The sequence below is a fragment of the Narcine bancroftii genome, chromosome 2 (genome assembly GCF_036971445.1).
Source record: "Narcine bancroftii isolate sNarBan1 chromosome 2, sNarBan1.hap1, whole genome shotgun sequence".
NCBI lineage: Eukaryota > Metazoa > Chordata > Chondrichthyes > Torpediniformes > Narcinidae > Narcine > Narcine bancroftii.
The window spans coordinates 109,085,446-109,229,624 of record NC_091470.1 but is presented as its reverse complement, the minus strand read 5'-3'; the positions used below and the strand labels follow the sequence as shown (position 1 = coordinate 109,229,624).

Genomic DNA, 144,179 nt, shown 5'->3' with positions numbered 1-144,179 from the left:
AAAAGGAGACAGGCAGGCAAAGCCAGATGGTAGAGGGTAACGGTGGAGAGAACTAGGAGGGTGATAATGTTGACACTTCCTTTCTTGACCCACTGATTTCTTCCAGCAGTTTATTTTTTTGCTCCAGTTTCCAACATTCGCCATCTCCAAGCAATATTTTGTGTACGTCATTGTTGTAAATCACCCCAAGGTGGTTCACAAAGCTACTGCCACAGAAAATTTCACCTGAGAATTAGACGGAGATAATAGGCAGGTGAGTAAAATCATGGAAGAGGGGAGAATCTGTGTGAACGGGCAGAGAAGTTCAAGGTGGATTTTCTCCTAGAGCTTTGAAGAAGGATGAGAGGTGACTTCATAGAGGTCTACAAGACTCTGTCAGAGCATCGGAAAATTTCAGCTGACGAATTTCCTTGAAGAAGGGCTCAGGCCCGAAACGTCGGGAATATATCCTTACCTCCTATGCTGAGCTCCTCCAGCATTTCTATGTGTGTTTTACTACAATCACAGCATCTGCAGACTTTCGTGCTTCACGCAGCCTACATCGAGGGCACAGTGGTTAACATTTGGGTTGTGCAGGAGGTTACACTTGCAGGGGCAGGAATGTCCTGTAGGGATGGAGGGCTGAAGAAGCGAGTGGCAAATCTTGGAGGGGTTTGAAAACGAGGATGAGATTTTACAATTGAATTGGTTGAGCACACACACACACTGGAGCTTACAGTATACACAAAAATTCTGGAGGAACTCAGAAGGTCCTGCAGTGCTCCATAGGAGGCGAAGATGTATAACCAATGTTTCGGGCCTGAGCTCTTCATCAAGGTATGAGCGAAAAGCAGGAAAACGCTGGAATAAAAAGGCTGGGGGAGGAAGGAAGAAAGGGCAGAGAGGCATTTTGAATGCTGAAAGGCTTGGACAGAGTAGATGTGGCAAGGATGTCCCCCATAGCAGGGGTGTCTAGGACAAGAGGGCACAACTTCAGAATAAAAGGGCGTCAATTTAAAACAGAGATATGGAAAATTTTCAGAGCGTCAAGAGTCTGTGGAACATGTTGCCATGGGCAGTTATGGAAGTGAGGTCGTTGGGTGTAGTTAAGGCAGAGATTGACAGGTATTTGATTAGTCAGGGCATCAAGGGTTTCGGTGAGAAAAAGCCGGGGTGTGGGGCTGGATCAGCTCCTGATTAGAATGGCAGAGCAGACTCGATGGGCCAACTTCTGCTCCTATATCTTGTGAGTCCAGGCCAACAGCCATAGGTGCGAACATAGATGGGATGGCAGGAGAGAAACGCATCACTTGGCTGTAAGGATCAAGGGTGGTCAGGTCGGACCGTGTGTCATCCATGTGCTTGTGGAAATTGGCATTGATTCCAAATGGTGTCCAGGAGTAACTGCAAACATAAGAAAGAGGGAGAGAAAGGAGAATAAAAGCAATGGAAGATGACAGAATTTACTTCTCGACTCTAGAACATTCTGTGATGAGATATTTAAGCACAAATTCGGTCCAAAATGTTAAGACACATGGCAGTAGCTAATAGCAATCCATTGTTATTTCATAACCAAGTGTTTGCTGGGGGAATGCATCCCCTTTCACAGTTGATCCATGGCATGGTTTCCTGCTCCAGTACCTTCATGTATAATGTCTCCGCCCGTTGAGTCACCGTTCACGAGAAAGGCTTTTGTTTACAAACAGCAGAGCACCATCGAAGGAGTTTCCGAGGCCAGGGACTGCTGAGGGCTTAAGCTGAGGCTCCGCTCTTTGCCTGATGGAAGTCCTTCAGCTCCTTCTCCAGAAGCAGGTTGCTTTTCTCAGCTCTCTCCAGGGCATGCATTGTGTCACTCAGCTTGGCTTCCATCGCTTCATGCCTCCTCTTTTCTTCCTCCATTTGCTGGTTGAGTCGCACCACTTTGGCCCAAACTTCATAATTCTCCCTCAGAACACTGCAAACAAGAGGGTATTGATTTTGTGAATGCTGTCAAAGTGCAAAACCTACCAGTTCTAACCAACTGTCAAATTTCAACAGAATGCACCATTGAAGCGGGTGGAGATACAGAACACCATCTGGCACCATTGATGGAACATCCAATCATTTGGATGGTAGACTTACCGTGCACCATGTAACAAGATCGTCATAGATCCAAATAGTGAACCATTGGTGGTGGATTTAAAGTCTATTGGCCAACAGGATTGGCAGTACATAAAGAGAACCATTGAACATAGTAGACTGTTGACACACAGGTATATATCTACTTTCTTATAGTAGATATAGAAAGGTTGTTTCCCTTGGTGGGAGAACTTGGGGCAAGAGGCACAACTTCAGGATTAAAGGTGTCCCCTTAGAACAGAGATACTTAGGAATTTCTGAAGACAGAGGGTGGGAAATCTGTGGAATTTGTTGATGCAGGAGGTTGTGGAGGCCAGGTCACTGGGTGTATTTAAAGCAGAGATTGATCGGTTCTTGATTAGCCAGGGCATTAAAGGTTATGGAGAGAAGGCCGGGCAGTAGGGCTGAGTGGGAAAATGGATCCGCTCATGATTAAATGATAGGGCAGACTTGATGGGCTGAACAGCCCATTTCTGCTCCTATGTCTTATGGTCTTTTATGCCATCCAACCAATGACAGACTCGCATGTCGCTTAGTGTCCACGATGATCTCACAACAAAAAAGTTAGCACAAATGCATTGCAGCATCTGAGAGGATTGTAAGTAGACGTACAGTGAACTATCACATGTGGTACATTCACATAGTACCCTCTGACAAGGGTGATGTTGTACACAGTGGGAGAATTTTTAAATATTGACTGGAGGAGGGAAGCTGGTTGCATTCCTTTCTTTCCTGTTATCAGCTACAATTGATAAGGGCCTCCTTATTTGGTATGGTTGTAAAAGCTTATTAACCATTGGGTAAGGGGCGCGACTCTGATTAACGAATTGAAAGAGAATTCTAAGGAATGTGTACTTATATGGAGCAGTCAGTTCAAATGTTCTGGAGACCAGAACATGTTCGTGACAGTGCTTCTTGCTGTAAAGGAGTTCCTGCACTTGGCAAAGTAATTAAAAATATGAACAGGTTTGCTTTCAAACATCCAAAGGTCCACTTTAGTACTGTGAACCATGTGTTCATGTGTACCATTTCACTTTTCAAGCAAACAGCTCTGGTAGTAGACTCACTGCGTGGTCTTTAACAGCACCACTCACAATAGGTTGGGTTGTAGATAAGTAGTATGCCAACCAACAGGACCCACAGTGCATATTTATCAGATCAGATAGCAGAGGCAAAGAGCACCAGATAAAGGCCGAGTAACCTTATCCGAAATGCATGGGACCAGAAGTGTTTCAGATTTTGGATTTTTTCGGATTTTGGAACACCATTTAAAAAATGCACTCATTCACTCGGATTTAAAGATACGTGCATTCACATTACAATACAAATGAACTGAAGTAGACATAGAATGAAAAATCTACACTCATTAATGCATCCACTATGTCCCGTTTTCCAATCGGGATTTCTGAACTCTATTACAAATTACCTTATGGGACTACAGACGAGAAAAATTTCGGATTTTGGGGTATTCAGATAAGGGGTACTGTACCTGTACTAAGATTGAGATACAGTAATCGGACTGGGGGCAGCTACACCCTGCACCGTCGAACAGATAGGATAGCAAACACTGGTACACTTTCATCAGACTGACGGAAAATCCAGAGTACATTATCTAACGAGGTTGACAGGGGGACATAGAGTGTTCGATGGCAGGCTCAGCACTCAATTTAACAGGACTGATGTAAACATATTAAACCATCAGTAAGACTGATGGGAGCAGCACAATGAACAGAAGAAACATAGTGCACTATCTGACATGACTCATCATCAACAGAGCACCATCTACACGATCGATGGCAGGGAGTGCCGTACTCCATTTCACAGCGCATCATCTACACGATCGATGGCAGGGAGTGCCGTAATCCATTACATAGAGCACCATCTACACGATCGATGGCAGGGAGTGCCGTACTCCATTACACAGTGCACCATCTACACGATCGATGGCAGGGAGTGCCGTACTCCATTACACAGAGCACCATCTACACGATCGATGGCAGGGAGTGCCGTACTCCATTACACAGAGCACCATCTACACGATCGATGGCAGGGAGTGCCGTACTCCATTACACAGAGCACCATCTACACGATCGATGGCAGGGAGTGCCGTACTCCATTACACAGAGCACCATCTACACGATCGATGGCAGGGAGTGCCGTACTCCATTTCACAGCGCATCATCTACACGATCGATGGCAGGGAGTGCCGTACTCCATTACACAGTGCACCATCTACACGATCGATGGCAGGGAGTGCCGTACTCCATTACACAGAGCACCATCTACACGATCGATGGCAGGGAGTGCCGTACTCCATTACACAGAGCACCATCTACACGATCGATGGCAGGGAGTGCCGTACTCCATTACACAGAGCACCATCTACACGATCGATGGCAGGGAGTGCCGTACTCCATTACACAGAGCACCATCTACACGATCGATGGCAGGGAGTGCCGTACTCCATTTCACAGCGCATCATCTACACGATCGATGGCAGGGAGTGCCGTACTCCATTACACAGTGCACCATCTACACGATCGATGGCAGGGAGTGCCGTACTCCATTACACAGAGCACCATCTACACGATCGATGGCAGGGAGTGCCGTACTCCATTACACAGAGCACCATCTACACGATCGATGGCAGGGAGTGCCGTACTCCATTACACAGAGCACCATCTACACGATCGATGGCAGGGAGTGCCGTACTCCATTACACAGAGCACCATCTACACGGTTGATGGCAGGGAGTGCTGTACTCCATTACAGAGTGCACCATCTACATAATTGATGGCAGGGAGTGCCGCACTCCATTACACAGTGCACCATCTACGCAATTGTGATATGACCATCAGCCTAATGCAGGGGGCGATCTCTGTACCTGCAGGAAGATTACTTCAGGGGCTGAGTCCAACTGTCCAACCTGAATAGACCCCCTAGGGGGCTGACTCCACCTGGCCGGCTGCCGAATATAGACCTGAGCCGGCCCCTTCTGAGCCAGTCACACAGGGAGCCACCAAGGCATGAACTGGTGTTCAGATTTTGAGTGGAATAAAGCCTGTTGTTTTGTCTTTCAAGTTTTTTGCTTGCTTGCTGCTGTCTCAGTGCACCACAGCAATCAATAGCAAGGAGGGCTGTACTCCATTACACAGGATTGAGGTGAGAAAACCAGCGCATTAACATCCTGCATGGCTCGTGGGCACAGTACGTAAACATCTGATAAAAGTCTAAGTACATTGATGATGTACCAACACTGCACTCTGTACGGGGACTAATTGAATTCATGATTGATGGGTGATCCTCAGTGGATTAACTGACAAAACTAATGATAGGCACCAAGCGCATTGACTAACAACATTAATAGCCCACAAGCACTGTGCACTCTCACAAGATCAATGGAAGACATTCAGTTATTCACTTAACAGTATTAATAATATATACAGGTAGCTACATCGAAAGGATCACAAGCAGTGCATCATCTATATCAGTGGTTTTCTAACTGCCCCCCAAATTCAAATTCCACTTGAAGAATTCCCTATGCCTTAGGTGCTCTGTGATTAGTAAGGGATTGCTTAAGGTGGGATGTGGGTGGAAAGAAAAAGGATTGAAAACCACTGTTTTAATCGTACCTACTTAACTCGTTATGTGCACGGTTTCATCACTCCAAAGGAAATGGGCCAATGACATTTTTTCTCCAGCAAAATATTTCAGTAACAATGGGGTCTAGAGCAGTAGTTCTCAACCTTCCCTTCCCACTCATATCCCACCTTAAGCAATCCCTTACTAACCACAGAGCACCTATGGCATCCTTTAGGTTGTATGTGAGTGGACAAAAAAAAGGTTGGGAACCACTGATCAAAGCCGCTGTTCAGAGTAACAATGCAGTCCAGTGAGCCATCCAGCCCAGTGATTCTCAAGCACTTTTTTTCCCACTCACATACCACATTAAGTAATCCCTTACTAACCACAGAGTGCCTATGGCATGCTCTGTGGTTAGAAAGGGATTACTTAAGATGGAATGTGAGTGGGAAGAAAAAGGTTGAGAACCACTGCCCTAATTAGTCTGATGACGGACTTGTTGGACCATTTAACAAGAGAGAAGATGGAGACAAAATGCCTAATCAAAGCAAAATGAGATGGGGAAGTAAATTGCAAGGGGAGCATAAAGGGGATACGGGTAAGAAATAGGCAAGAAAGTGGCAGACGTGTGAAAAGATAGAAGGAGAGAAAATTGAAATTTGTTTAAATGGTGAGATTCAATCAGTGCTGACCACATTTGCAAAGGAAGTGCACAGCTTAGTGTCTAGAGGGGGCCATGAACCTTGAATCTCCTGTTTCAGACAGAAGGACGCTGTCTACTCAGCCCATTCAAACAGCTTACGTTTTGCTGGTTTACCTTTCAATTCTCTCCTCGTAGCTCTGCTTCTGATTGTTTAGTTCCTGCCTTAACTCGATGAGCTGACTCTGTATCTGTTCCATGCTTATCTCTCCCAAATCAAGCTCCACTTGTTCATCTGTGCTTTCCACTTTTGTTCGATCCTTTTGGGTCTTCGTTGAGAGGCTTTGACTGATCTTGAGGCAGGAGTTCCCAGAGTCTCCCAGTTCCACAACTGGTAATTCGCTGGAGTCCTTTTTCTGAGAATTGCCAGACTGCTTTATAATATTCTCATGAGTGGGGTCCTGATGAAAGACAGTTGGTGTCTTCATAATGTCCTGAGAGTAACTCCTTTTATGTCTCTCGCCGATGTTTTCTTGGAAGGACTTGTGTTTGCTGGAGAAATCAGCACTGAAACTAACTGTATTAACGCTGTGGGACATTTCACCACCTGAGTTCAAGGTGCAGCTGCTGGCTGGAAGTGTTTGTGTTCGTTTCCTGGGGCATTCATTCCAGCAGCTGACTTCACTCTCTTGTGGGCTTTCGTCAACCCCATCAAACTGGCTGAGCTGGAGTCAGAAAGAAATTACTGTTAAAAACTTCTATAATTACAAATATTTTTTTTTATTTAATTTTTTTTTTAAATTTAGGCATACAGCACAGTAACCGGCCCTTTTGGCCCATGAACCTGTGCCACCCAATCAACGTTCAAAACGTACCAGGAGTGAAGGGTAATTGTGTGTAAATTGGGCAGTACGGAATTGTGGGCTGAAATGGCCCGTTACCGTGCTGTACGACTAACCCCTGTGCGTTTTTGAAAGGTGGGAGGAAATCAGACCACTCAGAGGAAACCCACGCAGACACAGGGCATTTAAGAGACTCTTAGACTGGCACATGGACCAAGAAAAGTAGAGAGTTACGAGTTAGGGAGAGTTAACAAAGTATTGACTACAATTTAATTTTTTTACACCAATTATACGCCACATAAATTACACGGACTTGATTCAAATTGCTCTGATCAATGTTTTCGATGTAATAAAGAGGTAGGAACCTTTTTGGGAAGATGTGAGTAGTTTACTGGGACAAATTATGAAGATACAAGTTCCGAAAAACCCAAAAGTATTTTTGCTAGGGGACATTCATGGTTTGAAGTTAGATATTTATCAGAGGAAGTTTCTAAGTGTAGCAGTAGCAGTAGCAAAGAAATGTATGGCAGTAAAGTGGAAACTAGACAATAACATGGGGTTGATTAGATGGCAAATAGAATTACAAAACTGTATACCATTGGAGAAAATAATGTATAATTTAAGGAATCAACCAGAAAATATTTATAAGATTTGGAAACCGTATATGGATTTTATTGGTAAGACTTCATCTATGGCACCTGCTGCTTCCACTCCAACTCACCCTAGTTAATTTTAAGATTTATATATGTAAATTTGAAATTTAATTAATCAATGAATGATGTATGATAAATTCGGGTTGGCTTTTTTCCTATTTTAGGGAGGGTGGGGGGGGAGAAAATATAAAATTATGTATTATTTTTGCATCATTTTATTTCTCTGTATGATTATGGATAAACATTGTATTTGTCATTGTTGAAAATGAAAAATAAAATTTTCCGAAAAAAAAGAGATCTTAAAAAAAATAACTAAGTGCCAGTTGTTGACCAAAAACAAGGCATGAAGAGGCTTTGTCCTTCTGATGGTAGTTCGGAATGATTGCCGTGAGCGAGCCAGTTATTAACTCAGGTCTTTCTGCGATCATTGTACCTCATAAGCACCAGCTGTTGATCCCATGTCAGTGGCCGACGCGCCCCACCCAACCATGCTTCGCTGTATGGAAGCTTTCTTGCTGTCGGACTTCAAGGGGGAAGGTGGTTTATCCTTGTGTTTCGGGAACAATTCATCATGGTTGCTGATCATCACAGTCATCAGTTTCTGAATTTGTGGGGTTCCTGCCACAAAAGAAGTAGATTGAATAATTTATCTGCTGAATTTTATATTTTTAAAATGCATATTTTCCATTCGCCAAGGAACAACATATGCAGTGCACAAAACCGCCGCTGAAGTTCAGCAGGTAAAAAGCAGTCGAGGTTTCTGGACCTGAGCCCTGAAGGTCAGAAAATCAGATCCTTTCCCCGCCCCCACACCTTCTTATTCAAGTGCCTGCCTCATTTTCGGCTCTCCTGATGAAGGGCTCAGGCCCAAAACTGCCTTTTACTTCCTACAGATGCTGCATAACCTGCTGAGTTTCTCCAGCACCAAGATCTGCAGAATTTTACATTAAGTTTCTAAATTTTTAAAATTTAGACATACAGCACGGTAACAGGCTGTACCCCAATTGACCTACAACCCCCTGTACGATTTGGAGGATTGAAGGAAACCGGAGCACCTGGAGGAAACCCACACGGACACGGGGAGAATGTACAACCTCCTTACAGACGGCGCCAGATTCAAACTTGGGTCGCTGCCGTTGTAACAGCGTCACACTGACTGGTACACCAACCAGGCGTATCAGATGCCTATCAGAAGCCAAATACGAAATGTAGATTAAGTGAAATACAAGAATGAGTCAGTGATGCAAGAAGACAGAACTTGGCACATTTTGAATGATCACTTTAATTGCTTACAGTATGAACCCTTCCTAATAAAACTCTCATCTCCACATGAACTGCAGCCAATTTCTCCTCTGCAGTCCTCTGGGTGCTGAACTGTTAGAAGAGAATGGATGCACCCCAGGACATCACAGGAAAAACCCTCCCCACCTTCAAGAACATCTACAGGGAACACTGCCATCAGAGAGCAGCAGCAATCATCGAGGATCCACACCACCCACTGCACACTTTGTTCTTGCTGTTGCCATCAGAAAAGAGGTATAGGGTCCACATGATTTGTTCCACCAGGTTCAGGTATAGTTGCCAACAGACATTAAAACAACAAACTTAACCAGAGTCTCGTTTTAGGACTCTTACTTACCACATTATTTATTATGAATATTTATTTTTCTGTATTGCAGTTAGTTTGTTTAACAGTTGTCAGCAGACTCACAAATGGCAATGAGGAAGTGTCAGGAGGGAGATAGATCAGCTCATTGAATGATGTAACCACAACAATCTCGCACTCAATGTCAGCAAAACCAAGGAGATGATTGTAGACTTCAGGAGGCAGTCAGGGGAACATGACCCAGTCTTCATCGAGGGCTCAGTCATGGAAAGGGTCAAGAACTTAAAATTCCAGGGTGTCTACATCTCCGAGGATCTGTCCTGGAACCTCCACGTTGATGCAATCACAAAGGCAGCTCGCCAGCAGTTACACTTTGCAAGGTGTCTGAGGAGATTTGGTATGTCACCGAAGACTCTCGTAAACTTCTCCAGGTGTACCGAGGAGAGCATTCTGGCTGGCTGCATCACTGCCTGGTACGGAGCCACCAACTCTCAGGACAAGAATAAATTCCAGAGGGTTGCAGCAGGCACCAGACTTCACACCATCGAGGACGTCTGAACAAGGCAGTGTCTTAAGAAAGCAGCCTCTATCCTCAAGGACCCCCCCCCCCCACCACCACCACCCAGGCCAGGTCCTCTTCACTCAGGAAGGAGGAACAGGAGCCTGAAGATTAGCACCCAATGGCAAAAGGATAGCTTTATCCCTTCTACCATCTGATATCTACATGGATGATGAACCACTTCACTTTCTCCTATTCTTGCTCTAATTTATTTTTAAATGTAATTTTACAGCAATATTTGCACCGCGACGCTGCCTCAAAACAGCAAATTTCTTGACAATAAATTCTAATTCCCAATCAATAACATTAATCTGCCCTCTCTCCATTGTAAAATGCTCGGTCCCCTTTAATAATTTACATTAAGCTCTTGGTCTGATGAGGCTTTGAGGAGGTAGGTGGCATCTCCTGTGCACCTGTGGTGCCATGACTTCCAACGTGGCTCAAACAAGAGGCAGCATGGTCAACGTCGCAGTTACTGCGCCGGCCACTGGGACCAGTGTTGTCTAAAAGGAGTTTGCACCCGTTTGTCCGAGTGCTCCGGTTTCTGCCCACCACTCAACAACATACAGGGGGTGGTGGGTGCAATTAGGTAAAAGATTCAACTTCAATTTTGAGTTATTATTATGAACTATCCCAAATGATAGAATTCAGAAGGAGGGTAGAGCTTCATGGAAGGTCCCAACATGCCTCTCATGATGGTCACAGGATCTTCAATCTTGGGCCTGAGGAGATTCACTCCAATAACGGTGGCCAAATTGTCCACACTCATTTTGTTAACGGCAGAATGTAGCTGGACTTCATGGAGAAACCTGATCAAGAAAGAAAGGAGAAATATTCGTTTATTGCACTTGGGACAAAATACCAAAGTCGTTTCAGAAAACAAATTAGCCGGGTACATAAATAAGATCTGTTTAGAGGGATAAGGGCCAACTACAGGTGAGTAGGCCATTTTGTTGTTGGGCGGAAGAGCCTGTTTCCACACTGTATGACTCTATTTTGCAGAGGACAAAAATTTTAACATGAAATGTTAAGTGGATCAGGAGCTATTCAGCCAATCAATCCTGAATCATTTTTTCCATGATCAATCTTATTTCACCTGCTCCCAGAATCTTTCCACTTTCTTACCATTTCCAGTATTTTGGTTTTTTTTTTTAATTTCTCATTTCCAGTTCTTCATCCCATACCAGACTTCAGGAACTGAGTTACAGTGAAGGGTTAAACAGGTTAGGACTTTATTCCCTGGAGGCTAGAAGAATGAGGGAAGATTTGATAGAGGTATTGAAAATTATGAGGGGTATAGACAGAGTAAATGTAGGTAGGCATTTTCCACTGAGGGAGGATGAGATACAAACCAGAGGACATGGGTTAAAGGTGAAAGGGGAAAAGTTTAGGGGAACTTCTTCACACTGAGAGTGGTGGGAGGGTGGAATGAGTTTCCAGCTGAATTGGTGAATGTGGGCTCAATTTTAATATTTAAGAGGAATTTGGACAGGTACATGGATGGGAGAGATATGGAGGGCTATGATCTAGGTGCAGTTCAGTGGGACTAGGCAAAACAATGGTTCAGCACAGACTAGAGGGGCTGAGGTGGCCTGTTTCTGTGGTTCTACTCCTCCATTTGCAAATGTATACCTCTCGATGCCAAAGCCCACTTCCCTCTATTCTCAACACTATGCACTTCTTTCCTAACATTAACCCTAGCTCCCTCTGTAACTACATATAGTTTATCCATCCAATCCCATGGCTCCATTACTAGAATGGACCTGGAACCTACATTCCCTTCTCCACTGCAGGAAAGGCTCTAGGTCAATTGAAGGTACAACATATGGAACAACCAGATGGCATCAATATCGACTTCTTCAATTTCTGCTAATCCATTCTTTTTTCTCTCCCTTACTTTCCATCATTCCTCTGTCTTCCTTTCCTTTCCCATGGCCATCTCCTTCCTCTAGCTCCCCACTCCCTTTCTCCTATCAAAGGCCTCCGCCCCTTTCCCTGAACACCTTTAAGCTCCTTCGCCCTCCACCCCATCTGTATCTACCTATCACCGTCGAGCCTGTGCCCCTTATTCCCCCACCTTCTTAGTCGGGAGACTGCACGCTCCTGACGAAGATCTCAGGCCCGAATCATCGACGCCCCAACTGCCCGACCCACCGAGTTCCTCCAGCACTTTTGTAGGGATCCGTCATCAAAGAGGTGGGTGCAACTGGGTGGCACGGGCTCTTGGGCTGGGAGGAAAGCGGTAGCTTCCTCCGGTGGGCCTGCCTACCTGCAGATGTAACTGAGCAGGTTGTAGTTTGCCAGAGGCAGCAATGATATCTGTTTAATCAGTTTCTGTTGTCCCTGTCAAGAAAAGATAACAAGTCTCAGCATCAACAATAATCCGACTCAGTCGTCAAAATATATCTTGCCGCTTTTACGCAAACTGTTGGTAGCCAAAGGCACATTGAAAATGTGTAAACTTTTCAAAAATATGGTTTAATAGGATTCCACAGGAATTCTACCACCGAGGCACAAGTGTCTCCATGGAGATTAAAATGAAGTGAGAAAAATAAAACTAAATCGCACAAGTGCTTGATGCTATATCAGTCTGCCTATGAACCTTATACACTTCTGAGAAAGTAATCACCTTGTATAACTTTGAAATGACCAGGAATTACAATGGAAAGCAGAAAATTCGGAGTCACAGCACAGTAAATAGGAGCCCACACCACCGTGTGGGTGCGTGCGTGTGTGTGTGTGTGTGTGCGCATGCATGTGCCTCAAACAGCACGCCAAATTCCCAAATGTGGCAAAATAACATTTATCTGATTGAACACAGCATGCTGAAGGCTGGTGGTGTTGCCAATAGACTGGAGGGCTCTCCCCTTAACCTGCGTGGGGATTCCCCGAGTGTGTGGGGTTTCCTCCAAAATGTACAGGATTGGATGTGATGGGCTGGCATGGAATTCAATGGCCAGAATCGGCTTCTACCGTGTTGCAAATAAAAAAAAATGCTAGTACAAAACCAAGGTGGAGGGTAAAGTACAAACAACACACCAACTTGTCATCATTGTCCATCACTTGACTGCATGTAAGGAAGTCTTCATATTGGGACCATGGAATGACTGGTTCTGGGAGTTCTCTGAAGTAGAGCTTGAACAAAGAGGCAACAGTGTGCACATCTGTGTCCCTGAAATACAAAGTTCAATTCATTAAGGTTTATTGAAGATTCAGGAGGCGTTTTAAAGAAGATTCACAGATAACATTGATAGATCAGGAAACTTTTGTCGAACCTCTCACATTTTCAGTGCTGGGAAATAATATAATCGCCATTAAGGTTGAAGCAGTGGTTCTCAACCTTTTTCCCCCCACTCACGTACCACCTTAAGCAATCCCTTACTAACCACAGATATAGGATGTCATAGTAAAAGGATGACATCAAGAGGCACATGAGTGGTAAAAAAAAGGTTGAGAATCACTTAGTTAAATTTAATCACCAGCTGAAATTACAAATTAGGTGGATATCATGTGAAGGTTTCCTCGTGGAAAATTCATTCAGGCAAGGATGAGTAAATAACCTTGATGTTTGGTACCGTATATATATTTTGCATGGAATCTGTTTGGATGCGTTGATGGGATTGGAAATATAATTACATAGAATTTTCAGCCCAGCAGGAGGCTCTTTGCCAATTGAATCTGTCCTTGCTCCAGTCAACTTTCCTACCATTCTCTCTCACTGATTCTATCATAATGGTATCTCATTACTTATCAATCTCCCTTAAATCCCCGTTCTCTAGAATTCAAGCAACTGGCAAAAATATCGCTGATAATAAATAGGCTAAGTAAAAGCGAAAGTTTAAAATTGCCCCCCGCCCCCCCAGCACCGCACCGTCAGTTCGCCAATCCACACAATGGGCAATCTCAAGCAGCCAGAAAATTCAGTTATCCGGCATCTACCAATCCCCACAGGATTTGAACCTCGATCCTGGTCGCTGGCACAGTAACAGCATTACGCTAACCACTACGCCAACCGTGCCCCTGTTAATGCAAAGAATTTGCCCACAATGAGGGTTTCTGCTTCATACCGGTTAAACGAGGGCCTCTCTCCAGCATCAAATGCATTCCTCAATTCTTTCACCAAGTTGTCTTGCCCTGGTAAGCGAAAGATTCCTTCCTCCTTTAGTCCATGCTCCCTCATGAAGTCTGCACATTTTTCCACGATAATGGGCACCAGGTGTTGGCCAAACCTTTGCTCATACGCCACAGTGTCTGTCAGACGCTGGCCAAAGACAGCTGAAGGAAGAGAAAGAGAGAAAGGCGTATTCCACAGCACCCTTGGAGTTTAGAGATCACAAGATTAGATTCCTCCGCCTTTGAAGGGAGAATGGTTGGATCCCAATGAGGAACCCCATCCATTCAAAAATGCACAGGGTTTGTAGGTTAATTGGGAATTGGGAAGTATGGGCTCATGGACCAAAAAGGCCTGTTACTGTGCTGTATTTCTAAATTCAATTTTAAAAACACAGACCAGAGGGCCACCTTCTTCATACATTGCAGAACCTATCAAGAGCCTATCGATCCTTGCTTATGGCACGGTTAGTGTAGTGGTTAGCATGACGCTGTTACAGCGCCAGTGACCGGGGTAAGGAGTTTGTCTGTTCTCCCTGTGTCTGAGTAGGTTTCCTCCGGATGCTCTGGTTTCCTCCCACATTCCAAAGATGTACGGGATTAGTAGGTTAATTGGTCACATGAGTGCATTTGGGCGGCGTGGTCTCGTTTCTGTGCTGTAGGTCGAAATTTAAAAGTTTCTTCTCATCTCCTTCAGGTATAATCAGATTAATGACCACTACTACTTCTAACAGCTGATAAGAGGAATCCCCAAGGAAATTCCTGGAGTTCTTGAGAAGATGGTGGTTGGACTGCCAGCAGCCTTCATCATGAATTGAAAAGCTGCCAACATATCAGTCACAATGGATCATAACCTCACCATTATGTTGCCGTTGCTCTGCACCGCCCGATCTCACTCTGCAACCCTGCACTTCTGTTCCATCTCTGACTGACTTGCAGCCCCATGTACAAGAAGTCTGGCTGGATTGCTCTTGAAACAAACATCATCACTGCTCTATAACAATCGCCCATTATAGTAAAATAAAACAAGTCTTAGAACAAGGAAGGGTCTCATGACCATCGCTGGCAGGTTTTGGGTTATTGAGGTGGTTACAGAAGCATCAGACCATGATATATGGTTGACTCTGCAATTTTTCAAGACAGAAACTGGTTCATGCTTGGCCTCTCTCTGCCCTCCTCTTTTCCATTCAAGTGAGAAGCTTATTTTTGCATTTTATATCCATGGCCCTTTCAATAGCGTACAGCCCTCTCCTTCTTCACATAATAGACTATTGGCAACGTTTGCTAGCAAAACACATTAACCAAGAACAAAAGGAAGATATAAATAATTGCCAAAGCATGGAAGGCTATGGACAAAATGATGGTAAATACAATGTGTAGATATAGATTTAATATTGGTAAATGTGAGGTCATCCACTTTGGAAGGAAAAAATGGAAGATCAGATTATTATTGAAATGGCAAGTGTTTGCAGCATTCTGCCATGCAGAAGGACTTGGGAGGGCTTGTGTGTGAATCACAATAGGTTGGTTTGCAGGTGCAGCAGGCTATCAAGGAGGTAAGAAGGCCTTCATTGCCAGAGGAATCAAGTTCAGGAGCAATTGTACACGGTCCTGGTGAGGCCGCATCTGGAGAACTGCATGCAGTTCTGCTCTCCTTACTTCAGGAAGGATGGACTGGCTTTGGAGGCAATCCTGAGGAGGTTCACCAGGTTGATTCCAAAGATGACGGGGTTGGCCAATGAGGAGAGATTGAGTCATCTGGGACAGTACTCACTGGAATTTAGAGAAATGAGAGGGGATCTAATAGAAACATATAAAATTAGGAAAGACATCAATAAGAGTGAGGTAGGTAAGATGTTTCCATTGGTGGAAGGATTCAGGGTAGTAGATTTAGGATGGAGATTAGGAGGAACTGCCTTTCCCAGAGGGTGGTTAAACTGTGGAATTCACTGCTCATTGAAGCAGTGGAGGCGACCTCAGTAAATATATTTAAGACAAGGTTGAATAGATTTTTACATAGTCTGCCCTGCCATTTAATCATGAGTTGATCCATTTCCCCGCTCAGCCCCACCGCCCAACCTTCTCCCCATAATCTTTGATGCCTGGCTAATCAAGAACCTATCAATCTCTGCCTTAAATACACTCAATGACCTGGCCTCCACAACCACCGGTGGCAACAAATTTCACAGATTCACCACCCTCTGGCTGAAGAAATTCCTCTGCATCTCTGTTCCAATCAGAAGCCCTTCAATCCTGAACTTGTGCCCTTTTGTCCTAGACTCTCCCACCATGGGAAACCACCTTTCTACATCTACTCTGCCCACACCTTTCATCATTTGAAATGTTTTAATGAGATTCTACCCCCCCCCCCCCATTCTCTTAAATTCCAATGCATACAGGCCAAGAGCTGAAAAACTCTCTTCCCCTCTGCCATCAGATTTCTGAATGGACAATGAACCACAGACACCGCCCCACTTTATCCCATTTTCTTGCACTATTTGTTTATTTTTTAAATGTAATTTTTGGCAATATTTGCACAGTAATCCTGTGAAAGAATAGGTTTAACGAATATGCTTAATGAATGGGTTAATGAATTACGTAGCTGCCTGTAAGATGGTGGGTATATAATTACCTTCTAAACATGACCATTTCTGTGATGTAGTGAGATAGTAACTAACTCCACAAGAATGTTAATACACCTTGAGTAAAGGACACCCTGGCATTTCCCAGCAGTTTGCAGACACTACAGGGGAATGTGTCATTGTAAACAAAAAATTGCCAGATGTGTAAAATTTGTGAGGAACTTGTCAGATCGCCCGCAGACCCCTGTCTAAAGGTGTATAAAAGTATGATGAACACTCCGATAGAGGGCAAGTTACTAAACTCTTTCTTTTATCACCCCTCACTCCCACTAGTGTTACCAAGGCAAAATAAAGAAACTGTTGTACGCTTAATTGGTTCTGCTGTTTGTTTTATCACAGCGCAGGCTGACTTTAAAACAATGTATTTCGTGTCATGTTCATGGCGATAAATTCTGAAGTCAGACACCCCTCCCACTGGTCAGGCTCATCAGCCTGAATGATTGGAGCACATACAGGATGGGATTTTCTTGAACCATTTGTGGGATATTTTTGTCATGACCTGAGTCTGTTATAGATAGCGATGAACATAATGTGGTACCTCCAGAGGAAAGACTTCCCATTGTTCGTCGGATTGCTTTCACCCACTCATCCATTTCAATCTGGGAATTGGCCATCAAAATGTGAGAGTCCTGGACATTCCCTGTGCGATCTCGGTCACCGCAACCTGTTGGGGAAGCAACAGAAAGTAAATCATTCAGGAAACTTCAAATCATATTTTTAATATTCATGTTTATTGTCATACACATTGTGCAATGTACAGATGCACCAAAATTCTTATTTGTTGCAAGCCAACAGGTTCTTGCAAAGAAAAACTTTTCTGGTATCGAAATGAATTAAATTTAAAGAGACAATAAATACAAAAGATTGATAATAAACATTGACAGTAATTCTTTTGAAATTTATTTATAGTATCTCCATACATTCATTTCAAATTGACTTAGTATAATATTACATCTTAGATACTAAATAATTTTCAAATTTTCACCCCCCCCCCCACCTCCCCTAACCCCTTAGGAAACCACCTTGTGGTGGTTAATTCCCAAAAACACAAATGGGTGTGGTATAAACCACAAGTGGCATATGACTTTCGGGAACAGAAGTACCACCCCCTCCCCCTCGCCCCCCCCCCCCGGCAGACAAAATACACGTATAAACTGAAAAATCATCATTTCTTATATCCATAAAACTCCCGTCCATCAATTTAACCACTCTTATTCATAAACTCTTTTTTTTGAAAATCCAAACTTGATATTAAATTTTGCACCCTTTCCACCCTCCCAACACTGAGTTAAACATTGTTTACAATCAATAAAAGCTTTTTTTTAAATTTTTTTTTCAAGTCTTCCTGAATTTCATCCACTGAATTAAAACACCTCTGAACATCCCAGTTCAACACCGAATCTTCCATTCTTCTCAGTCTCAAGTTGAATTTGTAGCTTACTTTCAAAAAAAGTTTTTTCAAATCTTTTAAAATTTTCTTGAACATAATTCCTTCGGTCTTGATCTTCTAAAGCATCAATGTTATTCATAAGTTCTTTCTTCTGTGTTTCCCAATTTAATACCAAATTTTCCACTTTGTCAATCTTCTCAATGTTAAGTTGAAATTATTGTTTATTTTCAAGAAAAACTTATTCAAAATTTTTAATTCTTCTTGGACTTTAATTTTATAAATCATCAATCTTGTTCATAGTTTCTTTCTACTGAGTTTCCAAATTTAATAAAGTTTCCGTTTTTTCCAATTTTCTCAATATTAAACTGATCTTGTTGTTTAAAAAAAAAACCTTTTCAAAACTATTAAAATCTGTTTGCAATGTATGCATACTCACAGATAATAAATTCACTCTTCCAATATTCCATCCAAAAAAAAATCACTGATAAACCTTATTGCAGGTCAAGGAGTTCTATATATATGTTTATCTTCAGAAAATATTTCAAATATTTCAAATCAACATTCGTCGCCATCTTTCAAAAAGGAGTCCAAAATCAACTTTAATAAGTTCTGTTCTTGAGAAAATTCCAGCACCAACTCTGGCTCTGTCTGGGCAAATAGGTCAAATTTCTTCCAAAGTCAAAGAATGTAATTTTGTTTTGTATTTATAGATAATAAGTTCATCCTTCCGATATTCCATCCAAAAAAAATCACTAATAAACTTTAATGTTATCTGGATTTTTAAAACTCACGGACAACCAATGCCAATTACTGCAATTTATCTTCATAAAACATTTCAAATCAATATTCATCACCATCTTTTAGAGGCGTGTCCAAGGCCAGCTTATCCGACAGTCCCATTAATGAGCTCCGTTCTTAAGAAGATTCCAGCCTTGACTCCGTGGTTCTGTCTGGGCAAGTAGGCCGAGTTTCTTCCAAAGTCGGAGAGTGTAGTTTTGTTCTGCATTTGAACTCTATTTTCCTTAATCTTTGTTGCCATTTTAAACATCTTTCAGAGGGGTGTCCAAGGCCAGCTTATCCGACAGTCCAATTAATGAGCTCCGTTCTTAAGAAAATTCCAGCCTTGACTCCGTGGTTCTGTCTGGGCAAATAGGCCGAGTTTCTTCCAAAGTCGGAGAGTGTAGTTTTGTTCTGTATTTGAACTCTATTTTCCTTAATCTTTGTTGCCATTTTAAACTAAAAACAATTGATAAACAAAACAAAGACTTTTAACAGAAAATAAATATTCTTAAAATGGGCATTTATATAACTGCCTGGGGGAGACCGGGAAGGCACGTCCGCTCCCTACGCCATCCATTGACAGTAATTCTCATGCAAAAAGGTGACTCGCAGTCTTGCTGACCATCCTCTTATGGTGTCAGAGTAGTCTAATGTACCAAGGGGAGGTCCAGTAGCTTTATAGCCTTGCAAAGAAACTGTTCTTCGACCTGTAAGTTAAAACACAAAAGTGCTGGAGTAATTCAACAGGTCTCCAGAGCGTCCATAGGCGTTTTGGGTCTAAGCCCTTTCCCAAGGTAAATCTTTGCCCCCTAAGGACGCTGCTGAGTTTCTCCAGGACTTTTGTGTATTAAGAACATAAGAAATTGGAGCAGGAGTCGGCCATCCTGCCCGTCAAGCGTGCTCCGCATGGTTGATCCGTTGATTGGCTCATCTCCACCTTCCTTTTCCCCCATATCCCTTAATTTTCCTTCTATGTAAAAATCTATCCAACCTTGTCGAAAATACATTTACTGAGGTCACGCCCACTACTTCCATGGTCAGCGAATTCCATAGATTACGACCTGGGAAAAGCAGTTCATCCTCATCTCTGTCCTAAATCTACTACCTCCTGGATCAAGAGGCTATGTCTCCTTGTTCTAGTCTCCCCCATCTCACCTACCTTATCTTATCTATGCCAGAATTACTTTGCTACCATCACAGCATATGCAGATTTTCTTGTTTCACTGAACCAAGAGATGCTGGTTTTCAGATACCTTCAAATACACACGCTTAAACTTTCAAACACACGATATGCATGCATAATCTCGTCTTTAACTTTTGACGAATTTCCAGTGACAACAGCAATAGTAATCTCTCCCTCTCTATCACAAAACCAAAATCTGAAGGCGGCAGCGGTTAGCGCAACGCCTTTACAACCTCAGCGATCGGGTCCAGATCAAGGTTCGAGTCCTGTGCTGTCTGTAAGGAGTTTGTATGTTCTTGCCATGTCTACATGGGTTTTCTCCAGGGGATCTGGTTTCCTCACCCTTCAGATAAATTTGGTGGCACGGACTCAAGGGCTGAATTGGCCTGTTACCGTGCTATATGTATGTATAAATTCACATCTAAAACCAGAACTCATCGCCGGCACAACATTCCTCGCAGAGCAAGGAAAATAATTCTAGTCAATTTGTTGATTTGAACATCATGTTCAACACAGACATGTGGGCTGAAGGGTATGTTTCTTTACTGTGTTCCATGTTCTAACAAAATAATCATAAAATGATACGATAGAAACAGGGAGGCTGTTTCCACTGGCAGGTTGTGGGGGGGGGGGGAGGAGGGAGGGGCATAGGCTCAAGATCTAGGAGAGTGGATATAAAACCAAGATGAAGAGGGACTGACTCTCTCAGAGAATCTGTGGAATTTTATCCTCAAGGAATCCATAGAGTTTGCCCTTATTGAATGCATTTAACACAGAGAGAGATAGAGGTTTGATGAAGAGGGGAATTAAGAGCTACAGAGAATGGTGGCAAGTGGAGCTGACTCCATGGCCAGGTGAGCTATGATATTATTGAATGATGGCGCAGGGTCAACAACCTCCTCCTGATCCTATTTCTTATTTTCTTCCGGAATAAGCCGATCACAAGACTGGAAAAGTATCAAAAGTGATGTTCATCAAAATATTTAAAGGGAAGACTGCAGTTTAGTTCAGAGGTACTTGGATTCATTCTTCAACCAATTTTGGGCATCAATGACTGGGATTTTATCACATTGGGTTTGTTGGAAAGGTGCGTTGAGATAAAAGCCTTGGGCAAGGCACAGATGTCAGGATCTTTGTAGATGTTGTCAGACTTGGAGTGGAGCCCACAATCACCTTGGTTGGGGCAAAATTTTCTTACACATGCATGAAATGTTTAGAAATTAAATTTACATTTAAATTTAGATGTACAGCACGGTAACCAGACCTACCAGCCCATGAGGCCATGCTGCCTAATTAACCTTCAACCCCTGTACATTTTGAACTGTGGGAGGAAGCTGGAGCACCCGGAGGAAACGCATGCAGACAGAGAGAATGTACAACTCCTTACAGACTGTGCCAGATTTGACACCAGGTCGCTATCACTGCGCTAACTGCGCCACCCCACGAATGTCATTGAATGACATTAAAGGACAAAGATGGAGAGAAAGTGGGAAAGAATGGACTAACAATCAACGTTCAAAATGAAAAGTGGTCTCTTTTTAAATGACCAGAGCTCTGTGACAACTATCCAGAAATATTGAAGCTGGTCTTTGCCACTCTTCCACTTTTAGTTCAGTGCGTAGTTCTCCATCACAAGGCCATGCCTTTGCAATATCATGGGTAATTTTGTGCGGTGCCTTTGTCATTGGACCTGAAGATCAGACTCTGTGGGGACCAGTTTGCAGTGCTGGCTGTTCCACATGAGGTGATTGGACTCCAGATGATGCAGAGTCTCCGAAGTCCAACAAGAGAGAGCCTGAGTTTCAATCTGACTTTCATTCTCTTGCAATGACCGATCACCTTTGGGTGCATGTTCATACTTCTGTGTCCCCTCTGCTGTGATGCACAGACAACAACGTCAGCACATTCATGTCAAACAAGCCTCATTCAACAGCCAGACATTTCCTAATCCTATTTCGTAGAAGCCAACAGCTCAGAAACAAGCCCATCAAATGGATTAATTTGGTGGCTTGTTTGGAAGTATCTGTTTTTAGCATGACTCACTTTGGAAGCTTCATTATAATCAAACAACGGGGAGGGAAGGATCCTTTTTATTGGTTTGCATGGCCTTGGAGAGGCAGCTGTGCTTAATTTTTGTTTGTCAGCTCGACAACGGAAAGAGGATACAAATACCTCTCACAAAAATGACTGGTGATTTGAAGCCTCTGATTCCCACTGTCACAGGAAGAAAAATATGTCTTACTGTATTTCACTTTCCTTCATGCAAGTATTTTATGAATCTTTGCTGTAACTTTGACAACATCTCATGTCCTTCTGGCCAGAAGGGATACACCAGGGTGCCAAACATCGAAAATGCTCCAAGACTTCTGGATGTGTCTTATTCCAATGGTGGGTTCAAAAATGCAGTCAGTATTTTTGAAATGGTTCCAATGTATCTGTTACCACACAGTCTGGAGAATAGTTTGATAAATAAACCTATTTAATATGTGTTACAAATCTGTCCTAAATCCCCACAATAGTCAACGTAAACACCTCTGGTTCATAAGCAGGTGCTTGTAGCCTAGAATCTGCTTAACATACAGATGCTAAAGTTAAGTTTCTACATGGTCATCTCAGCCCAGCAACAGTTCCTTCTCTTCCTGTCTCCCTAACATACGTGGCAATTGACATGTGACTACAGTAAAACACCTGGTATCCAGCACCTAGGTAGATGCGGGATAAGGGGATTTTCTGGTTGCTTGAGGTTGCATGTTGCGCGATGGGCAAATTGACGGTGAGGAGCGCCAATTTTAAACTTCTGCATTTTTTAAACATTTTTTTTGCAGTTGCTTGACTTCCAGATACTGTATATTCCTACTTGAGACAGTTGTCATTGACAGGATGGAGGAGGGGGAAGAAGATGGGATAATTTGGCTGATAACCTGGCCCTTGCTGCTGCTCCGTGATTGCTGCACAACGTTGAGATTGTCCATGATTTCAGGTCAGAAAGCAAATCAGTTGCCTTGTGAATTCATAAACAACCAAAGCTTATTCAGCATGCATCTTCATCCTTGAAGGTTCCCTCTGAAAACAATCCTTACCCAAGCCAACTTTCTTCCCTTCTACAACCCAGTAATGTAATGCACAATGTAGCATTCACATCACATCAGAGAACCATAGAACATTACAGCACAGAAACAGGCCCCTTCGGCCCTTCTAGTCTGTGCTAAATCATTTTTTTTCCTGTAGTCCCACTGACCTGCACCTGATCCATAGTCCTCCATACCTCTCCCATCCATGTACCAGCCCAAATTCTTCTTAAATGTTAAAGTCGATCTCGCATTCACCACCTCAGCTGGAAGCTTGTTCCAAGCTCTCTGTGTGGAGAGGTTTTCCCCTAAACTTGACCCCTTTTGCCCTTAACCCTTGATGAAACCTCGAGGCATGGTCCATCAATTGATTTTGGAGTCGTCCAGAGTTTCTCAGCCCACAGCAAGTTGAATTAAATTCCTTTGAATACACAGTTTTACGACCCTGGAGAATGGTGAGACATACCTGGGACAATTTCAAAGAGGAACTTTCCCGGATCTTCCAGGTTTGCAGGATGTTCATTGACCTTGCAATCCTGGAGAACAATGCAACCCTGCAGTCAGATGGTACAGATGTAAGTGGTCTGGTTATAATGAGGCCCCTTGGTTAAAAGTAACAACAGTTTGCATTTATATTGTGCATTCAGTATAGAAGAGTGCCAAATTGTGGATAGTCTCATAAATATTACTTCAGCAATAAAGACTTCCATTAACTATGTTAATCTGGGCCAACATTGTCACACAGAATTGTTCTAAAGTTTATTTTTTCCAATTGTATTGAAACATAACAATGTTAAAATTGTCTAATGAAACACAGCACCAACAATGAACATCCACAATGGAAAAGAGCTTCCTGTTCAATGCCCAGATTTCAATGAGAATTTTTATTTTTTATTTTATTTTAATTTAGGACAGCATACTAACAGGCTCTTCCAGCCCATAAGCCCATGCCCCCCCCCACCCCCTAAAATAACCTACAACCTCCTTATGGTTTTGAAGGGTGGGATGAAACCGGAGTACTTGTAAAAAACCCACGTAGACACAGGGAGAATGTGAAAACTCCTTACAGACAGTGCGAATTCGAACCCAGACTGCTGGCGCTGTAACAGCGTTGCACTTACCGTGGCGCTAAACGTGCCTCCCAAACTTTCCAGAATTGTTGAAGCTGATCTTTGCCACTCTTCTCAGTTTAATTAATTGCGTAGTTCTCCATCACATGGCTATGCTTTGTAATTGCTTGGGTAATTATGTGCAGTGCTTTTGCCATTGGATATAGAGATCAGGCTCTGTCAAACAGGGACTGGTTTGCAGTGCTGGCTGTTCCACATCAGGGAATTGGATCCCAGTTTATGCAAGAGCCTCCGAGCTCCAATAAGAGTTCCAATCTAACTTTCATTCTCATTAAAGTTGCCCTTCGGGAGAACTTGCAATGATCGATTACCTACTGGTGCGTGTTCATTCTTCTGTGTCCCCTCTGCTGTGAACTACCTTGATCCACAGACACCAAAGTCTGTTGAGAGGCCAATTCCTGTCAACCAAGCCTCATTCAACATCCAGACGTATCCTAACCACAGAATGCAGATGCTCAGAAACTGGCCCTTTGGTCCATCTAGTAAATGCCGAACTATTATTCTGCCTTGTTCCATTGATCTGCACCTGGACCACATCGCTCCCATCCATGAACCTATCCAAATGTTTCTTAAATAACGAAATTAAGCCCACATTTTGTACTTCAGCTGGTGGATCACTCCACACTCAAAGTGAAACGTTCCCCTTAAACATTTCACCTTTCACCCTGTCCTTGGGTACTTGACTCACCTAACCTCAGTGGAAAAAGCCTGCTTGCATTTAATTTTATCCCTCCTTATTTTATATTCTTTGACCAAATCTCCCCTCATTTTCCAATGGACCAGGGAATAAAGTCCTAACCTTCTTAACTTTTCACTGTATCTCAGCTCAAGTCCCATTACCATCCTTGTAAATCTTTTCTGCACTTTTTCATTCTGACATGCAAGAGGTCCCATATCAAAACAGTCTGAGCTAAGTTACTCGCCCAGGAAGTCATAGAAGTTGATGGTATCCAAGTTGCATCCCTGATCTTAATCAAACATATGAACACTGTACTGTAATTGAATTGGGAATCTTTTGGAAGTGAATTATTGAGAGTTTGTTAATCTGGTAAAATTGGCAGCCACTCAGTTCACTGGGGGGGCTGACATGTCAAACTTGTATTTGGCCAAACACTGCGTCTGAGTGAGGCGCCAATTCACTTCCCTCTTTAAGTCAAACTCAAGTACATCTTGAAGGATGGAAGAGAACATCTGACTAAACATACAATGTTACCTAACTCACTCCACTTGTGAACAGTTGGTGAAACAAGCTCAATGGAGCAGATGCCTCTCCCCTGCTCTGACATTTTGCGGTGATTGGAAAGACACACCTATCTTCCATTGCTTAGCACCTTTGATATTGACAGTCAATGAAAGACTACCTGTGGTTTCCCATCCTCCTCCTCCTTGTAGTAAGAGAGGTAGAATCCCCGAAGAACAAACCATCGGGATTGCCATTGCTTCACCAATGACCTTTTCTTCTTCAGCCAGCCTTGCTTTACAGGACGCTCCAGAATACTGGGAGATGGTTGATTTGAGCTATGTTCTCCTGGCATCACACTCTTAGAACGGCCTGCAAGCAAGAACAAAGTTAGGTTTCACCTTTTGATCTGAATGAAATACTTTAGGACACAAAAGCTAACTCTTTCATTCCTGGGTTCATTCTTGTAAATCTTCACCGAATCTTCTCCAACATCAACAAATATTTTCTCAAATAAGGCAGCCAAAACTGTACACAGTTCTCCAAGTGAGGTCTCATCAGTGCTTTATAGTCTCAACATTATATCCCTGCTCTTATGTGCTATTCCTCTAGAAATGAATGCTAACCCTAACTCTTCTTCACCACCAACTCAACCTGCACTCCCATCTTGCAATTTTGAATTTTATCCCCATCTAAATAATAGTCTGCCCGTCTATTTCTTGTGCCGATGTGTTTGACCGTACAATTTTGAACATAGTATTTCATCTGCCACCTCTTCGTCTATTCTCCTAATCTTTCCAAGTCTCCCTGCATTTCGGTATTGTCAGCACCACCTGGCCTACCACCTACTTTGTTATCATCTGCAAATGTTACCACAAAGCCATCTATTCCATAATCCAAATAATTTATACACAACATAAAAAGAAGTGACCCTGTGGTAACCAGTAGCCAACCAGATTAGGATCCCTTTATTCCCACTCTCTGTTTCCTGCCGATCCGCTAATGCCCTCCCCATGCCTGTATCTTTCCTGTAATTCCATGGGCTCTCATCTTGTTAAGCAGCCTCATGTGTGGCACCTTATCAAAAGTCTTTTGAAAGTTCAAATACACTCCATCCACTGCATCTCCCCTGTCTGTCTTACTTGTGAACTCTTCAAAAAATTGCAGTAGGTTTGTCAGGCATGATTTTCCTTGAGGAAACCATGTTGACTTAGGCCTATCCTGTCATGCGCCAAGGTTCTCCATAACCTCATTCTTGACAATCAACTCCAGCAGCTTCCCAACTACAGGTGTCAGGCTAATAGGTCTATGATTTCCTTTCTGCTGCCTCACTCTCTTCTTAAACATTAGAGTGACATTTGTGATCCTCCAGTCCTATGGAACTCTGCCAGAATCCACTGATTAAAACTAGTGGACATCAAGTGGAAAAAATGCCAGTGATTGGAGTCCTATGTTGCAAAAGAAAGATTTGGTTTTTGCTATTCAGTCATCTCAGTCCCAGGAAATCACTGCAGTAGTTCCCCCATTCAGTGTGCCAGGCCCCGTCAGTAGATCCTCCGTTCAGTGTGCCAGATCCCGTCAGTAGTTCTTCCATTCAATGTGCCAGGCCCCGTCAGTAGTCACTCCGTTCAGAGTGCCAGGCCCTATCGCTCTCAGCTGATTTACCAATAGCCGGAAGTGGGAGCGCTCCTTGATGTTTGATTCCATTTCCAACTCATTAACAAATGAATCCGTCCAAGCCTGCAAGAGCTGGAGAAAAATTCAGGGTATGGGGTGATACATTATAAGTAACATTTGCACCCTAATGGTCCCAGATGATTGCCATTTGCAACGAGAGAGTCTGACCACCTACCCTTGACGTTAAAGTCGCATCATCTCTGTTGTAACATCACCATTTACAAATTAGGATCAGAATTTATCGTCATGAACATGTCATGAAATTCATTGCTTTATGGCAGCTTCACAGTGCAAAACTGCTGTAAATTACATTTCAAAAATAAATAAATAGTGCAAGAAAATAGAAGAGAGTGAGGTCGTGTCCGTGGTTCATTGTCCATTCAGGAATCTGATGGTAGAGGAGAAGCTGTCCTTGTGCCGCTGGGTGCTTGTCTTCAGGTTCCTGCACCTCCTTCCTGATAGTAGCAATGTGAAGAGGGAACGGCCTGGGTGCTGGGGGTCCCTGAAGATGGAGGCTACTTTCTTAAGACACCACCTCTTGCAGACATCGTCGATGGAGTGGAAACCGGCGCCCGTGACATCGCTGGCTGAGTTCTCAACTCTGGAGTTTTTTTTCCTGCCCGGTTCATTGACATTTCCACACTAGACAGACATTAAGGGGTCACCGGGGAGCAGGAACTCAGCAGGGCAGAGAGAGATACAGACCAAGTGGTAGCGAATAGTGGCCAACAGAAGTCAGAATGCACTTTGTGGGCTGTTTTCATGCTGCTCATTTCTCTGATCTAATCAAGAGGCCAAAACAAATTTTAAATTCAGCACTGAAGCAATTCAACAACCTCGCCATCATTAACATACAACTGAACATGAGTATTAAAGGCAACAAATCAACTGGGTCGTCCTAAAACGCCTTTTGGTTCACTAACATTCCTCCTGCAACCACCGTGTCTTGGACTCAGTCTCAACAATTATATTCAAGATTCAATTCATTGTCATGTAACAAAGACAGTGCAATATTACACTGAATTTGTCTGCTGTAAGGCAGGCAGATTTGCCATCGGCAGAAATCATCTCTTACGGTCAGAGACAGAGAAGCAAAAAGGAGTCCCCTCAGATTCGCCTCCAGTGCTCCTGCAGACACTCAGAGTCCAATCCAAACCATCAGCAGCCCGAGCTCCAGATCCGAACCTCTGACACGACCAGAAACCCTTTGGCGTCCTTGACACCATCTCGCATCCCAGTTCCGATACCTAGTGCCCCTTCAGCTAGTTCCTGAGCCCATCTTCAGCAGTCCGCAGCCTGGTGTTACTCCCTTGGCCGCAGTCACCAGCAGCCCACAGACTATGCATTTCTTCCACTGCAGAACCCCTCAATGGTCCAGCTGCCGTGGTCACCATCGGGTGGTCATCTCCTCTGCTGCTTCTTCTCAACGGGGGTGGGGGTGGGGGATCTCCCCATTTTCTGGTACCCTGCGCCAGTCCTCTGCTTCCGTGGAGTCTACAACCCCTTGAGGCTGCAACTGATCATAAGTGTCGCCATCTTGGGCCCAGAACCCCAAGGTTGCATAAAATTTAAATAAAACCACCGTTGGCTCCTTTTACAGGCCATTTAAAGCCTGTATGGAGCTGACAGCAGTGTGCTCTGGACTCTGAACTGGCCCTTAAACTCATTTTGAGGGGAGGTAGGGATGATTGAAAAATGCTGGCCTTTCAAATAATCCTGAAAAGAACCTCCTCCTTGGCCAAGTATTGCCTGTGCTTTCTTTGGTGGGTCAGTGCAACAAAAAAAAACAAGTTTCTTGGGTGGCACGGTTAGCACAGCTCTATTACAGTGCCAGTGACCCAGGTTCAAATCCAGCGCTGTCTATAAGGAGATTTTCAGACACCGTGATTGAAGTAGAAGGGCCAGTTACTGTGCTGTACCTCTAATTAGGTTCAGCGTTGGAACAAGTCTAAGCAGGGGGCATTAGGGTAACCACGGGGGGTCCACAATCTGATGATCGAAACCTCGCCTCACGGGGGAAGGTGTGGTGGTGGTGGTGCCTACCTCCTTCGTGCATCGCTCGCCGTCACACTTCCCCCTCCCACCAATGTAGCAGATAAATGTGGTGCTTACATCTCATGGATAAGGGTGACACATGCTGCGGGTGGGGGGAAGGGGGCAATGCCAGCAAATGAATGCCTCTCCCTTGGCGCCGGACCTGGTGGTCCAGACAGCATCTCTGGACGCAAGAGGATGGTGAATGTTTCAAGTCGAGACCCTGCATCTGTGAAACATAGTCTGATAGTTTTTTTCTGTGAAGCACAGGAGTGTTATATAAATTCAAGTTGCAAACACCCTCCATTGTAGAGAGGGTTGTGACCTATTGAAGTGGGGAAAATCCAAAATGTTAACCTTTGGCACGGTCATGAATTCTAATTCCAAAACTGCACCATCGGGGGCCTCAACTCCTTCCCGTTCAATAAATAAAATTCAGGGATTTGGAAGAAAATTACTTTTTAAAATCATTGTGGAAAAATGACACTTTTGTGGATGAGCAGGAACAGGGAATAATCAGTGGTAGTTTTTGTAGTTGGGATTCAAGCATTTTGGGCCTGAAGAAGCTGTTTATTCATGCTTGAAGGATCCTTCGAAAGAATACACGAGCTTGGTTTTAATTTTAACAAACTTGCTTTTAATTTTAACCACAGAGGACATTAGGGCCGCACACTCGATGGAGTCAATTTTCTGCGTCCAGTGCTTTAATTTTTTTTTTGCATCAGACCTGTTTACAGAGTGACATTTAAACAGTTGTACTTGTAATTGGTCTGTGAGAGTCAGCACTGACCCAAACCCAGGAAGTGGTTGTTTAAAATAGAAACAAACTTTCCAGATGCCCACACTGTCATTGCACTGACAGGAAGTTGATTTTTCAACACTGGGGGTGGAAGAGAAAAAAAAAAGGAAACATTCCCTGAGTCACCCCATTAATTCCAAACAATCCTTGTTCAAAATCTGGAATTCTTGAGGGATGAAAAACTGGTGAATTGTGGAATGCTTGCTCATCTCTGATTTTCAACAGACTCCTCACTGGAAACTCAGATTATCCCTCCATCTCCATACTGGAAGATGAGATTATCCCTCCAACTCCTCACTGGAAGATGAGATTATCCCTGCAACTCCTCACTGAAAGATGAGATTATCCCCCAAATTCCTCACTGGAAGATGCGATTATCCCTCCTCAGTTAAGATGGTTCTCACATCCTCCCACTTTCATTTTAATCAGATCAGTGTCAAAACTCCTGTGAAGTGCTTTGATGGATTGAATTTAGGAGCAGGGAGGTCTTGCTGCAACTGTACAAGGTACTGGTGAGGCCACATCTAGAGAACTGTGTGCATTTCTGGTCTCCTTTCTTGAGGAAGGAGGCACTGGCTTTGGAGGCGATTCGCCAGTTTGATTCCAGAGATGGCGGGGGGGGGGGGGGAATTAGCAGAAAAACTTAACTTAACTACAGCCCGTGTGGTCGTTCACAGTGGGTGCTTTTTTAGGCTGAAAGTCCCTGAGTACAACAGTCCCAGGGGTTGGACGTGCAGCAGAGCGGATGACCAACAATGAATTTTTCTAGTACGATTTACACTGCAGGCTTCCTCTAAAAGGTTGTAGGGGTCCTGCAGGATAAATTGCGGGGCAGGAATTAACTCAAAATTTCTGCACGCTCCTTTTTAGACTGCCCATGTAGTGGCAAAACTCCTGATTGTGCCATTACGTGCCTGCAGTCAAAACCATAATTGAGTCGTCTGGGTCTGTACTCACTGGAATTTAGAAGAATGAGAGAGGATCTGAAAGAAACGTATAAAATTATGATAGAGGTATAAAACTATGATAGAAGTAGGTAAGCTGCTTCCATTGGTGGGGGAGACCAGAACTAGGGAACAGAACCTCAAGATTCAGAGGAGTCGATTTAGGACGGAGAGGAGGAGGAACTGCTTTTCCCAGCGGGTGGTGAATCCGTGGAATTTGCTGCCCATTGAAGCAGTGGAGGTGACCTCAGTAAATACATTTAAGACAAGGTTGGACAGATTTTTACATAGTAGGGGAATTAAGGAATGTGGACAGGTAGGTGGAGATGAGCCTGTCATCAGATCAGCCATGAATGGTGGACCAGGCTCGACAGGCCTGACAGCCGACTCCTGCTCATATTTCTTATGTTCTAATGTTTATGAATGCATGTTACTGTAATTAATGTTATCTCTGGCATAAATAACGATGTCACAAAGCTGGTGACCATTTCACATCCTTTCAGAATCCCAAGTCTCCTGTTCCATTCCTGTTGTTTCCTTATTTGCCCAATACCCTGGTCTCAACTCAGCTCCTCGGCACCAAAGCCTAATTTTTGATGCCTGCCCTAAACCTACAGGACCAAACGGCAAGCTTAGTTTATTAAAGTAGAAACAGCAGAGGAGGCCATTGGGCCCTGCATGACAAAGCTGTCTCTCTCTTTCCTGGATTGGAGAACGTGTCACCTGAAGCAAGGTTAATAGAGTTGGGGCTTCTTTCTTTCGAGCAACGAAAGGTGAGGAGTGACTTAATAGAGATGCAAGATTACGAGAGCCTTAGGCTAGGCAGCCAGCGTTTTTTCCTGGGGCAACAAGAGCAAATAAAGTAAAGCCCCTGGTAGACGGCAGCTATTGGGATTGGTAGTTGCCTGATAAGTGAACTTTCTCATTGCTTGAGACTCTGTGTACATGAATGCCAAAGCTCACCAATTTTAAACTTTCATATTTTTTACCTATTTATTTTCTGCAATTTTTTTGTTGGTTGTTTGATGCTAACTTTTCTCTAATTTCAGATAACAGGGGCTGTACTGTACCAGAAGATTTCTGTTCAAAGGGAGCGAAGGAAAGTTTACAGGATATGTTTTTTTATTCAGAGGGCAGTGGTTCTCAACCTTTTTCTTTCCACTTACATCCCACCTTAAGTAATCCCTATGCCATTGGGGCTCTGTGATTAGTAAAGGATTGCTTAAGGTGGGACGTGAGTGGGAAGGGAAGGTTGAGAACCACTGCTCTAGACCCAATTGTTACGCAAATATTTTGCTTGAGAAAAATTGTCATTGACCCATTTCGCTAAGCATACATAGGTGCTCTGTGATTAGTAAGGGATTGCTTATGGGTGGAAAGAAAAAGTTTGAAAACCATTGTTTTAATCATACCTAATTGACTTATGGGCACAGTTTCATAACCCCCTCAAACAAAGAGAGTTATATGAAACTTGGAACTCTAGGGCTCAGACAGAATCCATGCAGGCAGAGGGAAAGTTGATGGCTCGGGTCAAGACCCTGCAGCACAACTGGTTCCCAACATCAGAAACTCTCTCCCTCAGGAGAGGAACAAAGGGACCTTGGGGTCCAAATCCATACATCTCTCCAGGTTGCCCCGCAGGATGATAGGATAGTGAAGAAGGCCTATGGGATGTCAGGCTTCATTAGTCGAGGGATTGAGATCAAGAGTCGAAAGGTCATGTTGCAGCTCTCCAAATCTCTGGTGACCTCGTTATAGGAAGGATGTAGAAGCTAATGGAGAGGATGCAGAGGAGATTTACCAGGAAGTTATCTGATTTGGAAAATAAGTCTTATGAGACAAAGATGGATGAAACAAAACTTAATAGAGCTCTAGAAGATTTTGAGAGGGATAAAGGGTGGACAGCCAGCGCCTTTTTGACAGAGCAGGAATAGCAAACACCAGAGGACATGTGTACAAAGTGAAGGGAGGAAAGTTTAGAGGGGACATCAGGGTTGGTGGTGGGAGCTGGATCATTAGGGGCATTTAGGGGATTCATAGACAAGCACATGGATTAAAGAAAAATAGAGGGTTACGAGGTAGGGAGAGTTTAGTATTATTTTTGGCAGGAATATATAGGGCACAACATCAAGGACTGAAAGACCTGTACTGTGCTGTAGTGTTCTATGGTCTATGTTCAAAGTTCAGTAAAACCATTTATTCAGCAATGTTTTGTGACTTTGACAGCAGCAGATGGGTAGATTTTCTGTTCCATTGGATATTATTCCACTACATATCCCAACACAACTTTTAATTCCTCCTTTTTGGATAAAAGTTATTGTCAGAGTACATACATGACATCATATACAACCCTGAGATCCTTTTTTTTCTGCGGGTGAGGTAGAATCATTATTTATTGGTAGTGCAAAAGAAAAACCGTACTCAGGAAGACACGTACATGTGTAAGCAAATAAACAAATGTAAACAAACTGACTGTGCAATACAAGAGGAAAAAGTCAAACGAGACGCTTATTTGTGCTTGTTGTTGAGGAGTATGATGGTGTTGTACAGCCCAATATTAATTTTCCAACAAGCCCAGTAAGTTTTCTAGGAGGGCAGGATACAGATCCCAAGTGCGTTTGATGAAGTCAAAGTTGACAGAACCTGACAAAAGAGCATGGGGAGAGGGGTCCTGGTGTACTAAAGGGAGCAAGGGATAGAATTTTGTCCCCAGCAACAGACCAGCCATCCAATTAAATCCTGAAGCCGGCCAGGGCTGGCTGGATTCTTCCGTTCCTGACTACTATGGCACTTGAAGAAAATGACCTCGGATTAAAGAAAAATAATTCAAAGGCGGTGCCTGCAAGAGACTCCTCTGTGGTCATTCAGTCTGGTTTATGATTGTGGAAGATAGCAGCAGCTACAAAAATTAAGTTGGAATTTATGAGAATGGGGGTGGGGGGGGGGGAAATCTTGTTGAAACATTTAGAATGTTAAAAGGAATGGATATATTAGTTGTGGATGTGGTGACGGCCACCATGGAAAAGTGGGATCATGGCAAATGGAGTCCATCAATGCTGGCCGACTATTGTTGGACATTGACATGAGAGGCATCAGATGCTGAGTATAAACGAAAATCAGTGGCAAAACGTTTTGGGGTCAGTTGAACTAACGCAATGTGTCAGCATCATCAGGCAATTAAACATGCTAAATTCATTAAAAGTTAATGAAAAGTTTCTTCAACTTTCTACGTGATACAGCAAATCTGAAATTATCTTTGTGTTCAGCTTGAAGTTGTCAATCATAATCCCCATTTTTTTCAGGAAACAAACCTTAAAAAAATTGTTGTCCAGTCATATTATTACACTCTTTCCTTGTGTTGCATTTGTTTTCTGTCTTGCTTTTCTCTGTTACATTGCTTGGACAAGATTCAGATATGATCTTTTAAGACTGTTGAGTCACACTGGTAACCCAAAATCAGGGAGTTTTGACTCCACGCCACCAGCAGAATTTCCTGAACCAACCTATTCATGATGTAGGCCCACAAAGATCCCAGAATTCTCTCAAAGCTTTGGAATGAAGACACCTGGATCATCTTAAGACCATAAGGCATAAGAGCAGAAATCAACCATTCAGCCCATCGAGTCTGCCCTGCAATTCAATCATGAGATTATCCATTTTCTCACACTGTCCAGACTTCTCCCCATAACTCCCTGATCCCACTTTTCCATGGTCGCTGCCACCACCTCCCCCCCCCACTGACATACAAAGAACATACACCTCTTTCTTCTCCGCTCCATTCACCCTCCCTCGTTCTCCTGTTCACTTCAAATTTATGAAAAGGTCAAAGCCAAACACCACATGGCAGCCACCCTGGTCAGCTCCCGCGAGAGGTTGGCCACCACTGCCACAGGTGCTACTCTCCATAGATATGCCCCTGCTTTCGGCTGCAAAAGTTCCATCACACCCCCCCCCCCCCCCCCCCACCATGCATTTATAGAGCCCTTGGATAGTCCCATTGACCACCAGGGGTCAATATCAACTACTTTAGATAGTAGGTTTGAGCCCCATTTCAATGTTTTGTCAGATATCCAGGATTAATCCTGGAGGTTCTTCAGCTGTGCTGGAGATGTCCTGTTTTGAATTAAATGTTTGCCTTCTCAGGCAGAGGGAACATTTCCACAGGACTTTATTTATGGAAGATCAGGAGATTTTTGCCCTATTTTCCTCACTGAATTCAGCACCTGAAGCAGATAATCCATGGAGCCTCACTTTGGGGAATTTAGTTTCCATGTCTCCACTATATAAAGATGACAGTGCATTTGTTACTGGGTTCAAAGCACATTGGGAGTTCCTGAGGTTATGAAATATATGACACATTTAAATTTCTTCTTGAATTTTCCACCCCTCCTCTCACACCCTCTTCTAAACACACCTTTTCTGCACCTGCACAACAGATCTGTGAAGGTTTTGGTCAAATAAAAAACAGAATCAAATGCTTTAAAATTCATTTTAAATTTAGACATACAGCACGGTAACAGGCCCTTTTGGCCAATGAGCCCGTGCCACCCAATTACACCCAATTGACCTATAAACCCTGGTACATTTTGAAAGGTGGGAGGGAACCGGAATCCCTGGGGAAAACCCACGGGGAGAACGCACAAACTCCTAACAGACAGTGCGGGATTCGAACCAAGGTGGCTGGTGCCGTAACTGCGTTGCACTAACCATCCCACCCTAGATATTGGACTCCATGGATCTTGGATTCCAATACCAGGGAGCTGATGAGGAGAATGCACACCATTTCCATCCTGCTCCCACCAGAATATTTCTCTCCAAGAGGGACCCCCAGACATTGCATCAATAACCCTCCCCAACATAAATCTCATCTGAGTCTGCGATCACTCAGTCACAGAAGGAAGTTGTGATCAGGAAGTTGCTGTCAACACTCTACACTCAAGCAGCCCTGTTCTCTCCGCATTGTTGCATCTCAATATTAATTTTTTTTCCTTCTTTTCATTATTCACAGCTCTGCTGCTTTTTCAGTGCTGGGAAGGTAATTATTTCTCCGAAAGTGTTCAATTACTTTTCTGACATGTTGGTGACCGACTGCAGTTAAAATAGGCATTATACACATTCTGTCCCGAAATAACTGTTGAATGCCGCAATGTAATCTTTTTCAAAAGATTACTTCCTTCACAACTCAAAATACACCAAGCATTTTGTTTCTCGAAGGTAAAACTTCTTCTTTTGGGAAATATTTGTTTCTCGTCCCCCTTCTTAGTTCCCTTTCTCCCGAGCACGCTGGGAAATTAGATCAGTTATCAACATGATAACTTCTATCAGAATTGCTCCAACCAGAATATGCATCAGAAAGGATTAGATCGCAGGGAAATGGCTCAAGGATAACTGAAGAAAGAACATGCTGGAGTGGGGGGGGGGGGTCACTGTTAGCGTGGTGGTTAGTGCAACTCTGTCTGGTGTTCCAATCCGGTGCTGTCTGTGAGGAGTTTGTATGTTCTCCCAGGGACAGAGCCAGGTTCTAACGTTGGAGGGGGGAGCAAGCACATAAAAAAAGGAGACATGACCCATGCCAGTTGGTGAGTCAGTGGTTGGATTGTGGCCCGCATGGATTTTTTGGCAGTGTCAGAGTGGGGGGTGGAGGGTGGTAGCGGCAGCATTAGGCCAGGGTGGGGAAAAGGAGCCACTTTTGAAAAATGTGCTGGGGGGGGAGGGGCAAGAGCAGTCGCCCCATGTCTGCGTGGGTTTCCTCTGACTGCTCTGGTTTTTCTCCCACCTTTCAAAAAAAAATACCAGGAAGGTAGGTCAATTGGGTAGCACAGGCTCATGGGCCGAAAGGGCCTGTTACCGTGCTGTATGTCTAAAAAAAAAGAACATTACAGCATAGTATAGGCCCTTCACCCCATGATTTTGTGCTGACCTTTATAAACCTACTTGACAAACTAAACCTTCCCATAACCCTCTATTTTTCTTGCATCCATAAGCCCTTTCAAACTGCTGTGTAAAATGGGGTTAACCGGGCAATTTTCACAGTTAGTGTCCCACTTACGCAGTAGTTTGAAAGGGTCTAAACCCAGTCAATCTCTTCGGAACCCAACCAGGTCCCTGACCTACCTCAGAGATAGTCAGGGAAACCTGTTAAACTATTTGAACAGGAAAATGGCCAACCCACTTATCCAGTGACGTCAGCGCTTGTATGTGTGCATCACCGGGCAGCCAGCATCGGAACATCTGGCAGTACTTCAGGTGAGTGTGTGACACGTCACTGCGGGGGCGGGATCACCCTCAGATCGCCAGGTCAATCCTCCTGTGATTTGAAAGGAGCTTCCAGCACCTTTGCCCCAGTAATCGCAGCTGGGTGCCAGCAGGGCTACCCAGGTGCTGCTGTTTGGAAGGGGCTCATGTTTCTGTCAAGAGTCTTTTCAACTTAGACATTTAAATTTAGACATACAGCACAGTAACAGGCCATTTTGGACCATGAGCCCGTGACAGCATCGAGTCCACGCTGCTGAAGATCCAGCTGCGCTGGATGGGTCACGTCTCCAGAATGGAGGACCATCGCCTTCCCAAGATCGTATTATATGGCGAGCTCTCCACTGGCCACCGTGACAGAGGTGCACCAAAGAAAAGGTACAAGGACTGCCTAAAGAAATCTCTTGGTGCCTGCCACATTGACCACCGCCAGTGGGCTGATAACGCCTCAAACCGTGCATCTTGGCGCCTCACAGTTTGGCGGGCAGCAGCCTCCTTTGAAGAAGACCGCAGAGCCCACCTCACTGACAAAAGGCAAAGGAGGAAAAACCCAACACCCAACCCCAACCAACCAATTTTCCCTTGCAACCGCTGCAATCGTGTCTGCCTGTCCCGCATCGGACTGGTCAGCCACAAACGAGCCTGCAGCTGACGTGGACTTTTTACCCCCTCCATAAATCTTCGTCCGCGAAGCCAAGCCAAAGAAAGAAAAACCTACACCCCTGTACATTTTGAACAGTAGGTGGAAACTGGAGCCCCTGGGAGAACATACAAACTCCTTACAGACAGTGCAAGATTCAAACCCCAGTCCTGATCAATGGTGTTGTGCTAACCGCTACGTCAACTGTGTCACCTGATAAATATCCCTATTGTTTTATATTTATAATGTAACTGTTATTTTATATTTATTATTTCTTTTTAATTTAATTAAGTATGCTCTATTCATTGTTAGTATGTGGGAAGAGCAAGACATCAGAACTTATCTTGTTTGTTGCATCCACATCTGAAACACTGAGTTCATTATTGATGTTCACATTTAAGGAAGGATGTAAACAAGTTGGGAATCTGTTCTGCTGTAGAGTAACTGGGAGCGTGTTGGGAGGAGTATGGACAGCATCGGGTGACACCATCAGAGGGGATGACACCAAAATGATTGTCTATAAAAAATTTTTGTCAGTGATTTATCAGAATATTTTAAATTTTTTTATAAAAATATCCCTGTAGTTAGTTATAACAACAAAAACATTTTTCGTAAGCCCATCTTACGTGTATCAATAGACCTACAAGGTTAAAACTTGATGCCCATTCACTTTTTGAACCTTCTAATGCGCTCCAGTCAGAGCTGTCAATATTACCCAATGAAAATGATGGCCCAAATCACATGGTTTCATTCGCATGCACTATAAGCAAGCGCTGTTGTTTTTGTTGCTGCTGGTGTTTTTAATAGTCGCTGCTTTTGTCAGATTTTCTGGCCATTAGTATTTATGAACCAATATCAATAACTTTTTGGAGAATTAAGTGGTAATTAAAGGAAAAGAAAGAGCAAAATCAAAAAAAGGCTTCCGCTCAGTTACCCAGTCATGGGGGTGGGGGGGGGGCGTGGGGAGTGACACCACGAGTTTCTGCACCAGTTGACACCAACTCTAGTGACGCCACTGGGTGTTCAGGAAGGCTTTACAAGCTTTGTATCCAGAGCGGGTCATCTTCTGAGAAAACATTAGATGGGTTGCACTTAGAATCTATTGGCATCTGACAGATTGAGAAGCAATCCCCCTGGAAGTGGGGCCTGGACAGTGTGGATGTGGGGAGGATATTTCCTGCTGCTGAGGGAATCAAGACAGAGAATGACTCTTTCCTCATGAGTCTTTGGAACTTCCTCAATATTTCAATATTCTTAAGAGTTAAACATCTGCTTGATAAGCAAAGTGATGAGGATTTACTGGAGGCAATGGGGAACTCAAACATTGTCATCAGATCGTGTGTGACCTCTTCTTGATGGGTAGAACATGCTGAGATTCAGAATTTATTGCCATGGACATGTTGCTTCGAGGTGGAAAATTGCCGTAAATTACATGTAAAAAATAAATGAATTGATGCAAAAGAAGAGAATCTAAAGTGGCCTAATCTGGCTCCTCATTTGTATGGACCCAAATGTACGATGCACGTCAAGAGAAGAAACTCTTGCTGCGATTGCTGCTCTTCATGTTCAAACAACAGTGTCAAATTAAAAACAGAAAATGTTGGAAACACTCAGCCAGTCAGGCAGCCTCTGCGGAGACAGAAACAGAGTCTTGCTGTTTTCCTTTCAGATTTCCAGTATCTGAGATTTTGATTTTCATTTATCTTGGAGGGTCAATGACAGTGAAAGGAGTTGTTTGAAAGATGTTGAGGCATCACCGAAGGCCACTGAATTGAATTAGCTGGATGGTTAACATGGGAAAATGAACAGTGAAGTTGTAGTTACTTTAACACACCAGTGTTATCATGAACCCACATCCTGTCACAGAACTCAGCCAATCAAATGTTAAACTGAGATCTGCAAACGACATGACTCAAATCAACTGTTCCTCAGCGACATTACAAAATCACTTTGATAAAACCATCTGAATTTTAGTGATATGAATCAGACATGCTCCCTGACAACTGAATGTAGATGGTGCAAAGCATTCATCCAAGAACTTCTCTCGTCTAGGCAAAACATTACGTTGTTGATAGTAAAATATTGGGATTTTTAAAAAAAATATTCATATATTCTTTACTCTGGAACAGCCCTATTTAGAGATGAATGTCATACTTTGGAGCATTGGGACGGTCTGTATCTCAGTCCTATTTAAATTGTACCAACAAATATTTCGTGCATCAGAGAGAGGCAGTAAATTTTAAATATAGACATACATGGGATGAGGCGTAGCGGTTAACTCAACGTCTTTATAGTGCCAGTGATCGGAACTGGGGTTCAAATCCCACGCTGTTCGTAAGGAGTTTGTATGTTCTCCCCGTGTCTGCGTGGGTTTGCCCTGGGGGCTCTGGTTTCCTCCCACCGTTCGAAACATACCAGGGGTGTAGGTTGATTGGGTGGCACAGATTCATGGGCCGAAATGGCCTGCTATCCTGGTGGAAGTCTAAAATGCACAGCATGGTGACAGGCCCTTCTGGCCCACAAGCCTGTGCTACCCAAATAACCCAATTGATCTACAATCCCCATAGGTTTTGAAGGGCAGGAGGAAAATTGGAGCCCCCGGGGGAAACCCACATAGACATGGGGAGAACGTACAAACTCCTCAAAGACAGCGCCGGATATGAACCCAGGTCGCTGGCGCTGTCATAACATTGCGCTAACGGTGCCATACTGACTATATAGATCAGTGGTTTTCAAACTGTCCCCCTTAACTTGGATTCCACCTGAAGTATTCCCTGTGCCATAGGTGCTCTGTGATTAGTAAGGGATTGCTTAAGGTGGGATGTGAGTGGAAAGAAAAAGGTTGAGAACCACTGTTTTAATCGTCCTTAATTGACTCGTTCGGTGCAGGGTTTCATCACTCCAAAGGAAATGGGCCAATGGCAATTTTTCTCAAACAAAATATTTCAGTAACAATTGGGTCGAGAGCCACGGTTCTCGACATTCCTTCCCACCCACATCCCTCCTTAAGCAATCCCTTACTAATCACAGAGCACTTATGGCATAGGGATTGCTTAAAGTGGGATGTGAGTTTAGGGAGGCAGTTTGAAAACCACTGATATAGATGGCAGACTGTATTGATATGAACATTAAATAAACCTTAATTAGTACAAGTTTGCTTGGGTTGACCCCATGTATTTCCTTTGTGATGAAGCTACCTTTGTCCATCGTCTTGCTGTAACAGTGATATGCCAATGCATTGTAAAGAGTAGTCATGAGATGAGAAAGACAATTTAACCAATACTGTTTCATCCATTTGGAAATTACACATCATGACCTACTCTATTCTAAATGTAGACATACTGTACGGTTACAGGCCCTTCTGGATCATGAGCCTGGGCACCCCAAATACCCCACAACCCCAGTATGTTTTTTAAGGGTGGGAGGAAAATAGAGCACCCAGAGGACAAAGGTTAACGTGAAAGTCATACCTTGGTGAAGGCCTCAAGTCCAAAATCTCTCAGTGCCTGTGAAATGGCATCCACCTCACAAAGCATGAAACTGGGGACTGCTACTTGGTCTGGCATGATCTGGAAACACTCACAGATTTAATAAATCCATTCTCTGTATGCCCACAAAACTAAGCCAGGCCTTAAATGAACCAAACACAAGACTCTGGAAGAACCTGATGGGTCGAGTAGCATCAGTGGGAGAATTTTGATCATGAATTTTGAGGAATGTTATACAATATTATCCAAAATTATAGATATGTATGAAAGTACTAATGGAGAACACAGGTTTGGCACTTCCCTGTTGCAGAAATGCTCATACCCAGAGAGCATGGGTTTTAAAGATGTACCAAGAGGTGACAGAAGGAAGAAGTTTTTCTATTCAGGCAGTGGTCAGAGCTTGGAATTCACTCCCCAATGAAGGCACAGATTGAAAACGTGCAAAAAATTTAAGATTATTTTATTGTCGTGTAATAAAACAGAAAATGTGACATTACACAAAATTTCCTTTAGTATGCCATAAAGCAGACAAAGGTTTGCCATCAGCAAAAATTTCCCTTTTGGAGAAAAAGATGCAAAAGAGAATCCCCACCCCTAGGGTCTCTAAGTCTCCGTGGATTCGCCTCTGCAGCCTTCAGTCCAAACCATCGGCACCCTGAGCTCCAGATGCACACCTCTGACACAATTACGAAGCCTCCAGCTCTCTCTCACATCCTGGGTTCCGATACCTGGTACCCCTTCAGCCAGATTAAAGCTGGTCTCCCACGGTGTGTAGCCTGGTGGGAGTCCCTTGTCCGCAGTCGCCAACAGCCCACATGGGTTCCTCACCCCCTAGTCGTCAACAGCTTGTGTGCTTTCAGCCTCAGAGCCCCTCGCTGGTCTGTCGCCATCGTCCCATGGGTCGTCTCCTCTGCTTCCCCTTCTCAGTTGGGAGGAGGTCTCCCTGCTTTCAAGTGCCCTGCGCCAGTCCTCTGCTTCCCTGAAGTATGTTCAAGGTCACTGCCAATCACAGGCCCCACCATCTTGGGCCCAGGCCCCATGGACGTGGGATTTTAAAATAAACTTGTGTCAGCTCCTTTAAAAGACCGTTTAAAGCCTGTACGGAGCTGACAGCAGTCAGACTGGGTGGATGGATCCTGTGGGGGAGCGCAGTGTCTCCGGTCCCTGGTGTCCACAGGTCCACACCAGCGGCAGGGCTGATGCTACAACAGCTCCACCATTTTTATTCTCATCTAGACAAGCACATAAATTGCCACGGTATAAAAGGCTATGGTCCAAGTTCCAGTAACCAAATTAATATTGATGGTTCCTTGATGATTGTCATGGACAGAGTGGGCCAAAGAACCTGTGCTGTGAGACTCCATTGGCCTGAGCTACCCACAGTGGCACTATTGACTGACATCGCACAGAATGGGACCACTAATGCAAGTGACAATGGGGCAGCATGGTTAGCGCAATGCCTTTACAGCGCCAGCGATCGGGACCAAGGTTCATATCCCACACTGTCTGAAAGGAGTTTGTATGTTCTCTCTGTGTCTGCATTTTCCCCAGGGGCTCCAGTTTCCTCCCACCATTTGAAAAGTACAGGCGGTGTAGATTAATTGGGTGTAAATTGGGCGGCACAAACTATTGGGCCGAAATGACCTGTTACCATGTTGTATGTATGACAATGTCTTGGCTCTTAATTCATGCAGCATTCATCTGGATATGCCAAGACATCAGCATTAAGAAAGAGGCCAGGGAACAAGGAAAGGAGGGTTTGTTCAGGGTTTGAACCACAGAGAAAGGTTAAACAGACTAGGAACATAGAAAATTGAGGGATTATTTGATAGAGGTATTTAAAATTATGAGGCGGAACGATAGAGTAAATGTGGACAGGCTTTTTTAAATGAGTGTGGGGGAGATTCAAACAAGAGGACATTGATTGAATTGGAGGATGAAAAGTTTAGGGGAAACATGAAGGGGAATTTCTTCTCTCAGAGGAGTGTGGAATGAGCTTCCGACCAAAGTGGTAGATGTGGACTGGATTTTAATAGTTAAGGAAAAGTTGGATAGGTATATGGACGAGAATGGAATGGAAGGTTATTGGGGGGGGGGGTCATTGGGACTAGGTGGGAGAATGTGTTCGGCATGGACTAGTAGGGCCGAACTGGCCTGTTTCTGTGCTGTAATTGTAATAATATATAATATGGGAGACTGGGACCAAAGTTATTGAGAGGATTGGAGAAGTTCAGTGTCAAGTCAAGTTTATTGACATCTGATTGCACAATTTCAACGCGACGAAATAGCGTTCTCCAGTCCTCGGTGCAAAGCCCGCAGACACATGACCTGACATAAAACACATACAGACAAACACTACATATGCAGGACAAGTATTCATCTATACAAATAAATAAATAAGTATTGTTTTGCACATATGAGAGTCTTGGATGAGCAATTCCTTTAGTCATTCTGAGAAGACTAAATGGAAAATAAATTTGTGAAGGGAAGTCCTCTGTGGCTGAAGGAACATAGACGTTGGAGAGTAAAAGCTGCAAGAGACGGCCATTCAGCCTTTCAAGCCTGCACTACCATTCATGGTTGATCATGTGTCCCCAATACCCTGTTTTTGTTTTCTCTCCATACCCTCTCGATCCCTTTATCTATAAGAGCAACATCCAACTCCCTCTTTCAGAAATATTTAATGAAATTGCCTCAGCAACTTTCTCTGGTAGGGAGGACCACTCTCTGGGTGATTTTCTGCACCTCAGCCCCAGATGGCTTGCTCCTTAGATTGTGACCCCTTGTTCTGAGGGGATGGGCGGGGTCATATCTAAATGGTAAGATGAATGGACAGTGGATGTTGTTTCATGAGGCCTTCGACAAGGTGCCACACATGAGGGTGCTGTATAAGATGAGAGCCCTCAGAATTACAGGAAGGATACTTGCCTGGCTGATCAGCAGGAAGCAGAGAGCTGTAATCAAGGGGCTCCTATTCTGGTTGGCTACCAATGGGGGACAGCAGGGTGTCGGTGTTGGGGCCTCTTCTTTGGATGCTGCATGTTAATTATTTAGAGTGCGGAATAAATGCCTTTGCATCTTTACAACTTTCAAAGATATTTAGACTCTTCCACTTCCGAGAGCATACTGAAATATTTAACTGTCTGTTTAAAATTGACAGCTCAGTCTGTCCAACCGCAACACTACGCTCAGTGAACTATTGCAAACATCACGAGTGCCAAAAGCTCATCGACAGAAACATCCGACTGAAAAAGTGCTGCACCAAAGCTGATCTACATTTTAAAGCATATTAAATGACCCACTGATCCAATCTTTGCCTCACCAAATGTGGTTGAAAGCTCCTCTCACACCATGTACAGACGAGATCTCCGTGATGCAGAATGAAATAGATGTCTGCTTGTTAAACTCAATTGTCATTTGTATCGCCATCGAACGCCAGCTAATAAGCCGTCTCCCAGTGAGAGGTAATACTCGCTGCGTCACTTTGAAACACAGAGGAAGTTGCAAACTCTTCAGCTAACCTCAGTCAGATTCCCGGCGTTATCGAAATAGTTGCCCTTTGTCACTAAATCCCTCCACTTTCCCTGTGCAATCATCATTTCCAGGCTGCAACCTTTCTTGGTCAGTCACCTCTCCACCTCTGCCCACAGTCTCATCCATTTCATGCAAGCAACAAGGTGCAATGTACAGGGTGCGGGGAATCCCATTTTAGGCTCCAAAGCAGTCTCAGACAATGGCATGAAGCAAGCAGATGGGAGGAAACATGAGTGGGTGAGTGGATCAGGCTTTGGTCTCACCTATTCGACCAGGATCCGCTTTCAGGTTGAAGTCCCAGACGTTCCGTGGCAGCTTGAGTGACATGGTCTCCCTCTTCCGAGAGGGCGGTGGAGATAGCTCGTCTTTGAAACACACGCTCTTCTCTTCTGTGAGGGCAGGTCCTTGCCTCAATCGATGCAGATGTCTGCTTACCCACATCCTTGTTCCTGTAAGGCTCGTCTGCAACCAGACATGAGCCTGACTGGCGTTGTACACGAGGAAGGATGCGTTTCAGCTCATGTGTTTTAAGGAAACGATACAGGATGAGGGTACTTGCTACTGCAGCACCCCTTGGTTTCATGAGGACAGGTGTACTTCTTGCAATGGTTGGTAATGCTGCAAAGAAAGTAATGTTTCTTTGCCCATATAAGGACATTGGTGTTTGTTCCACATTCTGAACTATCCAAGTATCGAAGCATAAGCAGTTCCAAGCAGTAACTTGACTCATTAGGTCAGTGGTTCACACCACCGCACCCCCCCCCCCGCCCCACTCACATACCACCTTAAGTAATCCCATACTGACCACAGAGCATTTGAGGCAAAGATTAGGTCCAGTTTCCCCTCTCTTTCAGCTTATTTGTTTCGTCGCTGAAAGGGGGTCACGAATGAATTAGCCAAAGCAAATTAATGTGATTGAGGGGAGAAAGCAAATAAACATGAATCACGAGCTGGGCTCCTGCTGTGGTGATGTGATCAATTCCAGACACCACACTTCAGAGAGGATAAGGCAGCGTTGGAGAAAGGATCCGGAGATGAGGGATTACAGCTGAAAGATATGGCACATATTTGCATCAATGAGTTTATTGTCATGCACATTGTACGCACACCAAAATTCAGACTTGCTGCAGCTGAACAGGTACTTCTTTCAAAAAAAAAATTACAAGAGTACACCAGTCCATGTTCTTTGCTGCTTGCTTTATCTTTTACAACTTTCAGGATATTTATGCTTTTCCAATTCCATTGCTCTTTCCCCACTATTGACACCGTGACTTGCTCCCAACACTTCTCTTCCTTGCTCTTGCTCTCCTCTCTCCAAAATCCTGTCCCACCCTCTCCCTCTCCATTACCCCCTCCTCTCTCACTCTTGCTCTCCCCTTTCCCATCTCTCTCTCTCTCCCATTCCCACCCTCCCTCTCTCTCCATTACCCCTCCCCCTGACTTCCTCTCTCTCTCTCTCCCACTCTTTTTCCTCCCCAATTCCCACCTTCTTACATTTGTCCCCCCCTTTCTGATCTCTCCCACCCCCCCCCTTCCCACCTATCATTCTCTCTTCCCCCTTTCCTCACCAATAATCATTCTTCTTGTTCAGTGACAGACTTTCCTCTGGAAAATCAGGGCGTTTCTGCAGTGTTCAGTCCAGTGGACACAGGTGTGGAGGGAGAAGGTGATGGATAGCAGTAGACCCCTGAGGCAGTGTCCCAACAACCATCACCGCCCTGTGCCAGCACACTTTCCAAGACACCGAGTCGCAAACCTATCTATCCCTGTGAATCTGGCAAACAGAGAGACAAAGTGCAGGCTCCCAATCTAGTGGGGACAATCTGCACCCAGTCAGTTTGACTCATCCATTCTGCTTGACTCATCCACATGAACTAGTGTTGCAGTCTATGTGATGAGTACCCAAAACCAGGCAGGGAGCAGGCACCTTGTACTTCATCCTGAAGCATCATGCAAGGATCTAGCTTTCCAAATAGCTGAATCTCTCGATTAGTTCCCAATCAGTAATCTACTCCTCATAATAAATCATTGTTCAATGTTTCTTTTACTGTCACATAATAATACAAAAATGTAATATACATGATGTACAGTAAAAACCCTGGTATCCAGCACCTATGGGATTGGTAGATGCTCTCACCACAAGAATAAACTCCAGAGGGTTGTTAACTCAGCCTCCAACAACACAGGCACCAGACTTCACTCCATCGGGGACATCTACATGAGGCAGTGTCTTAAAAAAGCGGCCTCTATCCTCAAGGACCCCCATCACTCTGGCCCTGCCCTCTTCATTCTGCTACCATTGGGGAAAAGGAACAGGAGCCTAACGACGAGCACTCAGCAGCACAAGGACGGCTTCTTCCCCGACGCCATCAGATTCCTGAATGAACAATGAACCAAAGACACTGCCTGACTGTGGTGATATGTTTCCTCCATTGTATATAGTTATTGTTGGCTACTGTATTTATGGAGCTGGCCCGCCCACTGATGACTCATACCCTATGACTCCTCCCCCGTAGTCTTGGGCCATAAAAGTCGAGCCACCTCTCCCTTCCCTCCATTCCTATACCCGGATCTGGGCCAGCGAGGTTCTTCCGTATATTAATGCCTATCGTTCCCTCAGTTTAGTATTGGTGGTTACTGATAGTGCTCTACACTTACTTTTCATGCACTATTATTTATAGTAATGTCGTGAGATGGTTATAATATTAACGTTTGGACTGTGATGCTGCCACAAAAATCACCGAATTTCATGTCTTGTTCATGATAATAAATCCTGATTCTGACTTCTCAGCTTCTTTCTCTTCCTGTTTTCCTGTGCTTCTCCCCTTCCACCACCCCCATCTTTACATTCCAGCATCAGCCCTCCCGACGTAGGGCTCAGGCCCGAAACTTTGACTGCTTTTTGCTTTGTGCGGATGCTGCAGGACCTGCTGAGTTTCTCCATTACCTCTGTGTGCTGGCGCCATCTAGTGGTGTTTTCAGGTTCTGCACCTCCAGACATTTTACACCCCACCCCCCGAGAAATTCCCTGTGGACATGTCTTCTTTTAATATGGGGTGACCATTCCACACCAGCTCCATGGACCTGATGGAGCAATGTCCTACTCCAATAGCAAAGAGATCCAAGAGAATTGGAGTTCAGGCTCAGACGCCTTGATGTATATGCTTTGACCAACCTACTAGCTCCTAGATTTTTTTTCATCTGGACACAAACTCGCACTGGCACTTTAACCCCGTAAATAGCCACAAGTCTACTAGTTAACATGCCAGTGTGAACTCTTGCGAACCAGCACACAGGAGTCAAATCACCCCAGGGATGAACTGCCTAGGGAGGTAGTATCATCACTGATTCATCTTGAATTGGCATACTGGTTTGCCTAGTGTGGACGGGACAGGGGGGAAAACAGGATATCACTGCTAGAGGATAGGCACCCCTTGGCTCTGCAATGCCGGGTGGTGAACACGAAAGGGCACTGAGAACCAGTTAATGTTGGTCCAGTGTGAACGGCTCTACTGGTATTTTAAAACTGTTCGTTAAACCAACAATTTAGCAGTTCACCAATGTGAAAGGGGCTAGACATGGGCTCCTGTCCACACCTTAGCGTCCTTCTCTCCGCCACTCCACTTGGTCTCCTCCTTTTATTCTCTTCTCCCTCTCTCAGTGTCTCCATCTCCATTCATACCAACTCGCCCCTTTCCTTCTCAGCTCCCTCCCCATTTACACTTGCCTTCTGCCTCCGCACCTCCATTCTTCCCCTGTGGCAGTAGACTCTGCCTGCCGGCCACACTCCATGTCCTGAAGGTGAAGCGATCCTGCTCTTGTCCTCTTCCTGGATGTTCCCTAGTTCCCCAGCCTTCAATCTAGCGCAGACTCCCCAGAAAATCTCAGAGAGACGTCAGCCCCCAGCTCTGTTGACCATTCAGTGAGCACAATGGGGATTTATTGGCTGATCTTTCAATGCCTCATTTGTACCAGTCATCACTCATTCTTGGTTATTGGAGCGGTTGTTATTTGGATCCCAGATTTGGTGGCTTGGCATTGAAGCCTTGTCAAGGCCATGGTAATTAAAATCAAGAAAGCCTGAGAGCAGGATTTGAACCCTTCACTGTCCAGTGAGGTATGAAACTCAATTCTTAAACTGATTAACACTACATCTCTCTGTGCACGGCATTATCTGCTGCAATTTAAAGTGGTTCACAGAGCCCATATATTTAAAGCTAAATTATCTCGTTTCTATTTGAACATAAATCCCTGATGTGATAAATGTAAAACAGGTGAAGCTTCTTTAATTCATATGATCTGGACATTTCCAAACTTAGAAATATTTTGGAGAGAAGTTTTTCGAACATTATCGGCGATTCTCAATTTAAAATTGGAACCTAGCACTTCAATTGCCCTTTTTGGAACATTCCAAGAAAATGATGTAACGAACTTCAATTCAATGCTGCATTTTATCTTTTATTTCATTGACGGATTTTTGATTAAGTGGAAAGATAATGGCTAAGGGATATTACGTCTTGTTTAAATTGAGAAAACAATTAATTAACTCAAATATTAAACTTCAAATAATTTTGGGTTCGTTCTTGGACGACTACCATAACCTTAAGATTTAGTGTTAAACTGGAATCTTGGCATTGTGTTGTTCCTGGATTTATGAATGCTAATCTTCAACCTTGCTTAGGGGAAGGGGTTTTGAAATTTGTTTCTTTTTCGTATTGTACCATTTTATTATCTTGTGTGTGCTTTGGGGCTTGTCCTTATGATCATTATTGTAATTTTTTTCTGATCTTTTAGCACACCACAATTGATTGTTCCATTTTTATTGTAAAATATCAATAAAAATATTTTTTAAAAGCCTTGTCAGGGAAAAAAAAAAACATGTTCTAGCTTTTGAGCACTCCTGCAAGTTTCTCTTCAAGATTACCATGTAATAAAATTTGCCTTCATCTGCCATATGGCAGACAGATCCCCAACAGCAGAAATTGCCAGGCACCTCTTACAGTCAGAGAAAGTAAAGCAAATGAGAGTCATCCCCCCACCCCAGTGTCTGTACATTTGCCTCCAGTGCCACACAGAGTTCAGTGCAAACCATCAGCAACCCAATCTCCATATCCATACCTCTGACGTGATTGGGAAGGCTTCGGCACCCTTGGCACCCTCTCGCATCCTGGTTCTGAAATCCTGTACCCCTTCAGCCAGTCTCTAGCAGACCGCAGCCTGGTGTGAGTCCTTTGACCCGAAGATGCCAGCGGCCCACTGCCTGCGTGGGTTTCTCACCTCGAGTTGTCAGCGGCCCGCCACCTGTGTGCTCTTCAGCCTCAGTGCCCCTCATTGGTCTTCGATAAGCCACAAACCATTCTCTTCCACTTTTCATAACCTGCACACAAAAACCCTCTGGATAAGAGCACAGCTCTTCAACTATTCTCACCTCTTGGACCCTGCACAAGCAGCTGAAGAGTGATTTATAATGGGCAAGTCGGTCATTGCAACCATAAATTGGAGGAACAACACAATATTCCATCTGGGCACTCTCCAAACAAACAGCATCAACATCGACTTCTCCAGTTTCCATTAAACCCCTCGCTGACTCTCTTTCCCTCTGTCTCCTTTGTTCCAGCTCCCCACCCCCTACCCTCTTCATTCAGAGAGCCACCTCCTCCTCCTCCCCTTCACCTCAGCCTTTTCATCTTCAGCCCTCCCACCTGTATCCACCCATAATTGTTAGCTTATGCTCCTCTCCCTGCCTCTTCCTCCCCCAACCCACCTTTTTATTCAGGCCCCTGCCAGTATTTTGCCTCGTACTTTGATGAAGAGTTCAGGCCTGAAACATTGATTACCCTTTCACTTCCTGTGGACGCTGCGTGACCGGCTGAGTTTCTCCAGCACATTTGTGTTTCACACTCAACCCCCGGCATCTAGTCTTTCCTGATCAGTTATATTATTTAATCCCATTCATATGTGGAACTCGAGGGCATGAGTTAGATTAGCAGGGTTATTTCCCGTTATACAACTACGACACATGGTTGTGATCAAGTAAACTACTCCGATGCATTCCATCCCTAATTTCCTGAACACAATCTTTAAAAAAAAACAATATAATTGCTTTTTTTAGAAAAATAATCCATATTTTGATAGTTATAGCTCAATTATTAAAAGTCTGATGTCCAATTGGAGAGCAGAAATTAATTTGATTCCTACTTCAGAGAATTGGATGGCAGACTATGATCATGTTAGTCGACCCATAACAGTTTGCCAAATGAGACCTCTAGGGAACATATTCAACCATGGTGGGATCTCTGTGGATGTTGGAAACTGTCTCATGGTGGTGAGGGAAGAACGTAAGAAATAGGAGCTGGAGTAGCCCATCCAGCCTGTCATTCATGGATGATCTGATGATAGGTGATTAGTCTATGAACTTAACCTTCCACTCTTTCCAATTCCATTCAAAAATTAAGGAGAATAAAGAAATAGGTTATTTTTTTCATTCGGCCTGTGCTAAGTTAAGATTTTCTGGAGACAAATTAAAGTATTTTTGGAGAAAATATTAAAGGTAAAACTCCCGCTGGACCTGATGGGGAATATTTTGTTGGGGAATATTAAAATGTTTAGTTTAAAATTAACCATGCGCCAGATTGAATTTTTACAACTAGCTTTAGCTGTTTCTAGGAAATATTTAGCTAGTACCCAGAAATTGGATACGGATTTGGGGATGCAAAGATGGCATACCGAAATGAGATTTTGTATTCCTCTTGACAAAAAATAACAGTTTACGTGATAAGTCTCATTTTTTCTAAAAATATGGAGCCTATGGTTTGAAAATTTAAGCTCTCAGTGACTTATCCTGGTGGTGGCTCTCAGTTTCGCAGCAGTGAATTTGAATTTGTATTCCTATTTTGATAATCTTTCTTTCTTTTTGGGGGTAGATGGGAGGGAGGAGGGTGGTGCAGAGGGAAGGATTAGGTTTATATACCACATGTTTTTCTTTTTACACACACACACATATATATGTAATCCATTATTAATTGAAATGTAAATGTAATTGCCATTTTTAAAAATTCTTAAATAAAATATTCCAAAAGAAAATTAAGGAAAAGTGCTTATCCTCATGTACCCCTTTATGCCTAAAAGGGGAGAAATCTTGATTCAGTAAATAACTACATGGATACAGGAGGAGCTGAAACACACCAGAAATTGGTTAAATCGTAGTTCAGTTTCTTCAACAAGCTAAATATGAAACTATAACATTGCTATACTGGAATCATTTTTTAGACTTTAAAAAAAAATTCTCTTAAAATCCATTCAAAGCTATCTATATACCTTTGCACAATGTCATCTGTACTTCGTTACATCATTAAGTTGGAATGGGTTCATCAAGAGGAAAACGAGATGCTGAGTCGAGTGCAGAACGCAAAAGTGCTGGGGAAACGCAGCAGGTCATGCAGCATCGACCGGGATGTTACTGGCATTTAAGGGCAGGAGTGGTAAGTTGGGTCTTTCTGCCTTGGAGTGTAGCACAAGGACGACCTTAAAGAGGTACATATAATCACGAGGGGCACGTATAAAGTAAATGCTATTTTTCTCAGAGCAGATGATCCCAGAGGATTAAGGTGAGAAATTTAAGAGGGTCCCAAGGAGCAACTTCTTTGCTTAAACAATAATCAATATCTGGTATGAACCCAGAATCGGAATTTATTGTCTTGAACAAGTCACAAAATTCGTTGTTTGGCAGCTGCATCACACCGCAAACATTCATCTAAAACACCTTTCAAAAATAAATTAAAATAGTGCACGAAAAGTCAAAGAAAGAGAATGTCTTTATTCATTGATCATTCAGGAATCCGATGGCAGAGGGAAAGAAGCTGTCCTTGTGCTCGTCTGCAGGCTCCTGTACTTTCTTCCTGATGGTAGCAGAGTGAAGAGGGTGTGGCCTGGGTGGTGGGGGTCCTTGAGGACAGAGGCTGCTTTCTTAAGGCACCACCTCTTGTAGACGTCGATGGAGTGAAGTCTGGTGCCTGTGATGTTGCAGCTGAGTTAACAACCCTCCAGAGTCTTTCTTGTCCTGACCATTAGCACCTCTACTCCAGACAGTGATGCAACCAGCCAGAATGCTCTCCATGGTACACCTGTATATGTTTTCAGTGACATACCGAATCTCCTCAAACACCTCACAAAGTATCGCCACAGGCAAGACTTCTTCATGATTGCTTCAAAATGGAGGCTCCAGGACAGATCCTCAGAGACGTTGACACCAAATTTGAAGTTCTTGACCCTCTCCACTACTGAGCCCTCAACGAGGACTGGATCTGTTCTCCTGATGTCCTTCTGAAGTCCACAATCATCATCTTAGTTCTGTTAATGTTGAGTGCAAGGTTGTTGGCGTGACTCCATTCAACAAGCTGATCTATCTCCTTCCTGTATGCTTCCTCATTACCATTTGTCATTCTACCAACAACCGTAGATATTGTAGATAGAATCGTAGAATTTTTAGATGACATTGAAATCGTGCCTGGATGCAGTCATGGGTGTATAGTGAGTAGAGCAATGGGCTAAGCACACATCCTTGAGGTGCATGTGTTGATAATCAGTGAGGAGGAGACATTATTTCCAATTTGTACTGACTGTGGTCATCTGATGAGGAAGTCATCTGTTGCAGAATGAGGGTACAGAGGCCCAGGGTTTGGAGCTTCTTGACCAGCACTGAGGGAATATTGGTGTTGAAGGCTGAGCTGAACTGCCGGAAGAAACTATAAAAGTATGTACATTTACAACATTCAGAGGACAATTGGTCAGCTTCATAGAAAGGAAGGGTTTAAAAGGATGTGGATCCAATGCAGGCAAATGGGATTAGACCAAAATTCCAACTGGACTGACATGGATGAGTTGGAGCGATGGGACTGTTCTGCTCTTCATGGCATTGAGTACTCGTGCCTAATGGCAGTAAAAAGGTATTAGGGGTAATCTGAGATGCTCATGGAGTTCTCTGTAGGTTACGTGGACAGAGGAACACAGTGTTATGGTAACAGAGTCCCGGAGACTGGATCAGGTCAGATTTCCTTCTTTAAAAGTTCCTAAACTGATTGCCTTTTTGAGATAAATGTAGGATTAAAAAGAATGCATAACTGCTTTGGCATGTAATAAGATTATTTTTATTTCAAACATATATAAATAACGTGTAAATAATGTGAACTCTTTATCACCATCAAATATACACATATATGTGTGTGTAGCACATCTCTGTGTCTACTACAGTATATGCGTGCGCACACACTCGTGACCGCACAAGTTGAAATGATCAATACAAATGGACATGTACAGCCACACATGAACTAAATGTTTTGTACTTCACATCGAGAGGCAGGTAGCATTTAAAAAATAAGTAAGCAACTTACCCAACCGCATTGACCTAATGTGTGCACTTGTCCATGCTGTAATCTGGTCAAAAGGAAATCCTGTGTCTAGCATTCATGAGGACCTCAACATTATTGCAGCTTCCTTCATTTTAGTTCTTTAGACGTTAGCATTTTAAAATAAATTTATTTTGGCCAATTGTGTATTGTTTCAAATGGATTAATTGCCTTGATAGACGAAAATAGATGTAATTTTAAGCAGAGATTAGCAGATTCTATGAAATTTGTTCACCTGCTCTGAAAGCTGCAGCTCCTGCTCTCCCCACCCCCCCCCCCCCCGCCCACCCTATTATTCATATTCCACGCATCTCTGTCTACAAAACTCCTCTCTCATGCTTCTATTTAGATGGAAACTCTTCCAACACACAAGACCCTGCATGCGTCTTGTACTTAGGCCACATATTTTAATGTGTGAAAAGCAGAGGGCAAATTGTTCAAAGTAGATGGTCTTTCTTTTTGAATCAGCATCAATCAAGGCATTAAATTTATTACAATAGGATATTTGATTAATACAAGTTTTTAAAGCTTGAGAATTTGATCAATACTTTTTAAATTGAATAATTAAAGTGTCCTAAGTTGACAAACTTTGTTGAATTGTGTTTTTGGAAGTGACCATGCCATATGGCACCTGGTCCAGTAATGTGTAATGCCATACCTATTTGGTTCAATTCTCAAGATGCAGTTCACCCAACAGGAGGCAGCGCTGAGCACACTATGGTTTTCACTTGGTTGCGGCCAGCTGGATAGCTCCATTTGAATTCAGAAGCATCACCTCAGCATGTAAAGCCACTGTGTTAATTAAATAGGATCTATTCCCACCCCCACATTAAGAAAATTTACAGGAAAAAAAATATCAGCAGGGACATCTTATTTTGGGTCAAAGCATTCCATCTTATTTTGGAATAGGCTTTAATTCTAAGTCACGTATGCTTGGGGGGGGGGGGGGTCGGGGCTGGGAAACTATTCAATTTGTGCATTCAAATGACTGGCTCAAAGGTAAAGCAACATTTCCCTCAATGCATCAGAAGGCACTTTGTATTAACCACAGTTACGTCACTATTCCCCCATGCTTGCTGCTCCTTCCAATTGCTAGACATGAGGCCACTCTTCATGCATTGGCTTTCTGCGTGATCTCTACCCGCTGCAAATAAGGACAGGTCTTGAGCAAAGGAAAATGTACACTGTCCTGGCTAACATATTTAATGGCAGCAATATAATTATATGATTTTAAAATATTGCAAACTGTAATCATTGATTCCTGCATTTGTTTTAATGCATTTATCAATCAACTGACCCAGATTTTGGATATGTAAAAAAAAATAAATACACACACGTCTCCAGAGCGTAAAAATACACTGAGTTGTGGCTGGCTGTGCTTTGTGCTACTAAACATCAGCAAGGAGCAGAAAGTTGAATCTGTCTAAGGTCAGAGACAGTATTTACCTATATCTAATGATCTGGTACCACAGTGCATGGACATGGTTTATTTAAAGAATATAAACATATATAAAAACTTCCATAATAAGAGACATTGCTTGACAAAATTTTCAATAATAGAGAACTTGGTAGCACCCACACATCCAACACAGTTACAGATTTAGTTTTATTTTTGAAGTATTCCATCTATTTTTTTAAATAATCATGACTGTTTTCTGATACTCATTTACATCTTCAAATCCTTGGTGTGAGACAGGGATGGGGAGGATTACATTCCTGCAAGTCTCAGGGCCTCTTCTGAAGGTACCACAGGTTGCAGGCATTGCAATGATGTGCACATCAACTGCATTATTTACCACAGGCCAGTATCCAACTTGTGCAGATCCCCTGCACAACTCACTTGAACAATCACAGCACAAGCATTTAACATTTCCTTCTCCTTGGATAACCCCTGCAAAGGTAACCCCGTCATGAAGCTTTCAACCAAGTATCTCCTGTCTGCCGTTTTCAGCATTTCTCATGCAATGTTTTGAACTGAGGCTTTTTCAATGTTCAAAGGTTCCAAAAACCCTTCCCAAGCTGTCCTACCATAGCATTTATCACTGGTTTTATGCCATTGACAGCAAGTATTTGTGCACCATTATTAAATTCAAGATTAAAGGATACTTTGGCACAAAATATACTTCATTAGAACAAATTCAAATCTCTCAAGAATATTGGGACATCTTTCAGGAGTGAATTTTCAATATTTCTAAACGATTGTCATCTCAGAAGCTTCAAATGTCATTCAATGACACCTTGTTCAAGAGGCACCTTCTGCTCTTGTTCATTTTCATCAGGTTACTGATGCTAGTCCATGTCCACATGGGCAGCTCCCTTCCGAAATCTTCATTTACGAAGCCAAGCCATGAATGAATGAACTGGTGCTAGTCACACTGGGGTAGCAGAATGGCTTTCAGAACATTGTTGGGTCTGAGTTGGAATCACGTCCCACCTATTCTTTTTTCCAAATTTCAACATGCTAACTGCTCAGTGGAAGAAGACTGTATATATACTTTGTGGAGTCATGGGATTTAAATCAATGAAGATTTTGGTTCATTTGTAATGGGAATATGTTTTGAAAATATCCACATCTTTGTAGCAGAACATATAAAAGTTGTTATAAATGTCTTTCATCAAACTGATAGAAAAATGAATTGATTTTTCACCTGACTTTTTTTGTTGAAATAGATTCCCTTGCAAAGTTTACATTTTGTTTTAAATACCAGATGTCACCACTTCTCCTGATTCTACTCTTCAAACTAATTGCAAATCTTTGCAAAAGTAAACAGTAGGAACATTAATTCACAGTATATCAAAGTAACCCAAGCTATCAACATTTTACGATCTTCTGCTGTTATAGTCATAAGAGATAATGAGAGATCATAGAATTCTAAGGAAGGCTATATATGTGGGACTGTAAAGGATTCAGCGTGGTACAGATTAAATTATTCAAGTGTGTAATGCTTTAAGAAGAAAACATGGTAGAGATGCTGAATTCTATATAATGCTCATCAGATCAGCACAGGTGATGCTGTGACAGTACCATGTCGGTTCCTCTTCCCCAACCTCTCCCCTGTAGGGATAGGAGGGGCTTCAGCATGCAGGTCCAGCAGATGGTATGGAACAGAGAATTCTCTCAGTTGATGATCTTTAGAATTTTATCTGATAATATTCTACTGTCTGGCAATATTTAGAAAGAGGGGTAAGGGATGGGGGTTATCATGGTCAACTGGCTGCCTGTTGTACTCACCTGCACATGTTGAGGTCAGCAGACTGAAAAAAAATGGGAGAATAACAGGCCAACTGCACTGTACACTTTTCTCCCACCTGAATATCTCTAAACATCACCAATCTCAATGAGCCATGCCCTATCAGAAATGTCACAAGATACTGAATTGAATGCAATTAATGGAGTCAAACATGTCCCAAATTGACCAAGATAAGTCAGCCAGAATATATTGCAAAGAGAGTTTCAAAACTAGGAAAGGTAGTTGGTCCCTCTGAAGATTTTGTTCCTTCTTCCTTTCTTAGCTCCTTGTTTAAGTATCTAATACAAGATAATGAAACGGCAGTGACCACAGTAGGTCTATCAGTGTGGTTTAAAGATATACTGAGGTGTATTGGGAATGAACTGTGCACCTGATTACTGCTCTCTGCCACCTTGGTCAGGCTTGGCCAGTAACCAGCCACCTCTTCTCACTGTTACACTCTGAATGCCATCATTGTTCTCATTGTCCAACATCATGTATTCCGATCCATGTGCACCAATTGCAAAGTCAGATTTCTCTCAATGAATGAAATGAATAGCTAGCCATCTTTTCTAATGAATTTTCCCTAATAATTTCAAGTAAACGAGAAGAGCTACTCCCCTTTAATAACTACACTAGCCGGAGGCAATTCTCATTTTTGACCTATCATTATAATTGTCCCTGCCAAATCCACTCTTGGCGGAACTTGGCATTTTCTCCTAGCGAGAGGAAACAGATCATGCTCCTGGTGCAAGTTTGCAGAGTTTTTGGCAGTTGTACTCAGTAATTCACAGTATTCTTCTGCATACCTCTATCCAGCAAACAGTGCAACTGAACTAATAACATGACGGGAATCAAGGCTAAAAAGGGTGGAAATATGATAATCAGAAGCTGAAATTTAGTGGCAGAGTATATGACAACTTAAACTGGTCTGCTCCCCTACCAACTAATCACAGTACAGCTCATAAACTGCATCATGAAGAAGATTTCACAGTTGGCAAACGTTCACTCCTGAGGTGTCGACACAATCACAGAGATGAATCCTCTTCACACTTTACACAAGGATTGTCAACACAACAACAGTCTTCAAAAATTTTACAGTCAACTACTAATCATTCTAGTGGTGCTTTGGGTGATATTGAATATTGGCTTTCGACAAACCTTAAGGGGAATTAAATCTTGAGCAGGGAATTAAACATGGAGTCTAACAGGACAGATAACCAAAAAATAATACTAGGGTTAGGACAATCTTCAATTGAGATTAAGGAACATTCAGCTATCCCTCAGGTTTTACACCAAAGTCAAGCCACTGTACAATTTGTTAACTGGAATTTTCCACATTAAAACCAAATGGAAGTACAGTCTTTTGGCACTACAGGTGGTCCCCAACTTACTATGGTTCGACTTAATGATTTTTCAAAGTTACAATGGTAGAATTCGTACTGTACTTTGGATTTTGGCAAGGCTATAATGTTCAGCATCTCCCCACAGCGCTGTATCAGTCCCCACATTGATCCCACTGTTCCACTCTCTCCTCACAGCACCGTCAGTCCCCACAATGTTCCCACTGCCTCAGCCTTTCCTGACATCCCTGTATTAGTCCCCACTGCCCTGCACTCTCCTCAACACACTGTATCAGTCCCCACACTGATCCTATTGCCCCGCTCTCTCCCAACAGCCTGCTATCGGTCCCCACACTGATCCCACAGCTCCGCGTCGATCCCCACACTGATCCCACTGCCCTTTGTCGACACGATTTTTTTCCAACTTACAATGGGTTGGCCAGAACATAACCCCATCATAAGTTGAGGACTACCTGTATGTAATCTTTTAGATGCCTCTGAGAAATGATTGTCACTCTCTCCCTGTCTCAGTGTGGTGAGATGAGCATTGCCAATCAGAAGCTGGCTTAGTTCACACTCACGTTCCCCACCCACACTTATTTCAATCACTGCTCCATCCCTAGCTGTCAGGACAGAAGGGATGTGGTTGCTCCCATACAGGTAATATCCTGCTTTAGCTTGGTTTGGGGAATGGTCAGTCCATGGGCTTATCTGTTTTTACCCACTGGGTGAGAATGGACACTGGGGGAGATGGGATGGGGGGGGAAGAGATGGTAAAACGAAGGAGGGGAGGGAGGGACAAAAATAAAGCATGATTTCCCCATGTGGCTGAATAGGTTGCAGATGCTGTACATGTTAAGAGCCACCACCTGCATTTCTTGACATCGCACTCCCAAAATAAATCATTGGTGTGGAGTGGCTTGAGAGCACGATGCAGTGATTTTGTTCAAAGACCCCATTAAAAGCAGCTATAATTACAGGTTAATATCTAAATAATATTTGAGTGCATATCTTGCTTTTAGACTAAATATATTTGTAAAAGTTAACATTTTCCTTTGTGATGGGGATACTAGGTTCTGTTAAACGGAGATGCTCGTCTCAAAAGAATCATGCCTTTCCCATGAAAGGCAGTATTTCACAATTGCAGTGTCAAGTTGCAATAAATTTAAATTTGGACATACAGCTCAGTAACAGGCCCCATCAGCCTAATTACACCCAATTGACCTATAACCCCCGGTACGTTTTGGAAGGGTGGGAGGAAACTGGGACACCCAGAGGAAACCCACACACACACACACACACACGGGGAGAACATACAAACTCATACAAACAGTGCCAGGATTCGAACCCCAGTCGCTGGTGCTATAACAGCGTTGTGTTAACCACTACGCTAAATGTGCTGCTAGATAAATGACATGTATCTCGGGACTATTGTTCCTCCACTAAATCTGATCTCGACACCCCACTTCAAAGTCTTCAGTGTGCAAATGCTACTTATTACTTCATCTACTAGAATCCTCTATTCCTAAAATACAGCCAGTGTAAAGTTCATATGCTAAGCTCCTTCATGTAGTTCAAGAAGCCCTTATAAACACAAATGTAAAACAGCAGATTCTTCACAAATCACATGGTCAAAGGTAGACCAAACACGACATCTACTCAACCCTAAAGCGTACATTTGAGCAGCGGAACATACAAATCATGGAAACTTGGTTCGATTTTTAAGAGCCTCGGGTTGGGATTCAACTGGACCAAGATCCATGACCTGTACAGAATTCAGAGTTAGCTTCTCAATCTCTCATTGTGAATACCAAGTCAATAAAAACAAAATAAAAACCCTCTATGTAGCTTTGATGGTTAATCATGGGCTAGACCATCAGGTGACACTATAGCATAACACCTACTAATGAGTTACATCCCATGATTAAACACTAGACTACAGGTACTTATGAATCCCATCAACCAGTGTTCAAATAAAGAATGCATCTGATGGAGTTTTGACCTCTTAGTTAGATATGGAAATTCTTTGAAGAGTAGCCTGAACGCACTGAGTTTGAGAGAAAGGTCACTGGCTGGACTCTTTCCCAGAAATGTCTCACTTCAACGCTTCATTGAATCCCTCCACCCTATGACCCAGCAGGCAGCACACCCTTCTGAATCAGACTGGCTTTCAGGCTCTTGAATATCTGCAACTGCTGGTCCAGGCGGAGAGCCAGCAACTGTTGCAGAAGCTTGCTGGGATTCGGGCCCCTAGAAAGAACCAAAGGAACATTTTAATACATTTTAAGCTTCCCTTTCAAACAAAATCAATTTTCAGCTGCAAGTCATGACTGGTTTAGCTGCTGGAAGTAAAAGGCTTGTCATTTTTACAGCATCTTTGCCTTTTGCACTTCAGGAGACACCAATGAAGACATTTTATAGCGCTGCCATGAATGTGAGAGAGGAAATGCAGCAGACAAGTTGCACACAATAAACACTCACAAACTCCATGCAAGAGCCTACTTTTTAAGGCACCAAGCAGAATTGTTTTTATTCTTAGCACCCATTGTTAGAGTACATCCAAGAGGATTCATGGAGCATTGTGTATCATCTAAAAACACACAGAAATGCTGGAGGAACTCAGCTGGTCTCGCAGATATATTACCGACGTTTCGGGCCTGAGCCCTTCAAGGAATAAGCAAAGAACAGGAAGGCCAAAGAATAAAGATACTGAAGGCTGGCTGGTGAAGGAGTCCAGACCAACAAAAGGTGTTAATTGTAATGTTAAGAGGAAAGGTGAGAATTGATTTTAGCTCTGTGAAAAAAAGAGAGGGGGAAAAAGGGAGACAGGGCTGAGAGAAAGGGAACAGGAGGAAGAAGAATAGAAACCCAGCTCTGCCTCCCTTTTCCCTCTGTCTCCTTCCACAGAGCTAAAATCAATTCTCACCTCTCCTCTTATCAGATCCACTTTTGTTTGTTGGTCTGGACTTATCCCCTGGCCAGTTTCAGTCTCTTTGTTCTGACGCCTTCCTTTTCTTCGCTTATACCGTGAAGGAGGGCTCAGGCCTGAAACGTTGGTAATTTATCTTTACCGCATATGGACGCTGCGAGACAGGCTAAGTTCCTCCACCATCTCTGTGGAAGAAGGATTCAGGCCCGGAACATCAGTGATATATCTTCACCTCCTGTGGACGCTGCGAGACTGGCTGAGTACCTCCAGCATCTTTGTGTGTTTTTAACCACATCACAGGGTCTGCTGACTTTCATGTTTCACACAGTATAATGTCCAAAACAGCCATGCTCAACCCCCACTGAGGACCACAGCACATTTGGGGCTGGGGGGGGGGGGGGGGGGGGGGGTGGTGGAAGGAGGCCATGTCTGAAATCATATTTTTTTTTATGCAGTTTGTAGAAGTACGGAAGAAACGAACTGGACTTGACTGCTTCAGAAAGAAGGGGGCCAATAAACTTTGAGCAGAGTCCAAAGTGGGGCATAGCCAGAAAAAGGTTGGTCTAATACATCCTCTGACAACGTGGCTCCCTCAATCCTGCACTGGAACAGCAACCTGAGTTTTCAGCTTGAGTTCTCAGAGCAATTCATGAACCCGCAATGTTCTATCAACATGGAAAAGAGCTCCCGCTGACACTGGTGTATCTGCTCTGGGGAGCAGAAGTACATTACAGTAAAACCTCTGGTATCCAGCACCTATGAGGATCAGTAGATGGCAGATAAGTGTATTTTCTGGTTGCTTGAGACTCAATCTTTCAATGCCTAACTACACCTGCATTAAGAATAAACAATTTACAAGATAAAAATACTATACTGTATTTACACTGAACAAACTTCACTTGCATGAATATAATAACCTTAAAGCATTTTAGTTTATTTTCAGTCACATTCTTTGAAAATGTTTAACCATTGCTGCATCTGCAGGTTCCTCCCCCTCCACAGAGTCGCCTAAAAAGTGAACAATAACATTATAGATAATTAACACCCCCCTCCCCCCCAAGTTTATAGATAAGCAGGAATAAGGAGAAACTTAAGAGAGTCACCCCAACAGTGAGCGGCATCAACCAGCTTTTCATCCTGGGCGATATCTTTGCTGTTTCACACAACTTTACTCAAACAGCTGCTATGAGCAAAGCCCAACCAAGGCACTTCGCTGGCTGAATATTTGCTCCCATCTTCACCAAAGGTTTATGTGTCACTTCAGAGAACATTTACTTTTACAATGATAAACTTGCGCCTTTTTACCTATTATTTTATTCTTACTTATTTTAATTTTTTAAATTTATTTTTCTCTTTTTTTTTGCTGGTTATTTGACGCTGCCAATTGCTTGAATTCTGGATACCAGAAGTTTTACTATATCTCCAAATCACTGGTGTGAAAGGGCCACATTGAAACAATGGTAACCATTGCTTCTGGTGAGCACGCTTCACACCAAGGATGGAGAATTGGAACATTTCAATCAAACATCCATCAAACTTGCAACACTCGAAAAAGAGAACATCCATTGACAATGGAAATGGTTCACAAGGTAAAGCTGACATTGGGTCAATAATTGGGAGAAGAACCAGGATTAAGGAACCTGGGCCCATGAAAGGTGAGGACATGCTCCTTTATCAGTAGGTTGAAGAGTACAAGACCACAGTTGGAGGAATCCCGAGTTCCTGAAGATGCACAAAGTTGGAGGAGGATCTGAAGCAGATAGGGGTGAGGTATGAAATATTACATTTCACAGTGCCAGAAGAAAGTGATCCTTTCTCTTACATCCACTGGTCAAACCATGTAACAATCCTATAAATTTGAACATTAATTTTTTTGCTGTTTTAAAAATATCCGACATATCCACGTAACTGCATTCATATTGCACCTTATCTGGAAAAAGACCTCCCAGTTAATGAATTTTACTTTTGGAGGTCTCTGCATCAGAAAGCTGAGTGCTCCATGTTGTAATGAAGAGATTAAGTTTAGGTTGAGGTGAGTGGCACTTACCTTATAAAGCTGGCAATGTAGACATTGACGAAGGTAGCCATGAGATACTGACAATCAAAGCGGTCCATAATCCCACCATGACCAGGTATGGTGTCAGCAAAATCCTGGGGAGAAAAAAAGTTTGAACATTAGGCAACACAGTTAACGTCATGCTGTTACAGCGCCAACGACCCGTGTTCACATCTGGTGTTGTCTCTAAGGAGCTTGTTCGTTCTCCCGTATCTGCATGGGTTTTCTCCTGGTGCTCCGGTTTCCTCCCACCCTTCAAAATGTACCAGGGTTATAGGTTAATTAGATTTAACTGGGCAACCTGGGTTGTGGGCCAGAAGGGCCTGTTATGGTGCTGCAGGTCTAAAAAAAAATGGGTTGACACATTTTTCTCAATGTTACTTTAAGGGAACATTGTATCAATGTAAAAAGAATAAAAAACTGTTTTTACAAATGTAAAAATATCCACATTAAATCATAAACATGTCCACACTACCCAGGACATGCTCTGTTCTCACTGCTACCATCAGGAAAGAGGCATAGCTGCCGCAAGACCACCAGGTTCAAGAACAGCTGCTCCCCCTCCATCATCAGACTGCTCAACGACAAACTCAATCAAGGACTCCCTTAACAACTCTTAGTTTGCACATTATTTGTTTGTTTACATTTCTCTTTTAGATATGTATCTTAAATTTCAGTTAAATTTGAACATTGAACTTAAAAGTAAGATCTGTGTAAAGCTGCTACAGCAGCTTCATGGTCACAAACAAATGATTTCACTAGCAAGGCCCCTTCTTACAGAAATGTCTGATCAACACCAGCTCCATGAGTGGGTATGGAATGGACTCAAAGAGAGCACAGGTGACTCTAGAGCAGGCATTAGAATACAGAATGTTACAGCCCAGTTCAGGCCCTTCAGCTCACAATGTTGTATCCTACAAAAAAAAACTCTCCCTGCCTCACAACCTATTCTTCTTTCATCCATGTGCCTATCTAAGAGTCTCTTAAATGCCCCTAATGTTTCAGCCTCCAACGCCACCCCTGGAAGGTGTTCCAGGTACCCTCAACTCTCTGTGCAATAAAACTTACCCCTAATGCCTCCCCTAAACTTTCCTCCCTTCACTTTGTACAGGTGTTCTCTGGTGTTTGCTACTCCCACCCAGGGAACAGGTGCTGGCTGTCCACTTTATCTATGCCTCTCGGTCTTGAAGATCTCTATTAAGACACCTCTCATTCTTCTTCCTTCCAAGGAGAAATGTCCCAGCTCTGCTAACCTTGCCTCATAAGGCAATTTCCAACCTTGCCAACATCCTGGTAAATCTCCTCTGCATCCTCTCCATCTTTCCTGTGATGAGGTGACCAGAATTAAATATTCTAATTATGGTCTCACCAGAGATTTATAGAGGTGCCACATTATCTCACAACTCCTGAGCCATTCTGCCTGTGATAAAAGGAATTAACTGAGGAGAATATGCACTCAGTGCTCATTCTGCTTATTCTTAGAAGGGCTCAGGCATTAAACGTCACCAATATATCTTTGTCTCCTATGGACACTGAAAGACCAGGTGGATTCCTTCAGTATTTTTGGTGTGTTTTTGCATCACTGGTGTGGAGATTCCAATATGTAGGTCAAGAAAATTATTACAGGGAGTTGTGAACTCGGCCAGTGCCATCACAGGCGTCAGTCTCCATTCTAAATAGGCGGTATCTTAAGAAAGCAGCATCTATGCTCAAGATTCCCCACCACCCAGACCATGCCCTCTTCACCCTGCTACCATCAGGAAGAAGGAGCAGGAGCCCAAAGATGAACGCCCAGTAGTACAAAAATAGTTTAAATTTAAACTTAGACATACAGCACAGTAAACAGGCCATTTCGGCCCACGAGTCCATGGTGCCCAATTTACACCCAATTAACCTACATCCCGGAACATTTTGAATGGTGGGAGGAAACCGGAGCCCCCTGGAGAAACCCCACGGAGACACAGGGAGAACGTACAAACTCCTTATAGACAGCACAGGATTCAAACCCCGATCCGGTCCCTATCGGTGGCTCTATAAAGGCATTGCGCTAACCGCTATGCCAACCGTGCCGCCATCTACCATCAGATTACTGAATGGATAATGAACCACAGACTACCTCACATTCTCTCATTTTTTCACTAATTTATTTAATTTTAAATGTAATTTTATAGCAATATTTGCGCTGTAATCCTGCAGCAAAACAACAAATTTAGTGACATGTTCATGACAACAAATTCTGATAATGATCTCAACCAGAGGTTCTCCCATCTTTTTCTTTCCACTCACACACCACTTTAAGTATTCCCTATGCCATCGGTGCTCTGTGATTAGTAAGGGATTGCTTAAGGTGGGATGTGAGTGGGAAGGGAAGGTTATGAATCACTGCTCTTGACCCAATTGTACTGAAAGATTTTGCTTGAGAAAAAAATTGTCATTGGCCCATTTCCTTTGGAGTTATGAAACTGTGTACAGAATGAGACAATTAGGGACGATTAAAACTTTTTCCTTCCACCCATATCCCACCTTAAGCAATCTCTTACTAATCTGAGAGCATCTATGGCACTTAAAGTGGTACGTGAGTGGAAAGAAAAAAGGTTGTGAACCACTGCTGTAGATGTTCTCAGTGATGGGGAAGGTTTTGCCTGTGAAGTCTGGGCTACATCCACTACCTTTCCCCATACCTGACCATGATGTAGCCTGTTCTGCTTAGCAAGCTGAAAGGGTATAATGACCCAGCAGCAATTCTGGGCCATTTTCCCTGCTTTGCTCCATCCAGCTTCTTGAGCCAGAGAGGCTTGAAAAAGAAAAATATATATATTTTGGAGAGATTGGGAGGAGTAGAGCTCAGTGTATTTAGGGGCAGCCGGAACAGAAAGGAATGACTAAATTCCCTTCAGCCGCTGCACCTGCCCCTCAGCTTCTTGCTACGTAGCCATGGCGTGTGTGTAAATTACCTCTAAAATCAGATCAACAGCCAGAGAATTATCACTATCATGAGCAAGGGTTGTGAATTCTTGCTGTTAATGCAAATTGAGCCAGTTCCATTCAGATAAGAGAGGTTTGAATTAGACTGCAGGTACATTAACATAGCAATCTGCTCTCCATATCTATAACTGACTTGTTTGCACTTGTTAACACTTCCAGCAACATGATTCAGGACTGGAGTATGCATCCAAGAGGGGCCATTTTGGTCCCCAAAATATTCTCCTCTGATCACAATTTCACAACAGTGTTTCTGATGAGAACTTTATATATGGTCTTATGTTCCCCTGCACTTTACAGCCATTGATACGAAAGACAGAAATGAGATGCCCAATTTGTGCACAGCCACAAAAATCAAATACAATTATCACTGAGGGATAAATATTGACTGAATCACTGGGATAATGACTACTGTATATGCTGGTGTATAGAACATTCCTTGAAACTGAAACATGCCACCTCAAAATCAGCACCGCTGCCAGCTCCCTGCTGGCTCCAACGCAATCTTGCGCATGCCTTGCGAAGTCTTAGCACTCCCCCGCCCAGTCAGACTGCTTTAAACGGCCTGTTGCAGGAGCCAAGGGTGGTTTATTTTAAAATATGATGAAAAAATTAAAACTTTTACAGGGTAATTTGGTATTAAAATAGTGTAATTTGCTTTTAAACAGCAGCCACTGGTCAGCAATAAGTACCTGATTTTTTTTGTGGAGGGGGGGGGAAATCATTAATATACAAAGGGTAGTGCTCAGAATCAACATTTTAAGAGGAAAATCTGGGGTCATCCTCTCCACAAGTTATACAATTCACCAGCACATACAGTACTTTTTTTTCTGAAATCATGAGACCCTTCCTTTCCCAACCTCTTGCCACCTGGGAAGGGATGTAAAATACCTTGATCTTAAATGCTCTCTTGAACCCACTGGCAAAGAATCCTCCAAAGGGGCTGATTAGTGATGCAAAAGTAGATAGGGCAATGCTGTGAATCTGGAATGGATACAGTCGGATAGTCCGCTGCAGAAATGAGACAAGAAGAAATGCAATTAACTCATGGATAACACTCTTTCCCATTGCACTGGAAGCAGGCAATTTTCTGAGCTTTTTTCAAGCAGTCACACGCCCACTGAGGGAGTGTCAGGAATGGTCATTTTAGTCCAGCATGCACAGACTCAGAAGGTTCACTCATTAAAGGATAATAAATATATAATGCCTTCATACCCAGCCTATAATGGACTGAAGAACAGTGGGGATTGTGTAATCTTGCAGCAGGAACAGCTCCGATGGTTCACATTCCACGGTGAAACTGTTTGCCTCGTTGTTGAACTCAACAGGACAGACAAAGTATTTGAATCCTGACATCACGTAGGACAGCTGCATGAACAAGAAAGTATTGACAGAACATAGCATCCCAGTTTAAGAGACAGTACATTGATCAGATCCATCCCTCCCATGTTTTCCTGGGTGCTACTATCACTAAGTTTTGCGTCTTCATTTGGCATTGGCCTACATTTTGACAATGGACGGATATGGCCCAAATTCAGGCAAATGGAACTGTTCAGATGGGTAACCTGGTCAACACGGACATTGAACCGAAGGGCCTATTTCCCTTTATTTGACTGAAAACCTACACCTGATCTTATTTAACACTGAATGAGGTCTACCAACATCTGCAAACTTCACCTCATGCCTCACCCACAGTAATCTCCCTGGAGTAGTAAGAGAGCAGAAGAACATAAGAACTAGGAGCAGGAGTCGGCCATCAGGCCCATTGAGCCTGCTCTGCCATTCAATGAGATCGTGGCTCATCTCCAACTACCTGCCTTTTCCCCCATATCCCTTAATTGCCTTATGATGTAAAAATCTATCCAATCTTGCCTTAAATACATTTACTGAGGTCATCTCCACTGCTTCAATGGGCAGCGAATTCCACAGATTCAACACCCTCTGGGGAAAGCAGTTCTTCCTCATCTCCACTCTAAATCTACTACCTTCTGGATCATGTTCCCTTGTTCTGGTCTCCCCATCAATGGAAACAACAACTTACCTACCTCTATCTTATCTATGACTTTCATAATTTTATACATTTCTATGGCATCCCCTCTCGTTCTTCTAAATTCAAGCGAGTACATCCCCAGACGACTCCATCTCTCATCATAGGCTAACCCCCTCATCTCTAGAATCAACTTGGTGAACCTCCTCCTCATCAATTCCAAACCCAGTACATCCTTCCTCAAGTCAGAACATTTACTGCACTGTATCCAAATCAGTCCTTTCAAAGCTCTGTCCAATTCTACTCCCCTCCAAAAATAATCCCCTTCAAGCATTATCCAAACATCCTTCAAATCCACTTCCACCGTTTTTTTCAGATAGCAGATTTCAGAACGTTAATTCATCTAACAATGTAGAGTAGAGCAGCCATTCTCAACAGGGTCCCTACACCATGGGGGGTGGGGTACAGCAGGTGTATTGTTTTCTTGTTTTTATTAATTTGATAGAGAAACATTTCATGTCTATATTGTTTAGATATTAATTATATAACTTTTATATAATGCAATATAGAATGAGTCACATATCAATTATACATTATCTTATATAATTCTCAAAAAAGTGAAGAATTCTAACACTGTTAGATAATCACCCATTGTGATTATCTAAATAGATCAATCTCTTCTAGTTGCACAAAAAAAACAAAAATAAGAACAAAAGAAAAAGAAAGAAATCTAACCCCTCCCACTAAACACTGCCACCAGCAAATAAATTGTAAAGAATTGAGTCTCAGCTCTCAGACATCAGATAGAAAACCCCTCGAAGCACTCCTGCCAAAGTCATCAAATTATAATAATAGTCTATGAATGGGCCACAGATCTTGTCAAATTCAACCATGATCTCTTTAACATTAGATCTAATTTTCTCGAGGGAGGAGTCACGTGATGGAGTAGTGACCGGACGGTGAACTCCAGCCCTCTCCAGAAAAGTCGGAAAAAATAAAGGAAAACACAAGGGCACAAAAATAAAAATTAAAGTAAAGTGAGTATAAAGGTGGAAAGAAGATGGCGACGAAAAAAGAAAAATTGAAACCAACGGTAAGAAGAGAGGAAGAGAAGACAACGGAAGAAGAAGGAGAAGGCCTTACCTGTTCGAAGAGGCCCGCGGTGGAGAGAGAAACCCGCTCCCTCAGGTCGGTAGAAAGTGGACTACAAAAATGGCTCGCTGAGCCGAGTAAAAGTGCGCAACCGTGCATGCAAAAAAACACACCGACGGGAGGGGTGACCAGCTGGGGAGTCGATCTCCACAGCTGGCAACGACAGCTGCAGAACAGCAGCAGCAAGAGGAGAACATAGAAGACAACGAAAACAAGAAAGAAGAGAAGGACAACAAAGAAACAACAGATGGCCAACCCAGAGGAGGAAGAGGAAGAGTACAGTGAAATAGAAGGGAAAGGCAAGACAAAGGATATACTTTCTCTTATTAAAGAATACATGGAGTCATTTAAAGATTGGCAAGCGCAAGAATTTAATGATTTAAGAAAAAGAATAAACAACACAGAAAAGAAAATGAATAAAATAGATATGACCTTATCAGAAATGGGAAAAAGAATGGACAAGGTGGAAGAACGAGAAGCAGCAGTAGAAATGGAGGTAGAGGACTTAAAAAAGAAATTAAAGGAATCTAATAAAAAAGTTAAAGAGACACAAGAGCTGTTAGCTCAGAAAATAGATATAATGGAAAATTATAACAGAAGAAATAACATAAAGATAGTGGGCCTTAAGGAAGATGAAGAAGGCAAGAATATGAGAGAGTTTATAAAAGATTGGATCCCCAGGATCCTAGGATGTCCAGAACCACAGCAAGAAATGGAAATAGAAAGGGCACATAGAGCATTGGCCTTTAAACCACAACCACAACAAAAGCCAAGATCTATTTTAGTAAAATTCCTAAGATATACTACAAGAGAAAAGGTACTGGAGAAAACAATGGAAAAAGTAAGAGAGGACAACAAGCCACTGGAGTACAAAGGGCAAAAAATCTTCATTTATCCAGATATAAGTTTTGAACTCCTGAAGAAGAGAAAGGAGTTCAATACAGCAAAGGCGATTTTATGGAAGAAAGGGTATAAATTTATACTAAAGCATCCAGCGGTATTGAAAATATTTATTCCAGGACAGCAAAACAGACTATTCTCGGATCCAGAGGAAGCACGAAAATTTGCAGAACAATTACAAAATAGACTGAGAGATGAAGACGTGTAACGAGAGTACAAAAGACTGCGAACTAAAAAGACACATAAGTTTTGAGCTACTGAAGAAGAGGAAGGAGTTCAATACAGCGAAAACGATCTTATGGAAAAAAACTATTCTTGGATCCAGAGGAAGCAAGGAAATTTGCAGAACAACTACAAAACAAGCAGAGAGATGAAGACATGTAATAAGAGTAAAAATGACCACGATTTATATGTATGTGGGTAAAGAGGTATATGTGTGTATATGTATAGTGTGCATACATGAATGTATCCATATTTAGACGAAAATATAGAGAGTATAGACAAGAATTAATAAGGGAAGGAAATGGAATAGAGGGAATAAGGAGGGAATTAAAAGAGTGACCTTTGTTACATATGAAAAGTGAAATCTTTTCTGGGGGGGGCTGGGTGGGGAGGAGTTACGGTCACTGCAAAATCAGTTGACGCTTGCGAGTGAATTCGCAAATCCAAATGGAGAGGGGAGATGTGGTTGTCCGACAAGGGATAAAGGACAACTCAGGAGGGGAAGGGGAGATTGGGGCTAAAGAAGTTTTAAATAGGAGAATAAGGAAAATGTTTGATGTTTTAGGAATGTTGTCTTATAAAGGGTTCAAAACAAGAAAACAGAAATGGATAAGAAGGAAAGGTAATGATGGAGAAACGGAAAGGGAAGATAAACAAAGTATAAAATGGCGACGTTGAACTATATGACTTTAAATATTAATGGAATACATAACCAAATTAAAAGGAAGAAACTGCTAAATTTACTGAAAAAAGAAAAAATTGATATAGCATTTGTGCAAGAAACACATTTATCTGAATTGGAGCACAAGAAATTAAAGAGAGATTGGGTAGGACACGTAACAGCAGCATCGTATAATTCAAAAGCAAGAGGAGTAGCTATATTAATTAGTAAAAATGTGCCATTTAAAATAGAAGAGGAAATAATAGATCCAGCAGGGAGATATGTAATGATAAAATGTCAGATATATTCGGAGTTTTGGAATCTACTCAATGTATATTCACCTAACGAAGAAGATCAAAAGTTTATGCAAGATATCTTTTTGAAGATAGCAGATACGCAAGGGAACATATTAATAGGAGGGGATTTCAACCTGAATTTGGATTCAAATATGGACAAAACTGGGAAAAAAATTAACAGAAAGAACAAAGTAACCAAATTTATAATTAAATCGATGGAAGAAATACAACTTTTGGATATATGGAGGAAACAACACCCAAAGGAAAAGGAATATTCATATTATTCGGGTAGACATAAAACATACTCAGGAATAGACCTATTTTTGTTATCAGCTCGTATGCAAGATAGAGTAAGATCTAATTTTCTCCAAACTCAAGCAAGACCTAACATCCTGTACCCATTGTATACGAGTTGGTGCTATGCTGTCTTTCCATTTTATCAAAATTGCTCGTCTGGCCGTCAATAAAGTAAAAGCTACTATTATTCTTTTTGAGTTGAATTTAAGGAAATCCTCTCTTGTAGAGAATAACCAAACAAAGCAATAAATGGACACAGTTCTAATTTAATCCTAAGAATCTGTGATAGAGTTTTAAAGAATTATTCCCAATATTCTTGCAGTTCTGGGCACTCCCAGAACATATGAATCAGAGAGGCCTCAAAAATTTTACATTTGTTAGATAATGGATCAACATCAGGATAAAAATGAGATCATCTAACTTTGGACATATGTATTCTATGTACAACTTTAAATTGTATTTAACAATGTCATGCACAGAATAAAGTATAATTAATCAGATTAAGCATGTTAACCCAATTTTCATCTGAAATCGATGAATTCAAATCTCATTCCCATTCATTCTTGATTCCCGTCCCTGAACATATTTTTAGGTCCATCAATTTGCTATAAATAAATGTTATTATTGGGATGGTCACCCTTAATTTAATGTAATTAAAATGAATATTTTACCAAAATTTTTGTATGTTTCGATTTTCACCAAATTTCATTCCTGAAACTTATTTTAATTCATTGGATTTGATTATTTCTTCGTATATATGCGAGGTAAACAACCTCATATAAATAAGGCCTATTTCAAAAGAAATGGGGGCTTATCTCTCCCAAATTTTAGATTTTATGATTGGGTAGTAAATATACAAAATGTATTATTGCTATTACATTTTGATATTTCAGATGATCTACACCCTTGGGTAAAAATGGAACCAAGTTTTTCGAAACATTGAGCTACGTTGGCAGTTTTGGGCTTTTCCTTTTCAAAATTTATGGACAATCCGATAATGAAACATAGACTGAGAATATGGGCACAATTTAGGGTATTTTTTTTGGCTATCTTAACATTTCTCTTGCGAGCCCTATTTATGAAGAATTATCTTTTTCAACCATTTATCTTGTATGCAGGTTTTAGGGAGTGGATCGGATTGGGAATAAAAAGTTTTAAGGATCTATATATTCAAGGCAATTTCAATTTAAACAATTAACAGTTACATTCAACCTTCCCAATAGGCATTTTTTTTAGACCTACAAATGAGGCATTTGTTCAGTCTAAATTCTCTAATTTTCCTCGAATTCCTGAAGGACATGGGACAGAGCCGGGCCCACAGGTTTGAGGAAAAATGTTACATTCCATAGCAGTCCAAATTCATTAACCTCCCTTACCCTGATCTTTCCCTATCCCTCTATCTCCTCCAGCTCCCCATCCTGATCAGAGAGCTACTTTTAGCCCTCTCCCTCAATCACTTGTCAGCTTTTTTCTCTTCTGCTCTTCCTGTACTTCTCCCCACCCCGTTATTCAGGTCACATACTTGTTTTGCCAGATACCTGGCGAAAGGCTCAGGTCCAAAATGTTGATCACCTTTTTTCATAAAAATGCTGTACGAGTTTCTCCAGCATTTCGGTGTATTAAATTTTATGTCCATTTCTTTCAATAGTCCAGCATTTGATTGGATAGTAATGTAGTAACACTGACCTGCCCCTGCCTTTGTTTCCTACAATTACCATTAGATTAAAAGGGTTCCCTACCAGTTGTTTATGACTTTACAACTCATCACGATTTTTGCAGATTCCCTTGCTCTAATAACCTCAGTTTTAATTTTGCTTGCTCCCTGTATTTGAAATGCTGCATTCCTGACAAGGTTCAAGCAAATCTTTCTTGGAGTTTTTCCCCACATTCTCTGGTTCCTTTATTTTTAAAAAAAGACATTTTCTTCAGCATTTCCCCACAAGTGTCTCTGAAGCCACCCAACTGGTGCAAGGTGGGGCTTGCAGCAACCTTTTCTTTTCAAATTCTGAACTGATCTTCCTGACTCCAGCATTTTTTGTTTGTTTACCCTGCTGTTTTTTCTTGTCTGATGCATTGGAGGTGGGCCATTTTTTTTTAAAGATAAAGACCATTATCAGGAGGAGGGCTCAATTCGGTCAACAAATCAAATTGGTTTCCTGACTATTTGCAATTGAGCATTTGGTTAAAACCAAGAGTCTCACCAAAAGACCAAACAAGACAGTTGAAAAGAATCCTCCAATAAATCCTTCCCAGGTCTTCTTGGGGGACAGCTGTAAGAACACAAATAGAATTAAAGATAAATTTATTAAATTAAATTTTAAATGGAGACAGATAGCAGGCCCGTAGTGCCTAAATACACCAATTCTCCTACAAGCTCCGTACATTTTGAAGGGTGGGAGACAACCGGAGCACCAGGAAGAATCTCATCCAGACTCGAGGAGAATGTGAAAACGCCTCACAGACAGTGCTGGATTTGAACCCAGGTTTGTTGGTGATGAAACAGAATTATGCGAACCATTTGAACCATGGCGCGCGTGTGTCCCAGTGTAGCGCCATGTTGAAAAGAAGGAGGATTGAGAGGGGCCGCAATCCGCTGCAATCTGCCCGCTCTGCCAGTGAGTACCTCACCCTGACCCCACGAATCGACTGCAGAAACCCCCCAGTCACCCGGGCAGCCCGATATTTCGGAGTGGCGTGGTGGGGAAGGGGGAGAATTTGAGGGTCTTCTTTTCCTCCAGCGTCCCTTTCTGCCCAGTATTTTGGGCTCAGGGGCCATTGTTGTAGTGTGTTGTGTGTGTGTATTATATGTGTGTGTGCGTGTCTTGGGGAGAGGGAAAGGGGCAGTAGCATTGGAAGATCGTGGAGGGTGTTTTTGTGTAGGGCCCGTTTATCTCTGCACAAAGCCAGATGGGTAAAATTTGTGAAAATTTCCTCCTTTCAATTATTTCAGGAAACGAGGCTTTTACAATGGGGAAGGAAGGCAGATTTCAGGGCATGAAATATATTGGAATTGTGTTCATAATTATAATATGAATTGGAGCTTTTCTTTATTAAAAAGCTTGAAATGTAGATATGAATAAAAAAGGTGAATGTGTGCTGTGTGTGTTTAAAAAAAAAAGAAAAACTGTGCCACCCAAATTTCACTCCAGTAAGATGTTATAACAGGGGCAGCCAAACTTGCTTAACGCAAGAGCCATATAAGATAAACTTGAGATGTTTGAGAGCTGCAATCACATCATAACATGCCACACCCACTAAAACCACCACTGTGAGCACCAGCTCGTACAATTCTTGTTTCAAGCAACAAATTACCGTGAGCCGCACAATATGTATCAAAGTCCCCCATGTGGCTCATAAGCCGTGGCTTGGCCACCTGTGACATGAGGTTATGTAACAAATTATATTATTCAGTGTGAAAGAATGTAATTTACTTAGAATTCCTTTCCAATTTGAGGTTCCAACAGAGTTGATCTGATTGTTCAGCATTCATACGTGTAATTAAACTGCCTCATAGAATGGTCACATGCAGTAACCTCTCTCTCTCTCTCTCTCTCTCTCTCTTCCCTCCAACAATCTCTACCCCCAACCATGTCACGATTAAGTCCCAACCTGGAATCCAAATTAATTCATAGAAAATGCACAGAAATCTTTCTCTCTCTCCCCTTCATCCCTTTCACAGAAATCTGTAATTCCAGCTGCAACAAGCCACACCTCTTGAACTGTTCCACAGTAACTATTACTGACACACCTGAACATGTGTGCCTGTTCATTTCTCCCTCATGCTTTTATCCAACTTTCTCAGCTGCATCTGAACTACCCTTATCAATCAAAAAGTAGCCATTCCTTTTGAGAGGCCCTTCCAGTCTGCACTGCCCAATTACACCAATTATCCCCCAAACCCATAGGACTTTGGAGTATAGGAGGGAAACCCATGCAGTCACAGGTAGATGTTCAAACTCCCAACAGAGTGTTATACTAAGGACTACGCTAACCGTGCTACCCGTGTTGTCCTTCTCCTCAGTTTTCAGGGTGAGGACTTTCCTGGTAATTGGAAGGTAAATAAAAGCAAAAGAAAATGGGAGTAGAGTAGGCCATTCAGCACCTCAAACCCACCCTGCTGTTCCATAGATTCTGACTGATTTATCTTAAACTTCCTCTCCTCTTCTGTGTCAGTTCTCCATAGCCGTCAATTCCCTGCAACACAGGCAGTCTGGAACATCAATCCTGGTAACCTGGCAGGATTGCTGACCATCATACCACAGCATCCTGATCTCCTTTCTTGCAAAATACTAAGTTTTGTCTTTGTCAGTAAGCGACAAGTTTGATTAACTTGTACTTTTCAGTGGCTCATGAATATCCATACAAGGTTTCACGTCCAGGTTACATTTTAGAGTAATTATTAACCGCTCAAAAATGCACTGGGAAGGCAAACTATTGATGGTGCTACATTGTAGTGGAAGATGAAATAGAGAACTATTACACCTTGGAACTCCCACCAATCTACCATTCAAGGTATTTCTCGGGAACAGTCTGACCAACTAATAGTAATTTCTCTCGATGCAGAGAAGGCCTTTGATAGAGTTAAATGGAGTTCATTTTATCATAACCCTTAAAGCAAGGCTGCTAGAAGTTAGAACAAAAAAAAAAATGGTGTCTTGCTTTGAAATACGATAAGACCATAAGACATAGGTGACTTCTTACTGACCTTGATGAGTGGAGTTCGGCCAAAGAAGAATCCAAACATATATGCCATGATGTCATTGCAAATCACACAAGAAATGGGGACGATGAACCTGAGCAACAAGAAAGAATGAACAAAGATAAAATAACATTCGGAGAGACAGACTTAACAGAGATCCTACTCTTCATTCTGCATCAGCCACTAAAGCCAGCCATTGTAAGTTCTACTTGAAGTGAAATAGACTTTGTGAAGTTGTGTCTGAAGGATTTAAATTCACCTAACTCACACATACTTGATATGGTATGGAGACACCAATACCCCTGAGAGTAAAGCCCTGCAAAAGGTAGTGGACACTGCCCAGGACATCACGGCCATCAAGAACATCTACAGGGAACGGTGCCATTGGAGAGCAGCAGGAATCATCAAGGATCCACACCACCCAGCACACGCTCTGTTCTTGTTATTACCATCGTACAGGTGCCACAAGATTTGGACCACCAGGTTCAGGAACACTATCAGACTCCTTAACCACAAACTCAATCAGAATCTGTCCTGGAGCCTGCATGCCAATGCAATCACAAAGGCTCGCCAGCTGCCTTTCTTTGTGAGGAGTTTGAGGAGATTTGGTATGTCACCGAAGACTCGAGAATATCTCCAGATGTATTGTGAAGTGAATTCTGTCTGGTACAGAGGTGCCAACACTCAGGACAGGAAAAAAATGCCAGAGGGTTGTTGACTTGGCCTGCGACATCACCGTCACCAGTCTTCACTCCATTAATGATATCGACAAGAGGAGTTGACTTACGAAGGTAGCCTCTATCCACCAGGACCCTCACCACCCAGGTCATGCCCTCTTCACTCTGCTACCATCGTATAAAAGGTACAGGAGCATGAGGATGAGCATTAAGCGGCACAAGGAGAGCTTTCTTTCCCTCTCCCATCAGGTTCCTGAATGAACGCTGCCACAAAACAACAAATTTTGTATCATGATCTTGACAATAATTCTGATTCTAAAAGATCCAATGAAACTACTTTAATAAGCTCAGGGTTTATATCATCAACACCAAAATCAAAAATTATCCCTCCGTACCAAAACATTTGTACGAGCTGGTAATGGGTAAATTATTTGCCACATATCGAGCATCATTACTCTGGGATGTTTTGAAAGGGATTTTAGACTGTGTGAATACAAGATGTTCGAAGGGGAATTTGAGTGTGGAATTAAAATGGCTTGATAACTAACAATCAACAAAATCCTGTGACAGAAAAAAGTATCAACTTGACAGAAGATTTACCAACAAAGGTGTATGACCACAAGAACTAGGAACAGGACTAAGCCTTTTAGCCACTCATCTGCTCCACCATTCAATAGGATTGAGGCCAATCTGACATTTCCACTTTGCTGTCCTTTCCCTTACTAATTAAAAATCGATCTCAGCTCAATATACACAAGGGCACAGTCCCTAACAGCTCTGTGTGGCAAAGACTTCCAAAGTCTCAGAAACGAGAGAAATTCTTCTCCCCCCCCCAAAATAACATTGGCAACATCATCCACTCCACTCTGACCATCAACACCGGGATATCCAAAGGCTGCGTGCTTAGTCTCGAGCTCTATTCCTTGCACACCCAAGTTCAAATTCACTGACGACACCACTGTTGTCAGCCGAATAACTGGGAATGAAGGGTCAAAGTCCAGGATGAAGATCGAGAACATGGTTGGGTGGTGCTCTCGTCAAGACCAAAGAACTTATTGTTGATTTGAGGAAAGAGAGATGAAGGGACCACACATCCATATCCATGAATGTGAGGAGGTATTTAGAATCTTCAAATGTCTAGGAGTCCATATCATAGAAGCATATCGAGACAACCATGAAGAATGCTCTATTTTCTAAGGATTCTGAGGAGATTTGACACGTCATCGACAAATCACTATTATACTTCTACATATGAACTGTGAAAAGTAGACTGACTGGGTGCATCACAGACTAGTTTGGTAATACAAGTGCCCAAGGACGCTGAAGGCAACAAAAGGCTGCAAACATAGCCAGATCAATCACAGGCTCTGACCTCCATTGCAGACATCTACATGAGGCAGCCAACATTGTAAATGGCTCCCATCACTTTGGTCACTTCTTCTCTCCGCTACCATTGGGCAGGAGGTACAGGAGCATGAAAATCAGCAACTCTAAGTTCAACAACAGTTTTTTTTCCCAATAGCAATCAGATGCTCAAACCTCCGCTTGGTACACTAATCAAGAACTATTGCAAGTCACTTTTTTTGCCCTAGGATAACTGTGAACAGTTGTTATCTATCATATATTTACTGTCTCTTTTAATTTAATTCAATTATAGTACAGTATTTCTTCACAAGTACCTGTTCAGCCGCAGCATATGAGATTTTTCACTCTATGTACACTGGGTAATATGCTTGATAACAAATTCATTCTCATTACCCCTTTTTCCTGAGCCCATGCTCTTTGGTTCTGGAGTTAAACTCCAAGGAATGGAAATCCAACCTTTGTAAACTTTCCCCAAGGGACAACTATTCTGTACCTGGTTAAGTCCCAGTGAATCCTTGAAATTGTCTCCAATCAAATAATAGCAAAATTGTCCACTGTGCTATAAACTTGACCTGACAATTGCGGTAAGATTTCCTCCACTTTTACCTTCCAATCCCCGTGAAATATGCGCCCAACATTCCATTAGCCTTTCCGATTACGTGCTGCAGGTTTCTGCAGTTTCTCTCCAATCCGTAGCTATGAGAATTGCATTTTAAGCGATAACGGAAGGAATAGCTGGGTTGTCACATACCAAATCATTCCATCAAAGAGGTTGTGGATGATGAGATGGGACTGAGTCACTACTATCAGCAAAGTCACATGAGTCCATCCAAACTGTAAATTAAAAACGAACATCAGATGCAGCAAGTTTTAAAATTAGAGCATGTCACAAACATATTAAGTCACCAGAATTTAAATAACCGTGAACTGAATTCGACACAAATTGGGGTTTTCTGCATTAGTGGAATGGCACTGAACCGCGACACAACTCATCAGCCTCCATACAGGTTTATGCCCAAACCAAACCATTTATTCAGCTATCTGACACCCCTAACACCCCCTTCACCATTTAATAAAATCACCGCTGATCTTACTGTGTCTCAACTCCACCCACAGCAACCTATTACCTCTTTTATCAAGAATACATTTGCCTATGGTTTAGAATCATAGATTAATCCTATGGAATTAATCAGGAAAGGCAAAAGACATTATGAGAGAAAGTTGGCGGTGAACATAAAAAATGACTGCAAAAGTCTTTATAGATATGTAATGAGAAAGAGACTAGTAAAGACAAATGTGGGTCCCTTGCAGTCAGAAACAGGTGAATTGGTCATGGGGAACAAGGACATGGCAGACCAATTAAATAACTACTTTAGTTCGGTCTTCACTAGGGAAAATATGAATAATCTTCAGGAAATAATAGGGGACCATGTGACGGAAGGTCTGGGAAAATAAGTGTAAGTTATGAGGTTGTGTTGGATAAATTGAAGGGATTAAAGGCAGACAAGTCTCCAGGGCCAGATGGTCTGCATCCCAGAGTGCTAAAGGAAGTAGCCCATGAAATAGTGGATGCATTGTTGATAATTTTTCAAAACTCTTTAGATTCTGGAGTAGTTCCTGAGGACTGGAGGGTGGCTAATGTAACTCCACTTTTTAAAAAGGGAGGGAAAGAGAAATCAGGGAATTAGCTTGACATCAGTAGTGGGGAAAATGTTAGAGTCAGTTATTAAAGATGTGATTGCGGCACATCTGGAAAGTGGTGAATTCATTGGTCAGAGCCAGCCAGCATGGTTTAATGAAGGGAAAATCATGTCTGACTAATCTTATTGAATTTTTTGAGGATGTAACTAGTAGAGTGGATAGGGGAGAACCAGTAGATGTGGTTTACCTGGATTTTCAGAAGGCTTTTGAAAAGGTCCCAAACAGGAGATTACTATACAAAATTAAGGCACATGGTATAGGGGATATGGTATTGAGGTGGATAGAGAATTGATTGACAGATAGGAAGCAAAGAGTAGGAATAAACGGGTACTTTTCGAATGGCAGTCAGTTACTAGTGGGGTACCATAAGGCCCAGTTATTTACGATATATATTAATGATTTAGATAAGGAAATAGAAAACACCATTTCCAATTTTGCAGATGACATGAGGCTGGGTGGCATTGTAAGCTGTGTAGAGGCTGTTAAGAGTGTGCAGGGTGACTTGGACAGGTTGGGTGAGTGGGCAAATGCATGGCAGATGCAATATAATGTGGATAAGTGTGTGGTTATCCACTTTGGAGGAAAGAATGGGAGGGCTGAGTACTATCTTAATGGTATCCAATTAGGAAAAGGGGAGATGCAAAGAGACCTGGGTGTCGCTATGCATCAGTCATTAAAAGTGGGCATCCAGGTGCAGCAAGCAGTAAAAAAGGCGAATGGTATGTTGGCGTTCATATCAAGAGGATTCGAGTACAGAAGCAGAGAAGTATTGATGCAGTTGTATAGGGCCTTGGTGAGACCTCACCTGGAGTATTGTGTTCAGTTTTGGCCATGGAGAGAGTGCAGAAAAGGTTTACCAGATTGATATCAGGGATGGTGGGACTTGCATATGAAGAAAGGCTAGAACAACTGGGCTTGTACTCGCTGGAGTTTAGACGATTAAGAGGAGATTTAATAGAAACGTTCAAAATTCTTAAGGGATTTGACAGGCTAGATGCAGGAAAATTGTTCCCAATGTTGAGCAAGTTTAGACCAGGGGTCACAGTTTAAGGATAAAGGGGAAGTCCTTTAGGACTGAGATGAGGAAGAATTTTTTTCACTCACAGGGTGGTGAATTTATGGAATTCTCTGCCGCAGGAAGTGATTGAGGCCAGTTCCATAGCTATATTTAAGAGAGAGTTAGATTTAGTACTTGTGACTAGGGGGATCAGGGGGTATGGAGAGAGAGCTGGAAAAGGGTGTACTGAGTGGATGATCAGCCATGATCAAAATGAATGGCGGTGTAGGCTTGAAGGGCCAAATGGCCTACTCCTATACATGTTTTCTATGTACTCAGGTAGGTGAATCAGAAACCAGGCTCGCGACTCTGAACAAAGGTGATGATAAAAGATATGATATCTGGATTAGCTATGATAGATTGAGAAACTTTACCGAATAGGTTTATTGTGGATATGTTTGGGATTATTTAATGAATGTATGCCCTATTTATGACAATTAAAAAGCATCTCCTCCACAATCTCCATCAGTACCAAAGCACCACAGGGCTGTATACATAACCCCCTGCTCTACTCGCTCTACAAATATGACTGTGTGGCTCGGTATGACAAAAACACCATCTTCAAATTTACCAATGATACCACAGTAGTGGGTTATACAAAAAGGACTGATGAGTCAGTTTGTAGGTTGGAGAATGAAAATTTGGCTGAATGATCCACTAAAAACAACCTCGCACTCAACGTCTCCAAAACCAAGGAGTTGAATGTGGATTTCAGAAAGGGAAAATTAAAGGTATACAATCCAGTGATCATATGGGGGGGGGGAATCAGAGGTGGAGAGGGTGAGCAGATTTAAATTCCTGGGTGTCACTATCTTGGAGGACCTTTCCTGGACACAAAGCACAAATGTCATCATGAAGAAAGCATGTCAATGGCTCTACCTCCTCAGGAGTTTGAGGAGGTTTGGTATGACACTGAAAACCTTGGCAATCCTTGACAGATGTGTTGAGGAAAGTGGGCTGACCAGCTCCATCATGGCCTGGTATGGGGGCACCAATACCTGTGCGTAGAAAGTCCTGCAAAAGATAGTACATCACAGGCAAAACCCTCCCCACCATGAAGAACATCTATGGGGAGCTCTGCTGCTGGAGAGCAGCAGCAATCAGCAAAGTTCCACGCTATCCAGCACCTGCTCTGTTCTTGTCAGGAAAGAGGTATAGGTGTCACAAGACTCACACCCACCAGGTTCAGAAACAGGGTTTCCCCTCTACCATCAGACTCCTCAACAACAAACTCAATCAGATACTCATTTAAAGACTCTTATTTTGCATATAATTTATTATTGAATATTTCTTTCTGAATTTTAGTCAGTTTTTATGCATTTTATTTCTTGCTCACATTTCTCTTTTGTATACATATCTTTTCTTGAGTACAGATTTTGAATTACCAATAAGTGGTAAATCTGCCTGGCCCACAGGAAAAGGAATCTCAGGGTTGATTGTGATGTCGTGCATGTACTCTGACAATAAATCATGTCTGGCATAAGCATGGAAAGATGGCAAAACTAGCTTACAAATAAAACTAAGGAGAAGGAATTATCAGAATGGACAACAGGCCTGAGGATTAGGAACAGTTTCGAATTCAGCAGATGAGGACAGGTGGAGGGGAAAGATTAAAGTAAACGCAGGGAATATAAAAACTGACTGCAAAAGCTTTGACCAATATGAACAGTAAATAAATAAAAGGTCTATGAAGACCAACAAAGGTCTTCAGTGAGAAATGGAGTAATTATAATTGGACACAAAGAAATTTTCAGACAAGGACTAACGATATGATGGAATCATGGTCTGTTGAGGAGGAACGGAGGGTAACGGGGCTCATGACTGATCATCCACATCTCTGACTATCAAAGAGTGTGGTCCTGAAAATAATGGTTGCATTGGGGCTCGTCTCCTACAGAATGGAGGGCAAGTGCAACTCCACTTTTAAAAAAAAGAGAAAAAAACCCACAGGGAATGACAGAGGTTAGCCAAGTGCCAACAGTGTGAAAATGCTAGAGTCCATTGTAAAAGACTTTATATTAAATAGAAGAACTGGCCCGAACAAAGTCAGTCATGGTTTATGAAAGGGAACAAATCCACTGGAGTTTTTTTTAAACTCGAAGATGTTCAGAGGCAGAACCAGCGAGCATGTTATCTGTGATAAAGACCAGCTGTGCTCAATAGTCAATTTCTCTCTTGCTCTCTCTCTCTCTCTCTCTGTTCATCCCATGACCTCAGAAGAACAAATATACCAAGGCCAGGCAGTCCAGGTTGGATCCTGCAATGCCACAGTCCAAGGTGATAGTGAGCTATTCAGGGTCAAGCAAGATGTTGATCTAACTTGCCTGAGATTGACACGGTGTGCAATGCTAATTTCGGACCCAGATTACAATGAAAAGCAGAGGTAAACAAGAGAGACCGCAGATGGTGCAAAACTAGAGAAACCCACAAAATGCTGGAGGAACTCAGCAGGTCAGGCAGTGTCCTTGGAAGGCCACAGATAGCAAAATTTCGGGCCGGGTTTTTGGCCTTAAACGTCAACTATCTTTTGCCTTCCATGGCTACCATATGACCTGCTGAGTTCCTCCGGCACGTTATGACTCCGGATGAAAAGCAAACGCGCAATGTCACGTTCTGACCAGTAGTGAGTGACATACCATGTAGAACTGCAGTCGGTAATGTTTCTTCACAAGGCTCAGGACAAACATGCAGAATCCTACAAACAAAAAGCTCAATGTCAACATCTTAGATCTTTGACAGGATTGGCTGGAATTAATTTAGACCTCTAAAAATGAACAGGGAAGGCTATTCTTTGGCAACTGTGATTTCTTTGATGTGTTCTTCGAATGTGTGGGTGGAACTGTCTCACACACAAGCCAGGAAGATCAATTCCCTAATTCAGTAAGAATTAGCTAACCTCCCTTGTGACAGCATCTGGGATGTGGTAATTACACTGAGCATCATTGCACAGGAAAAGTTCAGTGAAACAAAAGACCGTCACACAAAACAGGCCATTTGGCTCAAGTGCTGGCACTGTGTTCTAGACAGTGCTTTTTCAATCCCATCTTTCTTAACATAACTGGAATATTCTCCGACTTTGCATATTCAAATTATTTTCTCTTTAATACATTCTGGCGATTTGATTCAACTATCAATGGAACCAAATTTTAGAAGCAGAAAGCAACAAACAGATACTGTGTCGAACACAAGCGACTGAGGGCAAATTTCTGTCCCAAAGCCATGCCAATTTGGAGCTATCTAGGTTTAATGCAATAATCAGGTTCAGCTCAGCATTCCCCTCTGTTATTAACTGAAAATGCAGGGGCACTGTGTTCGTCAGTCTGCTCCAATGTACAGTGCAGCTTAGCAATCATTTCTAGAGATAAGAAAACCTCAAACCACAGCAATTAAGCCAGGCAGCTTATGAACAATCTCTCTGACTGAAAATGAACATCAGAAATGTTCTATGACTGCAAAATTTTACCTTCTGGTAACAGTTCAGGTTGCTGTACAAAAGTTGTGTACCTATTAACTGACAATTTCAGCAAGAACATTTGAATACCATCTGATTCTAAGTTCAAGGTACCATGGCGGTCCTTGAACTTTAAAAATGTCACCCCAAAACTAGGGGTCGACTTATACGCCAAGTATAAAAATTCAAAATCTAACAGCACTCCCCCACAGGGTCCGTCCATCCAGTCTGACTGCCTTAGCTCTGTATAGGCTTGAAACGGCCTGTTAAAGGAGCCTATAGTGGTTTATTTTAAAATATGCTTATAGAATTTAAACTTTCAATGGGTAATTTGCTTTTGAAATGTTGTGAATTAGAATATTAATGTGCATAGCAACATCATTCCACTGGTCAGACTTGGGGTAGTTTTATATATCGAGTATAGTTCATAACCTACATTTCAGGTGGAAATTTTGGGGGTCATCTTAGACAGAGTCTTCTTGTATACCAACATTTTTTTTCTTTTTAAATTTAGACATACAGCACGGTAACAGGTCATTTCGGCCCACAAGTCCTTGCCGCCCAATTTCACCCAATTAACCTCCAGGCCCAGTACATTTTGAACAATGGGAGGAAATTGGAGTCTCCGGGGAAAACCCATGTCTTCTTTCTTTGGCTTGGCTTCGCGGACGAAGATTTATGGAGGGGGTAAAAAAGTCCACGTCAGCTGCAGGCTCGTTTGTGGCTGACCAGTCCGATGCGGGACAGGCAGACACGATTGCAGCGGTTGCAAGGGAAAATTGGTTGGTTGGGGTTGGGTGTTGGGTTTTTCCTCCTTTGCCTTTTGTCATTGAGGTGGGCTCTGCGGTCTTCTTCAAAGGAGGCTGCTGCCCGCCAAACTGTGAGGCGCCAAGATGCACGGTTTAAGGCGTTATCAGCCCAGTGGCGGTGGTCAATGTGGCAGGCACCAAGAGATTTCTTTAGGCAGTCCTTGTACCTTTTCTTTGGTGCACCTCTGTCACGGTGGCCAGTGGAGAGCTCGCCATATAATACGATCTTGGGAAGGCGATGGTCCTCCATTCTGGAGACGTGACCCATCCAGCGCAGCTGGATCTTCAGCAGCGTGGACTCGATGCTGTCGACCTCTGCCATCTCGAGTACCTCGACGTTAGGGGTGTGAGCGCTCCAATGGATGTTGAGGATGGAGCGGAGACAACGCTGGTGGAAGCGTTCTAGGAGCCGTAGGTGGTGCCGGTAGAGGACCCATGATTCGGAGCCGAACAGGAGTGTGGGTATGACAACGGCTCTGTATACGCTTATCTTTGTGAGGTTTTTCAGTTGGTTGTTTTTCCAGACTCTTTTGTGTAGTCTTCCAAAGGCGCTATTTGCCTTGGCGAGTCTGTTGTCTATCTCATTGTCGATCCTTGCATCTGATGAAATGGTGCAGCCGAGATAGGTAAACTGGTTGACCGTTTTGAGTTTTGTGTGCCCGATGGAGATGTGGGGGGGCTGGTAGTCATGGTGGGGAGCTGGCTGATGGAGGACCTCAGTTTTCTTCAGGCTGACTTCCAGGCCAAACATTTTGGCAGTTTCCGCAAAGCAGGACGTCAAGCGCTGAAGAGCTGGCTCTGAATGGGCAACTAAAGCGGCATCATCTGCAAAGAGTAGTTCACGGACAAGTTTCTCTTGTGTCTTGGTGTGAGCTTGCAGGCGCCTCAGATTGAAGAGACTGCCATCCGTGCGGTACCGGATGTAAACAGCGTCTTCATTGTTGGGGTCTTTCATGGCTTGGTTCAGCATCATGCTGAAGAAGATTGAAAAGAGGGTTGGTGCGAGAACACAGCCTTGCTTCACGCCATTGTTAATGGAGAAGGGTTCAGAGAGCTCATTGCTGTATCTGACCCGACCTTGTTGGTTTTCGTGCAGTTGGATAATCATGTTGAGGAACTTTGGGGGACATCCGATGCGCTCTAGTATTTGCCAAAGCCCTTTCCTGCTCACGGTGTCGAATGGGAGGAAATTGGAGTCTCCGGGGAAAACCCATGTAGACATGGGGAAAAGGTACAGACAGCACAGGATTCGAACCCCAGTCCTGATCGCTGGCACAGTAAAAGGCCTCGCGTTAACTGTGCCACTCCTTGCTGTTACGGCACCAGCAACCCAGGTTCTGTCTGTAAGAAATTTGTACATTCTCCCCTTGTCTGCGTGGGTTTCCCCCGGGAGCTCCAGTTTCCTCCCACCGTTCAAAATGTACGGGGATTGTAGGTCAATTGTAAGTGGGCGGCATGGGCTCATGTGCTGGAGGGTCTGTTACTGTGCTGTATGCCTAAATTTATTTTTTAAAATTAATTTAAAAGCACTGAGAATGGAGAGGAAAGATAGGCAGTATAAAAGAATTACTTTCTTTCTCTCCACAGATGCTGCTTGACCTATTGTTCCTCCAACAGTCTGTTTTAAATTACAAGTGACAATTCAAAAACAAAACATGTGCATTCATGTTGGAGAAGTTTCTTTCAAACCATGACAGACCAGCCCTGTTTGAGTGCTCCTCCCAATTCTAACCAAGGATCTCCCTTCGACGTTCAAGTATAACACATGGAGTCTTGACCCTGCCATACAATTATAACCTAAGCTAGCATTTTAAGCCTATTGTTCAAACCTTTGATTCTAACAGGATCTAAAAAGGAAATTTCATGCTGACTGCAGAGCACAAATGTTTGTTGCTTGGGAGTTTTAAATTCCAGATCCATGGCAGGCATTCTCTGCAGATACATTAATCTTTAACTGACTAAAGGTGACATCAACTGCTTTTGAAAACTAACCACATTTGACATTCAGAGTAACCTCTGTAAATGAAGTGTTAACTTCCTGTCTTACTTCAACATGTTTAACAAGTATTTGATTGTTTCATTGTACTTGAATAAGAAAAAAATAAACTGTCTGATGCATAACTAGTACATAACAATTTCTGGCATGATTTGGTGTCCAAATCCATTTCTTCTGGAGGTCCTACCCCCTGGAAAATTAGACCAGGTATGTCCTGCCACAATTCAGCCTAGATCAATGTCACTTCCCCCCCTATCTCTTGCACAAGATAGTATCGTCACTGTCCCATTAACTACAATATCAAAATACCGTGACAAATGGCTTTCATAATTAAGTTGCAATGAAACAAAGACTGCATCAGACTGAAAGTCATGAATCATGTATAATGAGCATGGCTTTAATATTTTATAAATTCCCCCTCTCAATAATTCTACTAATTTTAAAAAAATGCTGGTTGTCCGAAGCATAGATTAAAATACCACGGATAAGTAGATCAATGGCTTTTAATTTAGACATACAGCATGGTATCAGGCCCGTCGGGCCCCGAGTCCTTGCAGCCCAAATACCCCTATTAACTTTCAAACCCCACCCCAGTACATTCTGAAGGGAGGGAGGAAACCAGGGCACCCAGAGGAAACCCACACAGACCCAGGTAGAACCCACAAACACCTTATAAAAGAGTGCCAGATTTGAACCCCATTCGCCAGCGCTCTTATAGCGTGGCGATATGCTCACCGTGCCACCTTGATGCTGCCGCTGTGGGTGATAGCTTAGAATGTAATCGTGAGCAGTGTGATGGAACTCATTTGTAATACCTAGCTGGAATTTACTGTTCAGGGAACCCACCATGACCAAGGTTCCCCTCTTATCCCTGATTTCTCCTGACCCTCCTGATCTCACCACATCAGCTTCCTGTGAACTTTGGCTTCTTTTAACAGGCATTGGCCTGAATCCTGAATACGAAAGCAGCTTTGTACACCCACTGTCTGTGGACTGTCAAATCAGATTCTGAAGCATAGCAAACAAGAGGGATTTATTTTTGACTTTCCATGATTTAGCACGAGGCCAAAATGTGGCTCACATTTCACGCACCAAAAATGGGAGCAATCTAATTTCTAGGCGAGGGAGCTTTCCGCAATATTTCTACATTCAACGGCAAAATGACATTTGCTGGTGAAATTGTTCTCAGCTTTAAGTGGCTTGTTCAATGTTACTTTTAGACAAAATAAAAACAGCTGTACCTGCCAAGTAAAGAGCAAAGGAAATGAAGCGATGGTATTTGCTCAGAATCCGGAGAGGCTCCTCCCTCTGAACCAATGAAAAGAATGTGTCTGTTACCGTCTCTCCATAGAAGAAGTAATTAGCGCATAATAAGAAATACCTATAAGAGAAAAATAGGAAAAACCTCAAAAACTTTGTGGTGGTAAACTACTCCTTTGGATACCATATTGCAGTTGCTATCAACAGGTAGTTCCTACAGGTTAACTTGGTTTGCTTCAGCTAGTCAGCTCCTGAAGCAGTAATCCAAGTCTTTGTTACCTCAAAACTTGAAAACTCCAGTACTTTAGCCATAACTTTAAAGTCTAGTTTCCACAGATATGCTCAACCAAAGGCCTCCTGCCAGTACCGCAGCCAGCACCAAGAGTTTCTCAACCATGGTTGCTGACCTACATTCAGCCTTGATCCATCTCGTTAAAATCCTAGTGCTGCATTCCAAATTCCTCCACATCTTTGCTAGTTCCTTCCAATCATTGCAAATTTCTCAAACCCACGAGATATTTGAGCTTCACCAATTCTGGCCTTGTTGCTTGGCAGGTGAACGTTCGCTATCCATGTCTCTCATCTCCTTTGGGATGTTTCTTAAAATCTATCACTTTATCAAAACTGTCTAACTATCAAATGTCAAACTTTATTTGAAAGCATGCGTGGACGGCTGTTGCAAATTCCCCCCTCATGTAGGTACGTGGTAGTCTGGAAAGTTGAGGGGAATGTAAGTATGAGCATTGAATTAATGTAAAAGATTGCCACATGGTAAACGTGGTGGACTAAAGGGGCTGTTTCTGTGCTATAACTCTCTAGGACTCTATTACACTCCAGTGAATAATCCAGCATGCTTTATCATATCAAAAAATGTTGCAAAAAACCTGCTATTGATGATTATTTGGAGAAACGGTATTCAGGGCCAACGATAAGAAAATCAACATGGTGAATAATTACACAAGGATCAATTTAATAATTCAATCCTGTTGCAGTCTCTACCCGAAATGTTGACCATGCTTTTTTCTCCACAACTGCTGAGTTCTTCCAGCAGTTTGCTAGCCTCCACATTCCAGCATCTGCAGACTCTTGTGCCTCCAACTCATTAATGTACGTCAAGACTATTGCTCTCAATACAATGCCTAAATAGGAGGAAGCTTTCATGTCCCAGCGAAGACTAATGCTTGTCAATAATTTACTGGAAGCGCCGACACCACATCCAGCCTCTCTCTTTCTTTCTTTTCTTTCCCCTTTTCTTAGTCTTTCCTTTTTTGGGGGGTGGGGGGTGGGAATGAGAGGGGTATGTAGATTGCTGGAAGATATTGATATATTCAGTGACGTTCTTTTACTTTCATTGGTGCAACTCTGGTCCTCATGTAGAAAAATGGCAACTACAGACTCCAAAGATGATCAAAAGCTTCAAAGCAAGTCTGGATCTCTCATACCCGCACCAATGAAGCAATTAAACATACCCGAGTAATCACAAACACCTGTAAAGCCAAATGTCCCAAACATTATAGTGCCCTGAAATGAGGGGACAATGTGCAAAAAGTGTTGTAATTTCTGCATGGTCAAACCAAAATGTATTCAAATAACCCTGAATAAAATCTGGAATATGCATTTTAAATATATGTGAATTGTTTGACTATAAATGTAAAACTGTAGAGCACAGGGTTAAATAAAGGGGAAAATAGTGCCTTGTCCTAAACATTATGGAGGGCACTGTAGATGCCACATCCAGCAGGTTCAGGAACAGCTGCTACCCCTCCACTATAAGACAAATTTTACATTTACATTTCTTTATTTGTGTACAGTTTTTTTGCACTACCAATAAGTGGTAACTCTGCCTCGCCTGAGGAAAAAGAATCTCAGGGTTGTATGTGATGTCATGCATGTACTCTGACAATAAATCTGAAATCTGAATCTGAAAATCTACCCAGCTAAATGCCTGTTGAACAGATACATATTTTAGCAACTTTTCACACATATACCAGTCAAATTGACCAAGGTTCCTCAGAAGTAAATGGAAACTAAATTGGCTGGAGAAACAGGTAAAGGTTCTATTATAGTCACATAATGCATTTAAAATGGAACATATTCTTGATAAATCTTGAAATTCTTTAACTTTGTCTATTGTAAGGAAGACAGAGAGTCACCACTTTGTCCAACGTTCCTTTCTGAAATGAGGCCTAGTGAGGAACGAACTCACGACCCCAGGTTTCCAAGATCAGTGCTCTAAACACTGAGCTATTGTAATAGGATCTTATTAAAATAAAATAAAGCCTTTGGCTGCTCATATGGAAGAACTCATGCAGCTACATTTTCATTTCTCATGACATCAATAGCTTCATTTTACAGCAACATTCTACAATCTGCTCACCAGCTCAGTGTCCGGAACCATGGCAGATGGTAGGAGTGATAAACGTTGTAACCAATCAGAATTATCTCATGAAAGCATTTGATCTGTACACATAGAACCTAAAGAATTGATAGAAAAACAAAAAAAACTCATGATTCTTTACATTCAGAGTTACACTTAAGCCTGATCAAAGTTGACATTTCTAGCAATCAACAAAGCATTGCATAACTTACCACATTTCAACACACTTTTATAAAGGTGCAGTACTTCATTTGGATACATCTGCAAAGTTGCATTATACAGAAGGAAATGTTTTTGCTCCAGATTTACTAGGAACACCCCATACAACAGTTCCATTACTAGCATAAAGCCTGCACTACATCAGTACCTTTGACATACATACAGCACATAGCCGTAATCATAGAAAAACCCAGACAAAAGCACAATTTAAAGCCAAGTCCAGCTATAATATACCATGGAACATTAGCTGGGAAAGGTTGTCATGCCAATTGATAGTGCCAGAGATTAATGCATAGAAATCATATTTTCTGTCTAAAAATACATAGGTTAATAAATGGCTCCAAATTTTACTCAAAACACTATTTTGTGAACATTTTTAATCCTTTGATGTCAATCACATAACACAGAACCCAGATAATTGAATTTTATTTCTCATGTGATATAATCGACAAACGAACCAAGAGATATTTAATATCCCAGGGGCAATTCATACATGTTGAATTTTAGAACACAAGAGCATAAGAAATAGGAGCAGGAGTCGGCCATCCAGCCCGTCGAGCCTGCTCTGCTATTCAATGAGATCAGGGCTGATCTGATGATAGGCTCGTCTCCACCTTTTCCTCATAACCTTTAATTCCCCTGCTATGTAAAAATCTATCCAACCTTGTCTTAAATACATTTACTGAGGCAGCCTCCACTGGGCAGCGATTCCACAAATTCACCATCCTCTAGGAAAAGCAGTTCCTCCTTATATCCATCCTAAATCTACTACCCTGGATCTCAAGGCTATGTCCCCCAGTTCTTGTCTCCCCCATCAATGGAAACAATGTACCTACCTCTATCTTATCTATGCTTTTCTGAATTTCAGCGAATACAGCCCCTGACAGCTCATTCTCTCCTCATAGGCCAACCCCCTCATTTCACCATCCTGGTGAAACTTCTCTGCATCATCTCCAAAGCCAGTACATCATTGTGCATTGTTTCTTTTAAATCATTTCTTTTAAATTGGGTGATTTTTTTTAACTTGTAAAATTTGGCCAGATCAGGCTATTTCTGTGTGCATATTCAGATCTTTCCTAATATATTATGCTGGTTGTACCAAATCATCAAATTCAACTTTAGAATTCTACATAATCACACCCCCTGTGATCCTGCAGTAAAATCCTTTTTGCTTATCTGGCAGTGAGGAGGACCGAAAGCAGTCTGCATTCCTGCACCTGTTCACTGTGGACTCAGTCATAATTGATGGGGACCTGCATCAAGAAAACAGTATAAAGCTCCAGGAGAGGGCACACCTTCAGGATAGAAGGGGGTCCACTTGAGGAGGCATTCCTTTAGCTCGGGGGTGATTCCGGGGAATGAAAAGGTTGTCATACGAGGAATGTTTTTTGGCCTTTTGGAATTCAGGAGAATGAGGGGCGATTTCATTGAAACATTTCACCTGTTGAAAGGCATGGACAGAGTAGATGTAGAAAGGTTGTTTCCCATGGTAGGAGAGTCTAGGACAAGAGGGCACAACTTCAGGATTAAAGGATGTCCGCTTAGAACAGAGATGCGGAGGAATTTCTTCACCAGAGGATGGTGAATCTGTGAAATGTGTTGCCACAGGTGGTTGTGGAGACATTGGGTATATTTAAGGTAGATTGATAGATTCTCGATTAGGTTATGGCATTAACCATTTTTTCCTCTCACATACCACCTTAAGTAATTCCTTACTAACCACAGAGCACCTACGGTACTATGCTGCAGGTACTCAGTGGTTAATAAGGGATTACTTTTCAAAAACTCTCAAACTTTTTAAATTTAGTGGAATTTTGTGTGCGTGGGTAAGCGCCACAGATGCAGAGCGGCAACCAGCCACCACACTCAATACAGGTAATGATAACACAAAGAAATTCATTCATATACTGTATTTTTTCTTCTACAATGTTCATATTTAAAAAAGGAATTTTTTGTAATGAAAAAAATGTATGCTTACATTTTTGTCAAGTGTTGACTTTTAAAAATAAAAACTGTTGGTTTTGATAAATGAAGCATGCTGTATTTACTAATGAATAAACCATCATTATTTACCTGTTCCTCTCTTCTTTATTCCTCCTTAAATGTGAATTTTAAAAGTACTGCCCGAGAATATGGACTGACCCAATCCCTGAGCAGTCCGGATTTTAGAACTTCTACTGTAGAACTCTCTACATTCAACCAATGTCTCATCCAACCAGTAATTAAAAATAGATTTTTAAAACAGAAAATATTGGAAAAATACAGTTCAAGCACCTTGGATGGAGAGAAATAGAGTTAATGTTTCAGGTCCATCATGTTTATTCATAACTGGGTCAATTTAGAAACAGGCGTTTTTAAGCAAGCAGAGAAAGGAGAAGATGGAAAGAACAAAGGGAAGTCTGGTATTGTCAAGACCTAGTTGGTGTCAAAGAGGAGAGGAAGCTGAAAGCCTGCTAAAGGCAGTTCGTCTGTCTGGAGGAGAGAGAGGCCCAGGAGAAAGAAACATTGCTGTAACTGTTGAGATTCAGAACACTGCAGAGAACAGGAGAAGGGGGATTGGAAAATAATGTGATAGGCAGTTGAAACCTCAGGGTTACAACTGCGAACTGAATGGAAGCGTTCTACAATGTTCCAATTCACGTGTTCCTGCTTTCATCTCCTCTCCTGCCATTCAGTGCAAGGTTAGGGTTCTCTTGCTCTCACTCTCGACCAAATTCAACAGATCATTCTTTATCATTTCTCCGATCTTAAATGAGAGACCACCAACAGACACATCTTCCCCCTTCCCTCCTCATCTGGAGTTCCCAGGGACTGCTCTCTCCATGACTCACTGGTTCTCTCTTCCATCCCTCCTAACACCTTCATTCCTCACAGCACCTTCTCGTGCAACTAACTGGAGAGGAAACATTACTTCTCGTCCCACCATTCATTTGCACTTCTGCCAGTTTACTGTTCTGCCCTTTCTCCATACTGGAGAACCCAAATGGAGTTGGATGAGTACTTTGTAAAACATCTCTCTTCACCCCATAAAGGGGATGCTGAGCTTCTGTCACCTTAATTGGCCATCACACTCCCAATGTGACATCCCTGACTTTGGCCTCTGACACTGCTCCAATAAAGTTCACTGAAGGAGCAACATCATTTGCTGAGCATATTTTATCCCTCAGGGTCCAACAATTTCAGTAAACCAGGCTTACCAGTAAAAACAACAAGCTGGAGAAACTCAGCATGACACCAGTTTGTGTCTGCACATGCTAGTTCCACAGCAAGAATTCAGAATGATAGGGGTGCTCAGCAAGCCCTGCCTTTGGGAAGGGATGAGGGAAGGAGTAGGATTTTGCATTTTGAATTGATGATCTCTCAAGGTGAGGATATGTGAGGACTTGTTGGCCTGGGTTGTTCATTCTCATGCAAATACATCCTAGCCTGCTGTGCAACTCCAGTACTTCCTGCTTTTGCTTTAGATTTCCGCCATCTGCAGTTCATTGTCTTTCAGTCCCTGACCAACTGTGATTCAACTCACTTCAGCCCCTGATACTGCCCAACTGGCAACCTGAGCATTCACAAGATATAGGAGCAGAAGTGGGCCCAACTGCTCCACCATTCTGATCACTCAGCCCCATTCCCCAGCCAATGATGTCCTGACTAATCAAATACTGTCCCTGTCAATCTCTGCCTTAAATACACCCAGTGACTTCACTTCCACAGCTGCCTGTGGCAACAGGTTCCACAGGCTCTCTGACTAAAGAAATCTTTCTGTATCTCTATTTTAATTTGATGCTCTTTTATTCTGAAACTATGCCCTCTTGTCCGAGCCCCACCCACCACCCCCCCCCCCCCCCCCACCATCCTTGCCACATCTACTCTGGCCAGGCCTCTACAAGGTCCCCTTTCATCCTTCTGTAATCCAACGAGTACAGTCCAAGAGCTGTCAAGCATTCCTCCTAAACTAACCCTTTCATTCCTGGGTATCGTTCTAATACATACTCTCTGAACCCTCTCCGACACCAGCTCATCCTTTTTTCTCACTAGTGCCCTATAGAGCCTTAACATCACATTCCTGCTCTTATGTTATTTCTCAAGAAATGAATGCCAACATTGCATTTGCCTTCTTCACCATCAACTCAATCTAGACTCCCATTTCACAGTGTCAATTTTTTTTTCTTTCTTCTGTCCTATTTACACCACCTCAGTTGTTATAATTCACAACCTTCTCATGTTCAATATCAGTCTGTATCACCAGTTTTCTCCGTGGTCTCCTTCCTATTGCAGACGTTCCCTTTGTTCCCTCCATCCCTTCCTTCCTGTCAGTTTAAACATTTTTATCTAATTTTTAAACGCAAGGTCACCCACCCAAAACCAATCCTCTCTTCTCGGGTGCAGCCTGACCAGCTAAACATTTCTTGCTTTTCCATTTTTATTTCAGATTTTCAGCATCTGTAATTTTTTGTTTGGCTTCATTAGTTATTTCTATCTGCCATTTGTGCAACTTTGCAATGTGCAAATTGGCTAGCACAATTCCAAACATTTCATAAGCAAATATGCTTTTGGGTATTCTGAGGTTGTGATAGAACATTTTATAAATGGGAGTTCAATTTTTCTATGGCATTGAATGACAAATATTCTTCCAAGTGCTTAATCCCCATAATCAACTAACACCTTTAGGAAAGATACATTCTTGATAAACATTTTGATCTACAATTTGTTCACAGTGAATTGATATCACATATTTATACTGATTTATTGGACTTAAGACTAGCTTCAATAGCTAAGATTAAGAATGATTGGGAGCGTGATCTTAATATATCTTTTTCATACGAGGATTGTTATTCCACTCAGTTCGATCAAAGAATCTACATTTTGTGCAAGGCACCTTACAATTTAAGGTGATACACAGAATACACACGTCTAAACTCAAGTTATCCCGTTTCTATGCAGATGTTCATTCATTTTGTGAAAAGTGGAAAATTTTTGAAGCCTCACTGATTCATATGTTTTGGGAATCTCCCAAATTAGGAGGATATTGGAAGAACATTTTTCAGTCTTTATCCACGATTTTTAAGACTAAATTAGATGCCCTTTAATTGTGCTGCTTTGTTTTTCGCGGGAACCGGATAAATATTTATCGGCATCTCAAGAGAAAGTTTTAGCTTTTAGCGCGTTGATAGCTAGATGAGCAGTTTTAATGAAATTGAAAGATGAACTCTCACCGACTCATGCACAGTGGCAAGAGAAAATTAGGTATACTATTAAAGATTAAAAAAAAGTGTCCATTTAAAAAGGTATGGGGCCTATTTAGAGAATACTGTCAGTTTTAGGTAATTTGGGTGCTCTAGCGCTGGTCCGTCCATCTTCTGGAGATCGTGACTTGATCCATCTTTGTATTTTTCTTGTAACCTACCAGCATAGAGGGAGGGGGTGTTTTAGTTTTAATGGTTTCCTCTTTTTCTTTCTGATAAATGGATTTAAGGGGTTTAATTATGATTATCCTAGGTGATTTTTTTTTAGATACTATTTTACGGTATAATGAGATTTGTTATAATATTACTTATTTTTATGTATAATCATTTTAAAAAGCAATCACATTTAACATAAGGGATGAAATTTAAAATTTGTCATCTTGTGTATTTACTTTAATTATGTAGATGTTATCACATTACTTTGCTATATTAATAACTTGTATATGGATTATTATATTAAACTCAATAAAAATATTTTAAAAAAGGAAAGGTCGGAGAGATCTAGAAATAAAATTACTATTTATGCTGGCATATAAAACAGAATTTGAATCTTAAAAATGTCACCCCCAAAACCAGGGGTTGGCTTATGCATCAAGTATAAAATTCAAAACTTAATATCCTGTGGTTTAGAGTGTCCCCCATGGCGATAGAGAACAGCATAAAACACTTGCGTAACTCCTAAGGTCTGACCACTAAATAGTTTTCTACTGAAAGCAACCGTGTCTGCCTGTCCCGCATCGGACTTGTCAGCCACAAACGAGCCTGCAGCTGACGTGGACATTACCCCTCCATAAATCTTCGTCCGCAAAGCCAAGCCAAAGAGAGAAAGAGAGAATATGAAAACAATAAAAATGTATTATAAACCTGTCTAACGTACATAAATAAAATAAAAGCAGACCAAACTAAGCCATCAGTCGTCACTTGCAACAGCTGACGAACAGTAAGCAATCAGCCAGGGTCCCTGGGTACATCAGTTTACACTGCCTCGTGAGGCCAATCACAATAAATCTCGCAGTTACTGGTACTTTCAACTTTGAAAGACAGGGTTTCTTGGAAAGGCTCGAGTTTTCACTCCTTCATAAGCAGCAGCATAAAGTGCCAGACTTGGGGTACACATACATTTTAAAGTTCTGGGGCTGTCTTGTACATCCAGTGGCTGTATATGCTGACATATAAGGTACTTCCAGCACTTGCAGGAACACAAGAGCTTAAAGTTGGCTCATGGATTAATGGAAATCAGTTTTGAGCATTCTGTATCCCAGAAAAACCTATACATAGACCAAATGTACACAGCGCATGATCAATAAGGTGAATGTTCAAAACTTACGATCATCATCAGAACCATGGGTCCCAGATAGATGATGACAAAAAAGAATGTGATCATGGCCAGCGTCAAGATTCCTCGCACCCACCAATTCTTCCATCTGTTAAAAGAAAAACATCTTTAGTTCTCACATTAAGGATCAAAACCAAATAACGCTATAGCCATTCAATTGATTTGCTTAACTTTTCGATTTCCCATTTAAATTTTATTTACGGCATGGTAAAAACAGATTCCAGCCATTTAAATTTGTACTGCCCAATTTCACCTCAATTAACCTACAACCTGGATGTTTTGAAGGGTGGAAGGAACTCCTTACGGGCAGTGCCAGATTCGAACCCAGGTCGCTGGCGCTGTAATAGCACTGCGCTAACTGCTACACTAACCGTGCCATCGATTTGATTTGATTTAGGGTGCTATTCTATTTATTTACCAAATGGAAGATCCATGGTGCAACATGGTTTTACTTTTTCTGTTGACTTTCAGTAGTAGGACTCACACTTGATCCTAATAATCTCTCCGACAAGCAAGTTAGATGTAGATTAATAAAATAGAGTTCAGGTGTCTGTCCAAATTTCTCACATAACTCTTCATGGTCAAAAGGAACCAGCTTTATTCATTTTTTTATTTAAATTTTAAAAATTTAGACATGCACCACAGTAACGGGCCATTTTGGCCCACGAGTCTGTGCTGCTCAATTTACACCCCATTAACCACATACGTTTTTGAACCTTGGGAAAAAACCAGAGCCCCCAGGAAAAACCCACACAGACGTGGGGAGAACATACAAACTCCTTACAGACAACGCAGGATTCAAACCCCGGTCCGGTCCCAAATCGATGGCGTTGCACTAACCACTATGCAAACTGTGTCACAAAAGATCCCAAAAAGGTTGACAACAAACAGTTCTCATTGCTAATCATACTATACCTTGAAGACAGTCCTGACAGAGCCTTGTTTAGCACCTCTGGAGTGTTATCAACAGAAGGAGGGACATCTGAACTCCCCAATTCAGTTTTCACCTCGCTTCCAATTGTTGGAGTTTCAACTTCCTAAGGTAAAACAACAGTTGACAATCAAAATTCAGATTTATTGTCATAGAGTACATTCACGATATCACATATAACCCTCAGATTCTTTTTCCTGTGGGCAAAGTAGTATTGCCACTTATTGGTAGTGCAAAGAACTGTACTCAAGAATATATGTATACGTATAAACAAATAAAGAAATGTAATTACACTGTGCAATACAAAGAGAAAAAAAAATTAACTAAATAGAGTAATGATGGATTGCAGAAAGCAGTCAACCAACATCTGAAAAAGAGTTCAAACACTATGACAGTCAATACCCCTAACACACTTGACCTGATGTGGCAATAAGAAAGTCAGTGGGCATCGAGGAAATAGCACTTCACTACTAGGAGCCATACCTCATATGAAGGAAGACGGTTGTGGATGCAAGAGTTCAATCACCCCAGCCCCAGAACATCAGTCCAGTTCTTCAGGACAGTCTCCTACAATAACCATTTATAATGGTTTCATTCATTATATTCCTTGCATCATAAAGTCAGATGGACACATTCACTGATAACTTACACTGTTCATTAGCAACTCCTCAACAAATGAAGATACCTGCCCTTTGATAACAACATTGATACCTAAACTCAAGTGGCAGATCTCTCCCGACAGGAACTGTGTGCAGGGCAGAAGGGGTCAATGATTTTACATGCCCTCTTCAGGCAGCAATCCCAGTAGATCACGTAGCCGTGGGGGGGGGTTTGGGGAAAGGAGACTCCAATGGTCCTCTCCGCCACTCTTATGGTCCTGTGGATTGACCTCCGATTCGATACACCATTTACTGCAATGAAGGACAAGGGCCAGCAAACACGATGGAGCGCCCGCAGCCGCCCCTCCATGCTGAACTGGAAATGTATTATCATTCCTTCATCGTCACTGGGTCTAAATCTTGTGGAGAACCTTCATCAAAAAGCCTTCAGTGATTCGGAGGTGGGGTCTCACCACCGCGCGCGCACACATGTTTTGCAACCAGCGCACAAAGGAAACCAATGCGCACCCAAAAGGTTAGTTATCGAAAATAATGTAGTAATTAATAATTATACTATTGAAAATAACCTCTTAGCTGTTTGTTAACTGGTATTTAACTAGTCAAATATATGAGTGACTTAAATATGTATGTTATTCTGCGAAATTTTATGTTAAGTATTTTTTAAACCCTGCATAAACTGTGCATTAAGCACCCGGATAGTTTGTCAACTAGCTTTGTAATTGAATGAGTTTTGATTTAACCATTTCCAGCAACTTTAATAATAATAATAATAATAATCTGTGAATTGATGGGTGTAACTGTTATTAATTTATTTAAATATTGCAGCACATTAAAAAATAAGAAATACTCACTGATGTTTTATTTAATGGATCAACAAACTGAACTAAATGCGTTACTTCGTAGAGTGCAATCATACTTGCATTATATTAAAACAGGCCAGAACAGGTTCATTAGCCATGAGAGACAGGCTGTGCCAAAATGATCTTGAAACAATTTCAAGTTTACATTTGCACAAGCGTTCAGAGCGCACATTCACAGGAAAAAAGTTTTCCACGGCACAAGATATTTGTGCACACTGACTGATAAAAATGAGAGGGAACTTTGCTCAACACTACTTTTTTTTTTTTTAAATTTTTTATTTTTCACACCATAAATCACAATAGCCATGATATACACTTTTTCTTTTCCACACATTTACAGTGACTTTTTCTCCCTCCCCCCTCCCTCCTCCCAAGCCACCCCCCCACCCCCCCCCCTCTCATCCATTTTAGGTATACACTCTAGGTTGCATTAATTCAGTCAGACAATGTTGTCATTCAACAAAAATACACCAGAAATTCTACTGAGTCCATTCTTTTCTTTTCTTCTCCTGCCATCAACTTAGGTAATGTTTGTTCCCGGTAGGTTTTCGCTATTGTATTTAATGTACGGCTCCCATACTTGTTCGAATATTTCAATATTATTTCTTAAACTATATGTTATTTTTTCTAATGGAATACATTTATTCATTTCTATATACCATTGTTGTATTTTCAAATTATCTTCCAATTTTCAGGTTGACATAATACATTTTTTTGCTACGGCTAGGGCTATCTTGACAAATCTTTTTTGTGCATCTTCCAAGTCAATTCCAAATTCTTTATTTTTTATGTTACTTAGGAGAAAGATCTCTGGATTCTTTGGTATATTGTTTTCTGTTATTTTATTTAATATCTGATTGAGATCATCCCAAAATTTTTCTACTCTCTCACATGTCCAGATTGCGTGAATTGTTGTTCCCCTTTCTTTTTTACATCGAAAACATCTATCAGATACTGTTGGGTCCCATTTATTTAACTTTTGCGGTGTAATGTATAGTCTGTGTAACCAATTATATTGTATCATACGCAGCCTCGTATTTATTGTATTTCTCATCGTTCCAGAACATAATTTCTCCCATGTTTCCTTTTTTATCTTTATATTTAAATCTTGTTCCCATTTTTGTTTAGTTTTACCATTTGTTTCCTCATTCTCCTTTTCTTGCAGTTTGATATACATATTTGTTATAAATCTTTTGATTAACATTGTATCTGTAATCACATATTCAAGGTTACTTCCCTCTGGTAAACTCAAATTGCTTCCTAATTTATCTTTCAAGTAGGATCTCAGTTGGTAATATGCCAGCGCTGTATCTCCAGTTATATTGTACTTATCTCTCATTTGTTCAAAGGATAAGAATCTACTTCCTGAAAAACAATTTTCTATTCTTTTAATCCCTTTTTTTTCCCATTTTCTAAAGGAAAGGTTGTCTATTGTAAAAGGGAGTAGCTTATTTTGCGTCAATATTAGTTTTGGTATTTGATAATTTATTTTATTTCTTTCTACATGAATCTTCTTCCATATATTGAGGAGATGGTGTAATACTGGAGAAGTTCTATGTTGTACCAATTTTTCGTCCCATTTATATAATATGTGTTCAGGTATCTTTTCCCCTATTTTATCTAATTCTAGTCTCGTCCAGTCTGGTTTTTCCCTTGTTTGATAAAAATCTGATAGGTACCTTAATTGTGCAGCTCTATAATAATTTTTGAAGTTTGGCAATTGTAAGCCTCCTTGTTTATACCATTCTGTTAATTTATCTAGTGCTATCCTCGGTTTCCCCCCTCTCCATAAAAATCTCCTTATTATTTTCTTTAACTCTTTGAAGAATTTTTCTGTCAGTTGTATTGGCAATGCCTGAAATAAGTATAGTATCCTTGGAAAAATGTTCATTTTAATACAGTTTATCCTTCCTATCAGTGTTAGTGGTAGCTCTGTCCAATGCTCTAAATCGTCCTGTAATTTTTTCATTAGTGGATTGTAATTGAGTTTATATAATTGGCCTAGATTTTTGTTTATTTGCACACCTAGGTATCTTTTTGCCTGCATTTGCCATCTGAATGGGGATTCCTCCTTAAATTTGGAGAAATCCGCGTTATTCATAGGCATTGCTTCACTTTTATTTACGTTTATCTTGTATCCCGACACTTCTCCATATTCCTTCAATTTCTTATATAGTTCTTTTATTGATAGTTCTGGTTCTGTTAAGTACACTATCACATCATCCGCAAATAGACTGATTTTATATTCCCTGTCTTTTATTTTTATTCCTTTTATATTATTATCTATTCTTATCGATTCTGCTAGTGGTTCTATAGCTAGCGCAAACAATAATGGTGATAGTGGGCATCCCTGCCGCGTTGACCTGCTTAAGTTAAATTGCTTTGATACATGTCCATTTACTGTCACTTTCGCTAACGGTCCCTCATATAATGCTTTAATCCAATTAATATACTTCTCCGGTAAACTGAATTTTTGCAATACTTTGAACAAGTAATTCCATTCTACTCTGTCGAAGGCCTTCTCTGCGTCTAAAGCAACTGCTACTGCCGGTGCTTTATTTCCTTCTACTGCATGAATTAAGTTAATAAATTTACAAATATTGTCTGTTGTGCGTCTTTTTTTGATAAATCCAGTTTGGTCTAAATTTACCATTTTCGGTACCTGTTCTGCTAATCTGTTTGCTAATAGTTTAGCTATTATCTTATAATCTGTGTTTAGCAGAGATATTGGTCTATATGACGCTGGTGAGAGTGGATCTTTCCCTTGTTTTAGTATCACTGTAATTATTGCTGTTTTACATGAATCTGGTAAGTTTTGTGGCTCATCAATCTGGTTGATTACATCCAGGAGGGGCGGTATTATTAGATCTTTAAATGTTTTGTAGAATTCTATTGGGAGTCCATCCTCTCCTGGTGTCTTATTATTTGGTAAATTTTTTATTATCTCTTGTATTTCTACTGTTCCAAATGGTTCTGTTAATTTATTTTGTTCCTCTATTTGTAGTTTTGGTAGTTCAATTTTAGTCAAAAATTCATCTATTTTCCCTTCTTTCCCTTCGTTTTCAGTTCGGTATAATTGTTCATAGAATTCTCTGAAGTTTTCCTTAATTTCTTTTGGATTATATGTAATTTGTTTGTCTTTTTTCCTTGTTGCCAATACCATTTTCTTATTTTGCTCTGTCTTAAGCTGCCATGCTAAGATTTTGTGTGTTTTTTCACCTAGTTCATAATATTTCTGTTTTGTCTTCATTATATTCTTCTCCACCTTATATGTTTGTAATGTTTCATATTTTATTTTTTTATCCACCAATTCTCTTCTTTTGGTTGTATCTTCCTTTATTGCTAATTTTTTTTCTATGTTTATTATTTCCCTTTCCAACTGCTCTGTTTCCTGATTATAGTCCTTCTTCATCTTGGTTGCATAACTTATTATTTGTCCTCTAATGAATGCTTTCATTGCGTCCCATAGTATAAACTTATCTTCCACTGATTCCGTATTTACTTCAAAGTACATTTTTAATTGTTTTTCAATAAATTCTCTAAAATCCTGTCTTTTAAGTAGCATGGGGTTTAATCTCCATCTATACATTCTTGGAGGGATGTCCTCTAGCTCTATTGCCAATAACAGGGGTGAGTGGTCCGATAATAGTCTAGGTTTATATTCTGTTTTCCTAACTCTCCCTTGAATGTGGGCTGATAACAGGAATAGGTCTATCCTTGAATATGTTTTATGTCTAGTCGAGTAGTATGAGTATTCCTTTTCTTTTGGGTTTTGTTTCCTCCATATGTCCACAAGTTTCATTTCTTGCATTGATTTAATTATAAATTTTGTTACTTTGTTCTTCCTGTTAATTTTTTTCCCCGTTTTATCCATATTTGGATCCAAATTCAGATTGAAATCCCCTCCTATTAGTATGTTCCCTTGCGTATTAGCTACCTTCAAAAAGATATCTTGCATAAACTTTTGATCTTCTTCGTTAGGTGAATATATATTAAGTAGATTCCAAAGCTCCGAAGAAATCTGACATTTTATCATAACATATCTCCCTGCTGGATCTATTATTTCCTCTTCTATTTTAAATGGCACATTTTTGCTAATTAATATAGCCACTCCTCTTGCTTTTGAATTATACGATGCTGCTGTTACATGTCCTACCCAATCTCTCTTTAATTTCTTGTGCTCCAATTCAGTTAAGTGTGTTTCTTGGACAAATGCTATATCTATTTTTTCCTTTTTCAGTAAATTTAGTAGTTTCTTCCTTTTAATTTGGTTATGTATTCCATTAATATTTAGAGTCATATAGTTCAGCGTAGCCATTTTATATTTTGTTTATCTTCTCTTTCCGTTTTTCCATCATTACCTTTCCTCCTTTCCATTTCTGTTTTCTTATTTTCAATTCTTTACCAGACAACATTCCTACAACATCCAACATTTTCCTTATTCTCCTATTTCTATCTTCTTTATCCCCAACCTCCCCTTCCCCTCCTGAGTTGTCCTTTATCCCTTGTCGGACAACCACATCTCCCCTCTCCATTTGGATTTGCGAATCCACTCGCAAGCGTCAACTGATTTCGCAGTGACCGCTCTTTTCCCCCACCCAGCCCCCCCCAGAAAAGATTTCACTTTTTATATGTCACAAAGGTCACTCTTTTAATTCCCTCCTTATTCTCTCTATTCCATTACCTTCCCTTATTAATTCTTGTCTATACTATCTATGTTTTCCTCTAATTACAGATACTTTCACGTATGCCCATTGTCTCTATTCACTCTTATACCTCTTTACCCGCATACATATCAATCGTGGTCATTTTTACCCTCATTACCCGTCTTCATCCCTTAGTCTATTTTTGTCTTTACCCACATACATATCAATCGTGATCATTTTTGCTCTCATTACCCGTCTTCATCCCTCAGTCTATTTTTGTAATTGTTCTGCAAATTTTCGTGCTTCTTCTGGATCCGAGAACAGTCTGTTTTGTTGTCCTGGAATAAATATTTTCAATACCGCAGGATGCTTCAGTGTAAATTTATATCCTTTCTTCCATAGAATCGCTTTTGCTGTATTGAACTCCTTTCTCTTCTTTAGGAGTTCAAAGCTTATATCTGGATAAATGAAGATTTTTTGTCCTTTATACTCCAGTGGTTTGTTGCCCTCTCTTACTTTTTCCATTGTCTTCTCCAGTACCTTTTCTCTTGTAGTATATCTTAGGAATTTTACTACAATAGATCTTGGTTTTTGTTGTGGTTGTGGTTTAGGGGCCAATGCTCTATGTGCCCTTTCTATTTCCATTTCTTGCTGTAGTTCTGGACATCCTAGGGCCTTAGGGATCCATTCTTTTATAAACTCCCTCATATTCTTGCCTTCTTCATCTTCCTTAAGGCCCACTATCTTTGTTATTTCTTCTGTTATAATTTTCCATTATATCTATTTTTTGGGCTAGTAATTCTTGTGTCTCTTTAGTTTTTTTATTAGATTCCTCCAATTTCTTTTTTAAGTCTTCTACCTCCATTTCTGCTGCTACTGCCCGTTCTTCCATCTTGTCCATTTTTTTCCCCATTTCTGTTAAGGTCATATCCATTTTATTTATTTTCTTTTCTGTGTTGTTTATTCTTTTTCTTAAATCATTGAATTCCTGTGTTTGCCATTCTTTAAATGACTCCATGTATCCTCTAACAAGAGCAAGTATATCCTTTACCTTGCCTTTCCCTTTATCTATTTCACTGTATTCTTCCTCTTCTTCTTCCTCTGGGTTGGCCATCTGTTGTTTCTTTGGTGCCCTTTCCTCCTCTTCTTTCTTGTTTCCATTGTCTTCTGTGGTCTCTTCTTGCTGCAGGTGTTCTGCAGCTGTTGTTGCCGGCTGTGGAGATCGACTCCCCAGCTGGTCCCCCCTCCCGTCGGTGTGTTTTTTTTCATGCGCATCGCGCATGCGCAGTTGCGCACTTTTACTCGGCTCTGTGAGCCATTGTTGTAGTTCTTTTTCTACCGACCTGAGGTAGTGGGGCCCTCTCTCCACAGCGGGCCTCTTCGGACAGGTAAGGCCTTCACCTTTTTCCTCCGTTGTCTTTTCTTCCTCTCTTCTTTCCGTTGATTTTGATTTTTCTCCTTTTGTCTCCATCTTCTTTCCACCTTTATACTCACTTTTCTTTAACTTGTATTTCTGTGCCTTTGTATTTTCTCTTGTTTTTCCCGACTTTTCTGGAGAGGGCTGGAGTTCACCGTCCGGCCACTACTCCATCACGTGACTCCTCCAACACTACTTTTTCAAGGGCAATTGAGGAAGGAACAAATAAAAGTCTTGGCAGCAACACCTCCTTAAAAATTAATAATGAGAAAAGCATAATTTCAGGGGATTTTCTTCCTGTTACCCACCAATTTATAATAGGCTGAAATAATCAGAAAATCTGAAAATAGTTCACTAGGGTTTCTCAAGGCAGGGAAGAAAGAGAAAAGGCACAGGCCATAACCTTTGTTATGTAAAGGACACTGTTTGACCTGCTGAGTTTCTCCAGCTTTGTGTTCTTACTCCAACCATGGTGTCCGCAGACTTACATGTTTTACTTTTTAGGGAATAATGAATACTCTCTTCTGCTAAGACCCGTAGGCTGGGTTTCTATGAAGCATGAATGGGAACGAGAAGCTTCTTCTAGAAGGGCTGGCCATTGAAAATCATTCCTACGTTCATTCTCCCACCCTCCCCCCACCTCCAGTCCCATTTGTGTCCTGAAATTGTTTATATAAAGACCCAGTGCAAGTGTGAATTCAGAAACGTGTTGGTGGCTGACCACAAAAACCACCGTCCATTTAATATGAAGTGGATAGCAAATCTCCAATTCAACAAAACAGCGTTCTCTGGACCTCGGTGCTTTTTGGTGAACTTTCTCCACAGCCACTGTAAGGGAGTAGCAAGATTTACCCCCAATGATGAAGAAGGAATAGTAATTCATTTCCAGTTCACATTTACAGACAAACAATACATATAACCATATATAACCATTTACGGAGCAGAAACAGGCCATGTTGGCCTTTTGAGTCTGCAGGACAAGTATTCATCTATACAAATAAATAAATATGATGACTATGTGAGTATTGGATGGTCAGTTTGACAGTAGGAAGAAGCCTGGTCCTCCTGTATCTCTTCCCCAACAGGAGCGGCTGAAAGATGGTGTGTGCAGGGTGGAAGGGGTCCTCCATGATTTTGGGCACCCTCTTGAGAAAATGATCCTGGTAGATCACGTCGATGGGGGGTGGGTGAGTGGGGGGGGGGGGCGCGGGGAACTAGCCTTACCCACTTCAGTCTTCTCAGGTGCACCTTCCTGACAAGTGAGGAGATGTTGAATGTCCATGAGTCTAGTTAAGTGGACTCCACTGACGTGCAACCCTGAACCTATTCAGGCTTAAATATTTATTATCCCAAGAATTTAGTTGGACAAGTAGGGAAATGGATCCTCGGATCCGGTCAAGTGAAAAATCATGCTTAGATGTTTAATATTTTTTAAATTTAGACATACAGCACGGTAACAGGCCATTTATCCCACGAGCCCGCGCTGCCCAATTTACACCCAATTAACCGACACCCCTGGTATGTTTCGACCGTAAGGAGGAAACCGGATCCCACAGCGAAAACCCATGCAGACGTGCTGAAAAACAACAAACTCCTTACAGGCAGCACAGGATTTGAAACCCAGTCCCAATCACTGGCGGTCCAAAGGCACTGCACTAACTGCTATGCCAACTGTGCCATGCTTGTACTGAATCTACAAGGACGTTTGGTGTAGGAAGTATCTAACCTTGAACAATATAGTTTGCAAAAAACAGGGGGGAGAAGGGGGGAGGGGGGGAGAAGGGGGGAGGGGGGAGAGAAGGGGGGAGGGGGGGAGAAGGGGGGAGGGGGGGAGAAGGGGGGAGGGGGGGAGAAGGGGGGAGGGGGGGAGAAGGGGGGAGGGGGGGAGAAGGGGGGGAGGGGGGGAGAAGGGGGGAGGGGGGGAGAAGGGGGGAGGGGGGGAGAAGGGGGGGAGGGGGGGAGAAGGGGGGAGGGGGGGAGAAGGGGGGAGGGGGGGAGAAGGGGGGAGGGGGGGAGAAGGGGGGAGGGGGGGAGAAGGGGGGAGGGGGGGAGAAGGGGGGAGGGGGGGAGAAGGGGGGAGGGGGGGAGAAGGGGGGAGGGGGGGAGAAGGGGGGAGGGGGGGAGAAGGGGGGAGGGGGGGAGAAGGGGGGAGGGGGGGAGAAGGGGGGAGGGGGGGAGAAGGGGGGAGGGGGGGAGAAGGGGGGAGGGGGGGAGAAGGGGGGAGGGGGGGAGAAGGGGGGAGGGGGGGAGAAGGGGGGAGGGGGGGAGAAGGGGGGAGGGGGGGAGAAGGGGGGAGGGGGGGAGAAGGGGGGAGGGGGGGAGAAGGGGGGAGGGGGGGAGAAGGGGGGAGGGGGGGAGAAGGGGGGAGGGGGGGAGAAGGGGGGAGGGGGGGAGAAGGGGGGAGGGGGGGAGAAGGGGGGAGGGGGGGAGAAGGGGGGAGGGGGGGAGAAGGGGGGAGGGGGGGAGAAGGGGGGAGGGAGAAGGGGGGAGGGAGAAGGGGGGAGGGAGAAGGGGGGAGGGAGAGAAGGGGGAGGAGGAGAAGGGGGAGAAGGGGGGAGGGAGGGAGAGAAGGGGGAGGAGGAGAAGGGGGAGACAAGGGGACAGGGGGAGACAAGGGGACAGGGGGAGACAAGGGGACAGGGGGAGACAAGGGGACAGGGGGAGACAAGGGGACAGGGGGACAGGGGGAGACAAGGGGACGGGGGAGACAAGGGGACGGGGGAGGGAGAGGGGACGGGGGAGGGAGAGGGGACGAGGGGGAGGGAGAGGGGACGAGGGGGAGGGAGAGGGGACGAGGGGGAGGGAGAGGGGACGAGGGAGAGGGGACGAGGGGGAGGGGACGAGGGGGAGGGAGAGGGGACAAGGGGGAGGGGGAGGGAGAGGGAACGAGGGGAAGAGGATACGGGGGAGAAGGGGGGAGGGGGAAGAGGGGGAGAAGAGAGAGGGGGAAGTGAAGGGAGGGGAGAGAAGGGCCGAGTGGCTGCAGTTCCTCTCACCCCCTCGGCCAACGGATCCTGCGCGTCATCGCGGGCCCTGCGCCTCAGCTCCGTCATCTCGCTCCCCTTCTCCCCGCACGGTCCCTGGCCGCCTCTGCCGACTCCGCGGGCAGCCCGTCTCCGACCCCGCTTGCCGCTGTCACCGGGCCGACGAGCTCCGGGCCTCGGCGCTCAAGCTGCGGCTTCACAGTGACCACCCAGCCACTTCACCTCCACCCGACTGCTCGGTGGCCAGTCTTCCCGGCGATGGGGGGCGCCGGAGAGCACCGGCCATCGGTCCTCCCAACTCCAGGAGCCGCTGGGTAGCGCCAGCCGCTATCCTCCAAGCAGCAGGGGCCGCTGGAGAGCAGAAGTCAACGGTCCTCCCAGCACCAGCAGCCGCTGGTCGAAGGTCCTCCAATGCTGGGAGGAGGGGTGATGGTCATACTGGGTGACACCATCAGAGGGGGTGACACCAAAATGACTGTCTATAAAATGTATGTGCAGTGTTTCAGCAGAAATGTATTACTTTTTATAAAAATATCCCTGTAGTTAGTTATAACAACAAAAACTTTTTTTGTGACCCCAACTTAAATGTATCAATAGACCTACAAGGGTAAAACTCGATGCTCATTTACTATTGAAACCTTCTACTGCACTTTCGTTATTACCCAATGATAACGATGCTTCGAATCAAATGGTTTTGTCCGCATGCGCCACAAGCAAGCGCAGTTGTTTTTGTTGCTGCTGGTGTTTTTATAGTTGCTGCTTTGTCAGATTTTCTGGTGTTTCAGCAAGATTGTGGTCATTAGTATTTATGAACCGATATCAATAACTTTTTTGAGAATGAAGTAGTATGATATAGTAATTTAAAGGTGTAATTTTAATGTTGCTGGTTGTTTATCTCGCTACTATTTCAATTACATTCAGTGATCTACAGTAATTACGATTTACAAGTAACATTCGTACAAAATCATTACCAAGGATTCTGTATGGTGGAGGAGGTCCATGGGGAAGGGAGAGTGGTGGGGTGACACCATGAGTTACCACAGCAGGGCACCAACTGGGGTGCCCATAAGTTGTGTCATCACCAGGAGGAAGAGGTAATCAGGAAAGGAGAATTGGGAGAGTTTTGTCTGTTCTAGTTGTTATTGCACCTTTGCTCCAACTGATCAAACTCAATCAATGATTTAAGGACTCTTTGCACTTTATAGATTTTTTAAAATTCTCTTTGTTTTCACAGTCAGTTATCTATCTGTTCTTTATTTGTTTACATTGAGTACAGTTTTTTTTTTGCACTACCAACAAGTGGTAATCCTCCCTCGCCTGCAGAGAGAAGAATCTCGGGTTGTATGTGATGTCATGTATTTACTCTGATAATAGATCTGAATCTTTCTGACTTTATGTTGCTACAAGTTCCTACATTGCAAAAGGGTCTGGACTCCATCCTCTTCATTGATGTTGGTACGTTTGGATTGATGAAAAGTCCTATGCATAAATACAAAGTTGTTTACAAATTAATCATTTTGTGCATTCTGAGAAGAAAGATGATCGAAATGCTCTTCTGGTACGCCCAAGATACGGTACCTTGATGAAGGGCTCAAACCTCAAACATTGATTATGTATCTTAATCTTTGCTATATACAGTACACTGTTTGACCCGCTGTGTTTCTCCAGTGTTGTATTTTTGTGGTTTTGTGTTAATCTGCATGAAACATGAAAGTTTGCAGACGCTGCAATTGTAGTAAAAATACAGAAATGCTGGAGGAACTTAGCTGGTCTCGCAGCGCCCAAAAAAGCAAAAATATATTGCCAATGTTTCGGGCCTGAGCCCTCCTTCGAGGGCATTCTTATTCCTTGAAGATGGGCTCTGGCCTGAAATATCATTGCTTTTTTGGATGTTGAAAAGACCGGCGGAGTTCCTCCATCATTTCTGTGTTTTTAATAGTATAAATCTGCACATGTCAGTCATGTGGACTATCACTAGAAAGTCCGTTCCCCATATACTTTATTCACAATGAATTATTTACACAAGAAAACCCTTCAAGACTCTTTACATTCATGGTGTCAGTCATATCGATATATTCTCATCAATGTAGATTTTACATTGCTCTCTCTACAAGAGATAGTGTCTTAAAAAAAAGCAGCCTCTATCCTCAAAGAACCCCTGCCACCCAGGCTATGCCCTCTTCACTCTGCTACCATCGGTCAGAGGAGCCCAAAGGACAGCTTCTTCCCCGCTGCCATCAGATTCTTGAATAACCAATAAACCAAAGACACTGGCTTCCTTTTCGTGCACTAGATAGTAATTCCGTAAGATGGTAAGATTATTTGTTCCATGATGCTGCGCAAAACACCGAGTTTTGTGCCAATAATATAATTCTGATTCAATACCACTGTGGCACCTTGTCTTTAGGAGGGACTTGCTTCCCCCTCGGTCTCTCTATTAAGGTTAATTGGGTCATTCTCAGGAATGTTCAATTCCAATCCTTCAGCCTTTCAAGGTTGTTGCATTTTCAAAATGAAACGTCATTTGGCGCTGTTGCCATATATGGAAGGGGCGGGTTCCACAAGGTTATATCAGTGAGCGGGCAGCGTCCCTGTTCATTTGCTGGCGAGTGTGGCTGCGGTGAAGTAGGAACTTGAGCGCTTCTTGTCGTTTCACCGCTTTGTCGCTGCGACTCTGCCAAGATGTTCGAGGCTCGCTTGGTGCAGGGCAGCATCCTGAAGAAGGTGCTGGAGGCCCTGAAGGATCTGATCACCGAGGCGTGTTGGGACATCAGCTCGACGGGCATCAGCCTGCAGTCCATGGACAGCTCGCACGTCTCCCTGGTGCAGCTCACCCTGCGAAGTGACGGCTTCGATACGTACCGCTGCGACAGAAACCTGTCCATGGGGGTAAATCTGAGCAGGTGCGTGAGTTGGCAAAATAAATAAATGCAATCCTTGGGTTTAAGGGCATGGTTTCGTAAATGAATGGGAAAAGACGAGAACATTTCCCCCAAAAAAACAAATTTGCTTTTGGTATGCAAGTAGCCTGATGTTCGATAAACCTATGGAAAAGAAAACGCCGAGTTTCAGATCATTTCCCGCCCCCCCCCCCCAGAATAATGTATCCTTATATTAGATACATTCTTTAAATGTATCGAAAAATAGAACATTCCACTCTCGCGCCCCCGTCAAAGGAATAATGCATCTTGTAAAAACATGCTCTTAAACAGCCAAAATCAAGCTACACAAAAGTTTCGGGCCTGAACATCATCAAAACTTGCAAAGGTGTTTCAAGGAGGCCCTAATGCCGCCCTTTTGCACGACTGGTACATTTTATTTTATTGGACGCTGCGACCTGCAGCCACGATGTTTGCGTGAGCGGCGGTGAAAGGAGGGTGGGTGTTGCATGGGTCCCCCGGGCCGCATTTCCCTCCGTATTGTTGCAAAAGGCGCCACCGACCAGGCTGTGACGTCACTTGCGCGCGAAAGGACAAAGGCCTGGTTGGCGGGAATCTGCCTAGACTTGTTACATTTCATTGACATAAAGGGGAGATTGCAACTATTCGCACGTAGTTGATTTAGGATTTTGGTTTCTTCCCCCCCCCACCCCCCCCCCCCCCGTTACCTTTAAAGTGTTTATAATATTTTCGCCCGTCCTTTTAATAACCCACTCCTAGTAATTTCACCCCCCCCCCCACCTATTCCTCACTCCTAAAAATTAGGAACTAGTTAATTCACTAATTTAGCCCCAACTTTCAGAGCTACATAAGAAATTTGGCAGAACAGGAGGAGAAAACTCTTAATTTGAAATATCTGTGTCTAAGGCAAATAGAACTTTTCAGCTCATTGATCAAATGACATTAAACAATTCCTTCAAACATATCAAGAAAAGTTATTTATTGCTTTATCTTTCAATGGGGCAAAAGCTTGGTCAGCTGATGTCTTAAAAAATTGAATAAATTTTACTAAACAGAACAAAATTATTTAAATCAAAAACTTCAAGAAATTAAAACCAAATCCTTAATGTATGCCTGAGAAATGGAGTAAAATCTTGTTTATATTACTTTAGATAATGCAAAGGGAGAATCCTAACCAAATTCTTCCTCCAATTCCACCCAAAAAGGGCAATCAGACATCTCAGAATAGTAAGTCCAAAACACTGTATCGTATATTAATTGCCTAGCAATAAAACCTGAAATTTGGTAATTCCATACCAAATTTTCCATTGGCCTTTTCAACGAATTTGATTGATGCTATTTTTCAATTAAATCCTTCCTGAAAAGAATCGTTAGCTAATATTTACAACAACATTAATTTGCATATTTAATGCAATGATGACATTAAGGGTGCTTGGAACTGGAATTTGAGCAGCCACTTTCTGATAATTTATGGGGAATAATTTTTCGACTTGTCAGTACTTCAATTTGTTCCCATCATTCTTTGATGGGGTCATAGTGCAGAGGGCACATATGACTAAGGACAGATTGCCCCTTATTTTTCGTAATAGAAGTTCTATTTGATAGATGTAAAGACCACTGACCCAATGTTTTGGTCCAGTGCAAAGTTTGATCACTTTTGGCAAGGTGTTTTTTTTTGGAACTTTAGCTAAAATGATGGACTTAGATTTACAGCTAAACTTACAGCTATTTTTGGGATCAGGAAAGACCACTTTGACCAATGTTTTGGTCCAGTGCAAAGTTTGATCACTTTTGACAAGGTGTTTTTTTTTTGGAACTTTATCTAAAGTGATGGACTTAGATTTACAGCTAAACTTCCTCACAGCTATTTTTGGGATCAGGCTTTACACCTGCTTCAGTCCAAACAAAGGGTAGTAGCCTTTTCAACATTGATGTCAAAGAGACCTAGATTACTCAAATGAGAAGATTGCAATCCACATACTTTACTTCATTGGATTTTCTCCATGATGTTGTACTTAGATTTAGAAAAATTAGAAGTTGGACATTTGATACTACCTTTAATTTAAAAAAAAAACCTGACCTTTAATTTTAAAAAAAACCTGACGATCATTTCTTCAATATCTTCATATGACTCGAACAACAAAATTGAACCACTTCCAATGTTGTGTTTACTCAGTAAGAATCTTTTCTCTACTTATTTTGAAATTACTCTCAGAATGGATTAACCATTGTTTTTGGGGCTTTTTTCCATCGATTTTTGTTCTGTGTATTAACTTTATATTTCCTTTATTGAATGCAACTGTCAGTATATGAAAATGTCGAATTAGTTTGAAAATACTTGATATATTCAAGGATAATGTATATTACTTTTTCACATTTTTTGTATTTTTTTGTGGAAAATTAATAAAAAGATTAAAAAAGAAAGAACATAAGAAATAGAACTGGAGTTGGCCGTCGGCCCATCGAGCCTGCTATGCCTTCCGATGATCGGCTCACCTCCACCTACCTGCCTTTTCCCATATCCTTTAATTCCTCTACTGTGTAAAAATCTATCCAACCTTAAATATACAGTAGAAATTTAGTCTGCTCGGGGTTGGGTCCATCTGGATTCTTGGTAGTACTTTTTAAAATTTAAAGAGGAATAAAGATGAACAGGTAAATTTTGATAGTTTGTTCATTAGCAGAATACAGCAGGCTTCATTTATTAAAATGAGCAGTTTTAAAGAAAAATAAAGTCGTCACTTGTTGCCGCAGTGCATCTGCGGCGATACACACAAAAACCAGCTGAATTCAAACATTTGGAGAGTTTTCAAAAGTCCGGATTCTTTGGTGGTCTAGATTTTTGTTGTTCTATGTATTTACTGAGGTTCCCTCCGTTGCTGGTGGTTGATCTAGGGCCATGGACCACATTTCATCCTTTTCAGATTGAAGGGGAGAGCTGTTCGCTGTCGATGCGATTAATTCAAGGACTGAAACAGACAAGAATCCTGGGGATTCTTGGCAGGAAAGGTGTGGGGGGGGAGGGGGTGATGTAGGGCTAGTAATCATAGTCGAAAAATGAACGGAACCCTGTTTAAGCCAGGTAATGCAATTATTTTGTATTGCATAGAATCATGAATATTGGAAAACTTCCTAAAAGTTGGTCGATGCAGTTTGAATATTTTCACAGTAGAGCTGGCTTGATCTTAATGAGCAAGAGGGGTAAAACATGAGTGCAGACACGGTAGTTGAAGTAAAACACAAACTCAGCTGATCAACAGTGTACTTAGTGTAGCAAAGATAAAGATACATAACCATGGTTGGCTTGAGCCCTTCAAGGTGTGAACAAAATGTAGGCAAATGTCTGAATTAAATGGGGGGAGGAAGGAGCAGAGGGAGGAACACAATCCCACAGGCAGGAGGTCAAAGGTGGCGAAGGGAGGAAGGGCATACCAGTAACCGGGTGGGTGGCTGCAAGTAGCGAGGAAGGCAACGTAGCTGTGGAAGCGAGTCTGGATGAGTACATGACTAGAGCTTGAGAGCAGCAGGGATACATTGGGAAGCAGTGAGGGAGAATCCCTCAGAACTCTCTTTGGAGAGAGAGCAAAGGAGAACTTCAGGGTTGGCATCCCTCGAAGGGGGGGGTTTGCAGCTGATAGAATTAAAACACAAAATTTCAAACACCGTGGTTGAAGTAAAAGCACAATGTTGGAGAAACTCGGATGGTCAAAAAGTGTTCTTTATACAGATGCTCCTCCCCTTATGGTGGTCCGACTTAACGATTTTTCAAAGGTATGAAGGTCGATATATTTTATGATTAAAAATTATTTTTTAAAAAGGTATTGCACCTTTAATTATAAAATAGGCTTTGTTCTAGATAAATTTTCTCAGCTGTAGGCTACGGTATAAGTGTTCTGAGCACGTTTAAGATGAGCTAGGCTATGATGTTCCGTAAGTGTGGTGCTGTATCTTGTTCCACTTACGATGGGTTTATCGGAACGCAAGTTGAGCATCTGTATAGCAAAGATAAAGATACGTAACCCAACGTTTTGGGTTTGAGCCTTTCCTCAAGGTATCAAATTATTTAATGACCAATCCATGGACGTAACTGCAGTGGGTTGGAATAGGGTGTTGGGTTTGCATAATGATGTTGAGCAGCTAGAGTGGGTTTAAGAGCTCCTAATTTGTACATTTGCTTGACAATCGTTCTGTTTAACTGAGTGCAGAAGAGGGTTCCCAATTTTTCCTGCCCTTGTATGCAGAAGTTTATCCTGCAATCTTTAAGCCATTGAATCTTTAAGCCATTGTGCATGACACAGCAAATAGATCTGCAGCTTCACTGCTATAGGGATCCAGGTTCAATCCTGACCCCTGGTGTTGTCTGTGCGGATTTTCTAGGTGCTCATGTTTCCGACTACTTCCCAGAGAAGTGCGTGAGATTTGGCCACTAAATTCCCCTGAGGGCACGGTAGAATCTGCAGGAATCGATAAGAAGGCAGGAAAATTGGCGCAGCGATGATTGATTAGAGAGACGACAGATTCAATGCGCCAAAATGATTCAGACATATGGCACAGTAATGGCCCACGAGCCCAGACTGCCAAATTATACCCAGTTAACCTACCACGCCTGGCACGTTTTGAAGGGTCGGAGGAAACCTATGCAGACATGGGGAGAGCATACAAGCACTTTGAAGGCAGCGCTGGATTCGAACCCCAGTCGCTGGCTCTGTAACAGCGTTATGCGAACCGTGTCACCAATATTGCAAGTGCAGAATACGTGACTGTCGCGCCTAAAGACCCTACACAATCAGGCCCTGGCCGAAGCAGTCATGGGTTATTGTTCCTTCCCAAATCCAAATATCTTATGTTAGAAAATCTAAAATGAAGGGCAGAAAGTGTTCAGCAGGTATGGCCGTGGCTCTGGAGAGGGAAGTGCATGCTTAAGGTTGGTAACTTCCCAGGAAATGGAGTGGTAGGCCACTAACCCAAGGGTGGCCTTGGCTCATGAACAAGTTAATGACCAGTCTGTTCACCGTGTATCACTGAAACAACTTGTAAGGCCGTTGTGTTGAGGGGTAACTGATCTCTGGCTATTTTATTTTTTACAGCATGTCCAAAATCCTTAAATGTGCCAGTAACGAGGATATCATTACACTGAGAGCGGAGGATAATGCGGACACGCTGGCGCTGGTGTTTGAATCACGGAGTGGGTATCAATTGGATTTGAGAACTGCCTCTCCCTCTCTCACCCCCTCCCATCTCCCCCTGTCACGCCCTCTCTCCAACACCCCTGTCACCTCCCTTGTCACTCCATCTCCCCATCCATCTCTCCCTCATACTCTGCTCTCACTCCCCTCACACCTGCCTCCCTCCTCCAATCTCTCCTCCCCTCTCAATTTAACTCCTGCCTCACTCTCTCCTCTCTTTTTCAATATTTTTGTTGGATTATACACTAATAGATAAGTAGATGCCATGAACCAAAGGTACTATGGAAAAAGGAATATATAGAAAAAAAGTTATACAAGAAAAATAAAATTTAAATATAAACTCAATATCACAACAGTCAAATGAGAAAAAAAATCATATACACTAAAACAATTGAAAAAAATTTTTTTAAATCTTATTGGACAACAAATTCTACCCTATTCCCTTCTGAAGTTGTCTGGTAAGTACATATAATTTCACTACCATTAAAAGAAACTCACAAAGCAAGATTCAAGTGATCTTATAAATTATGTAGATAATTAAAAGGACTTCATAAACATAAAAAATTTAAATCTGTTACAGTAGAACATCTGATTGTTTTTGCCTGCAAAATTATGTGTGCCATCATATCAGAGAGCCATTGAGTATGTAAAGGAGGGCCAGCATCTTTCCACCTTATCAACAAGGGAGACAAAAGAGACGACATGGGATTGAGACATAATTAAATTCAAATCCGTTGTCTTAGTTGATCCAAAAAGGGCGATTATGGGATTAGCTATTAGATTCACAATGAGAACTAAAGATATCTCCCCCCCCAAAAAAAATGGAAAGAGAGGAACAAGACCAAAATGTTCAGCAAAGTTCCTTCTTCACCTGTCATATTTTGAGGAAATGTTAGAGTAGAATTTAGCCAATTGAACTTTAGAAAACCCTGCTCTCTCCTCCCTCCACCTCTATTTTAGAGTTGTTGGCATTCTGCCTAATTTTGTTGAGGACAATCCAATTCATCAGGACTTGCCTCATAGGCATGCTCTTGAAGTTCTGGTTGCCATCTGAAAATTGTTGTATTTTCTTTGTCAGAGTGTTCAAAGCCTAACAGCGTAATGTTTCATTACAACATTGCAGGAGGCTGTTTCAGCCCATTATGTTGATGGCATCTCACTGAGCAAACCCATTCTCCAATTCCCTGTCATCATCCTCCCACCGTGTACATGCTAAAGGCGACTGGCTAACCTGACAACCTATGTATTTTGGGACAAAATTAGGGGAAAGTGACCTGGAGAGAGTACATGCTCAACACGGCACCAAACTCCACAGGTTCTACTGTGCACCATTGCGCTGCCAGTCTGCAGACATCGATTGTAGTAAAAACGCAGAAATGCTGGAGGAACTCAGCCGGTCTCTCAGCCTCCGTAGGAGGTAAAGGTATACCGCTGACGTTTCGGGCCTGAGCCCTTCTTCAAGGAATAAGTTGGCGATATATCTTTAGTGGCTTTTACATAGACTTTGCAGGATTTTACAGTTGGGAAGAGTGTCCCAACATCCTGTCTGTGGTCATTCAGGAATGGCCAAAGCTGCAAATCTCTGTTTCTGTTCGTGAATTTAGATAGGGCCGTCGTGGTTGCATCGTATTCATTAGTCTCTTGGTCAAGGAATGCCTGCAGTTCACTTTCAGGGAAAATGACAAGGGGTCTAGGAGGTAAAATGTTGGAATGGGCATGGTACCCTCATTCCAGTTCCGAGCTTTTAACACAGCATGTGTTCCAGGAAAATGGGAATAATTTCCTGGAACGCAGCGGCTGCTTTTTTTATGAATGCTAAAAGACCGGCTGAGTTCTTCCTGCATTTTGGTGTTTTTAACCATTGTGCTGCTACCTGTATTTTTGCCATTTCGCTCAAGTTTGTTTATATTTCTTCTCACTTGTCCATTGAGTACAATTTTTTACACCACCAATAATAGGTAACTCTGCTTCGCCCTTAAGAAAAAGAATCTCAGGGCTGTATGTGATGACAATAAATTGGAATCTGACCCCTGGTTAATAGCAATTTTTCCTATTTTGGTAAAACCACATCTGAGCACTTGTTAACGTGTCCTTTACCTCATTGGAAGAGAACAGTTTGTTTCCGATCAGTAGCTACCATAAGGTAATAATTCTTCACACACTTGCAAAGATGCTAATGGTGGCATCTAGCTGTTTCCTTCATGATTGGTGGGGACCTTGAACGTGGTTTGATATTTGACACTGACTGGCGTCTTGTTGCAGATCAAGAGAAGGTGTCCGATTACGAGATGAAGCTGATGGATTTGGATGTCGAGCAGCTCGGAATTCCAGTAAGTTGCCGCGTTGATTGAAGCCACTGGTAAGATTGAATTGCTTTTGGTCTGGGAAGGTCAAACTTTGCTCTGCTTTCTTCCAGGAGCAGGAGTACAGCTGTGTGGTGAAAATGCCATCGAGCGAATTTGCCCGCATCTGCCGAGACTTGAGCCAGATTGGCGATGCGGTTGTGATCTCCTGCGCCAAGGACGGGGTGAAGTTCTCTGCCAGTGGCGAACTGGGAACTGGCAACGTGAAGCTGTCGCAGACCAGTAACGTCGATAAGGAGGAGGAAGCGGTGGGTGCCTTCTCTTGCTGTCTCAACCATTAGCCAGGATGAATGAGTTGTCATGGGCTAAGCCAAGGGTCTCCAATGTAGTCGCTTGTGGGGGGGGTATCAATGGGTCAATCCAAGAGGTCGATAAATGCCAGGGAATCAATGAATGGGGTGGGGGTGTTTGGTTGAAAGCAGGGGCATGTACAAAAAAAATAGCACTCATGGCAGGGCTGGCCAACCTCTTGCAAGAGCTGGCCTTGGTGGTGGTGTATTTGGCTTCGGCCTTTGACTGACGGAACAGAGAGGTGCATGTCTGACGTCGCAGCCACTCCCACACCCCCTGCCTGGGGTCCTGCGCCACCACCACCCCACGGGGGTCAATGAGGGATCAAAGATTCCATGAAGGGGCCAATGGTTTAGCCCAGTGGTTCTCAACTTTTTTCTTTCCACTCACATTACCACCTTAAGTAATCCCTATGTCATTGGTGCTCTGTGATGAGTAAGGGATTGCTTAAAGTGGGAAGGAAAGGTTGAGAATCACTGCTCTAGACCCAATTGTTCCTGAAATATTTTGCGGGAGAAAAATTGTCATTGGCCCATTTCCTTTTGAGTTGTGAAACCGTGCACATAATGAACCAAGTAGGGACGATTAAAACAGTGGTTTTCAAACTTTTTCTTTCCACCCACATCCCACCTTAAGCAATCCCTCACTAATCACAGAGCACCTATGGAATAGGGATTACTTAAAGTGGGATGTGAGTGGAAAGAAAAAGGTTGAGAACCACTGGTCTAAGCCTTTCTCAAATGAGCAGGTCACCTTAGCAGGTCAACTAAAAGTGTCCATGCAGTTATTTGTGACCCCCCCCTCCCCATCCAACAGCAGCTACAATTGAGTGGAACATTCCCTTGAACCCACACAAGAAACGTTACTGAGTCAGGTCATCAGTGGCTTTTATTGATGAGTGAAGGTTTGGAGCATCCCTTGATTAGCCTCGGATTGTGGCTTGCTACATTTTTGATTAAGAGCTAACTCCTTTACTGGTGAACTTTGAGACATGCACATCATTTTTTAATTTAGAGATACAGTGCGGTAACAGGTCCTTCAGGTCCATGAGCTGCGCCACCCAAATCCAGTTTTAAAAAATAACCCATCTACCTATGGTAATTGGTAGATGCTGGATAAGTGAATTTTGAGTTGTGTGATTGGTGAACTTGCAGCGAGATGTGCTGATTTTAAGCTTCCGAAATGTTTTACCTATTTAGCTTCTGTGATTTTATTTTTTCCGGTTTCTTGAATTCTGTATAATTGGGGTTTTACTGTACACCCATTAACCCATTACTGTACACCCATTATAGTGCCCAGATTCCCTGAAGGTCGGCAATGAGCATCTGTGGGGGTTGGTGTAGTGGTCACCATCGCCCATCTGACACAAGCTCTTCACTCGCCTTCTGTGGTCAGACGCTTTGGATTAATTTCTCCAGGTCAACTGTCTAGAGGTCTGGGGCTAGAATTTTGCTGCCTGTCGTTTGGCCTGCCTGATTCCAGCTATTTCCGTGAGGCTAATTGTGGCAGCGCCACATCGGGTTTTCATTTGGAGCAACGTCAGGGTTGAGGGCAGAACGTGACGGGGGAATTGCACTGCTCCTGCGTGTTTTGCTTGTTGTAAGTGGGTGTCTGCACTGCCCTTCTGGACTCAGCTCTGAGTAACCTTGCCAATGAGGTGTGATCCTGAGGCCATGTGCTCTCACAGACAAGCACCTGGACTTGGCCTGGCCGGGGGTGAGAGGAGCCAATCCAGTCAGATCCTTCTTGTACACCCACCAAGCATGTTGTCCTCGGGATGACTGCGGTGGAGTGGAGACGGTGCCCACCTCCTCATACAGATCCGCTAAGAGTGTGGAGAAGGATGTAAGGATCCTTGTCATGGTTCATCCCAGCGGCAACATGACAGAAAATTCTCTGATCTATGGTCTGTCACCGGGGACACACTCTGAGGCAGACATCCAGAACTGCTGGAAGACCAACTTGGTGAAAGATGCCCTTTGGTTTGTCCGAAACATTTTAGTCTTTCAACGCAGTGAGATGTCGGTGAGGGAATCCTGCCGACTGGCACGTTCCAGGCTGAGGGACTCACTGAGGCTCAGTGCAGCCAATGTGAAGGGGCTGTGGGGAAGGACCACAGTCGAGAGTCCTCCCATCATCAGGTACTGAGGAGCTTAAAGGGGAGGGAGAAACGACAAGGTGCCACAGTGATAACGGTGTATGGAGAGAGCAAATATAACAATGTACATTGATGGGAATGTATAGATATGACTGACATTATGGGTGTAAAAAGACTTTGAATGGTTTTTTTTGCAAATAATTTATTTTGAATAAAGTATATTTTTGGTTAATTAAAAAAGTGCTGTCTGCACGAGATATGGCGACTGGCTGCGGGATCTCCCTCTATCCCGCTACTGGCCTGGGGAACAGCAGCCAAACTGATCACCGCAACTTTGCCTCCCTGCCCAGGTGACCATTGAGATGAATGAGCCCGTGCAGCTGACCTTCGCTCTGCATTATTTGAACTTCTTCACCAAGGCAACTCCTCTCTCGCCAACGGTCACGCTCAGCATGTCAGCTGACATCCCCCTCGGTACGTGTCATAGTTCTTTGTGTCCTGGTTCCCTGTGCCGCTGAAGCTCACTCTGTCCTGCCTAGCAACAATAAAGCAAGGATTGCTTCCCAGCTCAGTGAGAAGTGGGGCACCTCGTGTATTCGACCAGGTGCTCTTTAAAGTGTCAGGGTTCTTGCCCCTGTCCTCCTCCTAGTTCCTTCAGATGAAGTTAATCACTCACCATATTACCTTAAATTTGAGCCCTCATTATTGGGCACTCATTCCTGAAGGCCTTTAGTAAAACTTGTGTCCTCTTTGCAGAGAGATGGCTCTGCTTGGTCTTGACAATTTGGCTTTCTGTTGCTGTAGTTCTCCAGAACAGAAAAGTTCTCGTTAATCTCAGGAACTGTAATATCCTTACTGCAGATCTGACATGCTTAGTCCACTTTGCACTTGGCTGTAGGTGACCTCTGTATCTACCCGTAGTCCCTTCTAGGGTTGATGACCTGAAGCCCTCCATCTTTTAGTATTTTCTCCTTGATCATTTAACAATTGTGTAACAAGTCCCAGTGGGCACAATTCAACATGAGCCTTTTTTAATTTTTTAAAATTTAGACAGACAATGCGGTAACAGGCCATTGTGGCTCATGACCCCTGTGCGCTCAATTAACCTACACCCCCATACGTATTTTTGAAAGGCGGGAGGAAACTGGAGTCCTGGGGGAAGAAAATCCATGCAGACACAGGTAGAATGTGCAAGCTCCTTACAAAGAGTGCGGGGTTTGAACCCTGGTCACAATTGCTGGCACTGTAAAAGCGTTGCGCCCAGTTCCTCGCGTGATGCTTCGCTGAGCAATTGGTTGATGGAGCGGCGTTTGCCACTTCAGCATGTCAAGCTTGGGGCGTTCACTTCCTCGTGTCCTTGCATTTGGCTCCCTTTCAATTTGTGGCTTCAATAATGAAGCTTAATCTCAGTGCTGCCGCCCAGGAAGAGGTTGCTCAGCCTTCTGTCTCTGTCTCCCATTAAATAGAATGTCACAGCACAGTACCAGCCCTTCAGCCCACAGCATTATGCTGACCTATATAAGCCTACTCAACAATCTCGCCTTTTCCTCCCTCACACCCATCACTCTAATTTTCTTGTATCAGTTTGCCCGTCTGAATCTTTTAAAAGTCCCTATGTTCCAGCCTCTGCCATCACCCCTGGCAATGCATTCCAGGTGTAATGCACTTTATTCCCAACTTGTATTTGCAAACTTTATTTATCATTTAATGATTTTGTATTTGTGAATTTTATCTGAGTTATTTTTATTTGCTGTTATTTTATTAATGTTTCCTGTGGAAATGTCTTCGCTGTGCAACTCTTCTTCTGCACCTCCCAAGCTTCTGTGACCCCTCCCCTCCTGCTCCAAAATGGTGCCCTTTTGCATTCCTGAGGGATCAGAGGTGCAGGAAGAAACCCGAAGGCAATTGATGTGTTACGTGATCTGTAGGAGCAAACAAATGCTGGAAAACTATTCCTTGAGTTGTCCATTTTATTTCTATCCCCTATCCAAGCCTGTTACACTACTCTGGAAAAAAAAACTTAGCCCGGACATCTCCCGTACGGGTAGATACAGAGGTCACCTACAGCCAAGTGCAAAGTGGACTAAGCATGTTAGATCTGCAGTAAGGATATTACAGTTCCTGAGATTAACGAGAACTTTTCCCTTTGCCTTGTGTAGATGTCCTCTGGTGTTGTCGCCCAGGAAGAAGGTGCTCTCTGCCTTTAATTTTGTAGACCTTTATTAAGTCACATCTCATCCTCCTTTGCTCCAAAGAAACTAGCCCTCTGTTAACCCTTGCTTCATAAGGCATCATCTCCACTCCATCCAATGTCATGGTGAATCTCCTGCGCTCCAAATCTTCCTGTAGTGAGGTGGACAAGATCTGAACACAATATTCCAAGTGTGATTTGACCTGAAATGTTACCTCATGGTTCTTGAACTAAATCCCCTGACTAATTGAGCCCTGCATCCCATAAGCCTTATTAACTACCCTATCAATCTGAACAGCAACCTTGAGAGATCTGTGAATTTGGAGCCAAAGGTCCCTCTGTCCTTCCACGCTGTTAACTATGTACTCTGCCTTCAAGTTCGACGTTCCAAACTGCATCACTTCACACTCAACCAGATTTAACTCCATTTGCAACTCTTCTGCCCAACTCTGCGTCCAGTCTCTATCCTGTTGGTAACTAAATACAACACCTTGGTGTCATCTGCAAACTTAACTTGACCCATCCAAGCCATTACTCATCCAAGCCATTTATAAAAATCAGAAAGAGCAGGGGGGGGCCAGAACGAATTTCATGGGATGCTGTGGTTAGTAAGGGATTACTTATGGTGGTATGTCAGTGGGGGGAAGAAAGATTGAGAACCACTGAGCTAACCCAACCACACTCTGGTTAAACCCCTACCACCCCCATCTTTGATCCCCTGGCTCCTTTTCTCTCTTTCTGTTTGTCTCTCGCTTCCCTTTTCTTTGTCTCCCAAAATTGATTCTCACCATTCCTCTTAATCATATCCATTAACACCTTTTGTCTATTTGCCTGGACTTCTCCCCCTCCCATTCTTCCCTTTTTCTCTCCCCAGTCTTTAATTTTCTTACTGTCTGTAGACCTCCTTCACTAAAGACCACAGCCAGACTAGGCTTGGGGGCTCAGTGATAATGGGTGCCATGGCCATGGAATTGGTGGAGTGTGATGTGCTTAATGATTAATTTTGGCTTTGCAGTGGTGGAGTACAAGATTGCAGACATGGGGCACATCAAGTATTATTTGGCACCCAAGATCGAAGATGAGACTTCCTGAGACGGGAGCTATGGTGAAGATTGGACATCAAAAGGACTTGGTTGTCATGAAGATCGGGAGATGGCTGAAGATTCCGTGGGCAGAGCTCACTGGCTTTGCTTTGGTGACTGACTCCTCCTTTACAGATGTGGGTGTTTTGAGTCCTGCCGCTCTTGTAGATATTTTCTGTAAATATACTGTCCAACGTTTCACTTTGTTTTTAAGAGGGTTCAATGAGTACAATAAAATGTCTGAGTGGAGCTTGCTTCTGGAGTTGGATTGGGGTGGGGGTTTGTCATGTTGGAGGAATGGGTTTGTTCCTGATTTGGAATGAGAATGTGTTGGGGGGGGGGGGGGGTGGGGGGGCTGATTTTGTTCTTTGGGAAACAAACAGGCCTCAACCATTAGAATCTGTTCTGAGTTGGTATTTTATGGGTAGCAGTAAAATGTGGCCATTCTGCCCCTGGAGTCTGCTTCATTGCGAGAGCAGTGTCATTCCTGTCACAAGTGTAGGGCGGGGCTGTTAGCACATTGGTATTACAGCGCCAGTGGCCCCTGTCTGTAAGGAGTTTCTACGTGCTTGCTGTGTCTGCATGGGTTTCCTCCCGCCCTTCAAATCATATGGGGGTTGTAGGTTAATTGGGTGGCACGGGCTCGTGGGTCGGAAGGGCAAGCTACCGTGCTGTATGCATGCCTTTAAAAAAAAAAATTGAGTGCTATTATTGCACCTGTCATTTCATTCCAAGTTTTAATCATGCGTGGTCAAAGAATGTTTCATGTCACTTTAAGTTCATCAATTATTTTTATTCTCTAGTTCTTGGCTCTTCTGCCAATTGAACAGTTTCCGACTGGCTTTGCCCTTTGTGAGTTTAGATACTTCTCAAGTCATCTTGCAGCCTTCTCTGTTCCAAGGAGCTGAACTGAGTTTTCCAAGTTTATTATCATCGGTACAAGTACAGTGTTCCCCATTCCTCAGTGCAAAGCATGCAGACACACAACCTGACTAACACACATACAATTGATATATGTGCAGAACATGTATAGAACAGTACAGGCCCTTCATCCTCGATGATGTGCTGACTAATGTATTCCTACCCAAAAAAAAAACAACCTTGTAACCCTCTTTTTTCATCCGCGTGCCTGTCTGAGACTCTTAAATGTCTCTAATGTTTCCGCCTCCATCACCATCTGTGGCACTATTCCAGGCACCTACAACTTTGTATTTAAAAAAAAACTTGCCCCTGATGTCTTCCAGAAACTTTCCTCCCTTCACTTTGTACAGACGTCCACTGGTGTTTGCTATTCCTGCCCTGTGAAAAAGGTACTGGCTGTCCTCCTTATCAGTGCCTCTCACAATCTTGTAGACTTCTTGTTCAGTCACATCTTATCCTTCTCTCTGATGAGAAAAGCCCAAGCAAGCTCTGCTAACCTTGCTCACAAGACTTATTTTCCAATCCAGGCAACATCCTGATAAATCTCTACACCCTCTCCATCGCTTCCACATCCTTCTCGTAATGAGGTGACCAGAATGGGACACAATTTTCCCAAGTGTGGACTCACTTTGTGAACCAGAAAATAAAAATAATTGATGAACTTAAAGTGACATGAAACATTCTTTGACCGCGCATGATTAAAACTTGGAATGAAATGGCAGGGGAACACGCGAAGACAGGTGCAATAATAGCACTCAAGTTTTTTTAAGACATGCATACAGCACAGTAGCAGGCTCTTCCGACCCACGAGCCCGTGCCGCCCAATTAACCTACAACCCCCATATGTTTTGAAGGGCGGGAGGAAACCCATGCAGACACAGGAAGCACGTAGAAACTCCTTACAGACGGGCCACTGGCGCTGTAATACCAATGTGCTAACAGCTTTGTAGAGTTGCAACATCACCTCATGTTGAACCCAGTCCAATGACTAATGTGGCAAACTTGATGTATGGATTCTTTCATACTGTTAAATATCCAACCATTAACCTTGTACTCAGCCTCCAGGTTTGACCTTCCAAAATGCAACACCTCACACTTAGATTGAACTTCATCTGCCACTTTTATGCCCAACTCTGCATCCTGTCTCTCCTTTTGTCACTGACAACAACCTTCTACACTATCCACAACTCCCACCTTATCTGCAAACTTAATGAGCCATCCTTTCGATTCTTAATCAAGGTAATTTATAAAAATTGCCAAGAGCATGCATCCCAGAACAGATCACTGTGGAGTTCCATGTTCACAAAATAAACAGTACTCTCAGGGTTAGTATGAACAGGTCATTCAGTAGTTCAACATTCTCACTGCCTGTGGTTCCTCAGCCTGGCGGTTCTGACTGATTCTGCCGTATCGCTTCCCGATGGAGTAGCTGAAAGATTCTGTGTGGAAGAGGCCCTTAATGAATTTTTTTGGTGCAGTCTGCAGACAACAATCCAGGTAGAACATGCTGATTGGTGGGGGAGGGAGGGAGAGACCCCAGTGATCCGGTTTTATGGACCTTGGGGGTTTGATCTCCGATCCAATTCTCTACGCCAACTGTACCACGCTCTGATGCAGCTGGCCAGGACATTAGCCTTAAGAGTTCCTGTAGAAAGTTGACAGTATGGTGGCCAGGTAGCTTTGCCTGCCTCAGTCTTCTCGAGAAGTGCACCTTCTGACAAATTAGATTTTATGTGCAGAATATGTCACTTGTTAAGTGATCTCCAAGGAACTTGACACTCTCCATTACCAAGCTAGTAACGTGTAGTTAAGGGTGGTGGTTTCTGGTCCTGAAGTCTTGTCCACGTTGAGACTGGCTGTTACTCTCATACCATAACATGAGCTTTTCCTCCTCTGTAGCGTGACTCATTGTGCTGACGAGGCCCACTGCTGTTGACATCTGCAAACTTGATGACACTGTTGATGCACGAATGGGAGCGGGGTGAACACACAGCCCTGAAGGTGCTGCTACCAACCCAGACAGACTGGTCTTTCTGTTAGGAAGTTCAGTTTGCAGATAGGGACGTTAAGTCCAAGCTCACCAGCCTCTCAGGAATGATTGTATTAAACAGTGAGCTGAAGTCAATGAACTGGTGTATGAAGTGTCCTTATTCAGGACGGAGTGAAGGGATAAGACTGGCATCGTCAGTGGAACGGTTCAGTCGTGGCAAATTGAAATGGGTCTAGTGTTTGTGGGAGGTGCGTTCCATCACTAGAAGCTCCCCTTTTGCTAAAGTTGCATATCCCTGGAATTAATTTGGTAAATCTCCCTGAAGCCTTCACATACATCTTAACTACGCCCAGAACAGAAATGATGCTTGGATCGTCGTCAGTCAAGACCTCTTTTCACTTGAATTCCGTGCCTCTGAAGTCCAATATACTTCAATTGCTGTCTCCACCTGCTCTGCGAGACTGGATTGGGGTTGATGAAAGATTCCCACCTTGGATGCTAATCTGTATTCCTTCACCAGCTTGCTTTTTGCGTCAGTTTCCAGGTTCTAGTTTTTTTACAATTTTTTTTTATCCAAATGATGTGAAAAAACTACATCTCAATGTACTACAGGTATGCACCATTTATCATTTGCTTGGGCAAAGTCCAACTGCGTATACATCCATGGTTCCATAAGATTATAATAGTTCTGGAATCCTGAGTGGAGAGTGGGGTGTAACTGCACTTCTTACTGATAGAGAGGGATGTTCATGCAGTGTTTGCTGCATATCAAGACGTGTATGAAGAAAAGAAAAAAATCAAACAACACTGGACATCTTCCTGAAGAAGCCGATACCTCCCCACCAAAGCCTCAGCCAGGTCCTTCAGACATTACAGTGATGGCTCATCAATGGAGGTTATTCAAACTGAAATTCTATCCTCACTTGTGAGGAAGTTGAGAACAGTGTTGTAGATGATCCTGATATTCTGTTAAATTGTGTGTGACGTTGGCTCAGAAAATGTTTCCATAAAAGTGAAAAAATAAACAGCTTAGTTCAGAATTCCATAGTTTTGCTAAGTATATAATGTGTTTGCATAATGCCCAGTTTCACAATGTATCATGGACATTAAGTAGTGCATACCTGTATTTCCATTGTAGAGCATTCATGATGAGTGGTAAATCAATACAGCCCCTTAATTTGCTGGTTCAGATTAAAATCTGGCTATCGCTACCGACAACACATGCAATCCCATGGGGGGGGGGGGGGGGGCACCATTCCCAGAACTCTCCCACTGTCCCCTCGGACGGTGCATGCTCCTGCTCCAATACCATGCAGGCCCCGATGTAACTGCCAGGCAGACAGTTCACCTTGTGAACCAGTAGTAGCCACTTTCAGGTGGCCACAATACCCGACTGTAAAGCCGCCTAATATACTCTATTGTGGCTGTCGGGTGGCCATCTGAAAGTGGAGTACCCGGCCAGGAGGTTTACCTACCTAACCCTTCTGTAGGTATAATATCCTGCTCTGAGTATCCCCTGTTGCACCTGAAAGCAGCAGTGGGACTACGGCCACACTCCACAGGAACCGGCGTTTGCTTGGACGCAGCCATCCATCAGCCGGCACGTTCAGGTGACAGGTGTCCTCTCTGTGACCACCTGAACGTTCCAGCTGCACTCCCCCAGCCGCGTCTGCCAGCGCATTATCTGTGTCCGTGCACCTGAAAGCGGCTTAGAAATGGAGGATTCTCTCGACTGCATTTTTAAAAGTGCCCCACCGTGCTTTAGAAAGCGAAAGGACTGAAGAATACTGAATGCCAACAAAATCAACGCTCAATTTGAACAGGATAAATGCTGAAGTAAAACAATTTCACAACAATTACTTCAAAGTTGATAGAAAGGACATCAGATGCGGTTTGAGCCGCACATTGGAATATATGAGCAGGGCAGCCAACACCTTCCACAGAATCGTTCATGCTTCAACTTTGAATAGACATTGTTCCCACCTTTTAGCAAGCGTCCACCAAAATTATTATAGGTCTCATCTCCACCAAGGGCTGTAAAGTTTGTCTCGTTGAATCCTAACTCGTGTTTCTCTGCAAAAGCTTGCGGTAGTTTCTGAGGTCTCATCTGGAAGGGATTTTACTTGCAACAGCTTTATCAATGAGCCTTTTTGGGGAAAAAATATTGCACAATTAAAGGGAAAAGAATTTCTGTGCTGTGATCACTTGCATCTGTGGATATGGTGTAAAAAGACGAGGCATTTATATCTTTGACAATCACTGCAATGGTATGTGGAGCTGTTATATTTTTCTTCACTATTGCAGTAGATTTTGTCCTGGCACTTAAATTTGGATGCAATTTTGGAATCAGAAAATACTTCTGGGAGAAGTCATTTGAGCCGAACGATTGATGGTTGAATAGCGTGGAAGCCCATTACAACTTCTACAACTATTATTTTATCTTCTGTATTTCTCTTCATCAAGAAATGTTATTTTACCCGTTTCTGTTGGAGTCGAGGGAGGCGTCCCTCTCTTGTGCTTCCCTCCATTTTCGATATTGAACGTTTGCATCCTCCACAAAGAGCTTCAGACCAACTTTTCCTTTGTTTAATGAATGTCCATTTTCCAGAGAATACATCACAAAATTTACACTTTCACTTTGGGGTTAAATTTCAAAAACACAGATGAAAAACATTTTGCTAGCTTCCCAAGGCAAGAATTGGCGGGGGGGGTGGGGGGGGGATCAAGGCAAGTTATTTCACTGATTTGACACTAACAACTACAAACGCTTAACTAATGGACTGGTGGCAGGTGCAGTCAAGGAATGCACTCTGGGCACATTTCAATGTGCATTTGTTACCCGCAATTTCAAACAAGTTAATTACTTGTCACAAATATTTGTTGCCTTTGGCCTATACTAATAGTGGAGTTACTTAACATTTTAGTTTTAAAGAAGTAAAATTCAAGTAGTATAAATAAAATTATTGAAAATTCCAAATCGTCCAATTCTAAACTGCTGAATTTTGCAACTTGTTTAAAAAAACTTAATACAGGACATTTAAGGCGTCAATGCAGGACACAGGACGAAATCATTACATACGTCCTGTACATACGGGACACCTGACAGCCCTAAGGAGGGAGGGAGGGGAGGAGTCACGTGATGGAGTAGTGGCCGGTCAGGGAATTCCAGCCCTCTCCGGAAAAGTTAAAAAAAAATGCACAAAACACAAAGGTACAAGATTAAAATTTAAAACAAAGTAAAAATAAAAGTGAGAAGAAAATGGCAGCGAAGAGAGAAAAGTCGAAAACAACGGGAAGAAGAAAGAACGTCGGAAGAAGGTGAAGGCCTTACCTGTCCGAGGAGGCCCACCGCGGAGAGAGAAGCCCGCTCCCTCAGGTCAGTGGAAGTCCCGGGCTCGGGACTACAAAAATGGCTCGCAGAGCCGAGTAAAAGTGCGCAACCGCGCATACGCGATGCACATGAAAAAAAACACACTGACGGGAGGAGGGAACAGCTGTGGAGTCAATCTCCACAGCTGAGAGACACCTGAAACACAGCAGCAGGTGCAGAACACAGAAAATAATGACATCAAGAAAGAAGAGGGTAAAAAGAAAACAAGGAAACAACAGATGGTCAACCCAGAGGAAGAAGAAGAAGAACAGAAAGAAATGGAAGAAGAATAGAAAGGCAAGACAATGGATATATCTTTTTTTAAAGAATATATGGAATGTGAAAAAATGGCAATTACAAGAATTTAATGAGATAAGAAGAATTAAGAATGCAGAAGAAAAAATGAATAAAATAGAAATGGTCATATCAGAGATAGGAAAAAGAGTGGATAATTTGGAAAAACAAGAAATAATCGTAGAAATGGAAGTAAAGGACTTAAAAGAGAAATTAGAAGAATCTAATAAAAAAAGTTAAAGAGGCACATGAGCTGTTAGCTCAGAAGATAGCTATAATGGAAAACTATAATAGAAGAAATAATATAAAGATAGTGGGCCTTAAGGAAGATGAAGAAGGCAAGAATATGAGAGAATTTATAAAAGATTGGATCCCCAGGGTCCTAAGAAGACCAGAATTACAGGAAGAAATGGAAATGGAGAGGGCACATAGAACATTAGCCCCGAAACCACAACCGCAGCAAAAACCAAGATCCATTTTAGTAAAATTTTTAAGATATACAACAAGAGAAAATATATTGGAGAAAGCAATGAAGAAAATAAGAGAAGACAAAAAGCCACTGGAATACAAAGGTCAAAAATTTTTTTTCTATCCAGACATAAGTTTTGAACTCCTGAAGAAGAGGAAGGAGTTCAATACAGCAAAAATGATTTTATGGAAAAAAGGATATAAATTTATGTTAAAGTACCCAGCGGTACTTAAAATAGTTATTCCAGAGCAACAAAACAGACTATTCTCGGATCCAGAGGAAGCATGAAAATTTGCAGAACAACTACAAAACAAGCAGAGAGATGAAGACATGTAATGAGAGTAAAAATGACCACGAACTATATGTATGTGTGTACATGGGTAATAATATATATATATATATTTATATTATAGATGTGTATGTATATATGTGTATACATGAGTGTATCCATATTTAGAAGAAAATATATAGAGTATAGATAAGAATTAATAAGGGAATGAAAGGGAAAAGAGGGAATAAGGAGGGAATTAAAAGAGTGACCTTTGTTACATATGAAAATTGAAATCTTTTCCGGGGGGGGCTGGGTGGGGAGGAGTTACGGTCACTGCAAAATCAGTTGACGTTTGCGAGTGAATTCGCAAATCCAAATGGAGAGGGGAGATGTGGTTGCCCGACAAGGGATAAAGGGCAACTCAGGAGGGGGAGGGGAAAATGGGGTTAAAGAAGTTTTAAATAGGAGAATAAGGAAAATGTTTGATGTTTTAGAAATGTTGTCTTATAAAGTGTTCAAAACAAGAAAGCAGAAATGGATAAGAAGGAAAGGTGATGATGGAGAAATGGAAAGGGAAGATAAACAAAGTATGAAATGGCTACGTTGAACTATATGACTTTAAATATTAACGGAATACATAACCAAATCAAAAGGAAGAAACTGCTAAATTTACTGAAAAAAGAAAAAATTGATATAGCATTTGTGCAAGAAACACATTTAACTGAATTGGAGCACAAGAAATTAAAGAGAGATTGGGTAGGACATGTAACAGCAGCATCGTATAATTCAAAAGCAAGAGGAGTAGCTATATTAATCAGTAAAAATGTACCAATTAAAATAGAAGAGGAAATAATAGATCCAGCAGGGAGATATGTAATGATAAAATGTCAGATATATTCGGAGTTTTGGAATCTACTCAATGTATATTCACCTAACGAAGAAGATCAAAAGTTTATGCAAGATATCTTTTTGAAGATAGCAGATACGCAAGGGAACATATTAATAGGAGGGGATTTCAACCTGAATTTGGATTCAAATATGGACAAAACTGGGAAAAAAATTAACAGAAAGAACAAAGTAACCAAATTTATAATTAAATCGATGGAAGAAATACAACTTTTGGATATATGGAGGAAACAACACCCAAAGGAAAAGGAATATTCATATTATTCGGGTAGACATAAAACATACTCAAGGATAGACCTATTTCTGTTATCAGCTCGTATGCAAGATAGAGTAAGAAAAACAGAATATAAAGCTAGAATATTATCGGACCATTCACCCTTGATATTGACAATAGAGTTAGAGGACATCCCTCCAAGAATGTATAGATGGAGATTAAACTCCATGCTACTTAAAAGGCAGGATTTTAGAGAATTCATTGAAAGACAAATTAAAATGTACTTTGAAATAAATACAGAATCAGTGAAAGATAAGTTTATACTATGGGATGCAATGAAAGCATTCATTAGAAGGCAAATAATAAGTTATGTAACCAAAATGAAGAAGGACTATAATCAGGAAACAGAGCAATTGGAAAGGGAAATAGTAAATATAGAAAAAGAATTAGCAAATGAAGGAAGATACAACTAAAAGAAGAGAATTGGCAGATAAAAAAATAAAATATGAAACACTACAAACATATAAGGTGGAGAAGAACATAATGAAGACAAAACAGAAATATTATGAACTAGGGGAAAAAACACACAAAATTCTAGCATGGCAGCTTAAGACAGAACAAGCTAAGAAAATGGTATTGGCATCAAGGAAAAAAGACAAACAAATCACATATAATCTAACGGAGATCAAGGAAAACTTTAGAGAATTCTATGAACAATTATACCAAACTGAAAACGAAGGGAAAGAAGGCAAAATAGATGAATTTTTAACTAAAATTGAACTACCAAAATTACAAATAGAGGAACAAAATAAATTAACAGAACCATTTGAAATAGTAGAAATACAAGAGATAATAAAAAAAAACTACCAAATAATAAAACACCAGGAGAGGATGGATTCCCAATAGAATTCTATAAAACATTTAAAGATTTATTAATTCCTCCCCTCCTGGAAGTAATCAGCCAGATTGACAAAACACAAAGCTTACCAGATTCATGTAAAACAGCAATAATTATAGTAATACCAAAGCAAGGGAAAGATCCACTCGCACCAGCGTCATATAGACCAATATCATTACTTAACACAGATTATAAGATAATAGCTAAACTATTAGCAAACAGATTAGCAGAATATGTACCTAAAATGGTAAATCTAGACCAAACTGGATTTATTTTAAAAAGATGCACAACAGACAATATTTGTAAATTTATTAACTTAATTCATGCAGTAGAAGGGAGTAAAGCGCCAACAGTAGCAGTTGCTTGAGACGCAGAGAAGGCCTTTGACAGAGTAGAATGGAATTATTTGTTCAAAGTATTGCAAAAATTCAGTTTACCAGAGAAGTATATTAATTGGATTAAAGCATTATATAAGGGGCCATTGGCGAAAGTGACAGTAAATGGATATATATCAAAGCAATTTAACTTAAGCAGATCAACAAGGCAGGGATGCCCACTATCACCCTCATTGTTCGCGTTAGCTATAGAACCACTAGCAGAATTGATAAGAACAGAAAATAATATAAAAGGGATAAAAATAAAAGACAAGGAATATAAAATCAGTTTATTTGCGGATGATGTTATAGTATACTTAACAGAACCAGAACTATCAATAAAAGAATTATATAAGAAATTGAAGGAATATGGAGAAGTGTCGGGTTACAAGATTAACGTAAATAAAAGTGAAGCAATGCCAATGAATAATGCGGATTTCTCAAAATTTAAGAAGGAATCACCATTCAGATGGTAAATGCAAGCAATAAGATACCTAGGTATACAAATAAATAAAAATCTCGGCCATCTATATAAACTCAATTAATATCCACTAATGAAAAAATTACAGGGCGATTTAGAGCATTGGAAAGATTTACCATTAACACTAATAGGAAGGATAAACTGTATTAAAATGAACATTTTCCCAAGGATATTATACATATTTCAGGCATTGCCAATACACTTGACAGAAAAATTCTTCAAGGAGTTATAGAAAATAATAAGGAAATTTTTATGGAAAGGCGGGGAAACCGAGGATAGCACTAGATAAATTAACAGAATGGTATAAACAAGGAGGCTTACAACTGCCAAACTTTAAAAATTATTATGGAGCCGCACAATTAAGATACCTATCAGATTTTTACCAAACAAGGGAAAATCCAGATTGGACTAGATTAGAACTAGATAAAATAGGGGAAAAGATACCTGAACACATATTATATAAATGGGATGAAAAATTGGTACAACGTAGGAGTTCTCCAGTATTACATCATCTGCTCAATATTTGGAAGAAGATTCACGTAGAAAGGAATAAAACAAATTACCAATTACCAAAACTAATAATGATGCAAAATCAGTTACTCCCTTTTACAATACATAACCTTTCCTTTAGAGAATGGGAGAAAAAAGGGATCAAAAGAATAGAAAATTGTTTTTCAGGAAATAGATTATTATCCTTTGAACAAATGAAAGATAAATACAATATAACTCAAGATACAGTGCTGGCATATTACCAACTGAGATCCTACTTGAAGGACAAATTAGGAAGCAGTCTGAGGTTACCAGAGGGAAGTAACTTTGAATATGTGATTACAGATACAATGATAATCAAAAGATTTATAACAAATATTAAACTGCAAGAAAAGGAGAATGAGGAAACAAATGGTAAAACTAAACAAAAATGGGAACAAGATTTAAATATAAAGATAAAAAAGGTAACATGGGAGAAGTTATATTCTGGAACAATGAGAAATACAATAAATACGAGGTTACGTATGATACAATATAACTGGATACACAGGCTATATATTACACCTCAAAAGTTAAATAAATGGGACCCAACAGTATCTGATAGATGTTTTCGTTGTAAAAAAGAAATGGGAACAACAATTCATGCAATCTGGACATGTGAGAAAGTAGAAAAATTTTGGGAAGATCTAAACCAGATATTAAATAAAATTACAGAAAACAATATACCAAAAAACCCAGAGATCTTCCTCCTAAGTAACATAAAAAACAAAGAATTTGGACTTGATTTGGATGGTGCACAAAAAAGATTTGTTAAGGTAGCTCTAGCCATAGCAAAAAAATGTATTATGTCAACCTGGAAATTGGAAGATAATTTGAGAATACAACAGTGGTATTTAGAAATGAATAAATATATTCCATTAGAAAAATTAACATATAGTTTAAGAAATAATATTGAAATATTTGAACAAATATGGGAGCCATACATGAAACACAATAGAGAAAACCTACTGGGGACATTTACCACCTAAATTAACGAAAGGAGAAGGAAATGAAAAGAATTGACTCAGTGGAATTTCTTGTTTATTTTTATTGAATGACAACATTGTTTGACTGGTTTAATGTATCTTAGATTTTGTACTTTAAATGGATGGGGGGGGAGGTGGGGAGGGTGGGATGGGAGGAGGGGGGGAGAAAATGACACTATATATTTGAAAAGGAAAATGTATGTATCATGGTCAATGTGGTTTATGGTGTGAAAAACAAAAAAATTTAAAAAAAAGAAGTGATGGAGGGCACTTGAGGTATCGTGGATGAAGGTGGGGAAGGATGGGACCGAGGGAGAAAAGATGGATATTACTAGTTCAGTGGGGCAGGAACATGAGGGAACAATGTGCCTGCCCGGACCTTGGGTCGGAGGTAGAACCAGGTAGATGGGAAAGAGAGGTTGGAATCATCATGTGTAGTGTCTTTTTTTTAAAAAAAAGGAATGAAAATTGACAACAATGTTCTTTTTTTTGTCAGTGGGCAACATTTATATAAAAAAAACACATTGATTAAGAGATCCTGAAGAATGGGAATGCAAGTTATTGCCATGAAAGATGTTATTCTGGGCTTCAACCAATTAAATCTGAAGAGCCATTCTCAGAGTTGTTAATTTTAGGACAGTGCACGTTCAGCATACTGGCTCATAGTGCTAAAGTTGAGCGGGTTTTCTCATAAATGAATGTTCGATGGACAGAAGCACTGAATAAGTTGGATGTTACCACAGCAGAAGCAATGTTACAATTTACATGGAACATGACGGGTTCTGCAAAGTAAGGACCTGAAGAGGAGCCATCAGTGAAATATAATTAAAGGTATGTCATTTAAAAACTCATATTTTAATTGGATAAGAAATGAATACTTTGGTGCCTGCATAAAGTTAACCTGATCAAATGTTTAATCCAGATGTCCATGTTACTGATTTTTTTTTAGTATATAGGTTTTTTCCCCATGTATTATAAAAAATATTATTTTATTTTGATGTATGTATATGCAAATTAGAAATAATTTGAACAGGGTGTCCTGCATTTCTATTTGGCAAATCTGGTAACCCTATCCCTCCCTTATCCACCTCTTACCGCCTGCCTGTGGGACTATGCTCCTCTACCTCCCCCTCCACCGGTTTTGTTCAGGCACCTGCCGACATTTTGTCCATACCTTAACGAAGGGCTCAAGCTTGAAACGTTGGATATGCATAAGATATTACAGCCCTTCAGCTCATGAGGTAGTGCCGACCTATAAATACCCAAAAAAACTAAATCCTTCCTCTATTTTTCTTTCATCCATGTGCTTGTTTAAAAGGCGTTTAAATGCCTCTATTGATGCAGCCTCCAGCACTGCCCCTGGCAAGGCATTCCAGGCCCCCACCACTCTGGTTTAAAAAAAACTTAACCCTGATATCTCCACTAAACTTTCCTCCCTTCACTTTGTACAGATAGCCTCTTGTGTTGCTGCTCCCGACCTGGGAAATCAGACCATCTGAAAATTCAGGTTTGTACCAACATTGTAGTGACGTTGTCACATTTTATGTTTTTTTTTTAAACTTTATTTAAAATTTTATGACATGAATAAAATAAAAATTACATTTAAAGAAATAATAAAAAATAAGATAATAAAAATTAGAATACTACATCTTTAAACTACACAAATTAACCCCCCCAATAATTATAACACAACATTAATCATCTAATTTAAAATTAGTCCAACCCTCCCCCCAAAATAAAGAGTGAAGAATTAATTAACAATGTTGTAAATAAAATTTAAAAAAACCCACTTACAAAAAAAAGATAAAACTTAACAACAAAAAAATTACTAACAACAAAAAAAAATCAATACTAAAATAATACCCTTAAACATATATTTAAATCAAACATAATACATGTATTTAACAAATGAAATCCACTTTAAAACTAAGTTCAAATATTAAAATCATATATCAACCACATATCTGTTATACAAAAAATCATAATTAATAATACATAAATACAGAATTTCCAAGTTTCCTTTATAATTCATCGAGAGAACAAAAACATCCCTTAGAAAAACAATCAGGTAAACTTTTTATTCCCTTCCCCTCCCCTTATATAAAAAAAAGAAAAAAAAGTTCAAACTCTTATAAAATTCTCCATATTCTTCATTTATAACATCTTCAAAATTCTCTATCGAAATTAACTTAATTTTATTAAACTCTTCTCCCTCAATGTATTTGTACTTAATTTTCTTCTTTCTCTTCTTATCACCTTTCCCCTCATCTTCCTCTTCATCTAATTCAACATCCTCAATTTTTGACTTATTATCTTCTGTGACATCATCCTCTTAAAAAAGAAAGGAAAAAAGAGAAAAAATCCCCCCCCAAAAAAAAGAGAAAAAAAGGAGAGAAAAAAACCTCCTAATTCCCTCTCAATTACAATCAGAAAACAAAAAGAGTTAAAAAAAAATATTTATTTAAAAAAAAAATAATAATTAAAAAAACCTTCACTTCTTAGTCACATTTTATGTTTGATTCCTTCTCCTACATTACCACAAAGGTTTATCGGACTGTAAGCAACTCCAACTAATGTTGTCTGTCCCCCTTATAAAGGAGCCTGTTTGACCAGCCAAATTCCTCCAGCATTTTGGGTGCGTTGATGTGCAGAGGGGATGTTGCGTATAACAATTGTCAGTATTTTCTAGATCCCTTGAGCAGTTAGCTGTCTCACAACTGCAAAAGAGAATGGTAACCCATGATTGGAGAAGGCGTTGGGAGGGGGGAATGAGAGGCTGAATTTTCAAGCAGTACATCTTCTGATCACATGATGGCAGCAAATGCTAATTCCATCCTATGGGGTTGAGTGTTTTACCTTGAGGCAATGTTACACTACAGCACGGGAACAGCCCCATCAACCCACGCAACTTGTGTTGAACATGATACCTAATCTTGTACACGATGTGTATCCCTCTGTTCCTGAATATTTATGTGTCTACTTGGAAGGTTGTCAAATACTGCTATCTGCTAAAAGTAAAAGCACACAGAAATGCTGGTCTCCCAGCATCCATAGGAGATAAAAAGATATAACTAATTTTTCAGGCTTGAGCCCTTCTTTAACCATATAACCACTTACAGCAAAGAAACAGGCCAGTTCGGCCCTATTAGTCCGTGCCGAACACTGACCCACATTCGGCCCATAACCCTCCATACCTCTCCCCTCCATATACCTATTCAACCTTTCCATGAATATTGCTGAAAATTTAAGCAAAGAATAGGAAGGAGTCACAATAAAGATTAAAGGCTGGCCCGGGTGGGGGGGCGGAGAAGAGTCCAGACCAACAAATCAGAAATGATGAGAGGAAATTGATTTGGCTCTGTGAAAGGAGATGGAGGGAAAAGGGCAGGAGAGAGAGAAAGCTAGAGGAAAAGCAGCAGGGGGAAGAAGACGGGGGAGGGGTTTAATGGAACCTGGAGAAGTCAATGTTAATGCCACCCATTTGGAGGGTGCCCAGGCAGAAGATGAGGTGTTGTTCCTCCAATTTGCAGGTGGCCTCAGTAAGGCCATGCATGAAACCACGGACAGACGTGTCAGCAAGGGAATGGGGCAGGGAATTGAATGGGTGACCTCTGGGACATCTATGCTAATGAGGCTCAACAAGCAATCTCCCAGTCTGTGTCCAGTTTTTCCTCTATATAGAGGAGACCAGAACGGGAATACGGGATGCATTGTGGCCCCTGCACATTCACAAGTAAAATGTTGCTTCATCTGAAAGGGCCCCGAATGGTGGTGAGCAAGGAGGTGTGGGCGCATGTGGAGCATCTCCTACGATCACAGGGGTAGGTGCAAAGGGGATGATCGGTGGAGAGGGAGGAGTGGACAAGAGAGAATGGTCCCCTGTGGACGGCTGAGAGAGGAGCACAGAAATGCTGGAGGAACTCAGCTGTGTCCATAGGAGGTAAGGACATATTACCAACGTTTGGGCCTGCATCCTTCTTCAGGGAATAAGCAACGAACAGGAAGGCCTATGAATAAACAGATTGAAGACTGGCTGGGGGAGGTATTTGCTTCACTGTTCCTGGCACCTATCACTTTTTTTTTTAAAAAAAAGCTTACCCCATAAATCTCATTTATGGCAAATGGAATGTTGGCCTTCATCGCTAGAGGAATTGAATTCAGGAGTAGGGAGGTAATGTTGCAACTGTATAAGGTACTGGTGAGACCGCACCTGGAATACTGTATCCAGTTCTGGTCTCCATATTTGAGGAAGGATATACTGGCTTTGGAGACGGTCCAGAGGAGGTTTACTAGGTTGATCCCTGGGATGAAGGGGTTGACTTACGATGAAAGATTAAATTGTCTAGGATTGTATTCGCTCAAGTTCAGAAGAATGAGAGGAGATCTTATAGAAACATATAGGATTATGAAGGGTATGGATAGGATAGATGTAGGAAGGTTTTTTGAGCTGGGCGGGGAAACTAAAACGAGAGAACAGTCTCAAGATTCGGGGGAGTAGATTGAGGACAGAGATGAGGAAAAACAGTTTTTCCCAGAGAGTAGTGAATGTTTGGAATTCTCTAACCAGGGAAGTGGTTGAGGCTGCTTCATATTTAAAATTTGGTTAGATAAATTTTTACATGATAGAGGAATTAGGGGATATGGGGAGAAGGCAGGTAGGTGGAGTTGGGTCATAATTTAGATCAGCCATGATCTTATTGAATGGCGGAGCAGGCTCGATGGGCCATTTTTGGCCTACTCCTGTTCCTACTTCCTATTAAATCTTTTTACCCCATCCCAACTCACTTCAAATGTTTGTCCTCTACTATGGCACATTTTAACATGGGGGTGGGGAGAGATTTTTTAATATCTATCAATGATTTTGTAAAGCACCCCAGGTTCCAACCCACCAAAGAAAACAGATCAAGTTTGTCTGACCTCTCCCTGTAGTTCATTCCCTCTAATTCAGGCAGCAATCATGGGCAGTACTGTTGGCGTAGCAGTTAGTGCAAAACTTTTACAGTGCCAGACTTTTGTACGTTCTCTCCGTGTCTGCGTGGGTTTTCTCCGGGGGCTCCGGTTACCTCCCACCATTCAAATAAACGTATCGTGGGCGGGAAGGGGGGTTGGGGCATAGGTTAATGGGGTGTAAATTGGGTGGCATAGACCTGTGGGCCAAAATGGCCTGTTACCGTGCTGTATGTTTAAATTTAAATTTAAAATCTCTTCTGTACCCTTTCCAAAGCATTGTTTCCGTATCAGGATGACACAGTTAATGAAATGCTGTTACAGCGCCAGCGACCGGGGTTCGAATCCAGCGCTGTCTGTAAGGATTTTGTACTTTCTCCCCATGTCTGCGTGGGCTTCCTTTGGGGTGCTCCCACCCTTCAAAACACCCAGAGGGGTCCTCACTGCCCGTGGGAAGAAGCTGTTCCTCAGCCTGCTGGCTCTGATACTCTGTTCCCCGACGGGAGCAGCTGAAAGATGCTGTGTGCGGGGTGGAAAGGGTCCTCAATGATTTTTGCGCACCCTCTTCGGGCAGTGATCCCAGTAGATCACATCGATATTGGGGGCGGGGGGAGAAAGAGAGATTCCAGCAATCCTGTCCACCATTGTTTTGTTGGACATTGTATTGTTGCACAAGTGCCTGTTCAGCAAATGATAGCACAGCCTCATTGTTGTAACAGCACCCACACCTCTCAGTGAAATGGAGGGAATGTTGGAGCAAGAAAAAGAGCTACTGTCTTCTTAATTAAGTAGCCGATGTCCTCAAAGGTGAGCTGAGATAAGTACAAGTTATACCATAGTGGTTTTCAAACTTGTATTCCACTTTAAGTAGTCCTTAGGCTATCGGTGCTCTGTGATTAGTAAGAGATTGCTTAAGATGGTATGTGAGTGGGAAGGGAAGGTTGAGAACCACTCCTCTAGACCCAGTTGTTACTGAACCATTTAGCTTGAGAAAAATTGTCATTGGCCCTTTTCCTTTGGAGTTATGAAACTTTTTCTTTCTACCCACATCCCACATTAAGCAATCCCTTACTAATCACAGAGCACTGATGGTGTAGGGATTGTTTAAGGTGGAATGTGAGTTTGGGGGGGGGGGGGGGGGGCGCAATTTGAAAATCACTGGGTTACACGCTCTTCTCAGTGAAGAGTTCAGGGCATGATTGACCTTTGTTGGTAATGGCCATGATGTCCCACAGGGGTCAGCTGTATTCACTTATTTGCATAGCCCTGGATATTGTAATATAACAGCACTGCAAAGAGAGACCATCTAAGCATTCTCAACAGAAATGAATTTAGCATGATGCTAGAACAGTACCAGTGACCCACATTCGAATCTGTAAGGAATTTGTATGTTCTCCCCCTGCCCACATAAGGAGTCTGTATGTTCTCCCCGTGCCCATGTAAGGAGTCTGTAGGTTCTCCCCATGCCTATATAAGGAGCTTGTA

At 42.2% G+C, this 144,179-nt stretch overlaps 3 protein-coding genes across 5 annotated transcripts in view; 1 reads left to right on the top strand and 2 right to left on the bottom strand.

The window, feature by feature from the left end:
• Window positions 1–45,390, bottom strand: part of LOC138754136 (rho GTPase-activating protein 25-like) — a 47,292-nt gene extending 1,902 nt beyond the window's left edge. Inside the window, exons 1-11 of one of the 2 annotated variants that reach the window (XM_069917994.1) lie at window positions 45,094–45,390; window positions 25,644–25,834; window positions 23,619–23,706; window positions 17,270–17,395; window positions 14,047–14,254; window positions 13,019–13,151; window positions 12,249–12,322; window positions 10,667–10,788; window positions 8,248–8,432; window positions 6,497–7,044; window positions 1–1,933 (exon numbers count right to left, since the gene is read on the bottom strand). The exon at window positions 1–1,933 is cut by the window's left edge and continues 1,902 nt beyond it. In XM_069917994.1, coding sequence (XP_069774095.1) covers window positions 1,732–1,933; window positions 6,497–7,044; window positions 8,248–8,432; window positions 10,667–10,788; window positions 12,249–12,322; window positions 13,019–13,151; window positions 14,047–14,254; window positions 17,270–17,395; window positions 23,619–23,706; window positions 25,644–25,834; window positions 45,094–45,271 — 2,055 coding nt within the window. In that variant the 5' untranslated portion in view covers window positions 45,272–45,390 and the 3' untranslated portion in view covers window positions 1–1,731. Of the gene's footprint in view, window positions 1,934–6,496; window positions 7,045–8,247; window positions 8,433–10,666; window positions 10,789–12,248; window positions 12,323–13,018; window positions 13,152–14,046; window positions 14,255–17,269; window positions 17,396–23,618; window positions 23,707–25,643; window positions 25,835–44,618; window positions 44,781–45,093 lie in introns of those variants that run through there. The other variant, XM_069917995.1, reaches the window with a different exon arrangement.
• Window positions 45,391–53,953: 8,563 nt separating this feature from the next.
• On the bottom strand, window positions 53,954–110,273 carry cds2 (CDP-diacylglycerol synthase (phosphatidate cytidylyltransferase) 2). 2 transcript variants are annotated; one of them, XM_069917992.1, is made up of 13 exons: window positions 109,947–110,273; window positions 99,392–99,513; window positions 98,468–98,564; window positions 91,682–91,779; window positions 89,286–89,425; window positions 84,425–84,483; window positions 79,782–79,864; window positions 76,995–77,082; window positions 74,491–74,559; window positions 67,990–68,142; window positions 67,666–67,785; window positions 63,784–63,887; window positions 53,954–61,057 (listed from the first exon to the last, which is right to left on the bottom strand). In XM_069917992.1, the coding sequence occupies exons 1-13, from the start codon at window positions 110,001–110,003 to the stop codon at window positions 60,934–60,936; spliced, it is 1,314 nt and encodes a 437-aa protein (XP_069774093.1). In that variant the 5' UTR covers window positions 110,004–110,273; the 3' UTR covers window positions 53,954–60,933. The 2 variants fall into 2 exon arrangements, with proteins under 2 accessions (XP_069774093.1, XP_069774094.1); XM_069917993.1 differs by lacking the exon at window positions 109,947–110,273 and adding an exon at window positions 108,550–108,677.
• A 2,252-nt stretch (window positions 110,274–112,525) lies between these two features.
• pcna (proliferating cell nuclear antigen) lies at window positions 112,526–126,294 on the top strand. Its single transcript, XM_069917991.1, has 6 exons — window positions 112,526–112,837; window positions 117,922–118,019; window positions 120,283–120,350; window positions 120,437–120,631; window positions 123,123–123,246; window positions 125,979–126,294. Exons 1-6 carry the CDS (start codon window positions 112,617–112,619, stop codon window positions 126,053–126,055), a joined length of 783 nt encoding a protein of 260 aa, XP_069774092.1. The 5' UTR covers window positions 112,526–112,616; the 3' UTR covers window positions 126,056–126,294.
• The last annotated feature ends 17,885 nt before the right edge of the window (window positions 126,295–144,179 follow it).

Excerpts from the sequence above, each read along its gene's own strand:
- cds2 (XM_069917992.1), bottom strand. The coding sequence starts at position 110,003 with ATGACGGAGCTGAGGCGCAGGGCCCGCGATGACGCGCAGGATCCGTTG. Across the intron at positions 91,780-98,467 it reads CCATGGTTCTGATGATGATC|GTTCTATGTGTACAGATCAA; the intron begins GTAAGTTTTGAA and ends TCAATTCTTTAG. Across the intron at positions 89,426-91,681 it reads TGGTTCCGGACACTGAGCTG|GTATTTCTTATTATGCGCTA; the intron begins GTGAGCAGATTG and ends TTTCTCTTATAG.
- pcna (XM_069917991.1), top strand. The coding sequence starts at position 112,617 with ATGTTCGAGGCTCGCTTGGTGCAGGGCAGCATCCTGAAGAAGGTGCTG. Across the intron at positions 112,838-117,921 it reads ATGGGGGTAAATCTGAGCAG|CATGTCCAAAATCCTTAAAT; the intron begins GTGCGTGAGTTG and ends TATTTTTTACAG. Across the intron at positions 120,632-123,122 it reads TCGATAAGGAGGAGGAAGCG|GTGACCATTGAGATGAATGA; the intron begins GTGGGTGCCTTC and ends CTCCCTGCCCAG.